Raw genomic sequence first — 144,179 nt, forward strand, 5'->3', positions numbered from 1 at the left:
GTTTTCTAAAACTTCTTGGTATACTATTCTAAGTATGATATTGTAAACATATTAACTTTTGAGAAAATTACCCTATTGACATGGTCAAATAGCTGTAATATCTTGAGTTATGGTGTAATATATGATCCCAAGGTTGACAGTCTTCCAAAGAGCTAACAATGTTCTCAGTGTTGAAGGGACTCTAGGTTGTACATTATTATTTTTACCCCTGACCTAATATAGAATGATCATCATCACTGTCCAAGAATAAACATTTATATTTGTATTATATCATATGTATATATGCCCTGAGATAACAAGCCCTAGTAGAAAGAGTGCTGGACTTGGAGTCAGGAAGATCTAGATTCATATCCTACCTCTAACACTAACTCTAAGACCAAGTGTAATACACTTAAACTTTCCATTGTTATCAGGAAACTCTCTAAAACTATTAAGTAGTAGACAGGTTGTTATTTGTGTTGGAAGAAGGAATTCCTAAAATATGTGTACAAAATCATTACAGTCTTTAATGTATTGTTACTGATGTCTCATATCTTTGGGTTGAAAAATAACAAGATCTTGTAGACAGGCAACGGGCTTGAAGTCAGGAAGATCTAGGCTTATATCTACTAGTTATGGGGATAAGTCACATAACCTGCAGGAAAGCAAGTGCCTCAGTTTCTTCAAGAACAAACTAGGGTGGAGGGGAGGAAGGGATTTAGATCCACTGATATCTAGTGTCCTTTCCAGCTGTAAATCATATGAGTTCTTGAAGACTAGGCAGGAAAAGCGTAAGCTAAGGAAAGTCTGTTCTTCCAATCTGGAAAAATATTAATCTCTGGCCTAGAAGAAATTTGTGTTAAATGCAGTGAGGTTCACAACCACAGGGTTGTCCACAAATTATATATATATTTCCAACCAAGTAATTCATGAAGATTATCTATTTAAGATGTGGAAAAGGGGCAGCTATATGGTGCAGTGGATAAAGCACCGACCCTGGATTCAGGAGTACCTGAGTTCAAATCTGGCCTCAGACACTTAACACTTACTATCTGTGTGACCCTGGGCAAGTCACTTAACCCCCAATTGCCTCACCAAAAAAAATTTAAAAAATAAAAATAAAAGATGTGGAAAAATCATAATATCTATGTTGGTGAAGGGGATACCCACCGTCAGTCAAATTATAGTCTCTTTAGCATGGAAATAACTCATTTGAAACATTAGGTTGATAAAGGCCTTCTGATTTCTCAGTCCTCATTATCCAGTATAGCACTCATATTCAATAATGCAAGCTGCCTAGCGCTATCTTCTCCCAGGCACTCATCCCAGGTTCCCTCTCGTACCCTAGATGCTGGAGAAGGGTCTCTTATATGGGTGACAGATTGGAAGATGACCAGTTCATTCCCCTCCAATTCTAGGATTCCAGGAGAGAAAAGGATCTTATTATAATTAGACCATGAAGATGACAACTACAACAACAACAACAACAACAACAACAACAACAACTCAAAACTTTCATGGGATATAAGGTCACAGAATTTTAGGATTTAGCACAAGAATAAATCTTTGAGATCACTTGATCTATTCTGGTCATTTTACAAGTCAAGAGAGATTAAGTGATACCTATGAGGTCACACAGGCAGAAACTACCAGAGCCTTTTATTTAAATCTAGGCAGTCTGATTTCAAATCAATGATAAGGGAAGATAGGCAAGAAAATTAATACAAGGGACCCTGTTTGGGTACAGCTTTCATTATCATTTTGGGGGAAGATGATTCTATATTCAATTCACGGAACCATGGAGAATACTGTCCTAGAGTCATTACTTGTCCTTCCCTCACATTATAGAGAATTTTGCATGGACCATTATCTCCTTTTTTCATAGTAGGTGTATTGACTAATTGATTTATGGAAATGAGGCTCCAAATAGCATTTGACTTTCATATTAGTAGTTGTCAAGAACATTCAAAAGGTGAGTTGGGAAAGGCCATGGAAACTGGGGCTCAAATTTAGCAGGTAAAGAGCTATCCCTGTTCAGTTGTGAGTCAATGACATTTGAAAGACTAGCTTTAGGGTGGTATAGTGGAAAGCGTGTTGCACTTCAACTTAGGATGCAGCTATTTGAATCCTTCCTCTGACATTGACTGGGTAACATTGGCCAAGTAACATAAACTATCTGAACTCTGGTTTTCTCTTCTGTAAAAAAAAAGCAGATTTAATCAGGTGACTTTTTTCTTCTAACAAAACTTTTCCTTTTTATTATTACAAACAACAAAAATCAACAAACATTTATCTACACAAAGAGTAACAACCATGAATTTCTATTATGTATAGCTTGTTTTTTTTAAAATATATTTTAAATTAGTGGGTTCTTTTCAAAGCTGTCCTGTTTGTTTCTTTCATGTACCATCATTTGCTCAGATATTTCCCAACTAATGAATCCCCTCTTTGTTTCTAATTACTTGCTATAAAAAGCAGTTATATATATATATATATACATATATATATATATATAATAGATATGGTTACTTTTATTCTTTTTGGGGGGTGTATTTGGACTATTTGCCTAGTAGTGGTATTGATAGTTTAAAGTGTGAGCACAGTTTAGTGACATTTTGGGAATAGCATCAAATTGCTTTCCAGAGTGGTTTTACCAGGACAAGATGACATTTTTCTTTTCTTTTTTTTTCTTTTTTCCTTCCTTCCTTTCTTTTTTTTCCTTTTTTTTGTGGGGCAATGAGGGTTAAGTGACTTGGCCAGGGTCACACAGTTAGTAACTGTCAAGTGTCTGAGGCCAGACTTAAACTCAGATCCTCCTGAATCCAGTGCCAGTGCTTTATCCACTGAGCCACCTAGCTGCCCCCACAAGATGACTTTTAAAGTCTCTTCTAATTTCAAATTTAAGAACTATGAATGGTTTTGGCATGTTCATTACCAACTATGACATAGGATGAAATCTAATTCTTTCCCTTAGGAAGTTGTAGTTTTCTGCATAAAAAAGGCTAGAAAACAATTTGTTGAATCCAAATATATAAAATTTTGTCTCACTTTTTTGATTCTCTATTTTTTTTATATATTTTGATTTTTCAAAAAGTTTCTTTTGTTAGGGGCATCAAAATATAGTAACTGGGGGGAGGGGCAGCTATGTGGTACAGTGGATAAAGCATCAGCCCTGGATTCAGGAGGACCTGAGTTCAAACTCAGCCTCAGACACTTGACATTTACTAGCTGTGTGACCCTGAGCAAGTCACTTAACCCTCATTGTCCTGCAAAAAAAAAATTAGATAGATAGATAGAAAGAAAGATATAAATATATTAACAGTATGAACAGTTTTCTGGAAACTCTCGACAACAGTGTGCCAAACAAGAAATATTGATTCAAAATGCTTAGCAAAGAAGATAATTATATGAAGTGAAAATAAACATAATCTTCACTTCTAATAGGAAAACATCATTTGTACACTGATATATGTAATGGGGGTCAGGCATAGGCAGATACCATCAGTATGTTAAGATGGCATCATCTACATGGAGGATGCTAGGGATCAGATTACATGAGCCTGGAACATGTGTGAATATTGCTTTGGTTTATCACATGTTTGTGACCTTTTCCATTGGGTGTGTACCCAGAACTCTTGGTATCCTAAAAATGTCAAACAGGTCTAGGTCTTTTGATTTTTCATCCCTTCTCTTTCATCTCTTCTATTCTACATGCAGAGAGTAAAGCCTGTGAGCTGGCTCAGCATCATGAACTGTGGTAATCAAGGCTCCTAGAGATCCAGACTGGATGTTGCAGCCAGACAAGCAGGAGTACCAGTCCTAGATGCTAGCCCAGCAGAAGCCAGACTCCAGGCTGTGGATTTGAATATGGTGTACTAATGTTATGTAGGAACTGAACTAAGCTGTAAGTCTAATCCTCTCACCTCTATTTTCCAGAGACCCAAGCGGCATAGTGGGGATTATGCTCCCCCCAGGTATTGGGGGTAATATTTGCTCTTGATATATCTTTGACATAATTATCCCTTTGAAAACAGCTAATCAGATGATAAGTGCTTGAGTTGAAGTGGGTTTCTAGTTACTAGGACCCTAAAGAAAAGAGGGAACAAAACTGGAAAGCAGTTTGGCAGAAACTAGGTATAGACCAATACTTAATACTATATACCAAGATAAGAGCAAAATGGATACATGATTTAGACATGAAGTATGATACCATAAACAAGTTAGGGGAACATGGAATGTTTACCTGTCAGAGCTAAGGATAAGGGAAGAATTTGTCCAAACAAGAGATAGAGGATATTACAAAATGTAAAATGGATAATTTTGAGAACATTATGTTAAAAACGTTTTGCACAAATAAAACCAATAAAGCCAAGATTAGAAGGAAAGCAGAAGACTGGGAGAAAAATTATAGCAAGTTTCTCTGATAAAGGTCTTATCTTTCAAATATATAGAGAACTGAGTCAAATGTATATGAATATGAGTCATTCCCCAATTGATAAATAGCCAAAGCATATGAACAAGCAATTTTCAGATGAAGAAATCAAAACTATGTAGAATTATATGTTCTATGAAAAAATGCTCTAAATCACTACTGATTAGAGAAATGCATATTAAACTCTGAGGTACCATCTCACAACTATCATATTGACTAATAAGACAGAAAAGGAAAATGACATGTTGGAAGGGATGTGAGAAAATAGGGACAATAAGGCACTGTTGGTGGAATTGTGAATTGATCCAACTATCCTTGAGAGCAATTTGTAACTATGCCCAAAGCTCTATAAAATTCTGCATACCCTATGATCTAGCCATACGACTCCTAGGTGTGTACCAGAAAAGGGCAAAGAAAAAGGAAAAGGATCTCTGTGCATAAAAATATTTATGGCAGCTCTTTTTTGGCAGCAAAGAATTGGAAATTGAGGGAATGCCCATCAAGTAGGGAACAGCTGAACAGGTTGTGGTAGATGATTGTGATGAAATATTTTTGTCCTATAAGAAATTGTGAGCTTTCAGAAAAACATGGAAAGACTTACATGAACAGAAGCAAAATGAAATGAGCAGAACCATGAGAACATTGTACAGAGTAACAGCAATATTGTACTATGATCAATTGTGAATGATTTAGCTATTCTCATCATTATAAAGACCCAAGACAATTATGAAGGACCTATGATGAAAAATGCTATCCACCCCTAGAGAGAACTGATGAAAACAATGCAGATTTCTAAAACTTTATTTTTCTTTTTTTTTGTCTGTTTTCTTTCACAACATGACAAATATGAAAATGGGCTTTTTGTGACTATACAAGTTTAACATTTATCAAATTGTTAGCCTTCTCAAGGAAAAAGGAGGGGAAAGAGGGTGAGAGAGAATTTGAAACTCAAAATTGTAAAATAGTTAAAAATTTTTTTACATGAAATTGGAAAAGAATTAAAAAAAATAAAAAAATAAAAGAGGTAACACAGTTGGTGGGGGCTTGAGCTGATGATAGAGAAAAAAGACATCTCTAGATCCTTTTAGGATGTTGGAGGACCTTGAGGTAATCATAAAACAGTCCTGGCCCTGAGAGAGTAAGACCAGAGCAACCACATTATACATAAATGTCTTATTTTACAAAGGATAGATGCAAATAATAATATAATTTCAAGATCTATATTCAGAAATAAAATGAAAACCATCAGTCTTTTTATATAAAACCAATCGAAAGAATGTTTTCACTTAATAACCTTCAAAATGTTTCTATTGGCAAATGTTTTCTCTTAGTCTAATGTCAATACCAAATTCCTCTCTAGGTCAATGAAAATAAAATCAATCTATAATATTTCTTCTGTTTCAACCTCCTCCATGTAAATGAATGATTACATTTAAATTGAACATTTGTTGAGATTAAAAAATATATTCAAGCCTGAAGAAGGCTGAAATGGAATCAGTAACTACTGTATTGATGGCCAAGATCTTGCTTTTTGCTCGGCTATTTTTTTGCATGTGTGAGGCAATTGGGGTTAAGTGACTTGCCCAGGGTCACACAGCTAATAAGTGTCAAGTGTCTGAGGCTGAATTTGAACTCAGGTTCTCCTGAGTCCAGGGCCGGTGCTCTATCCTGGGCTATTTTTTTTAACCGAAGGAAGGAAACATTATTTTGTGACAATGTTTCAGTCTGTGGCCCTGATCTAATAATTAAATGTGAAATATTCCTATTAAATTAAATGCTTACTTCTGTACAGACTACCCAAAGACTGCCAACCTACTTACAAATGATAAATCCCTTGGTAGATATCTGAAGTCTTCTGGATTTTTCTCAGTACACAGAAATAGTGTTGGATTGTTCTCACAGGAGACAGCTTAGGTTAAAGAAAAAAGATTGACTGCTAAGAGTTTTACTCAGTTCTTTTTTAGATATTGAAATGGAGAATATTTTTATATAGAAATCTATTTTATACAGAAAGAAATGGAAGAAATTACTTTAAGAACATGTATTTCCTGGAGTGTCTGTAAAGTTGTGTAAGAACTTTCTACTGTCTCTATCAATCCAAAACTGATATCACCATTTACTAGATTAAGGCAATTTTCAATGATGTGATGAAAATGCTATAATTTTCAAATGAAACTGTTTGAACTATAACTCAAAGGTCCAACAACTACAAAACTAATTCTAATTAGAATGAGCTTCTCTCCTCCCACAAGGCAACAAATAATAGCATTGGCGGGGGGGACAATGGGGGTTAACTGACTTGCCCAGGGTCACACAGCTAGTAAGTGTCAAGTGTCTGAGGCCACATTTGAACTCAGGTACTCCTGAATCCAGGGCCAGTGCTTTATCCACTGCACTACCTAGCCATTGAATAATAGCATTTAAACACAGGCAACTTTATACCTTAAGCCAAGAAATCACCAGAAAGTAGAGGTGTCAATAGACAAGCAATTCACTTATTTATTAAATGTCAGTAAGCCCACTCTCTCACTTTCTCCCAGAAAAGGGATTTAGAAACAACAACACATAATAGTAGCAGTAACTTCTCAGTACTTTGTTTCTTCAATTCTAAAAAGAAGGTGTCAATTTGCAAAAGCCAATGAAGTCGCCATATTGGGAGCTGGAGAAAGAATACAATAACCTTGAATTTGTCATGTAATTTATAGGTATTTGTTACAAAGTCCTCTTAGAATCTTCCAGGGTTTGTATCCTTCCCCTGGAAAAAAAGTCCAGTTTTTAAACTTGGGGATCTTTTAATATTGGGTATCTGCTATGCTTTGTTAGATTGCTTCTCATTTACACAGATATTTTTCTTGAATACAAGAGTATATACTTGTTGAACACAAAGGATGTAAATTCATATTGATTATCTTAAGAAAAATTTAGCTTAAAGAATAGACATAACATTCAATTAATGAAAATATATGTTTTATATAAATGTGTTTGTATGTGTATGTGTATGTATATACACATACCAACACACACATAGGAACACTATTAGCTAGCATTTAGATAACACTTTATTGTTTACAAAGTGCTTTACAAATATAATCTTATTTGATCTTCAAAACAATCCTACAAGGTAGGTACTATTATTCCCATTCTAGAGATAAAGAAATAGAAGCAGACAGAGGTCAAGTGACTTGCCCAAGGTCATTTAGCTAGTACCTATCTGAGGCAAAATTTGAACTCAGGTCCTCTTGACTCCTGGTCCCTCACTCTATGTCTCAGTATATGCTCTGAACCCATCACCCCTCTATCAGAAAGTGAATGGAATGTTTCATCATGAGTTTTCTGGCCTCATGGTTGGCCGCTGAGCTGATCAGTTCCAAACACTTTCAAAGAGCTATTACTAGTTCCCCTTGTAGCACAGACAGAAAGAAACCTTTGTGAAAGTAAAGGACATGTGTGTGGATACAGCTGAAGACCATCATTAGATGTGATGTCCTCAAGACTAAATAATTCTGGCAGGTCCACCTGGCAGGCTCACTGTTCCTTGCCTTGTTGAAACATTCTCTGTGTGCTAGATTTTTTTTTTTGTTTTGGTTTTTTAGTGAGGCAATTGGGGTTAAGTGACTTGCCCAGGGTCACACAGCTAGTAAAGGTCAAGTGTCTGAGCCGGATTTGAACTCAGGTCCTCTTGAATCCAGGACTGGTGCTTTATCCACTGCACCACCTAGCTGCCCCTGTGTGCTAGATTTTGAAGTCATTTTTTGAGATATTTATCTTTTTTTTTTTTTTTTTTTGGTGAGGCAATTGGGGTTAAGCAACTTCCCCAGGGTCACACAGCTAGTAAGTGTTAAGTGTTTGAGGCTGGATTTGAATTCAGGTCCTCCTGACTCCAGGGCTGGTACTCTATCCACTGCACCACCTAGCTACCTATTTTTAACATACTTTAAAGTTTCTTATGAATAGCTCATTTTGGTCTGGGTTTTGGTTTTGGCAATTCCCTTTAGTCATTTACATATTCTGTCTTATTCTACTGGCATTTCTTTGTGCCTAGGATCCCTCTGAGGATGATTCCAGCTTAAACCCTGCAGTCTTCTTCAACTTTCCTGTGAATCATTGTGGGCTTTAGACACTGGACTCAGTGGTCCTAGAGGGCCCAAGAAATCAAGCCATATGTGATATTTAAGAGGTCCATGGTCACAGGATCAAAGATTTAGAGTTGGAAGTGACCTTATCAGGCATTGAGTCAAATGTCCTCATTTTATAGAACTGGAAACTCATGCATTGAAAGCCTTGTCCAGGGTTATACAGCTAGTATTTAAGGAAAACTCAAGTCTTCCCCAGGTTGAGCACTCTATCCAATACAACCAAAGTCTCATAAGTAGTAAATGACAGAAACCCAGATCCTTTGATTCCCAAACCTTTGCTGTTTTCACACTGGGGGAAAAAAGTAAGAAAAACTTTGAATCCTCAGCTTCCAAAAGTGCCACCCCCAGTAATAACAGGAAACCTTATTCTCAAAGATATAGAAGAGCCTCCCAGCCAAATCTATAGTTCACTATGAATCTATTTGTTATTATTGTTGAACCATTTCTATGCCAATCTCCAAATAAAGTTAAGAAATGAGTGTTTTCAAGGGAGCATCATCCATTATCTATGAAGACAGCTGCCAAACAGTGAGAGGACCACCTCCCATCTAGTACTTCAAGAGTGTGAGAAACAGGTGCAGAGCACCTTCTCAAAATAAATTCTTTCAGAGACAGCTTTGGTATGACAAAAGCTTTTTATGACATTCCCATGAGAATGGGCACTCACAATAAAAACAATCGGTGAGTGCTGAGAGTGTGCAATCCATATTTATCCTAAGCCCTGACTCAGAAAGTCCCTCCCCCTGAATCACTATAGGTTTCTAGGCTCAGGTTCACAATCTTCCTGGAAGAGTTCTAACTAAATTCTCCTTGATATGTTACCCCTCCCATCCACATACACCTTCATGAAACCCATGATCAAAAATGGGGTGGAGATTTTAGGCATGGGAGGAGAAGTTAACATTAATAAGTCTATTAATTAAGTGCAGCAGTGACTAGGGTTGAACTTTTACCGACTTTTACTAGAGCACTGGCGAGAGTCAGCTCAAGCTGGTTTTTTTGTTTTGTTTTGTTTTGTTTTTACCAGTTTTCCCTCTAACCCTGAAAAACTTACTTTTCTCATATTCTTGAGTTGGGGTAGTTCACTAGATAAAGTATTATCAAGACAGTAGTCTTGCTGTTCCTTATATGGGCATGCTTTTCTCTAACTGAGAAGAGTCCACTACTTTAACAGGTTGTTACTATATCTCACAAAAGCTATCATTTAGAAGGAAGATTAGTTCTGTTTTATTTTGTTCTAGAGGGCAGGACCAAGAGCAAAAGGTATGGATTTAAGTGTGGAAAATGGAGGCTTAACAGCAAAATCCCCAAACAATTAGTGTTGTTTAAAACTGGAATGAGCTACCTTGGGTGGTACTGAACTTCCCATCATTGGATTTCTTTGGACAGAGACTACATGACCCCTTATTGGATATGTGGTAGAGGGGTTTCTTTTCCAGATATGAGGAATACTAGCCAGCTGCTAAAGACTCTTTTAACTTGTAAACTCTATAATTTTACAGTTTGAATTTTTCCATAAACTTTTGGTCTGGCAAACTCATATTCCTGCCTGCCAGATTATGGCCTAGTTTTTCTTCTTCCATCTTGCAGTGACACTACAGGTTTGTAGGAGCAGAAGGAGACATGGACAAAACATCTTTTAAAAAAATTTCCCCCACCATTATTTCATGTCCCCTCTCTACGGCTTACTGTTCTCAAGCTTTAACTTGAGAATGGGACATGGACTTGGAGTCTTTGTTCCTACTTCAGTGTTGCTCATTAGCTTCTGAGAATATACTGTACACCCTCATGGGGAAAAAAAAACCTTGATGAGATCAGAGAAAAGCTTCACCAATGCATTTTGTAGTTTCCTTCCCTAATTTAGTTTTTCCAATTAGGATTGGGGGTTGTGCTGTATTCTTTCATGGAAAAATCCCAGATGAGATTAGAGAAAAATCTCAATTTTTTCATATATAATAATTTATTTGACCCAAGCACACTTCCCGAGTTCCTCCATCTTGAAACTTTCATTTTAGATATGTTTGTCCCTATTGGCACCATGTTCAGCAGCTGGATGTAAATAAATATTGCCAAGTAGTTCATTCATGGCCACATCAGAGCCCTTTGAGGCATTTAACATGTATGCTCTGTGCAAAAACTCCTTTTGAGGTCCACAGGAACAATGTATTTGGAAGGGGAGATTTATGATGAATGTGGCTAAAAAGCAAGATCTTTCTCTGTTTCTATCATCTCTATTATTTAAGTCTATCTCTATCATCTCTATGTCTATTTCAGATCATAGTAGCAAAGGACTCCAGAACCTCAGTGATATGCTCCTCACATTTTTCTTTGCCTCAGGTCTTGCTTTTTTGCCCTACTCCTAAGTCTTAGATCTGGCTCCACTTATTACCTATCTCCCTTTCCACGTGTAGAGTTACTGTTGACCTCACAGGGAGACCAGGCATAGAGCATGCATGCTACATGCTGGGAGGACAGAACGCACTGTAATTATCTCTATTTTATAACGGATGAAACTGAGATGCAGAAAGGTTAAGCCATTTGTGCAAAACCACATATAAGTAAGCATTCTTTGAGATAGAGATAGAAACCTTTAATCAAGAAGAGGTTAAAATGTCATGATTCCAAATCAGAAATAGACGGTCTGAAATGGCAGATTCTTAAGAGAGAATAATTAAAGGAGTTGATGCCTCATTGTCTTTAACGATATTCCTTGCTGTTCCATCAAACCATTGAATAGATAAGAGGTGAGCAATAAGTTTCAAGCTGATCTTTTGTGTAGCCAGACAATTTAGACAAAAGCTCATAGGGATTTGGTGAAAAGTGAATTCACCCACCTGCCTTCCAAACCCCATAACCCTGAGCAGCAGATGACTGAGTGACAAGAAGTTATGTGGAGCAGAACAAAATGACTCAATGGCTTTCAGGGAATATTTTTGAATTTGAGGTATCTGAGTGCTGCCTATGCCAGCTATAATAAGAGTAGTAGTTGGGAGCTTGGAAAAGGAGACTGTTCAGACAAGGTTGGGCCAATGCATTCTATTCATTTCATGCTTTTATTCATCATAGAGTCTAAAGAATTTATAATTACACAGAGCAAGATTATTAATCACTACTCTTCAGTGCATTCATTATTATTTTCAGAGCTTAAATGCTCCACAAAAATGTCACCTCCCAGACAGTCAAAGGAAAATTTTCTACCACATGCTCCCTCTGCCCACCTAAAGAAAAAAAAAACCCTACCAGATTTTAAATCCTATGAGACACCCTCTCCACCCTCAATTTATACCATGATTAGTCTCCTGGGGAAAGGAAATAGTCCTTTCCTAAATTTAAAATCTTTACAACCAGGTGGAAACAGTGACAGAATCTATCACATCTTCTCTAAGGATTCTAATTCCATGATATCTGTTTTCAATGTATCATTTATTTCACATCTTCATAGATGCTTACATAGAGCTAGTCTTTAAAAATGATTTTATAGTCATCTAGGCATTCTTGAATTTCCAATTCAAACAGTTGTAGCCACATACTATAACTTTTTATTAAGATGATTATTGTTATTTTTGGTGGAGGGGAGGTATCTAAACAGTAAATTATAAGTCATGTCATGACACTTAGGCAAGCAGTATGGCAAGGATATTCATAAACTATGGCCCCTTCTACAATTCTCTGATTATAGGTCAGTACATGGTGACTGGTTGACTCAACAAAAATGAATAACTCTTACTACTGCTGAGTCCCCAGTACAACCTGGGGCTGCAGTGGTGGGAGTTGCTCATTCATGGCAATGAATTGTGCTCTCTTGTCATTGAAGGAGTGATAGGAGTGTCTTGTCACCTGTGGAGCCAGTTTCACATTCTTTATCAACATTGGTTCATCCTGTGTTTTCATAGGTAAAGAAGACTGGTATCTTTTCCCTTCTACTATGCTTGTTCTAAAAGTCTGACTTTTCACTTGTTCTAAAAGTCTGACTTTTCACTTGTTCTAAAAGTCTGACTCTGTGATTTGGGAGATATGGGGAATTAGGATCACAGATCTAGCTCTGGAAGGAGACTCAGAGGCTACTGAAGTAAAATTCACTCACCTGTATCTTTTATATATACTTTCTGGTGCCAATGGAACCACTTATTAACAACCTTTCAATAATTAATAATAATAGCTAGCATTTTAGAGTGCTTTAAGGGTTGTAAAGTGCTTCATTTATCTTATATGATTAATTAACTCATTAATTAGTTAATTGACTAATTATTCCTTTGACAAATATTTATTTTATGTCAGCTACATACAAGGGATTGTTGGTTCCTTGAAAGGGATAAAGAGATGGATAAGGGAGTTCTTGGATGTCAATGGTGATTACAATCCATATCGTTACTCATTTCGTCACAAATGAGAGAGAGAGAGAGAGAGAGAGAGAGAGAGAGAGAGAGAGAGAGAGAGAGAGAGAGAGAGACACTCCAAATTTTTTGCTGTAGGACTATATGCCAGAGCACTATAATTCTGAGTATTTTTTCTTTTTTTCCTGAGTAATGTTGATTCATTCTTGTCCCTTGTAATTTATTCACAAGAAAGACTAAAAGGCTTCATTGCATTTTAGTTTTGCATATCATGTAGTCTAGCAAAATGAATGTGAAGATGATATTTTAGTATACTACCCTTTAGCTATGATGACTTAGAATGGCCAACTTCATTAAAAGAGTGAAATGGTTAGAAAACAGTAGCATACAGAAAGTTATAAACCATAGACAAAACAAAATCCACTGGAAGCAAGTAATTCCTACTTCTCCAAGTCGGGCACAAATAATCCATATGAACATTTGGATGTAGATGTCTCTAAATTTACACATCTCACATTTCTTTTGAGCTACTGCAATTATGCTTTACTCAAAGAGCACAGTTCCTTCCTGGATGTGGGCATGCCATGCTGGGCAATCTTGTGCCAGTGTTTCTCATGTCTCATAATCAATTCCAAAGTTCCTCAAAGACCTTTAGTGTGTACTTGTATTGCTTCTTCTGACCTCCACGTGAGCACTTGCCTTGTGTGAGTTCTTTGTAAAACAGTCTTTTAGGAAAATGTACTTTTGGTATTTGAACACTTTCCTTGGAACCTCAAACACTGAGCTAGTAGTAGTAGTAGTAGTAGTAGTAGTAGTAGTGGTGGTGGTGGTGGTGGTGGTAGTAGTAGTAGTAGTAGTAGTAGTAGTATGCACTTAATAAAAACTTCCTGATTGATTAACTGTCTTGTTAATTATCTATTATTTCTCTAGAATGTTTATCTATTTATTTCCATTACCCCCTCCTTTCCACTACAAACAAGATTTTCTCTAAACTTACCTCCTCTTTTCTTACCTTAGAGCTCCTCCCTTCCAACCTGTTACTTTCTGACCCCAAAAGTCAAAGTGTATGCCTTATAATGGTGAGTATACTTTAAATAAATAGCTAATAATAGCTGTTGGTATGTGAGACAATAAAGTTATCTGTTGTAACATATGTATATATATATATATATATATACACACACACACACACACATACACACACACACATACACACACACACACACACACACACACACACACACACACACACACACATATATATATACATATATACCTAATAAGAACAGTAAGGCACTTACTAGATATATGACCCTGCACAAGCAAACTTTTGGGGTTCTGGTTTTCTCATGTCTAAAATGAAACTATTGTCCTCTATGGTCCCTTTCAGACTAAACAAAGCACCTAGTGTTTAAAAATAACAATTCTAATTGGTTTGAAGCTAAACAATATAATTTAGGGACACTGAAGGAAATTTTAACCTATAAATCCTCTTCCAACTCCAAGATTTTATGATTCTATGATTAAGGACAAAAAAAGAAAAGACTTCTTTCCTAGATGATAAATTCAATCCTACCCAGGGCTTCAATTGGTACATACCCAACTGATTTCAGTTCTTATAATTAAAAAAAAATGGTGAGCCTGTGAAATGAAGGGGCTAGATAATAGAAATTCAGCTGGTATTTACAAGTAAGTATTTGTAGACATAGATATGTAGGTAATATATACTTGTACATTCATGTGAGCATACATTTTATATTTAATTATTAACTCTTTTGGTCTCATATATTCATTTATACGAACCCCTAGGGGCCTCTGAACATTCCAAACAATTAAAAAAACCCAAATAGAATAAAACAAGGCAAGATTTAATCTCATAAAGTGGCTAATAATATAATGCAATATGTTAGTTAAAAAGGAGAAACCTAGGAAAGAATCACATTTGGTTTTGTTTTTAAAGCAGAGGTGATAGTAGATATGAAAAAAAATTAGAAGTTAGTCTCTTCTCTGTTACTGAAAAGAAACAAGACAATGTGAATTTGGATGGCACACAGAAAACACCATGTCATGAGGCTGCGGGTTGATCGTGCTTCTCTCTACAACCCCAGAGAGACTTGCTCTATAATATTGCATTCATCTGCAGGTACCTCATTAACAGAAAAAAATATAGGCAAACTGGAAGGAGTTCAGAGAGGAGTAACAAAATGATAAAAAGCACTGGAGGGATTGACATGTGAGAAAAGATTTAAAAAGATGAAATCTCTACGCTTTTGCTAAGTGGTGACTAAGGAAGAACATGACAACTGTCTACAATTAAGTGAAGGTTATAAACTCCAAAGAGAGACAGTGATTATCATGAATCAAAGGAGTACTACTTTGTAAAGAGATAAAATTAAGAAAAGAAAGTTTAAGGCAAATAGCAGGGGCATTTTGGAATGTTGAGAGGTATTATGTTCTTTGGAGGTTAGTGGCAGCACCTATATCCTTTGAAATGTTTAAAATGGAGCCAATTGGAAGTGCTTATAAAGTACTGAGGCATGCCCTCAACAGTATAGCTCACGGTGGACCCAATGACCTTAGTAGATAGATTTCTCCACCAGTCCTCATTATTTTATAATGTATAAGCCATGAGAGTTGTAATCAATTGCTTATGGTCATTCTTTTCTAATTCCTTTGCTTTCCTTCTATCATTATACACTTCAGATGCCTTGGATGAAAGCTAGTCAGAGGAACTAAGGTTGCAGGAGAATGTCTCTTTATGGTGAACTATGTTATGTGTATGAGGCGGGGAAGGAATAAGCATTTGTATGGCCCTGCAGCAACCTCTCTTTCAGTATTTTATTGGGTCACACAGAGTAATATCCCTAGTCTTGTTGTGTGTGGGTTACATGAAAGACAAGCATTTACTTAACAAGTACTATGTACAAAGTGCTAGGAATATAGAAGAGACAATGCCTAAATTGGCTTTACATTCTACTGGTAGATATAAAATTTGCACAAACACATAAGATAATATAAAGAAGTGATCAGAAAAGACTTCCTGTAGGAGGTGGCAACAAGACTGAATCTTAAAAAAAATGATTAAATATCTTAGGAGGCAGGTGTAAGGAGGTAGAGCAATCTAGGCATAGAGATGGTAAGTTGCATGCTGAGTTCAGGGAATAACAATTAGATTGGTTTGACTAAAATGTAGAATAGTATGAGGGGAGTATATAGAGGAAGCAATGTTAAAGAAATCCAGAAAGGCTGAAACTGGATTGCAAAGGGCTTTAAATGGCAAACTGAAGAGTCTGTATTTCTTCCATAGGCAGTTGGGAGACATTGAGCAATTATTTTATTAAAGTATGGTGTGAAAGGAAGAACTAATACAGATGAAGCAGGTGGGAGTGGAGGGCTGGTAATGTTGGAACCTTAGTCATGTGGGTTGGAGAGGAAATAATGTTCATCTGAAAGGGTATAGAAGTCCTTTGAACACGTAGAAACTGGAGGTCAAAGTCGGGGAGGGACCTTTAGATGGATGTGTAGATTGGATTGGAAGGGTGGGAGCGATGGGGAGTGAGAGGGTGGGGGAAGGGAGAAGATAAGGTAATAAGGATAGGGTAAAAAGTGAGGATGAGGGGCAGCTAGGTGGTGCAGTGGATAAAGCACCAGCCCTGGATTCAGGAGGACCTGAATTCAAATCCGACCTCAGACACTTGACACTAGCTGTGTGACCCTGGGCAAGTCACTTAACCCTCATTGCCCCACAAAAAAAAGTGAGGATGAGAAAGAAAAATAGTAAGTAAAAATAAGATGGAGGGAAATTCACCAATAATAATTATAAGTTTGAATGTGAATGGAATGTTTGTAGCGGTTCTCTTTGTTCTGACAAAGAACTGGAAATTGAAGGGATCTTTTTGTTTGGTTGGGTTTTTTGAGGGGGGGCAGCAGAGTAATGAGGGTTAAGTGTTAAGTTAAGCCCAGGGTCACACAGCTAGTAAGTGTCAAGTGTCTGAGGTCATATTTGAACTCAGGTCCTCCTGAATCCAGGGCCTGTGCTTTATCCACTGCACCACTTAGCTGCCCCCTAATTGTAGGGATCTTTATCAATTAGGGAATGTCTAAACAAGTTGTGGTGTATGGTTGTAATGGAATACTACTGTGCTATAAGAAATGATGAGCTCAATGATCTTAGAAAGGTGTGGAAAGACTTGCATGCAATGGTGAAGAGCAAAGTGAATAGAACCAAGAGAACATTGTCTATAGAAACTGAAATATTGTTGTAAGAATAATTTTGAGCAACTAAGTCATTTTGACTATTATATATACACAAAATGAACATATGAAGAAAAATGGTATCTACATCCAGAGAAAGAATTGATAAATAGAAGCATGTATAGAATACTTTTTTTTTAATGGGTCAATGAGGATTAAGTGATTTCCCCAAGGTCACACAGCTAGTAAGTGTCAAGTGTCTGAGGTCATATTTGAACTCAGGTCCTCCTGAATACAGGGCCTGTGCTTTATCCACTGCACCACTTAGCTGCCCCCTAATTGTAGGGATCTTTATCAATTAGGGAATGTCTAAACAAGTTGTGGTGTATGGTTGTAATGGAATACTACTGTGCTATAAGAAATGATGAGCTCAATGATCTTAGAAAGGTGTGGAAAGACTTGCATGCAATGGTGAAGAGCAAAGTGAATAGAACCAAGAGAACATTGTCTATAGAAACTGAAATATTGTTGTAAGAATAATTTTGAGCAACTAAGTCATTTTGACTATTATATATACACAAAATGAACATATGAAGAAAAATGGTATCTACATCCAGAGAAAGAATTGATAAATAGAAGCATGTATAGAATACTTTTTTTTTAATGGGTCAATGAGGATTAAGTGATTTCCCCAAGGTCACACAGCTAGTAAGTGTCAAGTGTCTGAGGCCAGATTTGAACTCAGGTACTCCTGAATCTAGGGCTGGTGCTCCATCCACTGTGCCACCTAGCTGCCCCCTAGAATACTTTTACATATATAAAATTGTTTGTGTCTAATGGTAGCCATGTCTAGAGTAGGGTGGGGGGAGGAAGAAAAAAAAGGAAAAAAATGAAATGTACATGATAACTTTATTATATATTTAAAAGGACTAGCAAATTGTACACAATAGATTTGCAGTTTCATGTGCAATTCTATTTTTTATTATATTATGTTATGGAAATGCTTGTTTTATTCCATAAATTAAAAAATGAAAGTAGAGTCTTGGTACAGTGGAAAGAGCACAGGCACTTGGGATTCAAATATCACCTCTGATGCTTACAACTTGTGTGACCTTGGGAAAGTCTCTTTAATTTATAGGACCTCAGTTTGCATATCTATAAAATAACCAATTTGGAGTTTCATTCAGCTCTAGATGGATGATCCTATGACTTTAAAAAAAATTGTATCTGTAGCCCCAGTGCCTTGCACTTAGAAATTTAATAAAGCCTTATTGGATAGGTTTAGATTGGTGCCTAACTTACAGCAGGGTGTAGCAGAGGTACAAAGATCATCTGACCCAAAGGTGCACTGATGGTCCAAGACATGAATGAGTATAAGAAACAAAACTAAACATCAACAAACAAGAAAATTTTCATCTCAAATGGTAATTGGTTTAAGTGATACACTTTCAAATTTCTGACAAGACAGATTCAGATTTCAAAATGCCACTTTGTAGTTTTGTCCATGGATGAACGCATAATTTTTTTTTTTTAAAGTGAGGATTAAATGTGAAACTTACTCGGGCAGAGTAACATTGCTGTGATCAAATTAAAGGCCTTTGGAAAGCCAGCCAGCATAGTTTACACGCCAGTGCTTCTATATTTAGGTCTGACTCCCTTTTGCAATGTCAACTGTAACGTTATCTTTGTTTTAAATCTCAGTATCTCAAATATCAGTTGCTACTAGTTGTCCAGTTCTCTCTCTCGGTTTATATCAGAGAGCCCAATGGAGCCTTCTGAAGAAACTGGACAGATTAACAAGGATAACTTTTTAGGAGTTCCCAGTTTATCTGATTCCCTTTCGGAAGATGAAGAATTTAGAGAAAGTTTCAAGCCCCGCTTCTCCCCTCAGCCAAGGCGAAGAGGCTCTGATTCTTCTGAATCAGATTATCCATACCTGGATACTCCTGCTTCAGGTTCACGAAGAGTTTCATTTGCTGATGCCTTTGGATTCAATCTTGTGTCTGTTAAAGAATTTGACAGTTGGGAGTTACCAGGAGCATCTTCATATTTTGACTTTAGGGATGATGTTTTCCACACAGATGAATATATTTTATCTCCTCTGTTTGATCTGCCTTCCTCAAAAGAAGTGCTGATGAAGGAGCTACAGGTTCAGAAGGCAATCCTGGAGTCAGTGGAGTTCCTCAGTGGGGTTACAACTATGAAGGGCACTATCCGAGTTTTGAATGTTTCTTTTGAGAAGTTAGTATATGTTAGAATGTCCTTAGATAACTGGCAGACACATTATGACATTTTAGCTGAGTATATCCCTAATTCTTGTGATGGTGAAACTGATCAATTCGCCTTTAAGATTTCCTTGGTTCCTCCTTATCAAAAAGATGGCGCTAGGATTGAATTTTGTATACGCTATGAAACTTCTATTGGCACATTTTGGTCAAACAATAATGGCGGAAACTACACATTGGTCTGTCAAAAGAAGGAAAGGGAGCAAGAGCCTGAGAAATCACGGGAAGCAATAACTAACAGACAGCTAAGAGGCTGCTTAAAGGTAAAATCAAGGTGAGGTTATATATTATAGTTTTTAGTCTTGAGAAGCTTGAATATTTCATGTCATACATATTTTACTTGTTAAAAGAAATAGTCACTGTACTTTAGGTTATACTGTACGATATGTATTTAAAACCGTTTTTGGCATTAACAAGGTTCATTTTATTCAAACACTCATTACTTAATAGTGGATACCTCTTCTAAATCATAATGGAAGTATATAGATTTATGATAAAGGATGGGCAGGAAGTTGAATGTGTGCACTGTCTATTAATTGATACACCTTTTTGAAGATGTCTAAAACAAGAGAAAGCACCAAATATTTTCAATCTCTTAACATCTCACAGTACCACCAATAACTAATTCAATGTAGACTGGGAAATCTGTAGATACTCCCCCCTTCTCCCTAATATAAAGCTTAACTCCCTTCACTTGTAAAAATGATATATAATTTCCATTGATTTCCAGTCAATGTACCTAAAAGTCTACTCTGAAACTTAAATAAATTTGAAAAAAGAATGCTTCAAAAAGTGAATACTATTGGACTTTTCTGACTGAAAAAACAATTCTATTATTACCTCCTGTGATCTAATAATATAGCTTAATACTTGAAATAGATAAATTTTCTGACTTTTTTGTTCATTTATAAAGAACATTAGAGTGATGTTTCTGATTAATCATATTGTGAGAGCTATGATTACAATAATTAAATGATAAAGACACAATGCAGGGATGAGTAGAAGTATTTAAGAATTTTGACTATGATAAAGCAGGTTGTTATAGTACTTACGTACTAAAATGTAATAGGTTATCATGGTAATTACATTCTTAAAGAAATTATAAACAAAAAGCTAAGCATGGTTTAAAAAACCAACAACCCAACAACAACAATGAACAGAAACCAAGAAATTCAAATATACTGCTCTATGTTTGGGAGCTGTTAACATCTTTTTGGTAGACTTGAAAACCCACATACAATTATAATTAAAAATGTCTGGTTTTTATTACCTCTGTGCCATAGGTTGATTAAATTCTCCTGGTATCAGGTCACCAAACCATCTTTTAAAAGGAAAGATGAATCCATTGTTACCCCTCAGCTGCTGCTAGAAAAGCCCCCAAATTAAAAACAACAACAACAACAACAACAACAACAACAAAACTATTGTTCTATGCAGCACGGCTCTGATTATTTTCTGGAGTTGTCCATTCTGCCAGTTCCTGATGGGGGGACAGGCAGAGGGAAGAAGAGTTTGCCTTTAAACTATGCTGAAAACTTTGCTCTGGAAAAAGCCTTGTACTTAGTGCTAAAAGATACAGGTTCTAGTTTCAGCTCTGTTACTGACATTTGAACAGCGAAGAATCATTTAACCTCTCTGTCATCTAGTTTTCCAGTTTGGGAAGATCCATTCAGATAATGTAAGTGACACTAAAAAGCATAAAGTGCTACATACATACAAGACATTGCTATTAATTAAAAAGAAAAAAAAACACACTAATGGTCTATGATTTTAAGGTAGTTGCAGCAGTGAAATGTTTTCTCCCTTAGGTTTGTTAGGACTTATGCTTTGTATTCAGCTGTTAAGTATGAATGAAGTTCCCTCAAATTTGCATTGTGAAGTTATCTGTAAATATAAAAGTAGAGTTATAACATCTATGTATGCTAAGATGATTACTTGTCTGTTTGCCATAAGATTTGATTATCCACCCACTTAAGAAATTGTTTATGTAATTCTGAAAGCATAGATAATATCATTATTAAAATTTTAATACATATCTTCCACATTATAAATGTGCATATATTTGAGACACTTAGTGAGATCCTTATTAATTGATATTTATTTGGCATCTCACAACTTGCTACTTTTCAGAAGAGTAGGACTTTGGAGACAGTTCTGAGGGCTGAAAACAAAGTGCTATTTTACCAAATGGATTATTATGTAGGATTAAAATGTGACTTTGAAAGTGTATGTATTGTAGGCTGTAATCTGGTAGAGATAGGAAGTTCCCTATGCTTACCAAACTTGATTTAATGCCAAGAACAAAGAAAAGGCATGTATCAGGCTTGATCTATTTCTGTTTTTTTTAATGAAGAAAACTTTATAGTTATACTAATTGAAGTTTTGTATGAACATGCCTAGGATAAAAATACATGCATACAAACACACAAATATATACCTACACATAACACATATGAATATATACATATCCATGTGCTTATATATACATATATTCAGACATATGTACATACATACACATGCACATATACACATTCTGAGAGAGAGGGAGAGAGAAAATTTTCAGAAGAGCTATCATTGAATTATAGCAGACACCATTCAAGTTCTAATATCACTTTAGGGAAAAACCTGAGTCTTAAACCACAAAATGGTCTAAAGGCCTGTAAAGTTTCCTAATGAGTTATAAAAATGGGGAAAAAAAGCCCTCCCCCTCAAACCCACAAATACATTTTCTGGAGTTCTATAACTTAAAAATGACCAATATAATTCAAACCACATTTTGAAAAAGGCACTTTCCTCTGGAGGAGGCTTTCTGTGCCGAGTTTCAGTCCAACATGAATTTTTACATCTGATTTATATACCACTCAAAATGGAGTGTATAAAGGAAATCCTGACAGATCCTTAGAACAGCATGTGCCATAATAGAATATTTATACAGCTTTTCCATAATATAATTTATATGCAATGGGTTTCAAATATTCCTAAAACTCACACAAGAGAGTACTATCAAATTTCAAAATGAATATTACAGTTGCTTTCCATTGCAAGGGGTTTTGTCAGGAAAAAAAAATTCCTTTACCTTATTAGTGTGATATCATAAAACATAAGATTATATTTTCCTAAAATAAGGATGAGCTTAGACTCCTTTGCTTAAATGAATTATTGTCTTTGACACATGGTTGTTGTTGCATTAGTGAATGTGAATTTATAGTTGTTACTATAAAAGGTGGTCTGGCATTGTAGATGAGGAACTGTCTAGAGTCAGGAAGATCTGAGTTCAAGTTTTCCCTCCATTATATACTTTTCTTTTTGAGGTAATCTGGCATTAAATGACTTACCCAGAGTCACACAGTAAGTAAATGTCTGTGGCTAGATTTGAATTCAGGTCCTTCTGACTCTAGGGCCAGTGCTCTATCCACTGTGCCACCTAGTTTCCCCTCATATACATTCTATGTCACTTAAATTCTTAATGTTCAAGGCAATTCTGTACAATTATATGTTACAGACGAATTACTGATTTGTATCAGTGGAGGCAATTTTCACACTGGGAATTCTCCACACTTATGAAATTATGGATACAGACCAAAACAAATAAGTGATACATTTACATAACACCTAAAGAGATCAATTTATTTGTCCCTTCCTTCTGGGGAAGAAAAAAGCATATGAGATTTGCCTCATGCATACATATATGCATGGAGGCAAATAATTGATACTCTATAAATATCATTTAAAATCAAAATGGGGGGACTGCTACAGGCAGCAACATCTGTCTGGATTCTAAAAGGAATATTAATTATTTTTAAACTGAAGTTATTTGGGGGGGGGGTGTCTCAGATTTCATCTCATGAAAGTGCCTGTAATCTCCACTTGCAAGTATATAGTGAACTGGGGCAACACATTCAGAAGAACATAGTCTCTGTCATTGCAGTCACTCCCTTATGCACTATTTTTCCTTTTAAAATATTTTTATTTTTAATTTATTAAATTAAACAAGCATTTACATATTTGAAAACAAAAGATGATTGCACAGGAAACTGAAAATCTATTAGGTACAAATGCAGATTTTCTCAGGCTAAAATTTGCAAATCTCCACATTGGCATGGATAGTCTTTTTTTTTTTAAGCTTATTTTATTTCTGAAGGTCTGTCCACTTTGGATTGACTAAAAAATGCAGAAGAACAGGAAAATACAGTTATTAAATGCTGGGCATGTGACTGAGATATTTAATCAAAGATATTTAATTGCATTGAAGTTAAATTGAATGGTCCTGGATTTTTTTTTTATTTTTTGGCATTTGGATCTTCAGAACTCAAATGAAATCCTGACACATTAGTAGGTGCTTAATAAATGCTAATTAATAACTGACATATATGCTATGAAACAATTGAGTACCTTCATAGACATGGCTGTGCTATACAAACAAGTCAAACGGACTTAAATGATACTTTGGGGAAGTAAATACAATAATATGTTTTAAATTCAGATGTAAATAAAATTTATATAAACTCATATGATAATCTTGAGGAGGCAGTATTGTATAGTGTAAAGAGAATTAGCTTTGGTGTCAGAGGACCTGGGTTCAAGTCCTATCTCTGATACTAATTTATCTGAGTGAAAGTGACTCAAACTTCCTTTGCCTCAGTTTCAGTCTATAAAATCAGCAGATTGTATTAGATTATTACTAAAGTTACTTCCAGCTTTAGATTTCTGATCCTATGATCTTTAAAAGCAGGATGAGTGGGGGCAGCTAGGTGGCGCAGTGGATGGAGCACCAGCCCTGGAGTCAGGAGTACCTGAGTTCAAATCCGGCCTCAGACACTTAACACTTACTAGCTGTGTGACCCTGGGCAAGTCACTTAACCCCAATTGCCTCACTAAAAAAAAAAAAAAAAAAAAGCAAGATGAGTGTCTTATTACCTACCCGATGCAATTTAAACACTCCACAAGACTCTACTCAGCCTCAAATACATCTCCTGCTGCTTTCCACAATGCCTATAGTGTCCCTAATTAAAGCTTCATTCTTTTTGGGCCTTGAAGAACTTTTCTTTCTTTGTTTTTTTTTTTTTTTTTTTACGGGGCAATGAGATTAATTAAGTGACTTGCCCAGGGTGACACAGCTAGTAAGTGTCAAGTGTCTGAGGCTGGATTTGAACCCAGGTCCTCCCGAATCCAGGGTGGTGCTTTATCCACTGCACCACCTAGCTGCCCCCTAAGAACTTTTCATTCTTTAGGAGCCCTCTATTAAAATGCAAATATCCTGAGAAGCATAATACCTGAAGCAAATATGGCTAAAGACATACTAAAAAATTTAATTCATAAAAGAATTTGCAAATATGGTAGATAGTTGAGACCAAAGGCTATTGGAAATGAAACATGGCTTAGTTATCTTGGGGAAAATTGGAACCACAAAAAGGAATGGCGGGAAAGAGAAAATGCCAAAGCAAGCTTCACCTATTTCAAGACTGACCTTGCCGTTTTATAGTGGAAATGAAGCAATCTATCAGATTTAAAATAAATAATTTTAGAAGAAATATGTACATTACACTTTCTCTTAGTCAAGGTAGTTGTCATGGAATGTGTGGAATGCATTGTTATCAGCAGACTCTGTACTTGGAGGGTGGTCTATGAGAGGAGATCACTTCTGCTAGGTGCCCAAAACACACTCTGATCTGTTCAGGTTCAGCTACGATATGTTTTTTTTCCCCCAAACAAACCAAATCTAGACATTTTCAAAGTAGAGAAATAATGTAGTATGGTTACTTGGTAGAGTGTGATAGCATGGACAGAGAGAAGAAAAGAGATGCCTGAAAGATACAGATGTCAAAGATAATGTTAAGCATAAGCCTGCAAAGCAATAGATAGAAACAAGCAAAGCCAGCAATAAAAAAGGGGGAAATAAGATCAAACATTTTAATTTCATTTTAAAACTACAGTTTTCCTAAATGGAGTTGTAAAATCACAAGAAATTGGAGACAAAAAGCACATGATTATGCAGCATGTTCTAATTATTGTACTGAATTTTAGTGATTCTGGGTTTCTAAATACTCTGAGATTCCTATCCATGAGTGTCCAAGGTGCTGTAGATAGATTCAAGGTGGAGGCAAGGATTTATTCATTTTGCAATCAGACTAGTCCTAGTAGGAGCGTCTATTTAAAGGGAAATCTTAGACAATAATAATAACTGTGTCAGTCTGTCAGCAAGCATTTATCAAGCTTTTTGCTGGGTTCCATGCATTGTGCTATATTCTGTGCATACAGGAAGCGGGGGGAGAGAAAACAATTCTTAATGAGAATGTTCTCAATGAGATTAAATTCTAATGGGAGACAATAAGTGAAGATCTAGGTATATATAAAAAATGTCCTAAGTATGTAAAAGTAATCCTAGATGGGGAGACCCTAGTATCTGGGTGGGGAAAAGGTGACCTGCAGAGGGGTGGGATTTGATCTGAGTTTTTGCAGAAGCCAGGGAAACTATGAAGCAGAGAAAAGAGGCAAGTATTCCATAAAAATTTAAGAATGTCTTTGGTAGATATTCCCATTCCCAAAACTCAGAATCTCCAAAATACATGCAACAAAATGTTTTTGAAATATAGACACCTAGAAGAGGAGATCAGAAGGACTTGGAAAGAGGATGAAATATGTCTAACCCTAATTGTCCTTTCTGCTACTGAGGTGGCACTCAAGATGCTTTTAGGGAGTCTTCAAAGGATGTACTTACATCTTGATACGTTCTCAACTACAAAAACCAATTATTTTCCCCACCTGTGCAGTAGTCTATGGGACATTAAATATAAAAGTATAACATCAGAATTTTCCTTGGTTTATCAAGGTGGGTCCTTGCCCCAGAGCTGTTTTTGACAGAATACCATTGAAAAAAAATATGAGAACCAGATGATGATGGTGGTGGTGCTGCTGGTGGTAATGATGATGAGAGCTGATATTTATATAGCACTAAAAGGTTTGCAAAGTTTTACATACATTTTTCTCATTTGATTCCTAGAGTCCTGTGATTAAGTGCTTTAGGTATTATTATTCCCACTTTATAGGTGCAGAAACTGAGATGGATAGTGTTTAAATGACTAGCCCATGTCCAACAGTTATTAAGTATCAGATACAGGCTAAAGTAAGTAAACCAGATTTCTCCTGACTGCAGGTTCACTCCTCTTACCATTACACCTGACCACAGTAAAGCAGCAGTGCAGAAAATGAGGTTGCAGAGAACTTGCCAATGGCAGGTGCCTTACTTGGGATCTTTCAGCTGGCAGGCAGGGAATGGCCCCACCTGTGGCACTGAGTAGGCTGCCCACCAGTTTCTATTTTCCTAGGAACCCACGAGTACTCTAATACATTTCTGCTCACAGCAGGTCCATTCCAGATCTATAAACATTGGTAGTCTCTCTTTTTTTTTTTTTTGCAAGGCAGTGGGGGTTAAGTGACTTGCCCAGGGTCACACAGCTAGTAAGTGTCAAGTGTCTGAGGCTGGATTTGAACTCAGGTACTCCTGAATCCAGGGCCAGTGCTTTATCCACTGTGCCACCTAGCTTCCCTAACATTGGTATTCTCTTAAAGTTGATTAGAAACCCTAGAGTGAGAGGAGAGCCAAGAACACCCCCCTCCACTCTCCACCCTACTTCCCTAGTTTCTCTCAACCATTAACTAAACTCACCATTTTTTTAGGGCAATGAGGGTTAAGTGACTTGCCCAGGGTCACACAGCTAGTAAGTGTCAAGTGTCTTGGGCTGGATTTGGACTCAAGTCCTCCTGAATCCAGGGCCGGTGCCAACTAGTTGCACTCAGCTCATCATTCTTTTGGCTAAAAACTAAAGTCATTTTTGGGATCACAGACCCTAGAACTTATGAAACTGACTTAGGACCTTGAGTCAGGAGCATTTCAAGCAGAGATGCCAGCAAATTAAATGAAGAAGTATGTTTTTGGCATTTTTCTATCTCCTGTTGAATATTAAAATATAGTTTTTGTATCTGCCTGTATCCTACAAACAGATCAGAGAAATAATGTTTAATCTCTCCTACAAAATTAATAATAATCAGAGAAATTATAATATCTTATATCTCCTACTAATTAGATCAGAGAACATGATATCCATACCTGTCCTGCTATGAAACAGATGAGAGACAGACAGAGAAAACATAATATCAATTTAATATCTTGTCCCAAGAAGAAAGACATAATACATAACATGTGAAGACTTCCCTCCTAAGAGTGAAGCTCAAAGTTCCCCTTCTTTCTAAGGGTTTTTAAGGTTTCTTGCTCACTGGTTACAGGGTGATATCAGTTTTACATGGTACAAATGAACCTAAAGCAAATACTATAACAGGTAGCTTAAAGACACAGGAAGGGTTTACCAAGGACAAGGATGTCTAGATATTTGCTCTATTTACTCTTTGGGGGAAAGATGATAGTGAATGGGGACTCATTAGTTGAAGTTTAATCAAAAGGGGCATTTTGATTTGTTTACTTTTTGGCGGGGAGAGAAGTTAGTAAATAAGGACTTAAATGCTATCTATCTGGGTTCAGCCTGAAGTTTTAGCTAAAGGGTATTTTCCAGAGTCTCATAAAATCCATTTGGATAATAAGGTAACTCCATCAAATCCAGGTGATCCATATATTCACATTAACACTCCATTCTTTGCCTTCTTCCCCCTTCCTGCCCCCATCTCCAGGAACCTATTGTCTTCATGCTCTCTGCTTTGGAATCCCACTGGAGACTGTCCTTCCCCATAACTCACCCTGCCTCCCCCCACTGCTCTATCAAACCTGTTTTCAGCTATTTGCCATGCAGCAGATGCTAATAATATGTATTAAGGAGTTGATGACTAACAAAGTATAAAAGCTAATAGTGGACAATGCTTTAACCTAAAGGAGTGAGACTCGAATGGTAGAATATCAGAGTCAACTAGTGGTCCATATACACATACAAATCCATACACTTACACACATATATGTGTACTCGTACACATTCATATGTAAACACATGCTTATATACACTTACAAGAACATATTTATACACACACATATATATGAAAACAGGAGAGCCATCTCAGATCATCACAAATTATCTAGACTAATCCTTACCCTAAGTATGATTCCCATCTACATCAATACCTGCCTCTGTTTGTATCCAACTATGGGGAATTCACTATCCTCCAAAGCACTCTGTCCCATTTGGGGATAGCTCTAATTGTGGGGTTTTTTTGGGGGGGGCATTTAGGGTTAAGTGATTTGCCCAGGGAAACACAGCTAGTAAGAGTCAAGTGTCTGAGGTCAGATTTGAACTCAGGTCCTCCTGAATCCAGGGTGGTGCTTTATCTACTGTACTACTTAGCTGCCCCCCACCCCAGCTCTAATTGTTAAAGATATTTTCCTTACATTGAGTTCAAATGTTTCTTCATATAATTCCCATTCAATGATCCCAATACTGACCTTTGGGGTGAAAGAGAACAAATCTCTTCTATTTGACAATCTTTTAACTATAGGAATAGAGCTATTACGTTCTACCTAAGTCTCAGGCTAAATGATATTAGAGATTATTTATTTATTTATTTTTTGGTCGGCCAATGAGGGTTAAGTGACTTGCCCAAGGTAACACAGCTAGTAAGTGTAAAATGTCTGTGGCTGGATTTGAACTCCAGTCCTCCTGAATCCAGGGTGGGTATTTTATCCGCTGTGCCACCAGAGACTGCCTCCTAGAGATTCTTATAACAATGTTTTGAGTCACTTTACCATCCTACATGCTATGCTCTGGAGACTTAGTGGATTATCAACATTTTTAACAGCTCTCTGAGAATGTGGCGTGCAAAATTAGACAAAATTTTTTGAAGTTGGTCTGTCTTGGAAAAAGTAAAGTAGAACCCCTCATTCTAGAGGAGAGGTTCTTAACTTGAGGCTTATGAACTTGTTTTTTAAGAAAATATTTTTATAATTAGTTTTAAAAGAATCAGTTTCCTTTGTAATCCTATGTATTTTTTGCTATTTCATTTTCTACATTTGAAAACATTATTCTACAAAGGTATAGTTCCAAATTGCTCTCCATAATAACTGGGTCAGTTCACAACTCCACCAACAGTACATTTTTCCACATTCTCTACAACATTTGTCATTTCCCTTTTCTGTCATATTAGCCAATCTGATAGGTGTGAGGTGGTACCTCATAGTTGTTTTAATTTGCATTTCTCTAACCAATAGTAATTTAGAGCATTTTTTCCATATGTCTCTAGATAGCTTTAATTTCTTCTTCTGAAAACTGCCTGTTCATAACCTAAGACCATTTATCAAATGGGGAATGACTTGTATTTTTATAAATTTGGCTCAGTTGACTATATATGTGAGAAATGAGGCTTTTATCAGGGAAATGCTATAAATCCTGCCCTCTCCCCCTTCCCCCAGTTTCTTGCTTCCTTTTTAATTTTGGCTGCATTGGTTTTGTTTGTACAAAACTTTTTAAATTTGATGCAATCAACTTTATCTATTTTACATCCTGGAACGCTCTCTATCTCTTATCAGAATATTTATGTATATATAGAAACTTTCTTTTTGTTAATGACTTCCCTGGGTATATGTCTAGCAGTGTGATCCCTGAGTCAAAGGGATTACTAATTCCAAACAACTCTCCAGAATGGTAGTATCAGTTGACAACTCTATCAACAATACATTAATATCCTTTTATATCTACAACACTCCAACATTGACTAGTCCCATCTTTTGTCACAAGTGAGACTTTTCTGGTTGTGAGGTGAAATCTTATGGTGGTGATGATTTGCATTTCTCTTATTATTAAGGATTTTGAACATTCTTTTGTATGGTTGTTAATAGTGTGCATTGTTCTTTTGAGGACTTTTTGCTCATATCCTTTGACTATATATGGATTGGGAAATACATATATATCTTATATCTTTGTTAGTTGCATAAATGTCTTGGATATCCCAATTACTTTTTAAAAGATCTGTTGTTCTGTGTTCAGCAATCATATTCATTAGCTGTGGGATACAGTTTGAGTTGGGGTCTTTAAATTCATTTCAGGCAGCTAAGTGATCTTGTACCATCTCACTTTGCGGGGGACCACAATTCATGGAAGAATAGGTTCATAGAAATTAGAGCTAGAAGAAAACTTAAAGAATATGTTGTCTCCCATGAAACATTTTTGTTTTTATCATCCTCAGTTTAGAGATTATTCTCCTTGGATAGGGAAAAAATAGACATAAAGTAGAAATTATGGAATTCTGTTTTTTCTCAGTAATCATTTATTTCCTCTCCATTCATACCAAGCAGGAAGTCTTATCCATTGCAATCCTCCTCTTATTCCTAACAGTGTTAACAGAATAAACAACAAAAGACCTTTTTGCTTTCTTTAGTATTTATGAATTGCAAATGTAAATTCATACTGGACTTTAGCCTTCCTTCAGGGATTTACAAGACCTCAAATTCTTTCAATTCATCTTGAGTTTACCTGCCCTCTTCCACATATCACTTTAAAAATCTGAGTTCATTAATGAACTCCCTAAGCATCTATATTGTTCTCTTTAGGTATCATTTCCTTTTCTTTCTCATTGGAATTATTTGCTTCGGTTTTGCCAGAATTTTATTCTTGAACCCATCTCATCCCTCTTGGTCTAATTTCCCTTTAAGAATGTCAGGCTGTTGGATATGATTTTATCTGTCTTTTGAATTCTTTTGACTACAATCTTTTAAAGTTTTAGATGGAGGTGAGATTATGCCTAATGTGAGGCCACCAAGAATGATGGGAGTTAAGAGGAAGGAAGATTGCAAGCTAGATTGCAAACTTCAGGAAGGTGGGATGGTGACTTTGAAGTCAGTAAATATCAAGGATTAAGGCTGGGGACAGGATGAAGCAATGACTTTATCTCAACAATTTACTGTCACTGTGTAGGAATTTATTTTTAGAGGTCTCTGATTGTTTACTTTGTAGTTTATTTAGGATTCTAGATTTCCTACTTTGTGCCTTTTATTCTTCCCCGCCCCCCCCCCCCCTTTTAGGCCCTCATTTGGAGGAGAGGTAAAATTAGAAAGAAAATATAGAGATTAGGGTAGGGATTGGACCTGTGATTTCAATGGTGTACAGAGCTCCCAATGAAGAATTTCCTTTATCAGAGCATGTTGGCACCTTCTCTGCAGCTGTTTGGCTCCTTATTAATGAACAATGTTGGTAAAATAAAAATGGAAAAGTAAAGAAGTCCCAAGTTGAGGTTTCTAGATTTCTTGTGAATTTCAATCGATCATATTCAATTTCATTTTAGATGGATACTCAAGATGTGGCTATATATATAATTTGATTATAGATATGCTTTTACTGGACTGAATTTTTACTTGAATATGTAAAGGAGTTGTGATTTCAGCAGTGTAGGGGGTGTCCACTATGAGAATTCACTCCACTAACATATTTCACAATTTGTTTTTGACTTAGAAACTGGGTCCTAGGGGGAGTTGCCAGACTAGTCAGTATCAATAATGGGATCTTGGGGCAGCTAGGTGGTGCAGTAGATAAAGCACTGGCCCTGGATTCAGGAGGACCTGAGTTCAAATCTGACCTCAGACACTTACTATGTGTGTGACCCTGGGCAAGTCACTTAACCCTCATTGCCACCCCCCTCCCCAAATAGTTAGATCTGAACCCAGGAAGTTCTGACTCCAGGTCTAGTATTCTATCCACTGTGTAACCCTGCTTCTCATTGACTTTAGATACAGAAAACAAACTGATTTTTTTAAACCCTAGATTGTTTTAAGTACTCTCATATTTTGCTAATTTGTTTAGTCTGTTTAATGACTATAAGAAGAAAAAAATCCTCAGGACAGAGCTCTCTAAGCCCCACCATTTTTGATTTCTTTGCTGCCACTCTAAAAGAATCACCCTGTTTAACAGACATGGTGGTGTTATTATCTATTATATAAATAATAACTAGTTTTGAAACCTTAATCATGCCATCTTGCTGCTTAAAGAATTTATGACAAATAGAAATAAATTGCTAAATTGGACTTTTATACCCTAATTGTTTAGTGACAGAGACCAATTGTACATTAAACAAACCTGTCATAGAGATTTTAACATCCTCCTTTCCCCATCTCCCCCCCGCCGCCCCCAGGTGATTCTGAAAATGGTCGGTCTGTGTGGCACATCAGGGCTATTCAAATCACAATAAATAGAAATAGAATTCTAACAATAAAAGAGCTGTAACTGGCATATGTGCAGCTGTGGCTGTGATATTTTGATCCTTTTTCGGATTTTCACTAATACTAATGAAGTAAAGGTCCTCCTTCACTCTACCCCCAATGATCTACAGGGCATGCATCCATAATAATGAAACACCATGCCTTAGAGTTATGTGGGACTCACTTCATGAGTAGATTTTATTCCAATAACATCCTGGGTGATTTTTTTTCTCATGATAAATTAGGCTATGATTCAAAAAGAACCTTTTGACCCTGAAGTTCAAAAGAAAAAAAAAAGCATACTTGCATTGCTACAAAATTTTTTGTTGGTGTCCTGGACCAGTAGAACCCTCATAGAGCATTGCTTATCTATATTTCAGCATCATAAAGTTATCAGAATAGAAAATAGGTAAAATGCCCATGTTTCACTCATTTCATTGTGTTGTAATATGAAAAGCACTATATTTGAAGCCAGTATTAGGTTCAGATCCCAATTCAGTGGCTTACTATGTGACCTTGGACAAATCATTTAACACTTTAGTTTTCTGATTTATAAGTTGAGCAGATTGTAGGTAAATCTTTAAAGACCCTTACTAATATGTTATTCAGTGATCTTCTGAAGACTAAGTCTAATGGTAAGGACTGTATTTGTGATTTTATTGGGACAGTAATCTCTGGGTAAGGAATTCCCTTTAATAATGTAGGTTGGCACTTTCTCTGAAATTTATTGCCTGGACCACTGAGATGTTAAGTGACTTATGAAGGACCACACAGCCAGTACTTGTCAGAGTTAGGCTTTAAAACCCTCATCCTGGCCTCAAGACCACCTGCTATATTACCTTCCAAAAACTAATATCCACAAATAAATTGCTACAAATATTAGTGGCTCTAATTTTGTTAATTTAATTGACTAATTTAATTAATTCTGCTTCAAGGGACTTGAAATTGAATATACAGATTTTTTTTCATGGTTTGGCAAAGGGAAAAGAATCATGCTTTTGATTTAGTGTCCATAGCAATTCCCTAAGATTATGTTTTCCAGTTTAAAGAAAGCTATTTTTTTTGTTATTGATGTCAATAGAATACTTCGTAATTTCTTTACTTTCTTTCTTTCTTTTTTTGGTGGGGCAATGAGAGTTAAGTGACTTGCCCAGGGTCACACAGCTAGTAAGTGTCAGGTGTCTGAGGCCGGATTTGAAGTCAGGTCCTCCTGAATCCAGGGCCAGTGCTTCATCCACTGTGCCACCTAGCTGCCCCAAGTACTTCATAATTTCTAAGAAATTTTTAATAGATCATATTGATGGCTTTTAAGGGGCCATTTGGACTCAAGTAGAATTATTACTGAAATTATCCCAAAAGATTTTTTAAATGTCCTTTTCAAGTCCTTGGGAAGACTGAAATCCTTCAGAATTTGTTCTGGATCCTGACAATAGCTTCTATGAAGACACATCTTCTTGACTTGAATATCTAACTCCTCTTGTAACTTCAATCTTTTTACTCTTTGGATGTCAGTGGAGATGGAGAATTCAGGATCATCATCTTTATACTTGGATGCTTGCTGATAATAATGCTGTCTTCCTGGAGGATACCTCTGTTCAAGAATCCCCCATGCCCCCAACCACATGACTTCCATGCCAAACATGTAGATAAAATGCTGTGTCTGAGTCATCTTTGACATCCAATTTGCTAAACACTGAGATACCTTTACAAGTTTCCTTTTGAAGCTTGCCATATTGTTCTTTCCAGTCCTAAAAGGTGGAATCTCACATGGAAGGTAAGAGTACTAGGCTGGAAGCAAATATTTTTGTTGTGATCTTATCATTTCCAGTCATGTCTGACTTGAGGTGTGGCTACATATAATTGGATTGCACCTATACTGTCCTATACTTTGTTATGCCTTTTGGGGTTTTCTTGGCAGAGATACAGGAGTGGTTTGCCATTTCCTTCTCCAGTTCATTTTACAGATGAGGAAACTGAGGTTAATGGTATTAAGTATTAAGATCACTCTCATCTGTGGTGCAATGGGACAAGTGGTGAATTTGGAGTCAGGAGACTTAGGTTCAAATTCTGGCTCTGACATTTATTAATTGTGTGAACTTAGTCAAGTTACTTCACTCTTCTGAGGTGCAACTTTCTCATTTTAAAATGTTTTATTTTAGAATATTTTCATGCAATAATATTATATATATAAATTTATAAAAATTTTATATATAATTTTTATTTATAATTTTATTTAACCATGTTTGTTAAGTGACTACTATGTGGATCTAATAGGCAACTGGAAAGGATTAAAAAATGATGCACTTTATGCTTTATGTCCTTGAGGAGTTTATATTTGATCACTCTAACAAAAACCCAGATAGTAGTCATATAGTTAAGAATGGGATGAGTTAAAGAAGAGATCTACATAAAGTAGGTATACTGAGTACTATTAACCTCATTTCACAGATGAGGTGACTGAAGCTTAAATAAGTCAAGCAATTTGCTCATAGTCACACAGCTAGGAATGCTGGAAGCAGGAGTGGAGGCCGAGTCTTTCTGAATCCAAGTCCAGCCTTCTATCCACCAAATTAATGGGTAATGTGAAATCTGTGTAATTCTCCTTTCTCCTTTGAATACAATCATTCATAGAATCTCCTCATGATGCCCTTTTTTGAAGCAAGATATCATGCCTGGCCTGAATATCCCTTTACTCAAGGGGTAAATGAGTCAGGATTAGTCACCTCTTTGGATAGAACAATGAATTAAAACAAAAAGACAAGAACTCCTCCCTCCTAACCCCACCAACATCCCCACTCTTACTGCACAAGTCAAAGAAGTGAAAGAGAATAGAATGATCAGACAAAATGGATCTCAAGAGGTCATTTAGCTTATTCTCCCTTAAGCCATAGACCAGTAGTCAAAACATCCTGGAAAGATAGCATGTTAATACAAATTTATTAAATTTATTTTAATTAATAAATGAGATTTAATTAATCAAATAAAAATTTAGAAATTTTCTCTTAGATGTCTAGATCCAATAGTGTAATTAATACATTAAATTATCATGATCTTTGTTAGCTTTATATTTGTGAAGTTTGACCAAAGAACTTAAGTATTCTAGACACTTAAGTGGAAATTAAAGTAATTTTACTCCCCTTCTTCCATTTGAACACATGGTAGGCATAATCATGCTACAATATTTTACAAAAAATGGCTTTAATGTTTGACAAATGAAATAAAAGATCTTAAAGACATACAGAGCAGAAAAGGATTAGCCCAGTTATGTAGTAAAAATGAAAACTTGAGTGGGACATCTGTAGCTCATTGACAGAAAAAGAACAAGATGGAGGTCCACATTACCATAGGTTGAGTCTTTAATTGAAGATTTATGAGAAAACATAGACAAAACTTTCAGAGGATAAGGCATAAAGAAATAAAAATCTGCTTTGGTGGAAGGAGTAAACAGAGAGATGGAATTACCAATTGAATAAATATTGTATGTACCAATATTCCTATCACATTTTTAATGTTGTTGCTATGGCTAGATTACACAATTACATGACTTTTCTCAGAGAAGAGGGTGTGATTTTCCATGCCTAGTTTAGTGCCATTACTTCATAAGGAAAGGTATAGACTATTATCAAAGGAATTTCTCTTCTCCAGACCAATTTTGGTCTGGAGAAGGGAGAGAAAAGTTACTCTATTTTATTTTCCTGTGGTATAGATTCTCACTGCTAATGAGACACTATGTCTAATAAGAATTCATAATATAACTTCATAGCCTTCCCAAGCCCCATCGAGGGACTATTTTCCCAGAACTATACTCTTTTTAATTAAACTTTGGGAATCATTATATTTTAATGGTTTGTTTTTATTCCTTTGTGAAAACTGTAATAAGAAAGAATTTATTGCGAGATACTTTTGGCTTACACCTCCCCACTGCAATTTTGGCTCTTTTCAGAGTAGGTCTGCTAGTTGGTTGCCGAAGTATTTTTTTAATAGGCATGAAAATATATTTTAATGACCACAACCAAACTGTTACATAGATGAAACCTCTATCATTAATTCGAGTGATGATTAATATTTTTCCAATCACTGGCATCTTTACATAGGATTATAGATTGAGTGCTGGAAGCCATCTAGTCATAACCCATCATTTTACAAATGAGAAAAAAATGAGGCTGTGAGAGGTTAAGTGATTAGTCCTGGGTCTTAGGGCCAGTGTTCTGTCTCCTATACCATCCGGTTCCCTCTAAGAAGCTTGGGACCTAGAAAGAAGGTGAAGCAATTTGCCCCAGATCTTACAGATAGTGTCAGAGGTGGAATGTCAACTCATGGTTTCTGACTTTTCTCTATACCATGACCCCTCTCTTTCCTCCTAACATATTTGCATTTTTTTCTCTTGTAATTTTAAATGAAATGCATTGGATCTGTGGGTGGGGGGTGGATATTGATGCTTAGATTCTTGAACATTATGTTTTATCCTGGACATAAAAAATATTTGAAGCACTTGAAGTGTGAAGTCAGCATCGTTCTGGATTTGAATTCAAGCTCTAATGCTTATTATTTGTGTGCCACCAACAAGAGCCGTTTAACCTCTCCCAGCCTCAATTTCTTCTTCAATTCTTGAATACAAAGGGATCATATTGGAATCTTGGTGTGAAAATATGTTGTGGCAACATTGATCAAATAGACAAGTTCTAGGTACTTTAATTTCTTGAGGCAAAGGAAAGTTAATGGTATTTGTCTTTCTACTTCCTCTTCATTCTTTTCCTGACCTCTTAATATGTTGCTGTTGAGTCATTTTCAGTTGTGTGTGACTCTTTGTGATCCCATTTGGAGTTTCCTTGGCAAAGATACTGAAGTGCTTTGCCATTTCTTCTCCAGCTCATTTTACAGATAAGGAAACTAAGGCAAACAGGGTTGAGTGACTTGTCCAAGGTCACGCAGCTAGTAAGTGTCTGAGGCTGCATTTGAATTTATGAAGGTAAGTCTTCCTGACTCCAGGCCCATCTCTCTATACTTTGAGCCATCTAGCTGCCCAAACTCTTAACATGAGTATTCTCCAAAGTGAAAATTCTTTCCCCTAACTCATTCATTCCCAAACCTTCAGCAACTACCTCTATGCTTATGATTACAAAATCTGTTTGGCTCTATGGCTGAGCTCTTTTCTGGTGACTCTAGACCTTCATTTCCAATTAAGCAGAAGCCATATCTATCTGAATATTCCCTTAGCAACCTCAAACTCACTATGTCCTAAACCAAGCATATTAACTTTCCCCCAGATAGCTGCTCTGTCTCTTGTTTCCTATGTTTGCAACTTTGATGTTATCTTTGACTATTTCCTCCCTATGACCTTTCATAGCCAATCAGCTATTGAGTGGAACCTTATTATTACATCTCTGTGACATCTCATATCCTTTTTTTCTCTCTATTCTCTAGGAAAGTTCCTCATTATCACTTAACTATATAAGTGTTCCTGCCTCCAGTGTCTCTAATACATCCTTCACACCAGTGTCAAAAATAGCATTTCTTAGATACATAACTTTCTCTCTCTGTTTCTCTCTGTTTATATATATATATATACATACATACATACATACATACATATACATACACACATACATACTCTGAAATTTTTTAGTAGCTACCATGCCTACTTAATAGATTAAACTCACTTCTTTGGCATTCAAGGTCCTCTATAATGTTTTATAACCTTTCCCTCTCAAACTTATCTCATGTTGCTCTTCTTCATGTACTCTTTGTTCCAGCAAAACTGGAATTCTCTCTGTTCTCTGAGCATACCCTATACTGTCTTAGTTCTATCACTTTGCTTATGTTGTATCTTAGGCCTGAAATTTTCTCCCTCTCTTCCTTTGGCTGTTTCATTCCTACATATGCTTATAAAACCTAACTCAGATGATATTTCCTCCTTGATGTCTCCTGTTAGTGGTGGTCTTTGCTCTTGAACTTCTCATGCACTGTCTTGCAAATCTCTAATGCATTTATCCCATAATGTGTAATATGTGTCTTATCCGTATTCTGGAATACCAGTACTGTGAAGCCTCTGACTTATCTAAACTGTGAACTTTTTTCAAGTAGCTAGAATTATAGTATCCCAAATTTAAGCTAGAAGAGATCTTAGAGGCCATCTAGTGTATCTGCTTCACACCACCCTGTTCTACATGTAACTCCATTGCTTGCCCCCTCAAGCCCATGACAGTTTCTCCAGAGACAACTCTGTGGTGTTGTGTGCTGCATATTTAGAGGTGGCAGGCCGATGTGACTGACTTCCTGTTAGCTGAGAGTTAGACTGAGCCTACAACACTGCATTCCTGCATAAGTGGAAAAGGGGCTTCTTTAAATTCAGAGCAACAGTTGAGAAAAGTAGAGTTTAAGAAAGAATAAAGAGAGCGAGAAGATGAACTTTTGAATGTCAGATGAGAGATCTCTTTGGGGCTGAAGACACAAAGCAAAGCTGGCCCTCGATATGTCCTGTGACTTCTAGCGCTTATCATATAGAGACTACTAAGAACAGGCTCACCCTAGCAAGATTGGTTTTGTTCCCTGGTTGACCTGAGATATTCTATCGCTCTCAAAGAGCTCATTTACTCTTTGTTTGTTTGTTTTGTGGGGCAATGGGGGTTAAGTGACTTGCCCAGGGTCATACAGCTAGTAAGTGTCAAGTGTCTGAGGCTGGATTTGAACTCAGGTACTCCTGAATCCAGGGCTGGTGCTTTATCCACTGGGCCACCTAGCCTGCCCAAGTTCATTTACTCTTGTGAACCCATTTATTTAAGTTACTCTATATAACTTCTTTGATTTTTGTTTACTATTTATTTTGACAGAAGTTTACTAGTGGAGTTGTGAGTGGCAAATGATGAGTGTATCCTTCCCTTTGTAGTGACCAGGAAAAGTGATTCTAAAAAAAATTTAGCCCTAAAAGAGAAAGTATTATGCCCTTAGACAATATGGTAGATGGTGGTGTGGTAGATGGGGATAATTCTAGCTTAATAACCCTTTTGGAGTCAGGAGAAGGAAGGAGTGATTGCTCAGTCATAGGTGGTCCAGATTCTCTCTGCCCCTACAGCCCTAGTCTACAGGTGCTATAGCCATGGCCCTCCCCCTACTTTTCTCAGAGGTAGAAATCTCTATCTCCCTTTGTAGAGATGAGATAGGGTTCCCCAGATCCCCAGAATGGATTTCTAGCCATATCACACTCTGACCAGGTGTCTTATGTTAGATGTATCCAAATCTAGATTACATGTTCATTGGGAGAATAAGCCCAGACAAATTACATACAGATAAAGAAACTGAGGCCCAGAGAGGGTAAATAACTTGTTCACAGTCATTGAGGTAGTAACAGAGTTAGGATTTTAACCCAGGTCATTCAAATCCAATTCTAATATCCTTTCCTCTTCACTATTTCCTCTTCAGCACAGAACTCTATATAGTAGCCACTTAACAAACATGTGCTAAATAAAATGAACTCATTGTTTGACGTATGGAGTGTATTATTATCCCCTATTTTTCAGTGAAGAAACTGTGGTTCAGAGAGTTCAAATGTGCAAGAGCTAGGTTTTAAAACCAAGGCTTTTGATTCCAAGCCAGTGCTCTTTCCCTTACTACATGATACCCTTCTCTCACTACTTTAAAGATTCACGTAATTAAGATAAATTAAAAGTCTAAAAGTCTGAGGCTTTATATATAAAATAACAAAACAACAAAGTTGAGAGGGGGAAATTATAAATTGAGTGGCTCTATTAATGCAAAACCCACAAATCTGCTTAATGACATTTAAAAAATAGAATTAGTCAAATGGATTGGCTGCTTTGGCATCACAAAGACACATCCTAAATTTAGATCACTGGCATCAATTCCCAAGATAGAAGGACAAAGGTCAGCTTGAGAAAGAAACTGACAGTTGGTAAAATATATTATACACCCTTTAAACTACCAAACATATTTTAATACCATTCTTGTTACCTCTACTAAACTGACCTCTTGCCCCACTAAGATTTTTGTTTTGTACAGACCTGTGATTTCAATGATATGGAGAAAATCATAGTGAAGAAACTTCCTTGACAAATGAAGACCAGCAATTATTCTGCAACTTATAGTCCCAGAGAACTCCTGGATTACTGAGATGTTAACTGACTTGTCCAGGGTCAGAGAGGGAAGATGTGTCAGAGGATGTGCTGACTAGAACCTAGGTCTACTTGCAGCCAAGGTCAGCTCTCTGTCCATCAGACGATGCTGCCTCTTAAGAATATTTTTGTGAATTAGGAGTTAATCATCATTTCCTTGAAATGGTCAGAAACATGATTCATTTGCAGGGCTCTAACTTCTTTGCTATGCTCAGTCTCTGGAAGTTGATGGAAGTACATCTTGAATAAACAACATAAAAAAGACAGAGGGTATGACTTCTGTCCTTAGATCTGAGTGTGTAAATCCTGCTGGCTTGTGCCGTTTTTGTTGTCTAGACACCTAGTCTTCACCTAGTACTGGGGTACTATTTTGATATACTCTGCTTTATTTAATTACCCTGAATTTTGTCTCCTTTTGTTCTGTAAGTTAGACTTCAACAGTTTTTCTGGGTACTTGTTAATAGTTTCTCCTTAACTATCTCTATTCCATTGCTAGGTGCTATAGTGGATAGAGCACTGGGTCTAGAATCAGGAAGATCTGAGTTCAAATTTGGCCTCAGACACTTACGAGTGGTGTGATCCTAGGCAAGTCACTTAAGCCCATTTGCCTCAGTTTTCTCATCTTCAAAATGAGCTGAGAAGAAAATGGCAAGCCACTCCAGTACCTTTGCCAAAAACAAACAAACCAACCCCAAAGGGTCTTGAAGAGTCAGATACGACTGAAAATGACTAAACAAACAATTCTGCTGCCTCCATTTCTTTTCGTGGAGATTAGTCTAGTCTATGTGAAAGCAATGTAACCCACTGAAATGTGAAAAAAATCAGTAGATGAACTAATTTACTTGTCTTTCATGAAACTGCTTACTTCTGGGTCTTCTGTTTAACCACTGCTCATTCTCTTTTGTTGTTTTATGCTAACTCACCATGATGACCTTATCACCTCCCTGAGTGTCAATTATTTACAGCTATATAAATCCAGGTCTAGTCTCTCCTGAAACCCAGTCTCACATCATGAACTGCCTAGTAGACTTTTGGTACTGAATGACCTGTAAGCTTATATATGTATGTTTTAATTCCCCAATTTGAATACAAGCTCCTTGAGGGTAGGGACCATTTCAAATTTGTTTTTGTAACCACAGACCTTAGCTTAGTGAGTAGCACATAATAAATGCTTGTTGATTGACCAACACTTCCCTAAACTGATCCCTCATCAAAATTTCCCCATTTACTCTGAGGTGAGCACCTTTCCCCTTACTACTGAGATTCAAAATCTCAGTCATCCTTGATTCTTCTCTTCTCTGGTATCCTGAGTCCCAAAGCCCATTGATACTAGTCTCTCTTCTCATTGGTGGAGAGATTAATGCTCCACACCTGCCTAAGAGGCAGGGTGGAGTTGGTGAGAGCAGCTCCAATCTCTTCAGTTTTCTTTGAACACTTTGGGTTTTGCACTCACTTTGGGCTCTTTTACTTTCCAGTTTTGTTTTGGTTTTTTTTGGTGGAGCAATGAGGGTTAAGTGACTTGCCCAGGGTCACATAGCTAGTGTCAAGTGTTTGAGGCAATATTTGAACTCAGGTCCTCCTGAATCCAGGGCTGGTGCTTTATCCACTGCACCACCTAGCTGCCCCCTACTTTCCAGCTTTGAGGGAGAAGATGGACAGTGCCAATCCCACTTCAGGTTGCTGAAGGGAGAATATGACAGGAGAAGCTGACATGCTCTATCATTTTCCTATCCCCAGCTTAGGGAATTTCACCTTGGGACAACCCTGTATGTAAAGCTATCACAGTGAAAAACTGTTCTAAGACTTTAGGGCTCGTCCTGTAGATACATGGTTTTCCCTTGATAGAACTATGTTTCCTGAGAGAAGGGACTTTTCATTTTTGTCTTTGTATCCTGAGTACCCAGCAGAGACTGGCACGTAACAAGTACTTAATAAATGTTTACTGATTGATTCACTGCTTTCATAACTTTTGAGAATCCATGGTCTCATACACATGATAATAAGGCATTATAGTAAGATTTCATTGTAGGACTTCATGTGTTTCCATACTTTGATGGATTTGCTATCTCATGCATACAGTTATTCCCTTCAATATTTCTGATCTTAGACCATTACACTTTCTCATTTGATGAGACTCTTATCTATGTTGTCTCAAAAACTTATGCAGGGCGATCACCCAAGTTACTGGGAACTTACTCTTGACACACCAATGGCACACAAACTCTGTCCATAAGTTATTACTAATTTTCTGAATATGACAGGTAACCTCCCTCCTGCTATTCCTGTGAACCATTGTTCCATTACACCTCTTTGTTGGTCCTGTGTTCTAACCTACTTACACCTATCACACCCCACCCCCTTGAAATATCTTGAGGATGAATTCCTCAATGCCCTTAAAATTATGTTCTTTCCAGCATGGGCTTCCTCTGTGTATCCTTGGTATAATACAGCTTTTCCTTCCATCTTTGTTTTCTTTGGTACCAGTTCTTCTTCCTCTTGCAGAGCATCAGAGATCATAAGTTAAAGTCTAATTATGGTAGCTCCACATTCATGTAGAAAAAAAAATTGTTATAAATATCTTACAGTTATTTTCCATCTTTTAATTATCCTCCTTCAAGTTTCATTTTTAGATGCTCTCAGGTACTCTTATTTAATGTGACTTTTCACCAAGATTTCTGTAAACTTGTTTTTCCTCCATTTTTCTCTCATTATGAGATGATAGGGCCCATTGCATTCTAAACCTGCATAGGACCTAGCAGCTATATCCCCGTCATTTTTCAAGAAGATCAAGTTGTTGTTGTTGTTGTTTTTCTGACTGAGATGGTTTCCAGAATCTTTTTTTTTTTTTTGGTCTTGTTGTGGTGATTGATTTATAAATGTAAAGATCCTTTGGAAATGGCGAGCAATTGTGTTTATTTGTGGGGTTTTTTTGGTATCATATGCTTGTTTTAGTTGATTATGGAAAATATAGGAATTATTCACCATATCTTCTGCTCATTTCTCTTCTTTCTTCTAATTTTCTATTGATCATAATCTTTGTTTTCACAAATCAGTGAACTAACAGTATATGAACTACTGATTAGGAAATGACATCCCACATAAGTAATCCCACAGTCTTTTCATGTGTTGCTAAATATCATCAATTTTATTTGTAATGTTCTTCATCTCTCAACATGTATAGCACTTCCTGAATCTCCTCTTGAAGTAACTATTTGATATATATGTAGATGGAAGGTTTATATATGATCTACACCCCTCTCTCATTTATTACTTTGAAACCATGTTATACAACATATATTTTTGTCATTCTTCCCTATGCTCACCTTTGCATGGAAGTCATGTGGAACTGAAGTATACATATTACTGAATACAAGGGATTTTATCGACTTTATAGAATTTCTTAGCCTTCTCATCCTTTGCAACAAATTCTGGCATATAAAATGTAATTATTTTCAGTGTTTTTTTTTTTAATGCTTAACATGAGCATTGTAATATGAAACGATCAAGTCAGTTAACAAGATTTTATGAAGTGCTTACTCTGTGCCAGGTACAGTCCTAAGCAAGTGTCCCATGAAAAGAAGCTTCTTGCTTTTTGGGCACATTTGATAAAATTAGCTTTCCAAGGATAATCTGGAAGCCACCCTTTCATATAGCCACAACTTCCTTTTTCCCTCTGGTTTCATTTATAGCTAGAATATTTAGTGTATCAAGATCTAACTTTAAGTTCATAGGGATAGGAACTAGGCCTATGTTTTCATTGGTATAAGGAATTCCCAGCTGCCCAAAGTCCTCCACATCTGTATCTTCTCTGTACTTTTCAGTCTTAGAGAGTTGCCTAGATTATGAGAGCACTTAAATGACTTGTCCAGGGTCACACAGTCGATATGTAACAGTTACGATTTGGACCCAGATCTTTCTTTCTCTGAGGCCACCCTTCTAACCACCTTTTTCCTATTGCTTCTCATCAAGTTTACAGATGATAGAAAATTGGGCAACAGTTTATTGTGCCCTCTCTTCTACCCCTCTGCCATCATCACTGCAGAAGTAGAGAAATGGCCTTGAGAGGACTGAAAGATATTTTGTATTTTTCTTTGTTTCATGGATTGCCATGGTCAAAGAATCCATCTCTAAGTTTCCATACTACTAATGAGCCACCTCTCATTGTTTAAGTATTGCCAGCATCATGGATGCCTTTGTAGCATATTAGAAACTGTCACCATGTGCTTTACAGCCATAGCCTTCAAGAAGCTAGTCACTTCCAATGGGACACTGAATAAATGAATGAATGAAACAGTTATTAAGCACTTACCATATGTAAAACACTGCTAAGTAATGGAAAGTCCTTGCTCTCAGGAAACTCATATTCAAATAAGGGGAGACAACACATATACAAGGTGTCAGCTGCAAATCAAATAGGGGAAAGTCTCATGATCCTTAGGGTGTCATGGCAAAACAGATGTAATTTCTTCTTCTTTAATGTCATTTCCACTGATAAAATCTCTCATCAAGGACTTTGTAGAGGGTGAGGACATATGTCTCAACTGGAAGAGAGACTCTCATTGGTTTGCAGACTTTACAGAAACTTCATGTCGATATATCATGAGCACTTTTTACAAGAAAAGAGTTGGGAGGTGATGTATATGGTGTTCACCAAGCAATATCACACAGAAAAAAGAAACTGATTATATTTTAATGGATAGGAAATGACTGGTTAATGATTGTGGTATTTATTTTTTAATTAGCTGTCTGTGCATATAGTCAGACACACAAATTTCTTAGAAAAAAGAATAAAATCAATCTCAAATTAGAAGATACCTGGGACCTAGGCTACCCGGTTAGCTATAACCCTACTTTCAGGAGGACAAAGAAATAGGTTCTGTCCCATGTTAGGACTGAGAAGGAGCAAAGTGGTTTTGTGCTACTGTTAAGAGAGCGCTGTATAAGTCACCATGTAGGGGACCAAGGATATAAATAAAAAGTAAAAAACAATCCTGGCCCCCAATCAGCTTGCATTCCATTACGCAGAGGAGAAGACAGTATGCAACATGAAAACAGGTAAGAATGTAGATAATCATTTGAGGAGGAAGAGAACATTAAGAACTAATGAAATGAGGAGGGAACAGAGAACATGTTTACATTTACTAGCTGTGTAACCGTGAGCAAGTCACTTAACCCTGTTTTCCTCAGTTAAAAAAAAATAGAAAAAGAGCCAATCTCAGGGAATTACTCACCTCATTATGCTAGCCTGGAAAGCTTCTGAAGGCATGGCAAAAAGAAAAGGACACTGTGGTTGCTATCTTATTCTATAGACACAGGAAAGAGATCCACAGAGATCTTTCTCTTCTGAATGTTCAAAGCTTTCTAACTCTTGAGCGCTGTATCAAATAAAGGATTGTACTATTTATTATTTTTTCATGCATCGATGTCTATATCCCTATATATAATTTCTTATCTCTTCTCCAGGCCTAATTTGAGGAAGGTCCTGTGCCTTTGCTTTTTTGAGTTTTAGGTCATGGTGACCCATTCCTCAGTTATCTTTTTTTCTAGGACATAGCCCTGCAAAGTCATCACTAGCCAAATGACCCCATCTGAAGGAGTCACTTGGGTCTCGCCTTTAAACTATTAAACTATTACCCAGACTTGGTGTGTTATCTCTAGAGTTTGTTGTTCAAATAATGTGATTTTCTGCTTATGAACTGTGATCAACAGTTTAATCACAGATTCTTATATAAGCCTCTTTTTTTTTTTTTTTTTTAGTGAGGCAATTGGGGTTAAGTGACTTGCCCAGGGTCACAGAGCTAGTAAGTGTTAAGTGTCTGAGGCCAGATTTGAACTCGGGTACTCCTGACTCCAGGGCCAGTGCTCTATTCACTGTGCCACCTAGCTGCCCCATAAGCCTCTTTTTGTTATTCTTTCTGTATTAAACAGATTTATTAATGATTGCCAAGTTAACAGTGAAAAAGAAAATTAAAATAATTTGCAAGAACATTGATCATAACTAAGAAATAGCCCAGAGGATTATCCTAATTTACTGTGTATCTAAGATCAGTCAACAAAAGATGTGTCTTTATAATGACATCTATCATTCTGATTTAGAGGGTTTTTTTTTCCCTTCTGTCATCAGCCACATGGTACCAGCAGGGAATGTTTCAAGGCCAAGAAAATATGTTTTCTAAAAAAAAAAAGTTGTTGGTTGTTTTTGGACAAACCCCATCTATATACTGAAAATGTCTAACCACTGTCATTGACTCCCTGCACATTGATAGTGTTGAACATTATCCAAAAAACTCATATTTAAAAAATAATATTAGTATTAGGACCTTAAGTTTAGGAAAGGCCATAAATCATGATAGGGGAAGATAGTGCAGTGGATAGAGTGCTGGGTCTGGAGTCAGGAAATCTCATCTTCTGAGTTCTAATCTAGCCTCAGACACTTACAAGCTATGTGACCCTGGAAAAGTCACTTCACTCTGTCTCTGTTTCGTCATGTGTAAAATGAGCTGGAGAAGGAAATGGCGAAACATTTCAGGATCTTTGCCAAGAAAACTTCAAAGTAGGTCATGAAGAGTCAAACATGACTGGAAAATGATTGAACAACAAAAATGATAGGTCATCAAATCCAACTCTAGGCCAGGTACATCAATCCTCTTTAAAACAGGCCTGACAAGTAGTGAAATGAATCTCTTTGAAAGGGGTGCTCTAAACTGCTTTTGGAGAGATGATCCTGAGGCTCCACTTGGGGTAAACCACATGTCACACAGACATTGCCAAGTCCATCTGAAGTTTGGGTACTCAGAGTTTGGCTATCTGGATTTGGAACCTCCGAGTTGATGAGATAAGATCCTCATTTATCAATGAACCTCTGGTGAGACATTCGGGATATACTCAAAGGAGTTAAGTCTAAACTCCGACATGACTAGCTGTTTTTGCAATCAATGCCATTTTCAGTGAATAGATAGAAATAATCAAATGTAAAACTTAAGTTGGGTATCTTAAGTATTTAATCATTTTATATACTATTATTTACAGTAACAAAATATATTAAGGCTATTGTATAGACAGAGTTTAAGACTATAATTTTAGATACACATTTAATAATATATTTGAAAGTACTTGTATTGATGTTCCTTATTAAGCACCATTTTCCTCAGTATGTTATTTATCTCATGGGAATATAGTTCTTTGAGGGCAGTGATTGTCTTCCCTTTGTTTATTATCTCCAGCACTTGGAAAAGTTCTTGGTCCATTGTAAGTGCTTAATAACTTTTTATTGATTCATTTATATTCATATAAGAAGAAAATATTTTATTAAATAAACATCAATTATATTAGTCTACATATGTGTGTGTTTATGTTTATATATATATGTACATTTATATTTACACAATTCATGTGAACTAGGATATATGATAATGTATATATATGTATATAGTTGTGGAAGAGAAAAGAGTACTAGATGTAGAGTGAAAAAGCCTAGGTTATGCTACTTACTACTTGTGTGACTGCTTAAATCATTTAATTTTGGAGTAGTCTCAGTTTCCTCATCTGTAAAGTTAGGGTGTTGGGATAGAGGGAGTTTTTTGACTGGGATCTCACTATGTCAGGGACACTATAAATCCAGTCTCTATTTCCTATCTCTATATTTAATCACATTAGTGGTTCAAAAAAGAATTATGCAAAGCACTGTCTATCTTGAATGTATTTTGGTAAGTCCCTTCCGTTATTCACCAAATTTCAGGGAAAGAGAAAAGAAAACATAACAGTAGTATTTTATATTAAACATATTCTCACACGTGATAAACTCTAAACACATTAAACTATCAGCATTATCCACAAATCTGCATTTAAAGCATTAAATTGCACATTCTGCCTCTCAATAACTGTCACCTCATCTCTATTATTTTCACCTCAAGACTCTAATTGTTTCTTTTATGGGAGCTAACCTACTAGTGTCCTTGGCAGTACACTTTATGGCTCATGCATTTGCTGTAATTGTTTGGGCAATTTGCCATAGAATATAACAACTGGAAAACATTTTGCCAGCACAGGTCCAAATCTTCACAAACACCATCAGTTTGTATAATAAGCTGTATCACTGTGAAACATAAAAATGATGTATGTTACCTATGAGGAGCAAAGGGCACATTGGATTTCCTTTGCTAAAAAGAAAACAAATGTAAAGCCCTCCAAAGTATGGAAAAATAATCCCTATGTCAACTGAGAATTAATTCATTTAGAGGGATAACAAGGACAGCAGTGCACTAGATAGAAAATATGCCTACATATATTAATGCCAGGTAACTACTAATGTTTCTACTACTGCATATATAAAGGCCAGATTAAAGCTAAACGAAACCTTGAATGAAATGAGTTCTTGAAAAGAGTTCATTGTCATATTAACTCTAAAGCCACATAATGAAGGACAACATAGTTTACTGGCATAAATTAAAAAATCATGAACTCAAGCTCTTTGAATTCTCATTTTAGGAAGAACGCAAATTCATCTTAAGAAATCATTTAATCTGCTTCAATACCCATGAAAAGGCCATTTGTCACCTCTATGCCTCATGAGATTTTGAGTGATGAGTCAATCAATACAAGTGTAATAAAAGTACACAAATAGTCTAAGGGAGGCAGCTAGGTGACACAGTGGATAGAACACTGGGCCCAGAGTCAGGAAGACCCAAGTTCAAAATTGACTTGAGACACTTAACTAGTTGTGTGGCTCTGGTCAAATTACTTAACCTCTGTCTGCTTCAGTTTCCTCATCTTTAAAGTGGAAATAATAATTGCACCTATCTCCCTGGGGTTATTATAAGGATCAAATGAGATAATATTTATAAAGTACTTAGCACAATGTCTACACATAGTAGGTGTTTAATCAATGCTTATCTCCTTCTGAGTAAGGGTACTGAAAGTCTGGTAGATATGATTATTGAGCTACCAATTAGTGATATTTGAAAGATAATGGGGGCAGCTAGGTAGCACAGTGGATAGAGCACTGGCCCTGGAGTCAGGAGTACCTGAATTCAAATCCGGCCTTTGATGCTTGACACTTACTAGCTGTGTGACCCTAGACAGGTCACTTAACCCCAATTGCCTCACGCACAAAAAAAACAAAAACAAGAAAGATAATGGAGAATGGGAGAAAGGGTGAATATTTTTTCAGTTTTCAAAAAAAGGATAGAGCAAAGAGGCTCCAAACCATAAGTCAATGAGTGTGACTTCAATTCTGGGGGAAATACTAGAACAGATTAATAAAGACATGGTCATCATTAACCAACTGAAAAAGAAAGCCATTATCACAGAATGCCATATTAACCTTATTTCTTTTCTTAACTGGTGTTAAAACTGGTAGACTTGGGAGACACCACAGGTATAGTTTACCTAGATTTTAGCAAAGTGTAGGCGATTCACGTAGAGAGGATCAGCAAATGTGGGCTGTAGTCACAAGTGTGCTGGTAAATGTTTAGCAGCTGGAACACCCCTTCCCTACACATGTCCATGCAACCACTTTTAGGTTTAATTTGCATTAACGTTTTATCCATCACTTTCTGTTTATACAATCAACAAAGCAATAAACCAAGCCATGATTCATGGTTTTTGTCCATTTCTGAGCTGTACATGCTCACAGTGAACATTTAACAGTTGGCTTTCTCATGAGCTGGTACAAACTCGTTCCTAAACACCCCTGGTATAACTACAGTTAGATGGATTCAGCACTACTTGAATGGATAGATACAAAGTATATTCATTAATAATTTATTATTAGCTTGGAAAGAAGTATTCATTGGAGTGCCTCAAAGATTTCAGCATAGACCCATTCCATTTAATAGCTTGGATAAAGACATTTATTGGGGCAGCTAGGTGGTGCAGTAGATAAAGCACTGGCCCTGGATTCAGGAGGACCTGAGTTCAAATCGTGCCTCAGACACTTAACACTTACTAGCTGTGTGACCTTTGGCAAGTCACTTAACCCCAATTGCCTTACCAAAAACCCCCCCCAAAACAAACAAAAGACATATTTATTAAATTTGTAGATGACAAGAACACTGAGCAAAGTTTGTTATGAAGAAATGGATTTAAAAAGTCACCCTCATGAGTATAGGTTGGGAGGAATGGTAGGCAGGGCTGCCATATGCTTAGACATTCTACAAAAGATTTAGAGGTTTTAGAGAGCTCGACTTGAGTTAACTGTGTACTGTTGTAGTCCAAAGAAAGCTTTCTTTTTAATTTTTTTTTAAATTTTGTGGGGCAATGGGGGTTAAGTGACTTGCCCAAGGTCACACAGCTAGTAAGTGTCAAGTGTCTGAGGCCGGATTTGAACTCAGGTACTCCTGAATCCAGGGCCGGTGCTTTATCCATTGCGCCATCTAGCTGCCCCCAGAGAAAGCTTTCTTAATCAATAAATAAACATTTATTAAGCACCTATTATGCAGCATGTTAAGAAGTAGGGATGCAAAAAAGGTAAAAGGCAGTCCCTTCCCTCAAGAAGTGTACAGTCTAATAGGGAAGACAACATGCAAACAAACACACACACACACACACACATCAATCAATCGAGCTATCTATACATAAGATAAATAGGAAATAATTAACAGAGGGAGAGCACTAGAATCAAAGAGGGATTGGGAAAGGCTTCCTGTAAAAGAAGGGATTTTAGTTAGGACTTGAAGGAAGCCAGGTAGGTTAGTAGGTGGAGCTGAGGAGAGATAGCATTGCAGTCTTGGGGGATAGTCAGTGCAAATGTCTAGAGTTGGGATGGAGTGTCTTGTTCATGGAATGGCCAGAAGACCAGTTTCACTGGATTGCAGAGTACAAGTTGGGGAATAAGGTATAAGAAAACTAGAAAGGTAGGAGGGTGATTGACAGGGCTTTAAATACCAGAGGATTTTGTATTTGATCCTGGAGGCTTTAGGGAAGAACTGGAGTTTACTGAGTAGGAGGGTGACATTGTTAGACCTATGCTTTAAGACAATCACTTTGCTGGCTGAATGGAGGATTGATTGGAGTAGGGAGAGACTTGAGGCAAGAAGACCCACCAGCAGGCCATTGCTGTAATCAAGGCATGAGATGATGAGGGCACTAGCATGATGACAATGTTAGAGGAGAGAAGGGAGTGTATTTTGGAGATGTTACAAAGGTGAAATCAACAGGCCTTACCAACAACTTGGATAGAGGAGGTAAGAGGTAGTAAGACATAAATAAGAGAGAGTTGCTAGGAATGAGTTGATATGGTACTCTGCCCTGGCCTGGGTACCGCAGTTTATGGAGGACATTAAAAAACTAGAGTATCTAAAGTATCAATCAATCAATCAGAATGGCCAGAGGGCTCGAGTTTATACCATATTAGGATTAATTGAAGGAACTGAGGGTTTTTAGCTTGGAGAAGAGATGATTTGATAGTGGTCTTGGGGAGGGGAAGACATGAGAGTTTCCAGCACATGGAAGGCTGTGGCAATGAAAAGTAATTAGACTTATTCTCTATGGCTCCAGAAGGGTTGACCAAAAGCAATAGGTAGAAGTTGGAAAGAGTTTATCAACTCCATGCTTTGTGCACAGCAAGTATTTAATAATTTTTTAAAATTCATAAATACTTTTTCATCTATCCATCAAGGGTCACAAAAGGAAGGCTATTTGCTTTCCAATATGAACAGTTTAATTTTTCATTGAACAAAGATTTGACCACAAAACTGAAAATATATTCTTGTCTCTATATATTGTCTGAATACGTAGCCAGTATGTAAGGCTAACATTAAACAAAAACCACTTTTGAATATCGATAATAACTACATAGACTGAAAAATATTACTATCACAGCTTTATTTCAAATACTTTTTAATGAAAAAGTATTCCAAAGATCTTTAAGTATCCTGATAAGCATAACACTGATATTTCTAACAAGCAAAGTTGAGAAATCATGATAGTTTTTAGAGAAATAATATTCTATGGATTCATGTTTCCTACTCCAACAAGTAAATGAAGGTCAACAGTTGTAAGCAGCTTTATGTGTCTATCCTTGACATCCTATACAGAGTAATTTAGAGTTCTTAAGTAAGGAATCAGAATGATTCTTCAGTGTTAGCAAGTGTTCTGATATATATGTGTTAGCTTCCCCATTAGAATATAAACTTTTTGAAGGCAGGGAATTTTTTGCTTTTTCTTTGTATCTCCAAGGCTTCAAATGTTATAAGTTCATAATAAATGTTTGTTGATAGTTTGATTGGTAGTGAATACTCATTATGTTATAGATATTCTAGAATAATAAAGTAATATGAATAGGAATAATTAAAGCAGTTAATAGATGGCAAGCTACCTTTAACATCATAGATACACCAGTCAGTGAATAAGCATTGAAATACCTATTATGTACCAGGTGCTGGGCTAAGCACTGGGCATACAAAGAAAGGCAAAAGACAGTGCCTACTTTTATGGGAACTCACAGTCCAATAAGGGAGACAATGTGCAAACAACTAGCTGCAAACAAACAAACAAACAACATATGCATACACTTGTACAATATGTACATTTACATATATGTATAGACATATACACATAAATACATGTACATATTTCATATAAAAGCAATATATCCACATATATCTATATATGTATGTATCACTTTTTTATACCTAGTTGTTTTGTGGGTTTGTGTGTTTTAGAAATAATAAACAGACAAAAGGGCCCTAGTGTTAAGGGGGCATTAGGTGAGGTTTCCTGTAGAAGGTGATATTTTAGCTGGGTCTTGTAAGAAACCAAGAAATTCAGGAGTCCAATATGAAGAAGAAGCACATTCCAGGTAAGTTTTTCACAGACACACTTCACGATATTTCCCCCTTCCTCATGGCAGCCTCCTCAACAATTGGCTTAAGTTATCTTTGAGTCACTGTCTCCTTACAGGGTGGTACCCCACTCCTCCCTCAAATGAATTGCCCTGGGCTCCATAATTGCTAGTTATGGTTCTGAATATGGGTTTAATAATGGACTATGAGTAAAAGGAACAGTTTATAAGTTTGGAAAGAATCATCATCATCATTTGGTGGATTTTTGTGTGTGTGTGTGTGGAGTGGGTGGGGAGGAAGATAGAACACAGCAACTCATGAAGATTTTCCACAAGGTGGAGAAAGGGAGTGATTGGTGTAAATGGAGACAGTTTTCACATTGACAAAGTCATGGATCTTTAGAAATATTTAAGTACAATTCCACTGCAGGAAACAAACAAAAAAGGGATCTTCATCTCTGTCCCTATTATGGAAACTCAAAGTGTGAGTGTCATTTGATCACTCTTATGTGAAACTAGTTTCTTCAAATGCCAAACCTCTTGCTGATTCTATGGGGGATCAATCATTACCTGAATCCTATGCCAGGCACAAAACATGAATCTCGCCATTATCTTTTTTCTAAACTTTCCTCTACTCTATTTGTTCAATTATATCCTTTTTTTTTTTAAAGCTTCTCTCTAAAGTGCCTTTCTGTATTTTTTTTAATCTATAATAGTTAGCATTTATGTAACATTTTCAGATTTAGGAAGTGCTTTACAAACATTATCTCATTTTATCCTTACAACAACCCTGAGAGGTAGGTGCTATTATTATCTCCATTTTACAGAACAGGAAACTGACACAAATAGAGATTAAATGACTTGCAGTTAATATGTGTTTAAGGCTCGATCTGAACTCAGTTCTTCCTGACTCTAGACCCAGGACTCTTTTAGCCAAACCACTTAGCTTCCTGTCTCAATCAATCAGTCGACACTTAATTAAATGCCTACTCTATGCTAAGTGATAGTGATACAAAGAGGCAAAAGACAGTCCCTGACTTCAAGGAGCTTACAATCTAATGGAGGAGACAAGATGCAAAAAAATCTATACAAAGCAAGTTATATGTAGGATAAATAGAAAGCAATTAACACAAGGAAGGTAGTAGAATTAAGAGGGAATGGGGAGGGGTAGCTAGGTGGTGCAGTGGATAGAGCACCAGACCTGGAGTCAGGAGGACCTGAGTTCAAATCCGGCATCAGACATTTGACACTTACTAGCTGTGTGACCCTGGGCAAGTCACTTAACCCCAATTGCCTCACACACAAAAAAGAGGGAATGGGGAAGGCTTTGGATAAAAGAAGGGATTTTAGATAGGCTTAAAAGAAGCTAGGAAGGTCAGTAGGTGAAATTGAGGAGGGAGGGTCTTCCAGGCACTGGGGAGAGCCAGAGAGAAGGCACAGAGTTGAGAGATGGAGTGTCTTGTTCATTAAACACCCAGGAGGCCAGTGTCATTGGATCAAAGGGTACATGTCAGAGAGTAAGGTGTAAAAAGGCTGGAAAGGTAGGTGGGAGCTGGGTTATGAAGGGCTTTGAATGCCAGAGCATTTTGTATTTGATCCTATGGGCAACAGTGAGCTACTGGAATTTATTGAATGGGGGATGACATGGTCAGACCTATGGTTTAGGAAAATTGCTTTTGTAGTTGGATGGAGGAGGGACTGGAGTGGAGAGAGATGTGAGGCAGACAGACCCACCAGATGGTTATTACAATAATCAAGACATGAGGTGATGAGGTCCTGCTTCAGAGTAGTGCTTCCTCAAGGGGCTTATATTTTACTAGAGGACACAACATTCATAGGAAACGGTGGCCAAGGAAGGAAGTTTAGGTCTGGAGAGTTATGGGAATGGTGAGTGAAGTCACTGGACAGCCTATTGTTATACCCTTTCCTGAAGCAATGGTTATATTGATTTAGTTATGATTCCCAGGCTAAGAGTCAAACCATTTGGGAAGGAGGCAGAGCAGGTGGTAAAATATCTTGGATGAATGGGTAGAAAGCTGGAGGGAATATGAAGTACCTATCTATACTGTCAGATTAGTTAAAAAAAAAAAAAGACCAAGTGACTCATGTGTGTAGAAAGAACTTAAGCCTACCTGGCTGACTTGGAGGAAAAGATTTTATGTGAATTCTGTAGCAGCCCAGAACTCATTTTATGGTCTTTGGTGACAGCAGAGAGGGGAAAAGGAATATTTCAGAGATGTGGGTGAGGGGGCGGATGAGAGAATGTTCAGTAAAATGTGGACAATTTGAGAGCTATGCTTTAGTCTGTTGTGTTAATAATGTGCATATTAAAAAGTCACGAATCTACACATTAATGAATTCTTAACTAGTCTCTGACACAATAGACTGATATGTCCCTGGAGGAGTCATTATGGCCTATCATGTCAATGATCTGCATATTAATGAATCTCTTACATACTCATCAACAGGTAGTCACATAGACTTCCATTGAGTTCTTTTTCATTTGATTTTTAAATGTGTTTTCTCCCTATCCCCCTTTCTCTTTTGTAATACTATTGTGAAGAAAAGACAAAAAGGTGCATTAAGATAATTTTAATATGTGACGTAAGTTCACAAAAGCATTCAAATTTAGAGATAATGCTTTAAGATTTACTGGAGCTATTGCCTGGAAAACTTTGCAGCAGATTTTCTACAGAGCCAAGCTTAGACTTACTGGGATTTAGTACAAGGCCATCCATCCCCCCTCCCCCCCCCTCCCCCCCCATCCCCCCCCCCCCCCGCCCCACCAAAATAACATCTTTTATTTTTCCAGATACACATATCTAGGACTTGATTGCAAGCAACTAGAAGAACTGCTTTTGAAATTTGCTTATGAAACCTTATTGTTTCAAAATGAAAATTCCTCCCTGTAACTCTCAAAAATCATGTTTTAGCTAAAACATTTATTTAAAAAATAACTTTGAAAAAAGAGTAATTGCTAGTAAAAAAAAAAAACTTTGAAAGTATAAAAGATACACCAGCCATGTCTTTGATTGCATAGTGAATGGAAAAATGCACCATACCTCTTCAAAATGACTTTCTCACATATACTCCTTTTTACTTAGACACAGCCCCAGGAGGACTTTTAGCACCTTAACATTTCCACCTTCACTCCACATGCTTTGACTTTTGTTGGATCCAATTAGGACATGTAAGAAACTCAATGCACTTTGAAACGTAGTTCTTTGGTCAGGAATACAAGCAGTGTCTTCTTTGTGTGAGGATGCAGAAGATTACACTTCCTGCATTTTTCTTGAATTACTCTTCAAAGATGAGAGGCACCTTTTCCCTGAATTGTTCTCTAGATTCTGGAAGGACTATTGATCAAGGATCTCAATCTAGCAGATGACCAGAATGCAAAGTTCCTTCCCAACAGAGATGCTCTTGCTCCTGCTGGCACCCCTCAAAGGATGTTAAACTAGCATCATTCTGCCTGAGAGATTATAAGTGATATTGACGAAGTGCCTTCATGCTCATTGTGCTGCATTATAAAGCACAAGGGTTCTGATAAATAGTTACTTTCTGGGAGGCAGAAGGACCAAAGGAGGGTCATCACTGCAATCAATATAAAGGGCAATGAGTATACATTAATTAATAGGAGCATGGTGTAGTGAAAAGAACAGTGGACAAGAAATCAAAAGATTTGGGTTCTAATGCCAGTTCTACCACTTATTTTCTGTGTGACCATGAGCAAATTAGCCTTTCTGAGCTTCTGATTCTTACTCTGTTAAATGGGAATGATAATATTTGCTTTGCTAGCCTTGATAGGGTTGTTATGAGAATAAAACAAGAGGAAGATCATACGGTCCCAGAATTTAGACCTGGAAGGAACCTTAGAAATCCTTAAGTTATATCCCATTTTTTGCAAATGAGGCCATCAATGATATATTTATGCTATGTGAAAGGGACAATTTGGTGCAGTGAAAGAATAGGGAAACATGATTTCATTGATACAGGGGACACCTTGGTGAGGAAAGTCACTTTATAAAAGAAGGTTAGCACCTTCTCTAATACTTTAAGGGAAGTACCTAGAACACTGACACATCATGAGACTTGCCCTGGGTCCCATAGTATCTATCCGTCAGAGATAGGGCTTTAATCCGGGTCTTTCTGTTTCTGGGGCCAGTTCTCTAGGGTGCGCTGCCTTTCCGGGTGGGGAAAAGAGTACAGAATTTGGAGCTGGAGTTCTTTGGTTTGAATCCCAGACCTGTTAGTTGTTATCTTTATAATCCTAACAAGTTATTAATCTCTCTATTCCCTCGGTTTCCTTGGTATAATGAATGAAGAGGAGCTAGTCTCTAGTCTTAAAGCTACAATCAAATCAAGTCAACAAGCATTTCTTTAGTACTTACTCTGTGTCAGGCAGTGTGCTAAGGGCTGGAGGATAGAAAGGCAAAAATAGTTGCTGTCTTCAAGAAGCACACAATTTAATGGAGGAGACAAGATGTAAACAACTATGTATGGGCAAGATATAGATAGGATAAATTGGAGATAATCATAGAGAGAAGGCACTAGCATTAGATAGGACTGAAGAAGGTGGAATTTAGTTAATACTTAAAGGAATGTGGGGAAGCTAGGAGATGGAGATAAGGGAGAACATTTCAGACATGGGAACAACCAGTGAAAATGTATGCAAATGAGTGATGGAGTGTTTTATCCAAGGAAAAACAAGGAGGAAAGTGCTATGGGATCAGAGTGTATGGAGGGGAATAAGTCATAAGAAGATCATTTGAATGAAACATTTATTAAGCAACTTTTATATTCAGATCATTGGGCCTAGAGCTACAAAGATAAAGTATCTGCCTTCAAAGAAACTACAATCTAATAAAGGAATAATGCACCAGCAAAGATAGGTATAACCTACAAAATTACATAAATGTATTAGAGAGTTACAAAGTAGTATTTATTATCTGAAAGAGGTTATTACCAAAATTCCTTAAGCAAGTGGTATTAGAGCTTTGGTTTTAAGGTATGGATAGGAATTCGATAGGCAAAGATGAGGAATGAGGACATTTAAACTACAGAGGACAGCCTGATAAGATACAACTGGAAAGCATGTGCATCTGTGGAAAAATATGGGAAGAGAATAATTCATTCTGGCCAGTATGTAAACTATATGGAGAATAACCTAGAATAACATATGGGGGGTATCTCCATTGTGGAGGATCATGAAACTGCCATACAGAGAAGTTTAAAATTTACTTGATAGCCTGTAATAAAGATTTTTGAGCAAGAAAGTGATATGATCAGATCTCTTTGTAAAGAAGATTACTCTAAAGTGGTATGAAAGATGGATTGATTAGGGAGAGAATGGAAGCAATTGAGCCCAGTATTTAACACAATGTCTGGCATATGGTAGGCATTTAATAAATGTTTATTGACTGACTGATTGATACAAGGAAGCTATTTTGGTAGTATATAGTCCTTAGGTGTTGATATATGGGACTTTTCTAAGGTGATAATTGAAAAATAAAAAGGGGATGAATTCAATGGATATATTGGGAGTTGGAATAGATAGGACCCGTGGACTGACTGAATATAAAAGCAGGGTATAAGAAAGAATCAAAGTTGAGCCTAAATCATGACAATTTGAAACTGAATGATATTACAGATAAAATAGTGAAGTAAAGAAGTATAAGTAGAAAGATAATGTGCTATATTTGTGATACATTGAGTTTGAAGTGCCAGAGGAATAGTTAGTAGCAGATTTTCTAGAGTCAACTGGAAATTCAGTTGAGTTCTGAAAATATCAGGGCTCTGGAGATATTAATTTGGGAGTCATTTGCATAGAGGCAATAGTTGAAACTGCTGAAATGGGTTCAAATCTTGACTTTGAAACTTACTGGTTATGTTACTCTGGGCAAGCCACAAAGTTTCTGAGCATCTCAGGCAACTCCCTTGACCTTGAAACCTAAGTCAAATATGGGTTTTGATCAGCACTAGTAAAGGGAATTCTCACACCAAGAGTTCCCCATGCTAATGAAAAAGAATACTTTTGTGGAAAGTATTACTGTTTTGTGACTTTATAAACAAAGAAGCTTTACTCAGGTACACCATCAGTAAATCTGTAATGTTTGGTCAGTCATAAGTGATTGGCATAGAACAGAGAATGTAGAGATTAATTCTGTAGAGTTTAGGGTTTTTTTGGTTCTATAAAAGTACTTTCTTTTAGGAACTTAGATAACAAAATAGTCTCACCCAAGTTATACCTTCTCAGTTATTAAGCCAGTATCTCAGTGAATTCCTATTGTTTCACAGTTCCAATATCCTACCTTCATAGCCATCATTTGGGGAAGCAGGTCTGGTGGAGAGGAGCTGGTCATCCCCAGCAACTGTCACCCAACAACTCACACCCACTGGACAATCAATACAGCCTATTTGAATTTGCAAGACACCCTGAGGGAGAGACAGGAAGCACTGAGTACTAGGCAAGTCATATAAAATCAACTCCACCACCTTGATTACCATCTCCTCTCAGATGCAAATGCAGATAGACTAGGACCCCAAACAGAAGAGCCTTGGGATTATAACAATGCTTCCAGACCAATACCCTCAGCCATCATCCTCAGAAATAAACTGTGGACCTACTTCTGCTGGTGCTACAGCCACAGATACTTAACACTTAGAAAGGAAAGTTCTTATCACCAAAGTCTTTGGCACTGTCAGATACTTCATCAGGGTTAGAATTCAGTCCTGTTTGTTGAGTGCAAATGACCTAAAGAAGAAGTATTAATATCGACTTTGCAGCTGCACCGTAAGGACAACGAATGACCTTTTTCCCTCTGACTTGCTGCTGAAGCCTTCCATATGTGTCTTCCCATTATCATATGAGCTTCTTGAGACCACTAACCATATTACCTGTCTATTTGTATCCCTGACATTTAAAAAAATATTTATTTTATTCTGAACTTAAGAAATAAAACAAGAATTTCCATAACAGTAGAATAGAAAAAAAAGATGACTATATGAAACTGGAAATCTGTTATGTACAACTTGCTATTTCTTTTAAATATATAATGAAATTATCATGTAACTTTCTTCCCCCACCTTTTCTTCCCTCTGTCCCACCCTAGAGTTGGCTACCACTAGACAAAAATGTATGTGTGTTTGTGTGTGTCTGTGTGTATGTATGTGTAAAATCATTCACATAGATTATTTGTGCCTTACCCATGGTGTAGCCTTCCAAGCGCATATTGCTCTGATCAGCCACAGTCGGAAACACTGTAACTTGACTCTTAATATAGTGACGTCCTCTTGGTCCCCTTCAAGAACAAAGGACAACAACTACGATGTAAAATTATTCTATACATACTTTTATTTATCAGTTCTTTCTCTGGATACAGATAGCATCTTCCTTCATAGTTAATTTGGGTATTAATAATAGTCAAAAAATAGTTACTTGAAGTTGTTCTCAAAACATTATTTCTGTTAAAGTATACAACTTTCTCTTGGCTCTGCTTATTTTGCTCTTCATTATTTTGTGCAAGTTTGTCCAGGTTTTTCATTGAGCTCATCATTTCTTATAGCATCATGATCATATACCACAACTTGTTCAGCTATTCCCCAATTGATGGGTATCCCCACAATTTCCAGTTCTTTGCCACCATGGAGGGAACTGCTATAAATATTTTAGACCATCTAGGTTCTTTTCCTTTTTCCTTAATCATCTTGGGAAACAGAACTAACACAGGGCTTTGTTACATAGTTAATAAATGCTTTGTTCATTCATTAATTTATACTCAAACTGCCCTTAGTTAATAAAGGTATGACTATCTTCTTAAGTTTCATTTCTGAACTATGTATTATGATGGGGCATTTGTGGCAAAGGCTATCACTTCCTATTTCTTAAGCAACTAATCCAACATTCAAGTATATCACTGCTGATAATACTTATTGGGTCTTGTCCCCTCTTTCCTTATTAAAAGAAAAATCTTGATTAATAAAAGATTACGTAGGGCAGCTGCAATCAGATTGGAGGGATAAAGTTAACATGTAGGATCATAGATATGCATCAGGAAAGGACTTAAGCATTTTGCAGGTGAGGAAACTGAGAAGCAAACCAGTTAGGGGACTTTCTCAAGAATGCATAGGAAGAGAGATTCGGTTTGAACTCTTGTCCTGTGACTGAGTTATAGTAACAATAATAATAGCCAGAATATACACATTTTATGGTTTGCAAAGTTCTTCACAAATATTATTTCATTTTATCTGATAACAACTTTGGGAGGTAGGGCTTCCTGACTCCATGTCCAACTCTTTCCACTGCAATGTGCTGCCTGACCCCTTTCTCTTGCTTTAATAAAACAAACTTAATTTAGTTGCTATACACTGACTGTATAGTACAGATTTATTTATCCATGATGATTTTTAAAAAGGGTCATTTTTTTGACAATAGAGTCTCCCTATTTCATCTAAGATGGAAATGCAGTGGCCACTTATGGATAACCTGACCCCACTGAAGCACTGAAAAGTTCAGTTTCCAACATAGGATGGTTTAGCTCCCCCCCCACCACCCTTTGATAGCCTGGGGCCACCCCTTTACCCAGACAGATTTTTACTACATTGGTTCTAGACTTTATACTGGATTGGTTTTAGACCTATTGCAGCTCAAAACTCCCAAACTCAAGAGGTCTATCAGCCTCAGTGTCTGCAGTAGCAAGGACTGTAAGCATGTTCCTGGCTTTCCATGATGTTTTTAGCTTCAATCAACTGACTCAGTAATGATGATATTGTACTGTTGAGTTATGAAAAATAGCCCACAAATAAACCCCATTTGTGAATCAGTGGTGGAGGAAATCTAGAATCTTCAAGTCAAAAATGGACTCATCAACCTCAATTAATGGGAAAATAACCATGCAAGGAGAAGAGTACACAATTTTTCAATAGCATATTGTGAAGAGAAGCATTTATAGTTTAATTCTGTTATATGTTTTTGAGGTAGAATGATTCTCAGCTAAATGTTTAATGAGCTGGACACTGAATAGTTGTATTAATTTGTTTACTCTAGTAGGGAAAGCTGACCCCTTTAGGAGAACATGTGAGTAGATAACTTTAGAAACTGTGGCCTCAGACCAGTAGCTTCTAATATTCTGTTGATGTACTTGGTTCTTCAACATCCCCAATAACTCAATGAAGAAAAAAATAAATTGTCAGGTAAAAACCTTTATAGTTACTTAAAAACTTTGTGTTTTTTAAAAAAAACTTAATATTCATGGGGTTCACTTGCAAATTCTTCTAATTCAGAACGCAAAATAATTGAGAGAAGTAACCAACTTTAAGAGACTTTGTACCCTTTGCATCTCCAAGTGACCAAAGATTTTGTTAAATCTTAACAATTTTGTGCCTCTCTTGGAAAGTATACCTTGGGCTGCTCCTGAGGGAAGGTGAATCTCCATCGTCTGTTCACTCTAGGTTTCCTCCAGGTAAGCAGCAAAGTACATTTGCTGCTTTGGCAGATAAGAAGCGATTGGTTTGTCTTGCTATTGATTTAATTCTAAGAGGTACCACCCCTTAGTTAATGGGGTTAGTAAATCCCATAGTTAATGATGATGTCAAAGAATTCTTTAACACAATTGAGTTTAGGTTTCATCATTGTTTCTTACTCTGGAAGATTCTGACTAGCTATGGAATTTCACTGTTTGGAAAATGAAAAGGAGCATCAGTTTCAGAACTTTTTCAATATCAAGCGCCATAGCAGTGTACTCATTTGGAAAAAGAAATAAGGTGAATTCTTAGCAATATAGTAGTACAGCTTTATACAAAACAGGAAAATGAATCAATAAAACTATCTTGCCACTAATGTAATGGTGTTTTTGTTGGCTACTTGACTACATGAATAGCTAGGGCTTTACAGTTTGCCAGAGTTAATGTATATTTTAAAATGTAATAAATCAAAATCTTGATAATAGTCCTTATCAAGTATTTTCTTATCATAATGCTCATGGCTAGATTTTATATTCAAATTCACTTTTAAAAATGTTTCTATCAATGGTATTTTATTAATTTAATAAAAACATAAATTACACATATACCACTAAAGAAGACATGGATGAGTTGAGATCTTCATGCCTAATAAGATGACACACAAGGGAAATTATGAATTCACCAAAGTATGAGTAGAATTGTAAAATAGGATGATGTCATAGAGCAATCATTTCTTCCAAAATACATATGTGGAGCTAACAGAATTAATGTTAACAAGATACCAAATTGGAAAGGTCAACAATGGTTTCTCTATAGATGCTACTTTCAGACTTTGAAAGATCTGTGATCTCTTTTATGTGTTTATTACTGCTAATGACAGCACATGACCCACTCCTGCAGGCTAAGATCTGCACCATTCTTGTTTGTATCTTCTATAAGTCTTCCACAAGGGTAGATCCAGTCTGGTGGAGGCTTTCCTCCAGACTTCTTGAGATTACTTGGATATCAAAGGAGCATGTGATATAGGCTATATATTAGTTATTCTCTACTCTTGCTCCATGATAGACCCATCTTTTTTATGCTAGCTTTTCTTCTACTTCTTCCATGTAATTCTTGATTGGTAATACATTGTAGCCACAATATACCTCTCCATTTACGATTGAGTGATCTATAACTTCCATTCATCAGAGACTATGATACTTTATCACTTACACATATATGGCATCACTGGAAGCACACTTAAGTAAAAAGACAGGTCTTTATTTTATGGAAAAATGTGGGGTCATTAAGAGCATTGCACAGTTTTCTAAGGGTAAATCAATCTGCTCTTTTCCATATATTTGATTCTGGCACTAGTTCATTATGCATCCACAGGGTCTATTCAAAAGCTATGGACAGACACAACTTGGTGGCAAAGTGGATAGAGTGCTGGGCCTGGAGTCAGGGAGACTTAAATTCAAATATTGCCTCAAACACTTATCAGCTATATGAACCTGGGGCTCCATGGGGATTACAATATTCCCAAGTGTGGCCCCAAACAGACTAAAATGGAATTGTAAAATATTCAAGAAAATAGATAAAAACAAAATAAAACACAAATAATACTACATTTAAAGACTAACCAATATGTAACCCACATATGTGTGGATTATTGGTGCCTATTTCTATTTGAGTTTGACACTACTGCTCTACAAAATAAACATATTTCATCCTATTGTTTTTTTTCCAGGGTGGGTAGTTAAGTTGAACTTTTTGGAATTCTAAATAAATAATAATCAATTATGGTGACAATCAAAAAAGATTTTAATGGGGAAATAATTCATTCTTTGGAGAATTACAACAACTATTTTCCCTCTGTTGACATTACTTAACAGTAGGCTTTGAAGGATTTCCTTCCTAAGGCTTTCATTTGGCCATTGCTAAAGGATGTCATCAAAGAAAGGTATGATTGAAAAAGAAGATGAGCTGGGTAAAGGAGAGGGCAGGGGATAACAAGTAGACACCTAAAGTATTTCTACTACTATCCTTGCAACATCAGGATAAAGCAAGGAAGACTGCCAGAATATTAGGCAGACACTCTATAGGGAATTTTTAGGGAAAACATATATAGGAATCATGAATTATGGGCAGTCATGAATGGATTGTGATCTGTATTGGAGAAAAAAAATGAGTATTGATATTTATTTCTATCTCTACTTAATAATGCAAAATGCCCTGCAAATTTCTCTCCCTTCATGGCTTCTCCATTACAAGTCTAGACATCTTTACATCCCATATCCCAGCAAAACTTCTAGATTTTAGTGGGGTTTTAAAAAGTCTACCATAGTTGTCTTTAAAGAAGATTTCACTGTTGCTGTTGGCTGTTATAAGAGGAGCTACAAGCATTTATTCACTGGCATTGACAGGTCACTTGATGTATGGATATAGTTATGGTCTTGGTATCAGAGAAACCTGGGTTTGAATTACACCTTTCTTACTAGATGACCTTGAACAAATTACTTATCTGCTCTGAATCTGTTTCTTCATCTGCAAAATAGGTATGATAATATTAGTATCCACCTTACAGGATTATGGAAGAGATTAAATGAGACAACACATTAAAGTAATAAATGTATATAAGCATATACATATATACTTAAAATTTAAAGTTATATTTGTATATGACTGAAAATTATTGATGTGTTTTGTTTTTATATTATAAGCAAAATGCCCTTTGTGACTTTGTGAGAAGTCTCTTGTAACAAAGTAAAACAATTAAGTAAAAATTAATCATAGTGACCTCATTTGAAAGTACCTATAGCATTTTACATCTGTAGCACTCCCATCTCTTTATAAATCAATCAATCAATCAATGACACACACCCAAAATTTGTTTTTCCTCCCTCCTAATTCCCACCCACTAAAAAAAAGAAAAATAAGTTTAATGTAATAAATATGTGTAGTCAAGTAAAACAAATACACTCCCTCAATGGCTGTATACAAATGTGTGTGGATGATGCATTATATTACTGTATAAGATGTATATATATATATATATATATGTGTGTGTGTGTGTGTGTGTGTGTGTGTGTGTATACATATATATTTCTGCAGAAAGTCAGCCCTGAGTGGTAGATAAAATGCTAGATCTAGAATCAAGAGAGCACTGGGTTCAAATGCACTTTTGACACAATAGCTGTATAACTATTAGCAAGTCACTTAATCTTCTAAACCTTAGTCTTACAATCTTACCTTCAAAGGACATAATTATACCTGTCTTACTTGCCTAATAAGGTTGTTGTGAAGATTAAATAACATTATATGAATTATATGTAACAAATGTACGATGAGCTATATATGTTTATTATATGTCCTATAGCATACTATACTGTTATATTATAGCAAAAGCTGTATAAAACTTTAAGAGCTATGTAAATGTTAATGATCTACCATTAATAAAATTTCATTTTATGAATAGAAAAGATTAATGTAATTGTATTCTAAAGAAAAGTCTTTTCAACATAACTTTAAATAGCCTTTTAAAACATATAGTCTTACAACCAAGTTAAATGATGTGTTCTTAAGTTTTGTTCTTATCTAAAATGACCTTCCTTTTATTTTGAACTTTAGTGGGGAAAATTAAATGAGATCACAAGGCTTGGGTAGAATTGATTGGTCTCAACTTCTTGAGATGTTTAACATTTACTTATTCACTGTTTTCATGGAATATGAGTGGTTTTTGCCAAAGAACTCCAAGTTTTGTTCTGTTCAGACACAGCTAAGTGCTCTCAAGATTAGTTTTAAAGAAACATAAATACAACATTCATGAATCACTTTGGAAATCATCATTTTTATGCCAGATTCCTTATTCTGCTTGGAACAGAGTTGTGCTTTTGCTGCCTAAAATCTAAGCCTGTCATTTACCCTGACTGAAACAGCTTTAGGTAATTCCATCACATCAAATCTTGAAGCTTTTAGTACATGTATCTGTAGAGTAAGCTCATGTTTATCTTGAGGGAGAAGAGAACTAGGGAGGTCTCAGTATAACACAAGACAGTATAAGAGCCATATGAAAGAAATCTATCATGTTACTTACTAGGCTGTTTGTTTTCCATTCAATAAGTATTGACTGATAGCACTGTGGATCTATTCTAACAGTAAAAATTAGTTTTGATTGGAATTGAAACAGACTATATAATCACTGGTAGAAATGTTATATTATTGAAATTGCAGTAGAATGTGTGTAAGTTACCTAAATATAGAGATGTGGTTTGTAGATGGCATGGATAAATATGATTTGAAGTCTGGCTCATCTTTATGAAAAAATAGGAAAAGGACTCTGCCTGCACTGTATGTAGCCTAGCTGGAGGAAGGGATAGGTAAGATCCAATACCACAAAGACTAGGTGATTTCTCCTTTAGTCTTCAATAGGGGTGATTGGGTAGAATTCTATTGACACTTCTCAAATATCTCTACTTATGGATCTAGGTTCAGAAGGAAATCAACTTCTCTCATCACTCTTTTTTTTTTTTTAAGGGCAATGGGGTTAAGTGACTTGCCCGGGGTCACACAGCTAGTGTCAAGTGTCTGACATCAGATTTGAACTCGGGTACTCCTGAATCCAGGGCCAGTGCTTTATCCACTGCGCCATCTAGCCGCCCCTGCTCTCATCACTCTTAAGAGAGAAGATAGCCCTTAGCTTATACTTACCAACTTATACTTGCCCTCTTCAACAAACATTGGTTACACAAAAGACAGAAAAATAGGAAATATCAAGTAAGCACACTTATCCAAACAGCAATTGGAGTTCTATTGCTTAAAATATACCGACTAATATACAATAATAACTGAGCCCTTAGCTTGAGCAATATAAGAGCTCAGACAGAATCAGTGCACAGTGAATGATGTCACCTGGGGGAAGTTCCTTCTCAACAGTCTCTAAAATTGTGAGCCTTAGACATCAAGAAACATGATATGTATGGTTCTCAAACACGCTGTGGCTCCTAAGGGCTCTAATCCACTATTTAAAAGTCCATCTCTTTTAGAGACGGCTAGGTGGCGCAGTGGATAAAGCACCGGCCCTGGATTCAGGAGTTCCTGAGTTCAAATCGAGCCTCAGACACTTGACACTTACTAGCTGTGTGACCCTGGGGAAGTCACTTAACCCAATTGCCCCGTAAAAAAAAAAAAAAAAAGTCTATCTCTTTTGACTCTTGGAGTTCTTCTCCCCATAGATCAGTCAGTTAGTAAACATTTATTAAGTATCTACTATGTGCCAAGCATGATTTCTCTGCTGTACACTTAAACTAAGCCCCTTAATCATTTATTCAGTGTCTCATTCAGCATCCTCTCGGGTAAAAGAGAAGTCACATCTTCCTCTACAGTGAAGCACAAAATACAGGGCTATCACACCACAAAAACAACCCAGGTTTGGAGGAAAGCAGAATTATATAGTCACATTTTCATAGATAACCATCACCATCACATCAGTCAGTAGGCATTTATTAAGCACTAACTCTGTCAGGTACTGTGATTGAGGTTGGAAGTAAGGTAGAGTGATTGGACCTGTGTTTTTATTGGTATAGGGAAGTCCCAATTATGGATATTCCTTTTATCAATGCTGGTCAGTGCCTCTTCTGAAATTTATACGTGCAGGGAGTTGCCCAGAGCACTGGAAGATTAAATGACTCATCCAGTGACAAATAGCCAATATATTTCAAAAATGGGACTTGAACTCAGGTTTTCTTAGTTTCAAGTTTAGTTCTCTATTCACTATATAGTATTGCCTTTCAAATAGCAATACAATTTACCAAATGCCACCTGTTTTTCTGATTGATTCATGTAGTACAGGTCTATGAACAGATCAGAGTTCAATAACTACTTGTCAATAGATTACAAGGGAACTTTTCCAAATACCTCAGTTGTTAGGGATCTCTCCCTCCTGAAATTACTTTTTATATAGTTGCATTTACTTACTAATGTTTGTGCTGGATTCCCTCCAGTTCAAGGTAAACTCCTTGAGGGCAGGGACTCTTTTCTTTGTGTTTTTGTGTTTTCAGAACCTGGAACTGTACCTGACTGTGCAGATAATTAGTGCTTAATGGATATTTGTTATTGAAGTTAATTCAGCAATTCACTGCTGAATAGCTGTATGGTATCTGGATACATCATTCAGGAAACAGTGTATAAACTGGAGCCTTATTGTTGATGATTTAGTTTTCACAATAATTGTTCAATATTCATCATAGCTGTGATCAAGGAACCTTTAGGAAGCAAGTTGTGACATTCATGATAGGACCAAGTCTTATGTCACAAAGGAAGACAGGACACAATAATTGTCTGATAGCTCTTTAGTTTGGTGTGAAGTCTAATACCATGTTGCAGCCATGTTCTATCAGCAAGCTTCCTAAAAGATATACTGGCCTTTAGGGTTCCATTTTCTATTTCTTTTTCTATTACTGTATCATTGTTTAAAAGTATATCTTTGTCAGGCACATGCCTTGCACAAAGTAGGTGCTTAATAAATGCTTATTTTTTTATTATCAGGGTGTAGACCCTATGGCATTTGAATTCACCAAAAACAATTACAAAAGGAAGTCTGAGATGCTAAATTTTAATTTTTTTATGTTTTCTCTCCCAAGGAGAAGGATGTTTGGATTCCAAAGGACAGAACAAAAATGACTAGGGAATTGATAGCAAAGGCAAATGGGAAGACACATAGAAACAATCTGTCTTTGATGAGTTCAAGATCCTAGGCCAAGCAGAACTACATTCCTAAGGTACTGAAAGAAGTGGTAGATGTGTTTTTGGAAGCACTTTCAGTAACCTTTGAAAGATCTTGGAGAACTTAAGAGATACCATAGTATTGAAGAAGTAAAATCAAATGTTGTCTAATTTAAAAAAAAAAGAAAGAAAAAGAAAGAAAGAAAGAGAAAAGATTGTGTAGACTATAAGTTAATGAATTAGACTTTGATTCCTAAAAAAAATCTAGATGACTTTATTAAAGGGATGAGAGGCAATGTGACATAGTAGAAAAAAATGCTGGTTCTGAAGTCAGAGATTCTGGATTTGAATTCTAAATTCTGCCACTTAAGTGTATAATTTATGGGGAAGTCACTTAATATTTCTGGACTCTAATTACCTCATCTATGAAATGAAAATATTGGAATAGATGCCTTCTAAAGTCTTTTTTAACTTTAAGCACATATTCTATGGTTTCTTTGTTCAATCGTTTATGAAGCATTAGAGAAGGAAGCATTGGTCAACAGAAAAACAACATAGCTTTATAAAAATCAGGTCATGCTAGACATTTCCTTTTTTAACAAGATAAGAGTTAAATAACAGAATGTTACAGATATAATTTATATAGATTTTAGCAAAATGTTTCAAAAATTATCTCATAAAAAAGAGAGATGTGAATTTGACAAGAATATAGTCATATGTATCTGGAACTAGCTAAATGGAATGAACCAAAGAGGAGTCATTAATGACTTTATATCAGTTTGAAAGGAGGAGTTCCTCAATGATCTGTGAGCTACTTAACATTTTTATCAATGGATTAGAGAAGGGCATAGATGTATGCTTATTACAGTTGTAGGTGACATAAAACTGGGAGTCAGGATGTAAACAGATCTTGTCAGGTTTGAACATGGCCTGATCTAAGAAGATGTAATATATTAAGGAAAACAAAAAGATTTGTATTTGGGGAAACCAAATTCACTTTATAAGTACAAATAAAGGGAGCATGTCTGGATGTGAGTTTTCCTGAAAAAAAAACAAAACAAAACCCAACACTGAGGTTTTTAGTGGATTGTGAGCTCAATGTGCCAATTGTGCATTATATCACCAAAAACTCTAATGCAATCTTGGGTTACTTTGAGATGGACAAAGATAGCACACAGGACTATTAACTGTTGTACTCTAACCTAGTTGGCTGTATTTAAATCTAGGTTTCATTTTTAGGAGGGATATTGATAAACTGAAGAGAATCACAGGAGGGCTATTAGAATGGTGAAGAACTTCAAAAGCAAACCATATGAAATTTGAAAGAAATTGAGGGGGGGCAGCTATGTGGTGAAGTGGATAAAGCACTGGCCCTGGATTCAGGAGGACCTGAGTTCAGTTCAATTCTGGCCTCAGACACTCACTGTGTGACCCTGGGCAAGTCACTTTGCCCTGTTTGCCTTATTTTCCTCATTTGTAAAATGAGATGGAGAAAGAAATGGCACACTGCTCCAAGTTCTTTTCCAAGAAAACCTCAAATGAGGTCATGAAGAGTCAAATGTAACTGAACAACAAAAATTTTTTGATGTATTTTAATTTATTTTGTTAAATATTTCCCCATTTGCATTTTAATCTGGTTCAGGCTTCACTTGGGAGTGTTATGGACTACATGAGGGCCATATGCCTTGTGTTCAACACCTCTGGTCTATACCAAGCCTCACACTTTATAGATGAAAAAACTAAAACCCAGGGACATTAAATAACTTACTTTTGGCCACAGAGCTAGCAAATATCAAAGGAGAGGTTTGAACTTAAGTCCTCTGACTCTGGAACCAATGCTTTTTTCCACTGTACCAAGCTGCTTTCCAATGGAAGACATACATTAGTCAGGAAACAAAATTGGGTCTCCTTCGAAGGAAGTGAGAATTCTACTACTAAAGCACCAATGCCAAGGAAAATGAAGAAAATGAGATGTAGAAAGGGTAGGTAACTTGCTCAAGGTCAAATATCTACTAAATATCTGAGATAGGTTTTGAACCCAGGTCTCCATGACTCTTGAATGGGCATTTTGTCTACTATATTACACTGCTACTCAGTAAAAAAGACTGTCTTGCCCAGGATAGAGTATTGTAGCTGTTCACAGGACCACTCCCACTACTGAACAGCAGGGGAAATTTTGAGTTCTCTTTCACTAGAGGTCTTTAAGAATTTATTGAATAACTATTAATTTGGAGTAGGGAGGGGGTTATTTTTCATTTATTAGACTGGAGGATGAGCAAAATCCTTCCAACTCTGAGATTCTGTAATTTTGAGATTATGTAAAAAGATTTTATTTCTAAATTGCTAAAGAATATATTTTATGATGGGGAGTCTGGTGTTTTCAGATTTCTTTAGGCTTATTGTTGCTTCATAATCAGAAAAGGAACTATGACAGTGAAAAGAATACTAGATTAAGATTACAATCTTAGATTGTTGATTTATTACTGATGTGACCTTGTTGTTCTTATTCAGTTGTTTCAGTTGTGTCTGACTCTTCATGACCCCATTAGGGGTTTTCTTGGCAAAGATACTGGAGTGGTTTGCCATTTTCATTTCCAGATCATTTTAGAGATGAGGAAACTGAGGCAAACAGTGTTAAATCACTTGCCCAAGGTTACAAAGCCAGATTTGAACTCATGAAAAGGAGTCTGACTCCATACCTGTCACTCTGTGCACTGTGCCACCTTACCTTGGGCAAAGCCTGAATTGTAACTAGCAATTTTGGCATTCAGGGAAATTCAATGGAGAAAAGGGGAAACCTCAGGGCATTGTAAGAATACTGGAAGAACTCATCTAGGGTGTAACTGAAAGGGAAGAATAAGCATGACATCTGGTAGCTTCCTATTTTTACTGAACATTTCTACCCAATTGGTGTTAAGTTCAGATGTTTCTAGCTGCAGGGCTATAAATGCTGTTTGTTTCTAAATTCTACTCCCCAGAGCAAAGCTTTAGCTATACCTATCTTCTCCAGCTACATTTTGGCAACGAAACATCAAAATTTACAGTTAGGAATAAAATCACTATTATGGGAAAAAAAAAACCTGTATTTTTCTTCTTGTTAGGTGTATCTGGACATATCATTTAATTTTGTTTTCTAATGTGCCTTTAGAAAGCCCTATACCTATTTAAGTCTTTCAACTTTTCTCATAGTTTCTATTTCTAATCTTTAATTCTATTCAATGCATTTATATATTGGTGTAATTTCTTTGATTTCCTAAGACATTCTAGTCATGGAAATGTAACTTACCCCAAGGAAGGACAAGAATCCAAGATGTTGTTGAGCAAATCTACTCTTTTTACCAGGATCTGTTCACTTGCCATGTATAAAAGTAAGTTAGCATACCTTATGTTATATTTACAGATAGACTGGTAGTTTGTGTAGACTCCAGCCTGACAGACATGTTGGAAAGATTCCAAAATAAAGTTACAAAATTGTAGATTACATTAAAGAACTGTAATTTACATATTTCAATTAGTGTTTGATCTATATATTCAATATATAGATATATGCATATATTACCTATGTGTATTTCTTGTAAGTAAATAACTCTTCTTTATTGCTTTGGAGAAATTGTTCCTAAAAAGTTGGAGGTTTTAATTGTCCATAAAAATCCCCACCCATGGACCAACCTTCAGGTGATGAGATTTTCTTCACTTGTCACAGTTGCTCCTTTTTCAACAAACATCATTAGTTTAGTAGGACCTTCAGTAGCTTATGCTCTTCCGTTAAAAGACAGGTGATCTTTGAGAAGTGACATCACAATGAAACATCAAATTAAAAATTATAATGGCTAGTATTTGTATAGTGCTTTAAAGTTTACAAAGTGCTATATATATATATATATGTGTGTGTGTATACATGTAGAAAATTCTATGATTGCATAAGATATAAATGTATATGTGTGTATATCTATATCTATTAACCATCCATCCATCTAGCTAGCTAGCTAGCTAGCCATCATTTGATTTTCACAACAACCCTGGGAAGTAGGTGCTATTATTATCACCATTTTAAAGAAGAGGAAATGGAGACTTAAAGAAATTAAGCAGTAACCAAATTTATACAGCTCCTAAGAATTTGAGGCGGAATTAAAATTCAGGTCTTCCTGTCTCCAATCTAGCACTTTATCTAGTATGCCACCTGGTGGCCAAGGTTTTATTGTTGGCCCCCTTCCATGGAAAAGCACAGAACAGATCTTAACTTTTGGAATATCAGGAGCTGGTGCAATGTCTATGTAAGCATCATTCTTCACCTATAGTTCATGACTAGAAGATATGCTTCATTCTTAGTCCTGCAAAGTAGTGATCAGATACTATACTGATGAGAATTCAGCAGTCTTTGAAGGTTATTTTCCTTTCTATAACTGTAGTCATTGTATAACTTGTATTTCTGGTTCTACTCACTTTTCTCTGTATCATCAGTATATAAATTCTTCCAAACTTTCTCTGAATTATTCATATTTGTCATTTTTACCATACAATAAATTCATTCATATACCACAATCTGTTTAACCATTCTCCATTCAACAGGCAGTCAATAACACTTGGTCAAAGGGGTATTTACAGTCTGGTTACTTTTTTCCAGTATAATTCTAAATTGTTTTCCAGAATGGTTAGATAATTTATAGCTCCATCAACAATGCATTAGTATGCCCTTCTTTCTACAACTCTTCTAAAATTTGTCATTTTGTTCTTTGGTTACATTTGGCAACTTTATACTTGTGAGATAGAACCTCATAGTTATTTTAATCCCAATGCATTAAGGTAGGAATAAGATAGATATACAAAGATGAAATAAGAAGGCATGCTACCTGCACTTTGGGGTCTGTAAAATGAGGGGGTGGTAGATTGCTTGATGTTTGATGGTGTCCTGGTAGAAGATTCTATGATTGCATAAGTAAAATAGCGTGAGATGTTTGCAAAGTGCTTTGTATATTACTTTGTATTATTATTTTATTAATATTATTATTATTATTGCTGTTATATTATTGAGAGAAAGTATCAGGGGTGTGCTGGAGTGGGAGTTGCCTGTCAAATTTCCAGTATGAGCATTTCCAGCTTGGAAATCAGCAAACATTAAAAACCAGGGATTGATTTATTGTTTTGTTTATTGTCTAGACTTAAAGTGATGGAGAAAATGTTAATAATGCAAGTTAAACTTAGGAAGTATGAACTGTGTACTTCCCCCCCCCCACAGTTGTTATATAAATAAGTTGTTATATACTTACCAGGACACTCTGTGGTATGGTATGGTGGGCAAACAGCTGACTTTAGATTTAGGAAAACCTGGATTCAAGTCCTATCTTTGACATTGGCTGACTCTGGAGATAATTAACCTCTCATTTCCTTAGGATGATTTTCATTACTAAGGGGAATCTTTTTTTTTTTAACCATCAGACATTCCCTACAGCAATGAAATCACAAGTCCACTCCAAAAATTGTATCATTATTACTTTAGAATTCAAGTGTAGATTTGAAATATGGGTCCACATAATGCTCTTAACTTTAGCACAATGATCAATCAACCCTTTCTAAGATAACTTTTTCAGTTTATTGATTTTTTTTCATTCTAGCATGTACATTTATAATTTCTCTTAAATCAACCTGCTTTCTCTATGATGTTTCTTATACCCAGGCCCTGGCCATATATAGTTTTGATTATCATCAGCCTTGTGAATAGGGGTACCTACTGTGGTGTTATTCAAGAGACATCATGAAGGCGTCCCTTTAATATCATCACTGCTGACTCATTTATTCCTGAAATTCCACTACTTTGTTTCTTTTACTTAAGATTTTACCCCTTCATAAAATACATCCATGGAAAGAGTAGCCCTTAAATTTTCATTAGTCATTTAAGCCTTGATGTGAATACAATGATCACGTCCTTTCATACAGTCATATAGATGATCAGACATCACTCAATTCAACTATTTTCCAGATGAGAAAAATGGGGCTCAGAGAGGTAGAAGGATTAATCTGATGTGACATAGACCCAGTAAATGGTAAAGCTGGAATTCAGATCAAGGTCTTCTACCTTCAAATTCAATAGTAGTTGACCTCGCTGAGCAGGTGGTTTTAATATGACATAGGGAGATAACACTGTGTTTCTGAGAGGAATTGAAGCAAAAAGGGGTGCTAATAAGGGGAGAAAAAGATGAGAGTATTAGAGACAAATATTGCCTACTTTATTTTGTTCAGGACTGTCTCTGCCTTTAGCTACCTTTTTGTTGTTTCACCATTTTCAGTCATGTCCAACTCTCTGTGGCCCTGTTTGGGGTTTTCTTGGCCAAGATACTGGAATGGCTTGCCATTTCTTTCTCCAGCCCATTTAACAGATGGCGGAGACTGAGGCAAAGAGTATTTAGTGATTTACCCAGGGTCACATAAGTGTCTGAGGCTGGATTTGAACTTACAAGGTTGAGTTTTCCTGACTCCAGGCCTAATACTCTACACTGTACCACTTAACTGCCCCTTTAGCTACCTCTTATTGCCAAACAATAAGCTTTTTTCCCCTAGACTTTTCTAAAGTCATGTCAACTGTTTAGATTTAATTGAGCAAATAATTCAATCAAAAACACCAATGGAACTTGGGCTTTACATTCCCAAATGAACAAATGTATTGTATAAGCAGGTAGACATCTTCTAACCCTAAAATGGATTAGAAAGTGCTTTTGTTGTCTTTCCTCTCCATGAGTAGAGTTCCTTCGCCTGCTTTCCAATGTATGCTGTATGTATTTTATTTAATTTCTGGTATTTCTGTGTATATTTGTTGTTATGTCTTCAAGTTTTTTCACACTGTATGTATGTAAACATCAACATTGCCTGTTTTAAATTGTAAGCTTTTATGGAGCAGAAGCATTGTGTCTACTTAAAGTTCTTAGTATCATAACCAGTAGAGAACAATGCACAGGTGGGTACCTAATGATTGTTTTCCAAAAAAATGAACTAAAAGGAAACTCTATTCCATTTGATTTGAGTGCTTTTCAAAAGCAGAAGCATTTTAGAGACCTGAGAAAAATGATTGATAACATTTTGGTTTTAGAAACAGTGAAAGGAATCTTTGAAATGCTATTGTTTTTCTACTACAAATGGAATTGTGAGTTTTGTTAAGGGAATGAAGAGGAAGCTAGAGATATTAAAAGATGCTTAATAGTTCACATTTTGAAAAGGGTAGAACTCATGTATGTGAATGAGTTTGGAGTTACATTTGCACAACAGACTTTTTACCTAGCTACTGTCTTTAGTTTTTAAAAAATTAAGCAGATTTAATGCTCCAATAGTGCAACCATTATTTTTCCTTGTCAAAATGCTAATAAAGCATTTCCATTTTCCTTTCTGTGACCATTAGATGTATTCAATTCTTTAGCTAAAAGCTAAACACCACATAGCTATCTGAGTACTATAAAGGGTAGTCTAGTGTAAGCAAAAGGGAAAGTTGAACAGTTCTCTTATAATTTGAGGCACTAGAAGTGACCCACATGATTCTAGGGCCAAAAATTTGACACTGAAGATAAAGCTATCCAACTTGTTTGTCTACACTGGACAAATCAATCAGCCAACTCTCCCGTCTCTTTGCTTTGCTTTGATTGGCAGATGTGGTCTTGTATGAATGTAGAATTTTTCAGTGGGAAAAAAAAACCCCACCAAAATTGGAATTCAGCTATAACTATACAAGAAAATACAGCTGCAACTATACAAAGAAAATTCTTTATGCAATCCTATATTCCTTATGGATTTACTAAAGATACTGCTACATATAAACCCATGAGACTTAATTTACTAGATTCACAAAAATTTTCTGACTGGGGGTAATTTTGAGACTTAAAAAAAAAATCACCCTGCAAATATACCGAGGGAAGGTTAAGTTTAAACCAAAAAGGAGATGTGTGTATTTTAAGTCCAGATCTTGAATGGGAAAGGGAAGGAAGTATATCTAGAATTATCCTTTACATAAGAAAATGTAAACTTGCATATGAGAGGTCTGAAGTCTCAGTTATAAAATTAGCCTATGGCAATACATATATAAATTTTTTCAACTGACTATATATTTGGCTGCCTCCTTCAGTTTTTAGTTAGCTTGTGTTTTTTTTTCCCTAAAGGGAGTTAACATAACTGAGTCAAATGAGAAAGAAAAAAAATTAACAATTGAAATGTTAGAAACCAATTTCTACTATCACAAATGGACTGGCAGTTCATAAACCTTTATCATTAAAACCTAGAGAAAAATGTTCTCACTCGTGAAGATTAAATCTATGAAGGATAAGATGATTTACCTGCTTTTTATTATGATTGTGTGAGTTTTAAAATAAAGTATCCTCATTTATAAATATTGTATTGTGTTATCTTTCATTGCTTTTGTATCTGTATTTATTACTATATAATTTTAAAAGATTAATCTGATTTTAAAAAAATGTTTGAGTCCAGTGAAACTTGTAAGATTACACAGTATTTACATAGTTTTTGTGAACCATAACTTTCACATGGTAAAATATGTTTCTTAGAAGACTGAATCTCAGCATAATACTAACGGGTTTTTTTTTTTTTTAATTTAACAGCAAAGAGGAATCAGAAACATCAGAGGAGAATAGCTGTAATAATTCAAGGACTACAGGTAACACTTCTCTTTAATTTCTAACAATGTATTTCTTTTAGTTATAACCTATTGCAGGGGGGAAAATGTCTTACATGGGTATTATTATACTCAATTTTCAGATACCTGTATCCCAACAATCATCTGTTCTCATGAGGATAAGGAAGACACGGAAGCCAGTAGCCAAAATGTAAAAGATGTAAACAGTGAAAAAGAATTAGAACTGATGGTAAGTATTCTGGTTGCCACAGTGTTGGAGGATATGAAAACTTTTATCTTTCAAAGACGGCAAAATCTTTCCTTTTCATTAGCATTGACTAATGTAATTTAGAAATGTGAAAACATGGGCTGTGCTGTCATTGCATCTCTATCTTGATCAAAAAGACCCTTTGATTTCAGTAGGTTGCAGTTAGTCTTTAGAGCCTTAAATTAATGACTTTTATTTCTTATCTCTTTACCAGTGGCTCTAAATAATAGTTTTCAGGAATTATAGGAGAGGTAACCCAATATTGATGCCTATTCCTAATTTTCCTGACAAGTATAAACTCTTCCCTTGTAAAAATGAAGAGGATGAATGAGATTGTCCCTAGGGTCCCTTGCAGCTCTAACAATCTAGAATTCTTTTAGTTTCATGGTATTCCTTTATTTACTTCTTTCCTCATGAGAATGCCAATGGTTTACATTGCAGTAAAGTATTGAATTGTCCAGCAGGAACAAGAGAGCCTTTTGCTATAATTTTTAAATAAGAAAAAAATTCTATAGCATCCAATTTAGTATTAAATTTGTTATCATAAATTTCACACCCGATGAACATTTAATCCATTTAGATCTTTTTTTGATGGTTTAACTTGCATTTTTCATCACAAAGGGAGAAATAGCAGTAAATGAGTCACATAATGCAATTTATCCTTACCACTGTCTAGTTTGAGCTTAGAGCATTGGAATACATGGATTCATAATAATCTAAGATTAAAATGACTTTTGCCTCTTCAAGTGTCAGTGCTGAAGCAGGAAAGAAATAGAGCTCATCTCTTCCCCCTTCCCCCCCAAAGAACCACCTTTTCTAGAGTGATATGGGGGATGCATCACAAAAGTATGCAATTTACTTTGCTCCAACTTTAAGTAACTACAAAGTTGTCACCCATTGTGAGAATTCTCACCAGCTGAAAGTTAACATTGCCATTTTTTTCAAACCACAGAATATAATGAAAGGACCCTGAAAAATCACATACTCCACCAATACACCTCATTACAATGAGCAGGCTCAAATATAAAAGTTTGTTTAGAAGTCACTGAGATTGTACGTCCAATAAATGAACAGGGAACGGTAATTTAGATGCTAATTTGCACCATGCCGATGTTAATGCATAAAACAATGAAGCTCTATAATAGATGGAAATACAACCAAATCTGTGAAACCCACAGGCATTGGCTTGCAAGACAGCTGTGCAGTTGACAAGTAACATGAGCCTTATGTGAGAAGAAGGGGAAATCGTAAGATTTGCATATAATTATTGAGATCATGCAAATGTCAGTTATGAGGAGAAAAAAAAAAACACAGGCATCTCACTGTTAAATCCTGACAGTTGGCATCACTGAAGAGCTCAAATACATTTGAGTACCAGTTGGCAGAGGGTCATTAAAACAGAATTTGCAGAGACATTAACTCCCTCACTTTTCTTTGAGTGACGTTTTGCTATTAATAGTTTGCAGAGGCTTTGCAGAAAACATATTAATAAGAGAAACTGTAATGGGGGCACCTACAGCAAGTGTAAATGTAGCAAGGGGCACCCAGGAAGCTACTCTCTAATTGATTAGCATGGAGCTATCAATGTGTATATCCTAAGTGAGGAGAGAGAGCAATGACAAGCAAGAACAGTTGAATAATATAATGTGATATTTGGAGGCTGGGAAGGAGAGTGATTAGTTTTTGGCCTTTTCCTTAGTAATCTCATTCCCAAATCATACTTTAGCAGGATTCCCAAAAAAACATTCTGCTTCGAAGCCTATAAGAAACCCACAAATGAAATGAGGTAATGGGACCATGCCTAGGACTTATTAGCTAGGCAAATGAAACCTACTTAATTCATTTTCCATATTTAAAAAAGCTCTTTTGGTCATTCTTTTCTTTTTTTTCTTTCCCAAAGCTAAATCAGCACTCAGTAAGAACTCGAAGTCCTCCTACTAAAGATGAAAGTTCATTTGCAACAGAACCAGCTAATTTTCCAAATACAGCTGAAGAATTTGGGAATCAGCAAACCCAAACCCTTGGTGAGATAAGTGGAGACTTACTCAGAAGGCCTTTGTCTCCCAGTTCATCAGCAGAAAATCCCTTGAGGGGAGAATTATACAGCAACCCAAAGTATTCCTTGAGAGATGAAGTTAGTCACCAATTGGAAGAAGAACTTACTTCAGGTCTAGCAAAAAGCAGCCAGTCATCATTGAGATACACTGACAGTGGTGAGACCTCTCCATTACTTGGAAGTCTCCTTGTAAAGCAACATGATGTATGTTCTCATTTTCTGGATGAATCAGAAAGCCAAGGAATAAAATGGGTGGATATTTCAAAGAGTAAAACAGAGGAGGGTACAATGGGAAGTGAAATGGTGGGTAGATCATTTATCATCCAGGGGGATCCTCATAGCTACAAAAAGGCCCATGAAATGACACTGGAAACAGTTTCTTCGGATGATGACAAATTTGTGCCATTACAAACCAGTGGCATGGAAATACTAGATGATAATGCCAATCCAGCAGGAGAGGGTCACAAACTGCAAACATCTTGTCCAACTGCATATCTGCCCTTGGCAGATAATGCTGATCAAGGCAAAGAAGGAGAAAGAACCAAGAAAATTGACATAAAAGACTGGGAATGTCCAACAACAGAGTCTCTTGCCTATATACCTGCCCATATGAATGCTTCCAAAGAGTGCCCAGTTACAGAAAAGAGAACTTCTAGAAAAGGGTGTGGGAATGGTAAAGAAAAGGAGGAACAAAGAATCAAGTTCAGCATTAGTGAAAGGCAAAATGAAAATGTGCTATCAATCTCAACTGACCATCAAGGGAGAAGAGGGCATCCTGAAATAGGTGTTAACATGAGTCAAGCTAGTAATAGATCCCTACATGACCCTCAGAGCAAAGTAAGTGAAATCTCTCCTAGCTCCTGTGACTTGGCACCTAGAGTTGATAGATCACATTCTCTCAGAACTGATTTAGCTAACCCCAGAGATGGGTTTACAACACAAAGGAGTGGTCTAGTGAATTCAGAAGGCATCACTCCAGAAAGAATGCATGGCCAAGTTTGCTCACCAGAAAATGGAAATGCCTTGCAAACTGATCAAAGAGAGAAATCATATAGGAATATTCCTGATGATCAGAATAAGATTGCACGTGGAAATCAAAGCTGGAATGTTCTGGAAAGTCAGGTAGTTTTAAGAGAGAGTATGACAAATAGAATAGAACAGATCAAGGAGCAAGCAGATGGTGAAGGCATGTGGGAAATAAGAGATAATACAAGGAACCTGAATGTTACTCCTACAGAAGAATTGTTTACCTGCCAAGAAACAGTGAGATGTGAACTGTCTTCTGTAGCTGATCATGGTATTACTGAGAAAGCAGAAGCAGGTACAGCTTATATAATTAAGACAACATCAGAAAGTACTCTAGAAAGCATGTCTGCTAGAGAAAAAGCAATAATTGCTAAGCTACCTCAAGAGACTTCTCTAAGTGACAGGCCCACTGAGGAAAAGGAAACAGCGTTTGATCCACATGAAGGGAGAAATGATGATTCACATTATACCCTTTGTCATCGGGATTCAGTGGATGTAATCTATGACATTGACTTTGAAAAGAAATCACATTTAGGTATTTATAATATACACATAGATGAAACACAAATGGAAGAAACTATGTCTCAGTGCCATCCTGGGGAAATGCTTGACAGGGCAGAGCATGGCATTAGAAAGATTGCAACTGGAGGAGAATCTCTACAGGTCACTCCCGAGGATGGAAAAGCAAGCTCAGAACAGGATTTCTACCTAGCACAGTTACCCACTGTTTCAAAAACGTTGAAGAAAAATATATGCCATGCAGAAGCCCAAGGGCTCCCTCAGAAGAATGCTGATTTGCTTGCTCTTGTTCATCAAAGTTTCAATTCTGAAAGAAGCCTATGTCCTCAAAATGGCACTCCTGTTTCTATTTGTCCTAATAAAACTCAATTCGATGAAGAAGCACTCACTACAGAGTATCCAATGGCTGCCTTGTCATTCACGTCCATTTCTACTATATCAGCTTGCAAATGTGATCCCCACAGTGAAGCCCAGTGTACTGAGAAAAACCAACATCCTGGGTCTGTACCCCAAGAATGTAACAGGAGTTCAGTCATACTGACTTCCAGTGATGGGAAAGAAAGGTTCATAGCTGAAAGTTACCAACAAGCAGAAAATAACACGGAGAAGTCTTTAGGGCCAATGATTTTAATCAGTGAACCTACTGAGGAGATAGAAGAGACAAGTTGTGAAACTTCTGAGTTAATAAGCTGTGGACAAGAATCAGCCTCCCCAGGTTTCAAGTCATGTAACCCATCTGACTCTTCCAGTCTCCCTGCCCAGCACAACCAAACTCTGGCCAGTGAGTCTCTGCTTTCAAAACACATCAAGTCCAAAATACCCTATTTCCTTTTGTTCATTCTATTTCTCCTAACAACCTACTATTATGACTTAATGATTGGCTTGGCATTCTACCTTTTTTCATTGTACTGGCTATCTTGGGAAGGAGGGCGACCCCAAGAACCTGTCAAAAAGAAGTAGTCTCACAGGTTTTATTATTCACTTAAAATTTAAGATACTATGCCCCAAACATTTTGATTGTTAAAAGGGAATATTCATTGTTCAAAGAACCAATGCAGTTTTTCTCTTGAAGGATCATTTAAAAAGGAATGCGTATGAAGTTCACTCCTTCATATAAGTAATTATTCTATATAGGACCATTATGTTTGGATCATTAAATACCTATATGAATATGAGATCTGAAGCACGTCAAGTTAAAATTAGGTACAGCTGTTGCTCCTTAGCAGGCTATGAAGATGCAATGCTTCATGTCTCTTCACTACTTAAAGTGCCATTTTCTTGCATTCATTTCTTTTACAATAAAGCTTCAAACCTTTCCCCCCCTCTAAAGGTTTTGCAAAATAGTTTTAGAAATATTTAAAACAAAGCCAATGGCATAAGGACTTTTAAAGTCCCCGAGTACTGGCCATACGATTTTTGTATTTCCCATTTGTGTTGGGATTATTTCCTAGAACAGCCTGGGAGAGCAAATAGTTCTTTTCATTTCAATTTCATTGTTTAAGGACATTATCTGCAAATTGGGAAACAGAAGTCATGCACCATAAATACAAAAAGTTTGTACATGTCAGATTTTAACAAGATAAAAGTAGGTGCTTCCATACCACAAAGCTAATAAAGTTTGGACAACTGGTAGCATATCACCCAATAGCACAAAACTATTTGGGGTGTTTTTTATATATTTCTTTCATATTGTAAAGTAGACTGTGTAGCCCAACTGAACAATTTCATTGACAAGTATCATTTGAAATAGAAAATTTGAATTCATTTTTTTCACAAGCATTGCTTTGGAAAGCATTTGTGCCTATGAAGCATAAAGCATTAAATAACAATAATAAAAAAGAATGGATGGTACTTGGTACATATAGAAGTGATTTCTTTTTTCTTAAACATAAAAAGACTAAGATTTTAATTATTTTTATTTTTAAAACATTAAAAGTCTTCAAAAGGAAACAGACATATTTCTATACACAAAAGCACAAGTAAGGCACTAGTCACAATCATAACTTCCAATTTATTAGTTTATTAAAGGGATAAAACTGATTTTAAAGTTGATAATAAAGAGTTGTGAGAATGTTCAGTAGAAAATAAACTTTTGGTATGGAGGTAACTCTGACAGTATCTATTATTACATATGGTTAATTTTATGGACTAGTGGAATTGATCACTTTATCAAATTTTTATGGCATTATTTTACCTTGGACACCCTTTGGAACCCCTTCCAAGTGGTGAACTTAGGTATCTTTGAGTCTGTTGACTGTTGAGTGACTAAACAGTCACTTCTAGAGACCATAAGACTCCCTACAAGTTTCTCTGTAGGACTTTTTTCATCTCTTTATCTCAGAGGAGGAGATAGAGAACCTAATTCATCTTCAGATATAACAGCAACATACCTCATCTTCTGAAAATGATAAATCGAAAGATCACAAGTTATACATAAAGTCACATGCATTTAAGAAATAGTTCTTTAACTTCATTTTCTATATCTTAATGAAAACTCTGGATGCATTGTATAAAGAAAAAATGACAATAAATTGTGTTTTTAGCTATTGCATGCAATAGGAGAATGTATCTTTCTCTCCATATTATATAATTTCAGATACCTTACTTTTTCCAGATCATGTGATTCCACCCATCCCTTAAATGCCATTCAGACTAAATGACTGACATTACTTTTTTAGACTAACATATATAAACATCCTGAGGTAGAACTTGGGGCAAATATTTGATTTTTTGAGCTAGCATATTTTCATTTAAATACAAGTAGAATACTGTAGGCAATATCTAGAATATTATCTCTAAAACTGCTAGGTTGATAATTTTGTTGACAGGTCTATACAAAGTTTGGAGAAACAGTGTAGTTAATGTTAGCATTTCTTCAGGTCTTAATGGTATGATTTTTGCATTCTACCTTTAAGGGTTTTAGTCAATATGTCATATCTTATTGTCGCAAAACAAAACACTATATTGCTTTATTGAACATAGGTGCCTGGACTACAATTATACATTTAAAAGAACAAAGTGACACATTTTACTACCTGTATTTGATTTTTGATAACATTTGCTTTCAAAATTATCTAAATACTAATGTGTAGTATGATATCAGTAACCTCCCTAGGATGGAAAAAATATTTAGTTGTATATTTACCTGAGTGCAGTGAAAAAATGGTCCCTGGTTTAGGCACTGACTTTTCCAATACTACTTATGGAGCAATTTTCACATAGAAAAAAATGAAATAAAGTGATAAGCACTTGGGGAAATCTTGATAGGTAGGTAGAAAGATAGATTTAGGCAAGTCTGTTTTGGCTGCATCACTATACTGAATAAGAAAAATGGCAGGCAGTGAATACTAGCAGATCTCCACTTATCCAAGATCTATCCCTGAATTAATATGGCAGGTGTAATCTTTACAAGTATCATTGCCATCAACATCCATCCCTAAGCATTTGTTGAGTGCTCAAAGAGTGTGTGGCACTGTAGTAAGCAAAGTGAGGTGAATCACATGTCTACTGCCTGAATTGTATAAGAAATGTGAATTGTTAAACCTTCATATTTCATCTTGCCCAGTCTGCTGGCTATACGTCAGAAAGAAAATTCTAAAAATTAACTAACAGCATGAGCTATGCCACTAGTAAAAATAATTGGTTTAGAAATTCAAATTTGTATAAGCCATCCCAAACCTTTTCAACAGGCTCCTTATTGTAAAAGAAAGCAAGTCCACTAGGATTGTTCCCATCTATCAGAATTTCAATAGCACAGAGAAAGGACAACCTCATCTCCTCCTTGTTTAGAAGCACTTTTAAGAAATCTCAAGAAAGCATAAAAAGGCATACCTCTTTTCTGAGAGAGTACCATGACCTCAACTGTGCAATTTCTTTTCTCTCAAGGAGACAGATAGATTGCTCTACAAATTCTTTTTTAAAAAAGAAATCAAGATCCAATGTTGGCAAATCCATCATTGTAATCATGTTGAATATTTTTACCTCCTTCCCAGTTATCATACTGGCTGATTGTTTCATAGTTCTCACTCTTAACGAAATAAAAAATGACTGGAACCAAGAATCAACTATAGCCTTAAGGACCAACCTACTCAAGTGTTTCACACAATGCTTTACTACTTCACTAAATGCTTTACTACAGATCAACATGGTCAATTAAATCTAATGCAACATGGGTTTTCCTGACTATAGGAGTCTGTCTCATAAAATTATTTGTGAAATCATCCATTCTCAACACTGATTTGGTGCATCAAAGGATTTTTGTCTCTTAGACAGTTTAAAGACTGGGCATAAGACCTTGGTGCTTGTTTTTAACATGGTTCTTACAGGACATAAGCGGATGTAATTAGTATATTCCACCTTCAAGGGATGGGCATCTGCTAAATGCTAACATGAATGTATTTACAGAAAGAGTGTTGTTATTGTTGTTATTATTTTTTAATGTCATCCTGTTCTGTTACTATGAGACCATATTATAGTTTTCCCCTATGATTCTAAAGGAAGGAGATACTGACCTACTATTACTATAACGTCTCCAGCCTAAGAAGAGCAAAAGTAAAGAGTCAATATGGGTGGAGTAGTAGAGTGGATAGAGGGCCAAATTTGGAATCAGGGAGACTGGATTCAAGTCATGCTTCTGAAACATACTAGCTGTGTAACTGTTGGACAAGGAACTTAATGTTTCGGGTCTCCAGGAAGCTATCTCAGACTAAAAGTTACTGAGAAGGTTACAGATATCCAGTATTGACATAATGAATATCCACACCAGGAGATCCCTAACTGAAGAAATCACAGGCCATTTTCCTAATGAATTATTAATATATGCCAGGGAGACAGTTTTCCCTCATCTATTTAATATTGGTTTGATTGAGTGTTCACCATTTCCCCATGACTATCCTGAAATTCCTTTCTATTAGTTTATGGTTTTATTTTGGGGGAGATAAATGCTTTTAAGTGTCACAAGATAGGCAATTATTGAAACTGTTAAAAATCTTAAAAGGCCCATCATCCTAAGTCCAACATTTTGCTTGAATGCTTCATTTCATTTTTCAAAGTAGAAAAAAAAAATATGACATTTCAACAATGAAAAATTCCCAACCTCCTTTCAATATATCCAATTCATGATAGCCATACTAATAGAAGGAATCAGTGGCATGGATAATCCAAAAGAGTAGACAATTTAAAAATATTTATATTTGATTTTGTTATCCATGACCCAATTGGTTTTGGCAGAAGATTTAGATTTCTAATGGTTTTTAATTAGTCTGATGTTTAAATGAATTTGCCCTTTACAGTCTTGGAGCCACATTTCTCCAACCTACTCTCCCCTTACTCCCTAATTCATACTCTCTAGCAAAAATAGTCTGAAAGATCTCCTTGTTCCTAGAACAACCCATGTTTAGTTCTTCCTTAGTTCTCTTTTTCATACTGTCCCCTTTATCTGAAATCTTCTTATCTATTTTCTATCTAAATTTGTCATTTTTCAACGTCAATGCCACTTACCCCTCTGTCACAAAACTTTCTCCAAGACTACTTTAATCCACCTTGATTTTCCCCTTCCATGAAATCTTATAGTGGTTGTTGTTTGAAACACTTATTTAGAAACAATCATATGCTTCTTTGTATGGTTATTGTTTGTGTATCTTATTTTCCACACTAAACTGGAAATTCCTAAAGAGCTTCTAAAGGAGGCAAAGTATTGGGTATATATGTAGCAGGTACTCAATAAAATATATGTTAAAACTAATTAGTAGGTGTATTATTGGTTTTGTGGATAATAGTATAAGAATCACAATCAAAAAGTTAGACAATCCTTGACAGCCAATGACCATAGGACACTTCTCCAAGAAAAGAAATCTTGTTTATATGAGGGGAGAATGCTTCAGGAAGTTGAATTTTATTAAAAAGTCATTGTATAAAATTGACCCCAAATCACTGTTATTTGAGGAAAATATTGTTTAGAAGGTAGGAAGGGGGTTAGCTAGGTGGCGCAGTGGATAGAGCACTGGCCCTGGAGTCAGGAGGACCTGAGTTCAAATCTGGCCTCAGAACATTGACACTAGCTGTGTGACCCTGGGCAAGTCACTTAACCCCAATTGCCTCACCAAAAAAAAAAAAAAAAAAAAAGAAGGTAGGAAGAGAGAGTTATAGGAACTAGACCTATAATTTAATTTGAAAAGGAACTCCCAAGGTAAAGAAACATCTTCTACCAATATAGATCCATTTCTTTACTACAATTTATGATCTTAGTTTGCTTCCTGGAGCCCTGAGAAGGTAACTGACTTGTCGAGGGTCACATAGCCAGTGTGTGTCAGTGGCAGGAGTTAAACAATGTTTTCATGGTTTCCAGGATATCTCTCTATGCACTATCTCTTTCCCCTTTTCTCCCCAGTCATTTTCAGAAGAAAGGTGACCAAAGTAAAAGTGAAAAGATAATTGGGGTATATGAATAAAAGTGCTATGGGCTACTGGATATAGGGAAAAGGGAAATGTTTTGTTCCTTCTGTTCCTTTTAAATATTAAGCAGCTTTTCTTTCTCTTCTACATTCCCAAAGCTGCCACATCCCCTCCATACGCTACAACACAGATTGCAAATTAGAAGAACAATTTCTTAATTTAGTAGTTAATGTGGAAGTTGATGGTATAAGGAAATGTTTTTTAGGCGAAGTAGCTCATTAGCTTTAAAAGCATCAACCATCACAAGGTTTAAAGTGCAAGAAACTCAATCCCAGCAACTGCTGTTATGACCTTTGAGACTGGCTGATCTGGTCAATTTTACACCTGTTCTGTATGTCAACTTTTAAGGCAAGCAAATAGAGCCGCAAACAAGGGAAGTGAACTGGATTTCTTTTGCATTGATTATCAAGCTATATGCTGTAACTGCTCATCATCTATTTTGGCCAGAAGTCATTAAACGAACACCCTAAATGATAAAATTAATGCCAATTAAGTAATTAAAAAAGTAGCTGATTCATATTAGTATGAAATGCATCCAATGCTGTGTATAATACGTAAAAGGCATTTTTGTTTTAACAGTCTTACTCTAACGGGTTTTGAATTTTATCTTCTCTATAACTATTTGATCTGTGATGTTTCAAAAGTATTAAATATCCATCTACTAATAAAATTAGTCTTTATTCCCACCTGATTCCATAAAACTGGAATGATTTCATTTTAAACTATCTTTGATACAACTTTCAAGGAGAAATGGTTCAACAAGAAATTCAATGTGCTTTAGAAAATGTCAAGGGTATCTAATACTGGTCTCTCTTATGGTTGTAATATGTTTCTTCTTCACCATGGTATTCATTAATATGGCATATTGGTTAACTTGGTTCTGGGTGGAAGTAAATTTAAAATTTCCTCAACACACTTTATAAAGTGGATCATTGAGCAAGAGAAAGAGGTGGGTGCTGAGTGAAAGGAGGGAGATGGGTTTGTTTCTTTATGATGCTATACAACGCCTTCCCTTTTTCAATCAGTTAACCAATCAACAAATACTTATTAAGTACTTACCACATGCCAGTCACTCTACTGAAGATACAAAGAAAGGTCAAAATATTGTCCCTTCTCCTAAGAAGCTCACATTCTAATGAGGGAGACAACATGTAAATAATTGTGTACATGCAAGAGATATATAAAATAGATGGAAAGCAATCTCTAAGTAAAGCCACTTTTTCTTCACTGCAATTCATATCCCTGGGATGCTTCCCCTGTTTTATTTTTCCACAGGTCATGATATTATTTAGGGATTAATGTTCCATGCTCAAAAACCTGGTGATTCCTACTGTGTTTCCTGATTGCTCCTACCATTAGTCTCCTTTGTTCTCCTGCATGCCCTTCACTGCCAGACATGGAAAACAAGGGTATTGGTTTTCCTTTAATTTTTTTTTTTTTTAGTGAGGCAATTGGGGTTAAGTGACTTGCCCAGGGTCACACAGCTAGTAAGTATTAAGTGTCTGAGGCCAGATTTGAACTCAGGTCCTCCTGACTCCAGGGCTGGTGCTCTATCCACTGCGCCACCTAGCTGCCCTCCTTTAATCTTGAAAACCAACAAACACCATCAGGCTAGGGGTCGGGAGAGCTGGGTTCTATATGGGGCTTAGTGACTCCTTCATTGGCTTTATTGGATGAATCACTTCACCTAAAGTCATCAGTTCTACCATCTGGTAAAATTAGTGCTAAACAAGACAGATGACGGTTTTGATGTCTCCTTCAATGAGCTGGCTAGCTTCGTGAGGAATAGAAGTTGCTTTTCATGACCCTTCTTGGGGTGGGGGTGGGTGGGAAGAGTTGGACTACGATAATTTCTAAAGCCCAAATATTGTGGTGGAAAAAGCCCTAGATTTCCAATTAGAGGACCTGGGTCTGAGACTTGGCTCTGCTATTTAATATTTTGACAATTCTGGGAAAGGCATTTAATTTCTCTTGGTCTCAGTTTCTTCATCTTTAAAATAAGGGGAGTGGACTAGATGTCCCTTTCTGTCCTAAACTCTATAAGGAAGCACTTGATATTCATTGTAATAGATTGAAAATCCCACCTCTTAAGCACTTAAATCACCCAGGATCTGCTTTTAGCAATTTTACATATGATGATTTCATAAAACTGTTTGTAAAAATATTTTTTTTTGTGCACCAAAGAACATTTGTGAAAATATCACAAAGAAAAGTCCTATTTTGTAACTATCTAATAAAATTGAATTGCTGCTGCATGATTTAGTATGGCTTCTACATAGTAAACATCTCTTCTCATATAAGCAATAAACTACTTTTGTGAATATAATCCAAGAAGTGCCTTTTCCTTTTATCATTCATTCATTCATTCATTCATTCATTCATTTATTTATTTATTTATTTATTTGTTTATTTATTTATTTATTTTTGCGGGGCAATGGGGGTTAAGTGACTTGCCCAGGGTCACACAGCTAGTAAATGTCAAGTGTCTGAGGCCGGATTTGAACTCAGGTCCTCTTGAATCCAGGGCTGGTGCTTTATCCACTGCGCCACCTAGCTGCCCCTCCTTTTATCATTTATGTGAAACTTTGGTTTCATAAAGTGAAACTAGTTTCTACTTGCTAACTTAAAAAAAAAATGTTAAGGAGATGATGTTCACAAGAATATCAGGTTTTCTGAGTTCATACTCAGAGCTGGAAATATTTGAAACAATTCCTTCCAAGTTGGAAAGGATCTAAGGGAATGAAAACCACCTTCACATTCCAAGGTAATTTTCACAAAGTAGTTCACTGAAAGTCCTTTGAAAGTATCCTAATCAAAGGGTAGGTAGCTTGAAGAGCACTTACACTAGATAGCTCTAGATAGGACCTAGCCCTGGGCCTTACGTTTCACTTATCCAACTCCAATTCGTATGTCACACCAAAGTTCACACCCCATAAACTCTGTTTCTACAGGCTCCTCTCCTGTCAGTTCCTTGACCCTTCTACCCTTCTACCTCCTTTTCAGATTATCATTCAATTCTAGTTCACTGCTCCACCTGTCACACTGGATGAAATAAGACTGACAGTCTGACCTTTCAAAAGCAAGGCATCTAGTTTCAGCCCAAGTCTTTGGGAATTAGGCAGAATTAGCCACAACTACTTGTGATGTTATGTATGTGTTTGTGGGAAGGGGTGGAGAATGAGGAAGGAGGCAGAAGGAAAGAAGGCAAGCTGGATGGGTAAAATAAATACAGTTCAATCCTTAATTTTAAAACATGAGTGTGTGTGTGTGTGTTTTCTTGGTACATATTAGGCACCTGAGATTTGTGCTTGTTACATGGTAGTATATTTTATATTAATATGCTGGTATAGAATATACTATGTAATAAGAACTCACATTTCACAGAGAATCACAAATTTAGAGCCAGAAGGGATCTTACAGGTCACCTAGTTCTACCCCTTTATTTATTATTCAAATGAAGAAACTGAGGGCTAACGAGGTGACTCTACTTGCAGGTGGTCACACATAGGTAGCAAATGGCAAATGGATTTGAACCTAGATTTCAACTTCAGATCCAGCATTTTTCTCACTGTGCCATATTTTAAAGTGCTTTTCATTTTTCCTGATTTGGGGAGTCATTATTTGAACTAAGGTTATCTAACTGAAGATCCAGTGCTCACTTCAACCACATCTACTATTGCTTCAAGGAAAAGTTATTTCTTGGACATGGGCATATATCACATTGGCACCAGTCATGACCTCTCTGTCCCTTCTTAGTTGACATCCTTATGTTTGATATTTTTCAACTGTGGCTGAAAAAATAAAAAAAGATGTTACCTGGTAGCCACACTTTTAGTGATGGCACTTCTGAAATTAGGTAGTGGATGTCTGCAGAGCACACTGTCAGAGTTATCCTCAAACTCTTTCTGGCTTTATAAAAACATGTTTCCTTTGAAAAAAAATTGTTGCCAATGTATGATAACCTGCTTATGCCCTACCATGGACTCCTCCATTTACCTTTTAATGGCTCTCAATTCTATTTTTACGGACGCGCTAATAGTCCATAGTGTTCCATGACTCACAAACATACAGAAGAATATACTCAGAGAAAAGTGCCTGAGTGGGGAACAACAGCTTTTAGATGAATAGTCTCACTTAGAAGGATTATCATTTACCAGCATAAGACCCTGGCCTCTATGTATCTTTCTACAGCAAAACAGAAGCTACATTTCTACAAAACACAAAATCACATTTGTACAAATTTGTACAGAAATTATGTTTTTCTTAAAATGCAGAAGGTAGACTATGGCCAGGACATTATAGGATGTAAAATAGTCATATGCCTGTAGAATTTATGTCCATTCTCTCTCTCTCTCTCTCTCTCTCTCTCTCTCTCTTTCATTCTTTCTTACTCTCAGTAAGTCATAGTAGGAATAGATTTTAAACTTAAGGGAACCTCAGTGATATTAACAAATGGTCTTAGTTGACAATTACAAGTTAATTCATTTTCTAATCCTCTGTTTATTGGCATTAGTCCAACCTCCTCTGTGAGGATAGTGCCCTTCATTTTCCTTTTAGAAACTTCAGACAACATAGAGTTTGATTCTATCAATAAAAATCAAATAAATGAATTGGTTTTTTTTCCCCAAGGTTGCTGGAACAATGCTTTTAATTTTTTCTTTTTTGGTATGATGATTCTACAGTGGCCTGAAAAGGCAACTGTACCACTTAATGACAGGGTCAAAGCCTAGGATGCTGTTATTGTTTAGAATGGTTGGTTTTATTTTCCTGATGTTAATATAAGAGAAAAAGGATGTTAATAGTAAGGGAAAATTGGTAATAAAACAAAACTGGGGGAAACCAAAAAGAGAATCTAGGCCTTCCAAATCTGGTATAAATACTTTCCCCCTGAACCATGCTTCCTTCTCATAGTCTTTACCACTTTCTTTTGGAGATATCCTCTGGGTTTCTGAAATTGAAAACTAAAATCAAATACCTCATAATATTATAAGACTAGGTCAAAATAGAATTTAGATCCTCCAGAAGATGTGAGTTACTTATAACAGAATAGAAGGGGTTTAAATTACTTCTAATATGATGGGGTTTATAAAATTGTTTTGACTCCTATTCTAAAACATAGAGCAAAAGTCTTATTCCAATACCTCATCACAAGGTGGATGTAACCCCAGGCTCTCAAAAGCTATGCCAGTGGAGCACAGATTCTGACAAGTCCTAGCAAGTTGGAAAGGTTATGAGTATGAGACCAATGATGGAATAAATGTCTGTTATCTAAGGACCAGTCTAGCTTAGGTCTGAGGAATTTCATCTCTAGGTTTACAGTAGGGTAATACTTGTTTTTGGACCCAGTAGCTCTCCAAATTGACACACCAGTGAAATCACAGAACCTTAAAATATTGAAACATAGTTATACATAAGATAATATATGTATATATGTGTGTGTATGTGTGAGTATATATGTGTATATACATACATATAAAGCTGAGATGCTATATATATATATATGTATGTATGTATGTATATACACATATACATAGGGGCCAATGACAAAAAAAGATTAAGAATCTCTGGGTTCTCTCTTTCTTTGTGTATATATATACACACACACCACATGCACACACACACACATATATATATATATATATATATATTCATAATAAGGTAGAATAATAAGTAACAAAACAAAGCTAGGAGAAACATAAAAGAGAATCGATCCACCCATCCCTCCCTCCCTCTGTATGTTTGTGTGTTACTCTCTTTTTGGTTTATATATATATATATATATATATATATATACCAAAAGATATATATATATATAAACTCTGTGTGGGGGTGGGGGTGGGGGAGAGAGAGAGGGAGAGAGAGGAAGAGAGGGGGAGAGAGAGAGAGAGAGAGAGAGAGAGAGAGAGAGAGAGAGAGAGAGAGAGAGAATATGAATGAGAGAAAACTAAGGGATTCTTAATCTTTTTTGTGTCATTGGCCCCTATGCAGTCTGGGTGAAGCTCTTGAACTCTTGGAGAATAATTGAAGGAAATACTTAATTTTGACTTGTAATGAAAAATAAATAAGTATTTTTCCCCTTTCAAATTCATGTACCCTCTGGGATCTAGCCACAAACTCTTTGGGCATTCTTGGATCCCAGGCAAAGATCCCCTAATCATTACATACCTATTTAAAAATATGTAGATGACCTTCCTCTTCCCCTAAAGTCTTATTCCAATGTTTTAACATGGCATGGAAGTAACCTTATTTTTTTTTTAAAGACCTTGTAGTAGAATTCAAACTTGGGCTAATCTAAGCAAGCTGGAAAAGTTCTGACTACAGACTGAATTAGTCCATCCAAGGATGTCTTTTTTTTTTTTTTTTTTTTTTGGTGAGGCAGTTGTGGTTAAGTGACTTGCCCAGGGTCACACAGCTAGTAAGTGTTAAGTGTCTGAGGCCAGATTTGAACTTGGGTCCTCCTGACTCCAGGGCCAGTGCCCTATGCACTGTGCCACCTAGCTACATGGAAATAACCTTTTTTTTTTTAAGACCTTGTAGTAGAATGCAAACTTGGGCTAATCTCAGTAAGCTGGAAAAGCTCTGACTACAGACTGAATTAGTGCATCCAAGGATAAGTCTTGATAAGTTCAGAGAATCTTCACATCAGAGAGTTAATATCCAGGTGAGTTCTTTGGAAGGGGGAGGGAAGGAGATGAGAAAGAAAGGCACAAGAAGTCATTAAATTATTTACTATGGCATTGAGGCATATGATCAAGGTTGCAGGGAGTTAGGCTGCCATGGGAGGTTTAGGTCCCCCCTCCTTGGAGGTCTTTAAGTAGAAACTAAATGATCATTTCTCTGGGATGTTATAATAAGTATTCTTTGTGTAAAGGATCAATTAGATAGCCACTGAAATCCCTTCCAATTCTATAGTACTGTGATTCTGTGAGTACATACAAAGAAAAAATCACAGGCACTTGAACAAGCACTGAAATATATATATATATATATATATATATATATATATATATATATATATATATATATATATATATATATACATATACACACATTTATTCATTTATCTATTCACTTATTTATTAATTAATTTATTCTTTCCTTCATTCACTTATAAGTCCAACTATCTATCTATCATCCATTATCTTAGTTGGCACTTCTAGGTAACTGCAGGTAAGGAAACTCCCTCCAACAATGCTATTTTGCCACTTGCAGTCTTAGAAAGTTGCCAGTATGTGTAAAGGCAGACCTTGAATTTAGGTCATTCTGACTCCAGGTCTAGCTCTCTATCCACTACATGATGTTCTATCTCCTTTATCCATATATACATACAAATAAGTATCCTGCTTAGGGTATGACAAGGAGAAGTATATATATATATATATATATATACACATACATACACACACATGTGTGCGTATGTGTATACACACACATATATACATATACATGTGTGTGATATAAAAGCTACTGATATAAAACTACAAATATATTTAAATACAATATTTGTCTATGATATATGTGTATAAATATGTGTATATGTTTGTGTGTAGCTGTTGAGAAGCTTCACGGTGAAGTGGACAGAAAAGCAATCTTGGAATCAAAAAGATCTGATTTCAACCTCTGCCTCTGAGGTATATGTGTGAGTAAATACATACATACATGCATGCATGCATATACACACATATATAGATACATATATGTATAGTCCAAAAGAAATATGTAATTCATATATGCATGTCTACACACATTTTTTTTTGTCTAGGATCTAATACAATGTCACACAGGAATCAGTTTTGAGACATGTTCTAGATTTTTCTTTTCAAAAGTACTGATTTCTGTGTGACATTGTACAAAATCCTATATAAAGGGAAATTTTGAAAAAAACAAAAAATCTTCCTTTTAGAGCTTTACAGACTGAAGTTAGCTGAGATAAATAAGTGAATAAAAATAAAGAAGATGTCTTTCTAAAGAAAGAATAAAAGAAGTTACTTTAGACAATAACAGCAGTTATCATTGAGTCTTTGGCTGATCTACATTACAATTTAGATTCTTCAAAAGCATAATTAGTATATTGGAAAGTTGAGGTATCTTACAACAATCTATCTATCTTAGAGTTACTTGTCTTACACCTCTGAGTCACACCTTGTAGCATGACTAACCTAACAAGCAACCCGATTTTGACAGGTATAGGAAAATCCTTTTGATCCATGCCTAGGGAAAATACTTAGGATATATTTACTTTTAATTATAGGAAAAGTCATCTTTATGGATTGCCTCATCAAAACATGCTTGAAAAATATATCCCAGGAAATTGACTATGATTCCTCAGCTACCAAAACAATTCCTATATGGGAATGGGTTGAGTTAAATTGAGATTTCTTTAGCATACTGAGTAAACATTGCATAGAACCATAGATTTAGAGCTAGAAGGGATCATCTAGCTCTAAAGGTCATCTAGCTCAACCCCCCTATTTTTCAGATCTAGATCTGAAGCCTAGAGGGGTAAAATAATTTACCCAATTTTTAAGATGTTAACTTTTTGATTGCAAATTTGGATTCTACTGTAGGTGTGACAGATGACAGGTAGATGGTTAGGCACTAGTTACAAGCAATAGCTTTTGGAGCAAAACAGAGTATTTCACCTCCATCTTTTTTTTAACTGACTTTCAGACAAATAATATTTCAATTAATGAAGATGGGAATCCAGGGAGATTTCACTTTAGAGATTTTAATTCAACAAACATTTATTAATTGTTTACTATGTGCCAAGTGCTGTGCTAGGCTCAGGAAATACAAAGTTAAAAATGAAAACAGTTCTTGCCCTCATGGAGCTTATAGTCTACTAAGGTGGGGAGGAGATTAAAAGATAACACAAAGAATTAAACAGAGAATAATTATAGGGAGGGAGAGAACACTTAACAATCCAAAGAATCAGGGAAGACTTCATATAAGAGCTTACACATGAAATGAGTTTAGGAGAAAGAAAAAGTGCTTGGGATCAGCCCTGACTCAGTCAAGAACAATAGATACTTTACAAGGATTTATGAAGGTAAAGATGAGGAAGAGGCTTTTTTTTTTTTTACCAGGTAAGAGGGATGGCTAAAATGAATGTATGAAAGTGGGAGATATTCTAGTACAATGTGAATTAGCTTGATATAGTGGATAGAGTGTTAGACTCAGAATCAAGAAGACACAGATTTAAATCCTGCTTCAGCTATTTATTAGCTGTGTGGGCCTGGATCATAGAGTATACAAAAGAGAAATACAACTAGAAAAGTAGAATAAGTACATTGTGGTGGACATCTAGGTCTACCTCTAGGTAGTTAAGTATGTAGGCAGATGACTTCTAGGTAGTTAATTCTCTACACACACACACACACACACACACACACACACACACACACACACACACACACAGAGTTCATGTCTATATATATGGAAACAAAAAACTATCACACACGTGTGTGTATAAATATATATATATATATATATTTACATAATCCATCCATCCATCTATATCCATCCATCCAACCAACCATCCACCTAGACACATATACACACTGGAAACTGATGAATTCCCATGGCAACCATCCTTATTCAGGCCCCCCATAAGAAAATCTTCAAGCTAAAGGTGAGTGATCTCTTATTGAACATGTAAACTTATCCAGGAATAAGTTGGACTAAATGGTTTCAAAAGGCTTTTCCAACTCTGAAATTGTATAATCCTGTCAGGTCATTTAGGGAAGAAATTAGAGAGGAGGGGAGAGAAGGGGAGAGCAGGGGAGGGAAGGGGAGAGGAGGGGAGAAAAAGGAAAGGAAGGGAAAGGGAATGGAAGAGAGGTCAGGAGAAAAGTTAGGGCTAGAAATAAGAAAACTGTTGGTAAACTTTGAAAGAGAAGTTTCAGAAGTGACAGGGTAAGAAGTTAGAAAACAAGGGGTTGAAAAGTGCTTAGGCAATAAGTTTAGGCAGTAAGTGCAGTTAGCTCATACTAGGAGTTCATTAATGAAAGCTGGAGACATAGCAGACAATAGCTTAAGGTTGATGATAGAGTAAAATATTTTTTAAATTAAAAATTAATTTTTTTCAAATGAATATCCACCTTCTCTCCGTACCACCTACCTCAAACACTCTCTACCCACTTTTCTCCCACTTTGAGAAAGCAAGAAAAACAAAACTCCCTGTAAGAAACATGTATCAAGTAAATAATGTTTCCAGATTGGCCATGTCCCCCCTAAAATATGTCTCAATCTGGACTCTGAGTCCATAACTTCTATCAGGAGGCAGGTGGTTTATTTCATCATGACTCCAGAGTTGCTAAGACTTAAAAATTGATTGTCTTTATAATATTGTTAATGCATAAATTGTTCTCTTGGTTCTGCTCACTTCACTCTGCATTAGATTATACAAGTCTTCTTATGCTTTTCTGAAACAATTCTTTTCATCATTTTTATAACACTTTTATAACTCATTCAGTCATTCCCAACTTATAAAAACTCCCCCCACCCCAATTTCTTTTTTTTGCCACAAGAGTTGTCATAAATATTTTTGTACTTAGTTGTCCTTTTCCTCTTCTATTTTTTTGGTTTTTGTTTGTTTGTTTTTGTGGGGCAGTGGGGGTTAAGTGACTTTCCCAGGATCACACAGCTAGTAAGTGTCAAGTGTCTGGGGCCAGATTTGAACTCAGATACTCCTGAATCTAGGGCCAGTGCTTCATCCACTGCACCACCTAGCTGCCCCCTCCTCTTCTATTTTCAAAAAAATCTTTTTGGGGTATAGCACTGGTAGGGGTATTTCTATCATAGAATATATACAATTTAATAGGTTTGGGCTCCTTTTTGTAAACTTTACCAGGGTTAGGTGGAATCTCAGAGTTATTTTAATTTGCATTTCTCTAATGAGTAATTTAGAGCATTTCTTTTCAAATGGCTATTGTTATCTTGGATTTCTTCCTCCAAGAACTATGTTCATATCCTTTGACCATGTATCAATTGGGTAGTGGCTGTTATTCTTAAAGCTTTGAATCAATCATTCAATTAATAAACATTTATTAAGGGACTACTGTGTTCCAGGTACCTTGCTAACTGCTGAATGAGGTCCCTATGTGTCTTAGAAATGATACCTCTATCAAAGAAACTTGCTGAACTAGTTTCCCCCTTCACCTTTTTCTCTTTTGCTTTTAGCTGCATTGGTTTTGTTTATGGGAAATCTTTTTAATTTTATGTAACCCACATTGCCTGATTTCCTTTATGTCATTCTCTGTAGTTCCTGTTTAGTCATGACCTCTTTCGTTATCCATAGATCTGTCAGGTGATTTTTCCCTTGCTCCTCTAATTGATTTATGATGTTGCCTTTTATGTCTAAGTCTAGTATTGTTTTGAAGCTTATTTTGATATACAGTGTGTGATACTTTTTTGTTTTGTTTTTATTTTGTTTTTTACTGAGTTTCTTCTACCAGGGTGCTTTGTATTTTTTCCCCATTTTCTGTCAAATAGTAAATTATTATCTTTAGATTTATCAAACACTAGGGCACTATGCTCATTTGTTTCTGCATACTTGGCACCTAATCTGTTCCACTGATCAACCCCTCTATTTCTTATCCAATAACAAATTGTTTTTGGTGTTAACTACTTTGTAGTATAGTTTGAAATCTGATATTCTGGGCCCCTTTCTTTCCCTTTTTTTTTTCATGAATTTCCTTGAGATTCTTGACTTTTTGTTCTTCTGGATGAAATTAGGATGTTTTAAAAGAATGGAGAAGATTTGGCTGTGGTTGCATGATGATAGGAAAGGAGAAGCCAAGCACTGAAGAAGACAGCCAGGAAAAATTAAATCAATCAAATAAACATTTATTAAGCACCTGAATTCAAATCTGGTCTCAGATACCCATTAGCTTTGTGACCCTGAGCAAGTCACTTAATCCGTTTGCCTTAATTCACTGGAGAAGGAAATAACAAACCACTCCAATATCTTCGCCAGAAGATCCCACATTGAGTCATGAAGAGTTGGGCATAATAAACAACAACAACAACAATGTGGCAGGCATTGTGCTAAGAGCTATGAATATAATTAATAAAAAGTTCCTGTTCTCAAGGAACTGACAATCTTATGGGGAGAGACAGAATATAAAAGGAAGCTGGAAGGAGGGGGAGAAAAGGGACACAACAGGGGGTAGCTGGCACAGGAATGTCTTGTTCTGTGGGGTTGGAATCAGGCAGAGCAGCAGATGCAAAGTAGAGAAAACCAGGTTTTGGTGAGCACAAAAAAGATGGAAATATAACTATAACAACAGCAACAACAATAAATAAAAACAACAACAACCATTTATATGATGCTTTCAGGTTTGCAAAGTACTTTACAAATATTTTTCCATTTGATCCTCCCCCAAATCCTGGAAATTAGGTATCATTATTATGCCCATTTTACAGATGAAGAAACTGAGTCATACAATGACTAAGTGACTTATCTAGGGTCACACGGCTAGGATCTGAGGATATATATGAGCTGAGGTCTTTCAGAAAGCAGGCTCAGCACTCTATCTACTGTACTGCATAAGCTTCCTAGTGTGGAAGGAAGAAATGGGAAATTAGTGATTTACGAGTGGTAGGACTGAGAGGGATGAGAAGAAAGTTGAAGAAAAGGGAGCAGTAGCAGGAGAAAGGGGTTTCCATCTTTGTGAATGATGACACAATCATAGGGATTAAAGGGAGCAGGAGATGGGATTTTATTATACTTACATTTAAGCCTCTTACGGGGGCAGCTAAGTGGCTCAGTGGATAAAGCACCAGCCCTGGATTCAGGAGGCCCTGAGTTCAAATTCAGCCTCAGACACTTGATACTAGCTGTGTGACTCTGGGCAAGTCACTTATCCCTCATTGCCCTGCAAAAAATAAACAAACAAAAAGAAACATTTAAGCCTCATACTAATGGCACATAAAGAAGAGAAGCTGAGATGGACAGAAATAAATGAAGCCAGGAAGTCAGAGGGGAGAGGAAGTGGGGTGGTTTTACTAGACAAGAGCTTGGACATCTATCTCTGGTGCCTGGACCTACCTTCTTCCAGGTCTAGTATTCTTAAAACACACACACACACACACACACACACCGATGTTAAATATAATTCAATTTCTTGTTGCATAAATGAAAAGTTAATTCAATATAATTAATTGAAAATAACAATTTATTGATTTATTGTTTGGTAATAGCCATATTAGCATGAATGAATGAATGAATGGGCATTAAGTACTTACTATGTGCCAGGTACTAGCTAAGTACAGGGGATACGAATACAAAGCAAAAATAGTCTACTCTCAAGGAGCTTACATTCTAATGAGAGAAACAACACCCATGGAAGGAGTGCAATTGCCAGGACATGAAACTATACACTCATCATTCTTCTTGGAAAGAAGAATGGATTATCAAAGGAAAAGAGGAAGGGTAGGAAAGATTCTGGTGGGACAGAGATGGCTCAAATGTGGTTTGGGGTCATTCTCTAGAGATATGCCCTCCTTGTAGGATCAGAAGCCTATGGCTAATATGCTGACCCTTAAGGAGGACATTGGGGAGAGTGAATGGTCTTTGTGTTGTCCCTATGAATCTCTCCTTGCCCAGACTGGTCCACTCCAAGAGGTGTTTCTGATGAGCTTATAATTGAATTCAAGTTCAGTAGACACACCGGACCTGTTAAGCTTTGTCAGAAAGAACCCTCATTGTGAGGGTGTGGATAGAAGAGGCTAAAAGCCTCAGGTAGAAGCTAACATAAACTCTGCTATATGACATTCTTTTAACCAGAATTGGCATTTCTGCATATCTACTGTATAATGATAACTGATATTTTTAATAATGACCCCGAGGCACTGCAAGATCCTGAAGGGTCTTCTGAATCATCAAAATAAAGCAAATTATATTCACTATAGTTTTATTAAGGGTATTTTACTGTAGCCTGTCTTGTTGAAAATTAGTAATCCACATATGTACATATGGTAATTCTCTAATTAACTGGAACACTGCATTCCAATGATACCATTTGATAACTGGGCGGTTATTATACTTGACAAAAGATCAAGACTTGTAATGTAATACAGATAGAGCTCAGGCCATCTTTTCTATAAAATCACTGGAAAAAGAATGCAAAGCCAGGTTTTGTTGCCTATCATTATTCTGTCAACTGTGCGGTCCTTAGCACTACCTTAGCACCAATTTAAGCTATATGGCTTGAATTTGAAGGGATCTCAAAGTTCATCAAGTCCAATTTGTACCTAAAAGCCTGAATCATCCCTATAACATTCCTGACAACTGACCACTAAGCCTCTGCTTACAATCCTCTATTGGTGAAAAACTTCCTGTCTCTTGGAGAAGCCCATTCCATTTTTTTTTTTTGAATGGTTGTAATGTTTAGGAAGTGTTTCCATTATAGTAAGCTAAAATCTGCCTACCTATCATTTCCACCCATTTTTTTCTACTTCTGCCCTCTGGGGCCAAGCAGAATAAGTGTAATTCCTCTTCTACATGACAATTTTTCAAATCAGATTTGAAGACAGTGATCTTGTTGCCTGAAAGTCTCTCGAGGCTATACATATCATATGCCTTTTAAGGAACCCTCCCCATGGCATGGTTTGGAGTTCCCTTATCCTCCTGGTCACCACCCTCCTCTGACCACACTCTGGCTCATCTTTCCTGAGATGGGCTACCTTTGTTGTTTTTTAGCCATTTTTAGTCATATCTGACTCTTCACAAGCCCATTTCGGGGTTTTCTGGGCAAAGATACTGGAGTGGTTTGCCATTTCCTTCTTTAGCTTATTTTATAGATGAGGGAACTGAGGCAAACAGGGTTAAGGGACTTGCCCAGGGTCACACAGCAAGTATGTAAGGCCATATTTGAACTCAGGTCTTCCTGACTCTATGTCTGGTGCTCTATATACTATGCCACCTAGCAGCCCCTGAGATACCTATAATGAAATACAATACTCTATGGGGCAGCTAGGTGGCACAGTGGATGAAGCACCAGCCCTATATTCAACCCTAGATTTGTTTTAGGGCAATGGGGGTTAAGTGACTTGCCCACAGTCACCCAGCTAGTAAGTGTCAAGTGTCTGAAGCTGGATTTGAACTCATGTCCTCCTGAGTCCAGGGCTGGTGCTCTATCCACTGCGCTACCTAGCTTCGCCCCCTGAGTTCAAATCTGACCTCAGACACTTAACACTTAGTAGCTGTGCGACCCTGGGCGAGTCACTTAATTCCCATTGTCCCACAAAAAAAAAAAAAAAGAAAAAAGGAAAAAAAATACAATACTCTAGAGGGCCAGGGCTGGTTATGTTCTCTTCATTTTGGATAACATTCTGTTAGGAATGTTGTGAGTTAGCTTTCCTGCAGCTTCATAATGGTAACTCATGCTGACAAAGAACCTGCTTTCTAGTCAAATCTTCACCACCTTATACTTTACATATTTGATTTTAAAATTCAAGTGTAGGACCTAACACTAGAGACTATGGAAAAGTGTCATTCTAATTCTACTTCACAAATATAAAACCTAAGTCCATGGTACTATACTCTTTTTTTTTAATTAATAAAGTATTTTATTTTTTTTCCTGTGGTACTATACTCTTTATACAAAGTCCAGAAAAATAATCATGCTTGGATTTTTGAGTAAACTTTCATATAAAAAAAGTTGACAAGTCATTGAACTTTATAAAGAGTTAATAAAATGTGATATTTCTTAAATGTTTGCAAAAAGTGGTAAAGGAGGCTCATGTTTCATTAAAGACATGATTAATTATTTCTACAAATCAGATATACTATCCCTCACAAGTGGGATAGGATTCAAAGAGTTACTTAAAAGTCTTAAATATTCATTTCCATAAGAGTCAAGAAGATAATTGTTCAAAGATCACTTAAAAATCTTACCAAAAGGTGGGGGCAGCTAGGTGGCACAGTGGACAAAGCACCAGCCGTGGATTCGGGAAGACCCAAGTTCAAATATGACCTCAGACACTTGACACTTACTAGCTGTGTGACCCTGGGCAAGTCACTTAACCCTCATTGCCCTGCAAAAAAAAAAATCTTACCAAAAGGCAAAAGACAGATAGACAGGATAGATGATTAGAGAGATAAATAGATAGATGATAGACAAATAGCTATATTTGTATATAGATAGATATGCATACAAATAAATGTCTGCCTATCATCCATCCATCCATCTCTATCTATCTATCTATCTATCTATCTATCTATCTATCTATCTATCTATCTATCTATCTATCTATCTATCTATCTATCTATCATCTATCATACCTCTTCCAAATAATGTGGTCTTCTTTATAGTTTAATGTTTATTATTTGGAGATCTTTTGCTATGACTTTCATATCATATTTTCACAATGCTATCAGAATTAAGGGGAGAATAAATCAATTGATGTTTTGAGTTTGAATGTCCCCTAGACACAAAAAGATATTACCTTATATCAAACAAGTATTGTAGATCTGAGTAACCATTAAGAGTAAATCTCAAAACTAATTATGGTTCTTCAAGTTAAGAGTTTTTTCAAGAGCCACTTTCCCATTTCTGTCAAACATTTGCAGTTCTAGTACAAATACATTTATTTTTTTTCAGAATTAATTCACTTGTATTTAAACTTCAAAGCAGTGTTTGCTTTTCATTGTGAAATAAAGAAAGGTTATGAAGAAATTTCCAAGGCATTTTAGAAAATTTAACTCTTTGGATCCCTGCTTTGTTCTGCTAAAATACAATCAGATCGGTCACAACAAACAAAGAGCAACAAGACTGTCCAATGGATTTAGGAAAGGTTAAGTCAGGCTAAGCAAAGATTTCGAGGTTTTAGATGAAAGCAGTTTTTAAAATGAACTCTTCAAATTAATTAGGTGACATGACAAATGAAATGGGCAGGTATTATAGTGAAAAAGGAAGAGCATTGGATTTGGAGTCATAGGACGTGGGTTCAAATTCTAACTTTGTCACTTTCTACTTGTGAAACCTTGGGTAAGTCACATAACCTCCTTGGAACTCAGTTTTCCCCTCTACAAAATGAGTTTAGACTAGATAATGTTTAAGGTTCCTTCTATACCCATTATTGCCGTGCTTCTATATAATTCTATGAACTAAAAAAAATCTCCCTTCTTTGGTAATGCTGTCTCCCTTCCCCTCTCATCACCTATCCAACAAATAATTAGCAGTGCTGACTTTTCTACAATGTCCAGTGGCCAAAGTATGCACATACAGTGGTCTCCCACACCTTCTCCCCTTAAGTCATAAATTTTGCAAGTCAAATTCCAATTAGATATAAGCAACCCCCCCCCCCACACACACACATACACACATATAAAAGGGAGTGGGATGAGGAGGGAAGGAGAAAGGGGGCCTTATGATTTCATTGGCTTGGTGAAGAATTGACACCTGCTCTGTGACAAAGTGATTTGGAGAACCACTTCAGTCCCTATAAGTTTAAATGACAACACAGTCAGGTTAACACAGAGACATGACTTGAACCCAGATCTTATTACTTACTAATTTTTGTATAATATTATTAGGCATAGCAGTTCTGAGGGCATTCTGCAGTCACCTTTTGTTGTCCTTCCCAAAGGATTGGGGTGAAAGATTTATGTAATTTATGTCCTTCCTAACTTTGGCTCTAGGCTACAGGAAAGAATAAAGCTCAACTTTTCTTCATTTTCTAAATAAGTGTAATCTCATTTTACTTCTCACATTCATCAACAGCTAATAGCCAAGAAGTGAACACATAAACATTGTTTCTATGCACACACATATATGCATATACATGCATATATACACACACATACTGGATTTATACTTGTAGACTGCTACAGAAATTTTGTTTATTGGCACCATATAACTAAAGTAATTCCCCAGAAGGATCACTTATAGTCTTTGTTTATATTCATCTTCTACATGAAAATGTAGGATATTATTTAGAATTTTCTTGCAAATCCAGTAAAATGTATAAAGTGAGTGGTGCTAACGGAGTTTATATAACACATTCCTCTTACGACACTCAAGAGTATATCAGTTTAATAAAGTTAAAATGAGTGATTTATTCCCTTTCTGGTTTCTTGTTATTTGACTACACCCAATAACTCAGTCAAGAGAATGAGTGGGAAAAAAGTTTCTGCAAACTATTATCTACTAGCAAACACAGTGAATCAACTTCTACACAAAAAGATCAACATTAAACTTTCCCAAAGGCATACACTAGGTTCAAATCATTATATTAGACAATATGTTAATGGATTCCTTGACGAATAGTAAATCTTAAGAGTATATTGCATTATTCTTATGACATACTACCTGTCAACAGGTAAATTATCCTTCAAAATCTAAATAGAGAAAAGGAATGCACTGTGATACCAGTGACCCCTACTGGTATATAGATGAAGAATAAAATGAATTGGGGACAATTCTGAATTTGCAATTGGTTTTGTGCCCTGATATTCCATAATGCTTCTTAGCACTTAATACCATCATAGCATTTTATATTTATCAGTTAGCCCATTAAGATCAGTCACTATATTTCTATTTGACACCTGAGAATGCTGTAACTCAGTTTTCTTAGTCAGGACATCATATGAATTCATAGCATAAAATAGGAATGAATTGTCTGTGTATGTTGGGTTATTAAGCTTTTGCAAAGCATATTTACCTTGTGCATATAAACTACAGGTGTCAGAGAACACTAACCATGAATGAGGATGTATTTTTTTTAGTTTATTTGGTGGCATTAGATCATGAATCTCCAAAAAAGTAATCTTTTCAGCAGTCTTCTTTAAATTCTAGAGCCTAGACCATAACTAAACTAACTCCAAATTAATAAGTAACTATATCTATCAATTAAGTTATATATGTATATATATATATATATATCCTCAAAAGGTCAGTAAATTAATATTTTATGTTTATGCTCATATTTCATTTCCTAACCCTTATAATCTTTTTTATGTAATGGTCCTTCTGGTAATCTCTTTGGGTAGCATGTTATAGTAGGGAGCATGCTGGGCTTAGAGTCAGGAAGACCTGGGTTCAAATTATGCCTCTGACATTTACTGGCTATGTGATCTCCTTGGGTCTAGGTAACTCCCTAGGGCTTACCTACTAAATCAGAAATGGGTGGTATTTCTGCAGGAAGTTCCCACATGGGGAGTTTCCCAGATATTAAGAAATCATAGAACATGAGAATGGTGCTTAAGTCTGCTCATAAATACCCTGGGACTTGCCATTACCAGGAGCTTTCCATATTAACACTGAAGTGTAAACACCAAATCAACTTAGCCCATTGCATCTCAGGATGCCCAGTATTTGTTTTCTTAAATATTTCCCAATTGCACTTTGATCTGGTACTGGCCACCACTTGGGAGTGTTTTCTCAGTTGTATCTGCATGTTTGACAGCATCCCTTTGGCTAAACCAAATCCCACTCACTGGCCAGATGAATCCCCAAAATTTGGCTCCTGACCCCTTGGGGATCTAGGAATAGCTCTGAGTGGTTGTGGGGTATGTTTCAAATGCTATAGCTCATGAGTGCTCACCAGTCTGGCTTCCTTCAATAATCAGTTTATAACAATTAGTTAGCCAGACTTAATTAGCTTTTAGAAAGTAATATTTAACAAGATGATAGAGTAAGAACAGTTGATATAAAGAAATGCCCTCAAAAAGTCTGTAATAAACTCTGCAAATATATTGATTTCAGGGGGGGAAAAGTGGCTTTAATCTTAGAGAACACATGTAGCAAAAACATCATTCACAACTCCTGGAAAGTTCTTTGAAAGGTGGATATTCCCCTTAGGTATAGTGAGTTTTCCTTCTGGGCCCCTTTTCCATTGTGTCCAGTCTATACTTGTCTTTTCATGCAGATATCATTAGATGAAACTGTCTTGGGAATACTGGTTAGATGTTGATGAAAAGCCCAAATTCTGTTCTTCCACAGTTTATAAGGTTTACTTCCAAGGAGGGGTGGAGTTGAGAGTGGAGACGAAGTCCAAAGCCAATGTTGGGAGTCTTCTTCCCCGCAAGGAATTCCTTCTTAGTAGCTTGTCTGGAAGACTTCCATTCTATACCAGGGAACTCAAATTCCTGGCTTCCAAAATGGCTTACTATTTTATAGATGACCTATGCGGCATGTCAAAATTTTGTCAATAAATCCAAATAGATTTCTTGTGCAATATCATGCCATTTTATCCAAGAGCTTTCAAGGACGTCTAAATTGATTAGGAATTTTTTTTTACTTAGTCTAATGCCTATTCAAATGAGAAATGTTCTTACCTGGTTAAATTAATAGGGTATAGTATTTTGTCACCTACTTAAATGGAATGGAGTAATTGATTTAGTTGACCCCCCCCCTTACACTGGTATAAGTTTCTTCTCTTCTTCTTCTTAATGAGCAAAAGAAGGATATTTTTCTCATTTGGAAATAGTATATTCTTTCTTTTTGATAACTAGAAATATAATGGGACCCAGAATTTAACCATGTGTCTACATGACCCTATATTCTTCAAACAAAATTTGCTTACTTACCAAACTTAAGGAAAGAAAAAAAAAACTATGAGAAATAGGAAGAGAACACACTACCATTTTATCTTTAACCTTGAATGACTAAAATGTGGGTTTGGTCAGTGGCATGACAGTCAAAAATAAGTCAATAAATGAACATAGTATTTGTTGCTAAAACTATCTTTTCTCTGTCTCCTCTTCCTCTGACTCATACATACCTAATTTAGTGACACAAACAAATTTTTATTACTGTCAGCTTTACAACTCCAATATAGCTGTAGACAAGCAAGCTATATCCCATCTCCCTCATGCATCTTTAACAACAGTGCCAACTGTGGATGAATGCCAAAAATCTTCCTTATTGGTGATGACGTACAAGACTGATAGAACACAACCTGATTTTTCTCCCAGAGATACATGAAGTCAAGCTTACAGTATTCCAAGTTAGAAAAAAATCTTGTTTTTAAGAATTGTAAACTGAATATAACTTTGTGAATGTATTTATATGCACAGTAATAAAGTAACTTGTACGTGCCTGAAATTCTAGATAGCAAAAATAGTCCACGGGTGGGTGGGAGCTGGATGTCTATGACCTTTGCCATCTGTTTCTGTGGCCAGTAGAAGTTTTCTCAATTATGCCTTTCTTGTATCTTCTCATTTACTATCCATTTTAACCAACAAACTAAAGCAGAGAGCCAGATGAGATATGCAACTATACTCTATCATTCACTTTTCTATGTCACTGTCAAAATCAATAAATACTCATTCAAAGAGGCTGGGGTTAAGCTACTCATTAATCTGCCTGTTCACTGCTTCCAAAATAGGGGTGGCTTGTTATATGCTTTCTAAAAATCCACAATGCAAAGCAAGCTTCATGAACATTGTCAAAGGAGCTAGCAGTAGATAGAGTTGCTACTTGAATAGGGTGAGGAAAATAACAGTGATATTTAAACTGGTTCTATGTGTGTTCTAGGGTTTGACCACTTCTGTTATTTCCCCAGTAACATCTCTTTTCTTTATTCAGGAACAGTGTTACCTTTGTCTTTAGAATATCATGTAAGCCTGGTATAACCTCATTGTGAAAATTTGTCCTTGAAAATAAATAACACTCTGGAAACTTCAATAAAAAAAACACCACACCACATACACACAACACTTTTCAAAAGCACAAAGGGAAAGAAAGAGTAAGTTCTTCAATAATCAAAGGAATGAAAAGTGACTTGTTGGAATGAATGCTGAAGGAAAAGCTGAATAGTCTATACCAGAAATTCATCTGAAGAATGTGGAAATCAACACTATATAAATTCATTTATAATATTAGAGGTTAATAGAAAGTCACACAATTGTACACTCTGAAAGAATCTATGTGCTTGGGTCTCTCTTATTCCTCGACCTCAAAATTAAATCTGCTATAACATGGCTTACTCATCCTAGCCCTTTGTTGCTTCAAGTTTGGGAGTTTTTATTGTTATTCCTGATGGATTTTCTAACTCTAAGAACAGCAATGTGAAAAACAACATCAGGCTGATCTCAGTAACCTCATTTTTTTTAGTTTGACTTGGCTAAAAGCCATTAGATCTGCTGTTTATTATTTCAAAACACCATTAATACTTACTATGTGATTCATTTCCATGTAAATTCTCCTTCTAGAGAGCTTTGATTTAGGGCAATATATGCATTAGGATGAAAACATCATATAATTATTTACTCAAAAAACAAGAGAGGAGGAGGGTTGTAAAAGAGCATATCCCATGAGATTTAAGACTGACAGATTAGTAGCAGAAAACCTTTTGTCTGGAAAGTAAGAAAATGATCCTAGAACTAAGCACAATATACCTCTCAACTTGTCAAAGCCACAGAAGGTGCTTTATGTCTGTGAATAGCCCATCCCTGAGTCTCACATACAGATATCTGGGTTGGGAATCTTGCCCTTTATTTTCATTTGGAAAAGTGGGAAACAAAATCTATAGTAAGGAATTCGAAGTTTAAGAAGAAAAATATGAAATAAGCTTGAACTTTTAAAAGCCCCACCCTGCTTTTACAATTCCAAACGCATGTGCGCGCACGCATGCACACACACACACACACACACACACACAATATCTAATTGATAGAATGTAGATGAAAATACAATAGCTATAAATTGTGATTTAAACTAAAGCACAGCATACAATACTCCAGTGACAGTTGAATATCACATAATGTTTATCTAAATAGAGAAATGCTGTGGAGGGCATTCTTGGCACGAAGAATGAGTTGAGCACAGTGGAGAGAACACAGTTATTGAACAAAGGACACAAATTATAGCAGGGATCAGAAGATGATATGTGGACACACTGGGCTCAATCTGCAAATCACCTTGAAAGCTAAGGAGCAGGGTTTAGGTTTGATCTGATGGGAACTGGACAGACTTGCAAGGGTTCAACAGGAGAGGGTAAGAGGAAATTAGTGTTTTAGGAGAATTAATCTGGAACACTTAGCTAACTGTGACTCTTCCAAGGGCAGGGACCACACCTTAGGAGCAAAATGAATAGGCTGTCTTATAAAATAGAAAATTCTGTACCACTGAATGTGTTTAATCAGAAGCACATTAAAGATACTATAAGATATTTGCATTAGTAGAACATTGAACAACTAGATAGGTTGTAATATTTATCATACTGCTTCACAGAATTACTATGAGAATCATTTGAGATAATGTATGGAAAGTATTTTTACAGATCTTAAAATGCTACATAAATGTGGAATGTTATTAATTCTAAGATTCTACAATTATAAGTCCTACTTGCTCAATGAAGCCTTCCTATGAATTGAGACACATTTTGTTTAGCATTTATTCTTGTATTATTTATGTTACTTACTAATTGTCCTGAATAATTATTTATGTCTGTAAATCATGTCTCCCCACCAAATATTAGCTCTTCTGAGGGTGGAAACAATGCCATCCTTTTTTGTAGCCCTGTAGAAGCTGATAAGATCAAATTCTTGTTGAATGATAGCCCAACTCTACAGGGGATATGCAATCTCACTGATGTAGGTCTATAGATAATAATAATAATAATAGTCTATCCATGTCTCCTCCACCATCTTTTCAACAATATGCTCTAGGTTTTCCTTGAGTTCATTGTCATTCTCTCTCTCTCTCTCTCTCTCTCTCTCTCTCTCTCTCTCTCTCTCTCTCTCTCCAGGGGTAAGTGACTTGCTACTAAAGGTCTGAGACTAGATTTGAATTCTTGTCCTCCTGACTCCAGGGCCAGTGCTCTCTATCTACTGTGCCACCTAGCTGCCCATGAGTTAGTTCTATTGATAGTGCATGGATATCAATGGAACACACAAGCTATCTGTCCATCAGTACTCCCTTGCTTTATGATCAGGCCATCCTTTTTTTCCCCTGGTCATATATGTCTTTGATAACATTATTTATACCTCTTCTCCTGTAAAATTCCTTGTTTGGAATGTAAGCAGCCTGCATAGGGTAGTTGGTATGGTGGATAGAGTGGTGGGCCAGGGGTTAAGAATATTTGAATTCAAGTTCAAAACACTCACTGGCTTTGTGGCCCTGGGCAAGTCACCTTTATGTGCTTCAGTTTTCTCAACTGGAAAATGAATATGATAATGGCATCTACTTCCATGGGTTGTTGTGAGGACCAAATGAGATAATATTTGTAAAAGTGCCTAACACAATGTCTGGCACATAGATGGTACTTAACAAATGTTTGTTACCTTCCTTTCCTTTCTTCATGCACGTGAAGGTCCTTTTCATCTCCCTTTGGGGTAACTGTTTGTTCCATGATTCATAGTTATACAGCACCTCTGGTAGAATATTTGTGTTAAAAAGATTGGTCTTTGGGGTTTTTTTTGGGGGGGGGCAATGAGGGTTAAGCGACTTTCCCAGGGTCACACAGCTAGTAAGTGTCAAGTGTCTGAGGCCAGATTTGAACTCAGGTCCTCCTGAATCCAGGGCCAGTGCTTTATCCACTGCACCACCTAGCTGCCCCCCCCCTCCGCCCAAGATAGAGGGAAAATCACCTCTCAATATCCCAGAAGACTCTCTCTAATACCATAAATTGCAAAGCAGTTGCTGCATTCAGATAGCTCTCCTCTTCCTGCTTAATTCTGGGTCCAGCTTATTTTCCACTTTTAGAATCTGTTCCAAATGGTCTGATGGATGAGCTCTGGGTTACTTATCCAAGTGCAATAAGTATACTTCATCCACTTGATTTTTCCTATATGGATAGTAAATCTACTTGATGAACTGAGCTTATTAAGTTATTCAGGGTCCAATCATTCACTTGACAAGTATTAAGTGAGTGCCTATAGTGAGCAAGGCACATAAGCACTCCTACGGACACAAATATAAAACAATAAGGCCTTATAGGAATTCATTGTCTTCAGGGAAATAGCATCCTGCCACAATAATCATATTTATTCCTTTCTCACTTCAATTTCACTGAATTTTTGCTAATCCTATTACTAATTTTAGAAATTTAATAACTATAGAGCAGGGAATCTTAACCTGTGGTCCATGAATTTTGTTTAAGAAAAAATCTGGATATGTGTTTTTCATGATGACACATATATAATTTATATCAAATTGTTTGCCTTTTCAATGGGGGGGAGGAGAGGGAGATAATTTGCAACTCAAAATTTGAAAAAATGTTAAAATTGTTTATGAATGTAATTGGGAAAAATAAAATATTAAATTAAAAAAAAGAAAAAATTCTGATGACTGTATTTCAATATAATTGGTTTCCTTTGTAATATATTTTATGCATTTTAACAGTAAATCTCTTGCCCTCATGGATCCTGAATGTGGCTGAGGAGAGATTGTGTTAAAATCAGGTAGAATTAAAGATATAAGCAGTTTTAGCAGCCAATGTAAAGAGGCTTCTACCAGCCAAGTGGCAGGCCAAGGAAGTCTGTCTTTTCCTAGAAGTAGGTCCATGGCATCTCTCACATGGGTGCCTTTATCTTAGGTGATCTGGCATATGCTAAACCTCATTAGCAATTGAAAAAAACATTATTTTGAAAAAGGCTTCTGCAGACTGCTAAAGGAAGACTAAACACATACATAAACATGGACACACACACACACACACAATGAGAATCCTTGCTGTGGAAGTTATTTCTTCCCACAAGAGATCTGAATGTTTCATCTTTAGGTTCAATGTAACCCTACGAAAAAATGCCAATGGAAGATCTAAAGACTTTCATTTAGCGGAAAAACAATTACTACATGCAATTTAATTTTCTATCATAGGAATTCTTTTGCTCTCTCTCTCTCCATACATATACACATATATGTATATGTAATACAGGTGTTGCATATATCCACATACAAAGAGTAAGCAGTCCTCTACTGCAAAATGACTGGTAAGTGCAGAGAGATGCTGTTGAAAAAATATGGACCTTATGCTCTAAACAAACTTATGGAAATATATACATTTTATTTTCCATAAAAGTATTTTATTATTTTCCAGTTACATATAAAGATGGTTTTCAACATTTATTTTCATAAGATTTTTAGCTTCAAATTTTTCTCCCTCCCTCCCTTCCCTCTTCCCTCCCCAAGACAGAAAGCAATTTGATATAGGTTATATATGTCTCTACAAACTTATATAAGTATATGTTGATTCACTCATTAGAATGTAAGTTCTTTGAAGGAAGAAGGTGTTTCACTTTTAATTTTTTTCTTTATTTCATTTGTTTGTTTTATTGTGATTTCACTTTAATCTTCCTATCTCCAGCACTTAGCATAGCTAAGAGTAGAGTAGAGTAGAGTAGAGTAGAGTAGAGTAGAGTAGAGTAGGCACTTAACTACTTGTTGCTTTCTTACTTAGTTGACTGTGGGTTCAAAAATGAAGGTAGGGAAGAAATTGTGAACAATCATAATTTAGAGTAGCTTATCCTGAGAACTGACTTATTAGAGGAATTGGAAATATATTGTGTAACATTTCCAGGGATCCTGAAAATAGGGAATGGTTTGTCTAACAAAATATCTCTTTTTAAAATGAGATAACCATAGTAAGGTTAAAGGGCTGTGGTTTTCACTTTACAGGGAATTAGTTGAATCATATTCCTAAGACCTGAGACCATCTACATTGAGGTAATAGATTTTTGACTGTCAGGAAAGAGAGGTGGGGGATTTTGGAACTTGAAATATTTGGGCAGTGGGGGTAGATATGGTATATCTGAGTAGGCTGCTATAGTGGAGAAATTTAAGTCATAATGAGAGAATTGGGTTCTTAGGGAAAGTGGCCTATGCAGAGGGCGGTAAAGAGTATTCAGTATAAACTAGGCCTATTTCAAGACATTCCTTAAGAGTAGCCCTGTGCCCAGGAATAGGGAAGGAAATTATCTTCTTTCTCATGTACCAAATAGCTTCCTATTCCCAGGATCTGGAACTCAAACTTGTACTATTAATATTGTAGCTCAGCTACATTATGGATTAAATAGGCTTTTGTGGTCTGTCATGGAGGCCTAATCACTATTTATAACATTGTTTTATGGGAAAATGTATTGCAGGTTCCAAGCAACTGACTTAGAAAGGGGCTTTTGGAACACAATCCATTCAATGCTTGGGGACTACTTACAACCTTATTAACACCCCCCCCAAAAAAAAGACAATTAACCTTGAATTAAAGATAAAACTAAAAATGGTTACACAGAAAAATTAATGAACCTAATGATGTAAACTTTTCACTTATGAATTACCTGAAGCTACATTATTTTGCTAATGCTTTATTACTATTGTCCTTCAGTTTTTATACCCATATCTCTTCATCATTTCTAGCACCATCACTTTCTTCTCTATCCTTAAATTCTTCACTGTTCTCAGTTTCTTTGAGCTTAAAGAAATTATCTTCAACTCCATTTATAGAATTTAGAACAGAGCATTAAGATCACTTAAATAACAATTTCTGGATTTATTTTAATGTATACTGTCTTATCCAATGACCCCCCAAAAAGTGATATTATGGGTTTCATGGTTTTCCATAAAGGGGGCTGAGAAGTTTTATCTATGAGCAGTACTACTAGAAGTTTAAAATTTTACTGTGCAAAATTCAGAGAAATATGGTATTGAGGATGGGTAAATCATGGACACCCTGTTAGGTTAGGTTTAATGTTGGGCTAAAATGAGACACATGTAGGTCACTGAACAGTTAACAAAGAGAATTTACTTAATTATAGCTCAGAAAATATATTAGCAAGGATATACTCGTCCTTAGTGTCAACTTTGGAGGACATGATTTCCCTTATTTCTTTATGGAAAAGTATTTGGAAAGCAGGGAGATAGTGAGTATGTTGATGCAAGTGGTCTTCAAGGTAGCCAGGGTCATTCAGGTCCCTGGGAGAGCTCTGTCACCTTTTAGGGAGGTATGGATTAAATCCATGTTTTTTGGTAACCCTGGTAGATATTAGCCCTATCACATTTGGGAAGACTTGTAAGTAATGATGCAGAGAAAAGTAAATAGAACCAGAACAATATACCCAACTGCTAAAATCATGTAAACAATGAGATGAAAAGGCAGCAAAACTCAGATTAATTGCAATGTGCAATCTTGATCTCTAAAACAGATGATAAAACATCCTCTTTTTCTCTCATTAGAGCTTAGTTTGCCCCTCATTGTTGGCCTCCCCAGAAATGGCCCTAGGGATGTTCTCCCTCAGTCAACAGAATTGAGGGTACAGTTTTAGTTAGCTTTTTAAAAAATTGCTTGGTATGGCCCTATAGGCCAGTGGGCTTGATTTTGATTCCTGGAAAAATTCTAGTTCAAATTAATAGTATTACATATTGCTAACTGTAGCAAGGGAAGCAACTATTATCCAGCATGGATTTTAACAAGATAAGGTCACTCTAGGATAATCTTATTTCCTTTTATTGACAGGGTCATTTGATCTGGGGATTGCTGCAGGCACAGTTGACCTAGAGTTCAGCAAAGCATTTAATTAAGTTTCTTATGCTATCATTGTGGTTGAGGTGCAGAGATATGGGCTAGCTCCATGACTCTATAATTATGTGGATTCAGATCCTGTTAAATGACTGGGCCTAAAGAGTAGTTATTAATGGGCTAATATCAACTTGGAAGATGCCAACTTGGAGAAGAGTTTTCCTCTGCCCTGTTCTATTCAACATTTTTATCCACAGTTTGAATTAGGGTAAAGATGGAATAGTTATTAAAAATGTAGTTAACACAAAGCTGAGAGGTATAGCTAATGCTGGACAACAGGGGCAAAATTAAAAAAAGATCTTGGAACACTAGGACCAAATATAATAAGATGGGATCTAATAGAAATAAATGTAAAGTCCAGCAGTCAGGCCAAAAAAATCAATACCTCAAATATATAATGAGAAAGGCAGAGCTACATAATAATTCCTGTGAAAAGAATCTGGGAGTTTAAGTGGTATATTGCAAGCTTAAACTTAATATCAGTAGCTGCCAATGGCCTCTTTAATAAAGATTCCTCATCCCGTCCTCTAAGGCTTTCTGCAGTCTGGCTCCCACCGACATGTACCTTTTCACAAAGTCTAGCAAAAACAAACCACTTTTTGTCCCAAATGCTTGTCCAGCCTTGTTTCTGCTGTTCCATGGCTAGAATAGGTTCTAGCCCTACACCCTCATTGTCACAGTCCCCTTACTCCAATCAACTCTGTGAATATCTCCCCTTGCTTCAGGGCACAATCCAACTTTCTCTGATATTCCTACATGGCCCCCAGTTTAACTGATCAACATTTCTATATTAAGTGCTATTTCAGGAATTGAGCTCAACACTTCCTCCTCAGATTTCTCATAACATTTTGCCTGGGCCTCTCCTTTGTATTTTATTTTTGTGATTGTTCTTCTCCCCAGTAGATTACAGGCTCATAAAGAACAGGGCCAATGTTGTATCTAAATATTTTCAGTGCCTAGCACAATGCCTTGTAGATAGATAGATAGAAAGATAGATTGATGATAGATAGGTAGATAGTAGGTGCTTAATAATTGTTTTGAATGAATTTTGAATCATTGAATCAAACAAATGTGGTAGGAAATGGCAATAATCGCTGATCAAAACTTCTACCCTCCTTTTTTTGATTTGGTTAGAAAGTTTTATTACCCTCTAACTTTTCTTTACCAAAGAGATGCTGATCATTTGGGATTTAAGGTATCTCCTGATTTTTCCATAAAACACCTATACCTGGGGAAAATGCTCTCTTTTGCAGGGTTTAGATAGTAGATAGATAGATAGATAGATAGATAGATAGATAGATAGATAGATAGATAGATAGATAGATAGATAGATAGATAGATAGATAGATAGATAGATAGATAGATGGGAATAATTTAATCGAAGGGTAGCTAGGTGGCACAGTGAAGAGCAAGAGGACTGGAGTTAGGAAGACTCATTCCTATGTTCAAATAAGCTTCAGACACTTATTAGGTATGTGACTGTGTGCAAGTCACTTAACTTTGTTTGCCTCAGTTTCCTCATATGTAAAATGAACTGGAGATGGAAATGACAAACCACTTTAGTATCTTTTCTGAAGAGTTGGACATGAGTGAAAATGACCAAATAACAACAACAACATATACATAAGTAATATAAATGTCAGATATTGGTTTTATATTATGTTACTTATGTATATGTGATAGGACAGGTCATATCTTTCTTGTTTATAAAAAAATATTATCCTCTATTTCAAATGTCTAAAATATTCAAAAGATTACAGTTTTCTAAACACTTCTTTTAAACAAGTCCTTTTAATTTAAAATCATAAAATTTTCCAACTACAAGGGCTCTTAGAAATAATCTAGCTTCATTTTTATGTATAAAGAAACTAAGATATAGAAAGATTAAGTGATTTGCACATGGTTACCCAGTTAGTAAAACCCAACACTACTTACTACCACATTCCTCCTGTATTCTGCTAGATACATACACAACTTGGGCTAAAATGAACTGTCTTGATGAGAAGCCTTCTGTGAGTATCTTCTCACCTCAGTGTCATGAGAAACATCAAAATTTGGACTCAAGCCAAAGGCTATGTGTGGGGGAGCGGGGGAAACCATTTTCCTTTCTCATAAATTTCATTCAATCAAAATCCTTTGGAGTTGGGATTAGAGTTAGTTCACTGAAGAATTTTTAAAGTGATTATGTGACATGGGTGGCACTGGCAAAGGACCACCCAGCATGGCATACCTGCATCAAAGAAAGTGCTGTGTTCTATGAGCAAAGTAGAATTTCAGTAGCTTGAAAGAAACATGAGATGTGCAGATTTAGAGAATTCAACCCAAATGTTCATATGGACTATTTATGCCCAACCTGTGGTAGAGCATTCCAAACTTGTATTAGTTTGATCAACTATTGTTGGACATACCGTAACTTCACTCCAACATAGTGATGTCATTTTGGTCCTATTTGAGAATGAAGGACAACAACCAACCAAGAGCTAGTAATATGGGTTGCCTCATAATCAGTTCAGGATTTGTCACCCCACTTCTCTCTCTTCCTTTCCCCCCTCCTCCTTTTTCCCCTCTCCTCCTTTTTTCTCTGTCTCCCTTATTCCTTTTTTCTTCCTCCTTTCTTCCCTTTCCTTTTTCCTTCTTCCTTTCTCTTTCTCCTTTTCCTCCTTCCTCTTCTTCTGTTATCTCCTCTCATTTTCTTCTGTTCTCCCCTCTCCTCTCCACCATACCTCATGATCTCAAATTATCTAAAGGAAGCTTACTCCACACAAAGAAGGAAGTTCATTGCTATTTTTTTTTCTCGGGGCAATGAGGGTTAAGGGACTTGCCCAGGGTCACACAGCTAGTAAGTGTCAAGTGACTGATGCTGGATTTGAACTCAGGTCTTCCTGAATCCAGGGCCACTGCTTTATGCACTGTACCACCTAGCTGCCCCCGCAATGTACTTTCTAAACATTACCTCATTTGATGCTTGAAATAACCCTGGGAGGTAGATGCTATCATTATACCCATTTTACAGATGAGGAAACTGAGTCAGACAGCATTTAAGTGACCTGTCAAGGGTCACATAGCTCATGTCTAAAGTCACATTTGAACCCAGATCTTCCTAACTCCATGTTCAGCAGTGTACTGTCTCAACTAGCTGCCCATTGTTTCCATATTCAGAATGGAAAAGGTTATTTAGGACTGCTCTATTCTGTTTTAACTACTTACAAGGTATTCTCTTTTATCATGTTTTATTATGTTTATAAAGGTAACAGAAACCCTAATACATTTTCTGTATCAAATGTTGAAACAAAAATATCCCTATAGATTTGGGTCTCAAATGTAGTCAAATTATAAACTGGACCATAAAGTATAAATACAGTATGTACAGATGAAATAGTAATATACATGAATAAAGGAGGTATAATGGGTGGTCATAAAATATGATTAGTGTAGTTGAAAGGAAAGGCCTTCAGAACTCGCAAGTGGTGAACTCATTAGTGGGTTATAGGGGTTTCCACATGAGTGAAGAAACCATGTATAATGGGTGCTCATTACATACCCTATTTATTCCTAGGGTGTCTTTGGAGAAGCTTGTTTTTTTCCATTAAGTTTAGGCATGTAGAAGGAAAGGCATGAGAAAGAGAAAACCAAATATGGACTTTGCTTAAATACTATATTTTCATAGGTACTTGGTCTCTATTCACTCTATTTCATAAGAGTGAAAAAAAATTTCAGAGGAGGATCCATTAATATGCATGCCATTGGTATAAGAAGACTAATACTATCTTTTTAACAAAGAAAAGCAAAGATCTTTGGGAAGCAGATTTCATGTTTTGTTGTTGTTGTTGTTTTAAAATTCAAAACCAAGGCTCCCTTCCCTCCCCACTTTCTTTTATTGACTATAGTAATAGTACAAATCCATGGAATGTTCTCCTGATTCATGGGGCTAGGGACGGGTGTGACAGATATTTTAGCATTTTTAAATGTCAGCTTGGGGAGACTGGGGCCACCCCTAGATAGCAAATGAGTTCTGACAGTCTGGCTATCTCAGAGACTTAGTGGTGGTGTTCCCAAATTACACATATGCTCAGCTTGTATTTTCATTTTCCCATCATTTTTGTGGTAAATTATTTTGGAGGTTGAAACCGTGTTGGCTTTTTTCTAATTCTAAAGACTGTGTACATGTTAACACCACATTGTCTTTCTTTCAGAACAGTCTGTACCCTGAAACCTAGCCAGTCTGCTGAGACAGACTGTGGTGAAGTAGAAAAAACACTATCTTTTGAGTTAGAGGACATGAATTCAGATCCCAATTCTGTCACTTACTATCTAGCTGACCGTGCTGTTGGAGGGGCAACTCTTAATGCCAGCATCTTCTTGGTTCAGGTTCAATATTGGGACAAAAGGAGGTTCTCATAAGTCATTGGCCATCAAACAAAGCAGGTTTCCTTTGCCCTAACAAAGCAAGAATATGCAACAAAGATATAGTGGAATTTTGGATCCCCGGACCCGGCTTACTTATCTCTATTTGGAAACACTTCTGGTTGATTGTTATCAGGGCATTCAGACTCGTGTGGTTTGGGGCACCCAGCACAGCTGAGAGACCTGGGCTCTGGGAGCTGGGACTTTTTATGCCCCTAGATGACCAGGAAGCTGAATCAAGGAAGGTGAGGCCATCAGACCCTGAGGCAGCTTTATGTTCTTTCTGGAAAAGGCTTCCCATATTGTGGGTGGGAAGAAGAAAGCTGCAACAGGGAAGAGCTGGTCCTATCACACATGGGCAAGTCAAAATTCTTCAGGCCTCAATTTCATTCTCTGAAAAATAAAATGTGTAAGGGGCTAACATTCTAGCTAGTCTGTCTAAAATATCTAATGAGTGGTATGCCCATAAATTATAAGCTTTAGCAAAAGTTAGACTTTTAAGCATTTATTAAGGAGAATAAGAATTTGGTGGAGAGAGAAAGGCCTAGATTCATCTATCTATCAAAAGGAGAGCGCATTTTAGCTCCACTCTCCATAAGAGTCCTTATGAAAGACCCCTGAGCCACACCTCATTCATCACACAAGCCTCGTGTGAAACTCGCCATATCCCATCCACATGCACACACATCTCCAAGCTAATTGGCTGGTAACCTTGATTGACAGTACCCATAAGCAAATGTCACTTCCTGACACCAAGGACCTGACCACATGGCTTGCCTTCAGATGCCTTCTCATGGCAGAGCTTTCCTACAGTAACTGCCGAGCAGGTAGTGTCATTCCAATTGTTACAGAGGATTGGACCAAATAATCTGCAAGGCATTTCTAGCTTTAAATTTGTGATTCTGTAGAAGAGTCACTGTCTAATTATGAAAAATAGAATACATTTAAGTAATTACAGTTTAAATGAGCAGCCAGGTGACACAGTGAAAGGAGTGTTGAGCCTGGAGTCAAATCTGAGTTCAAATTTGCCTCAGACACTTAACTAGCGGTGTGACCCTGGGCAAGTCACTTAACTGCTCTTTGCCTCAGTTTTTTCAACTGTAAATAATGTTAATAATAACACCTATTTCCTAGGGTTGTTGTGAGGATCAAATGAGATAATATTTGTAAAGCTCTTAGCAGTGTCGGGCACACAGTAGGGATTAAAGAAGCACTTGGTTCCTTCTTTCATGTATATAAATGTCTCTCTGTGTGTATACATATAAATATACCATGCTGATTGGAAGTTTATATAGTACCATTTTGACTACAATGCTAGATTAAAGGGTTGTTTGGTTTTTTTTTTTTTTCCAAATTTGGCTATTATATGTAGTATTCAGAACTATCATAGTATTGCAAGTGTTAGTTTTCTAATTTAATTTTGTGCTAGTTAAAAGAATGATATGAATGCTCTCTAGTGGTATATAACTCAGGAGTACAGAACTATTGAGCTGAGAGAATTCAAAGTGAAGTGCTAAGTTGTAACAAAATTTAGTAAATCACATTAGCAGAGATTAGAGGTATCAGATATAGACTTGCAGGCCACATGCAGCCTACAATACTCCTAAATGTGGCCCAAACCATGTTAAAATGTAACTGAAAAATATTTAATAAAATCAATAAAAAATACTATAAAATATAGATAATGTTACATTTAAAAACCAACTCAATATGTGAGCTACAATAATCTTTATATGTGGGTTAGAGGTCCCTGTTTCTATTTGAGTTTGATACTCTAGTGTGGACTGTCGATCTAAACAATACAGACCAAAAATACCTGGATATTTCTCCAGAATAGTTTTTCCTCCTAAATCATCCAATTTGAATAACATTCCTAACACTTTGCCTAGCTAACGAAATGCAAAGTGGATATTTGTCTATTAAATTTTAATATCAAAATATTGTCTTTGGGACCCAAGTTACCAATTTCATTGACTATTAATTAAATTAGCAAGCTGACTAAAAACAAGTCTCTTATATCATAATCAATTCAACAAATATTTATTAAGTGACTGATAATTACAAGACTCTAGAAATGCAAAGTCCAAATAAGGTACAGGTCTTGTCCAAAAGGCATTTATAGGGCAGCTAGGTGGCTTCAGTGGATAAAGCACCAGCCCTGGATTCAGGAGGACCTGAGTTCAAATTTGGCCTCAGACACTTGACGCTTACTAGCTGTGGGACCTTGGGCAAGTCACTTAACCCTCATTGCCCCCCCCCGCAAATTAAATTAAATTTAAAAAAAAAGACATTTACAGACTTCTGGGGTTGGAGCCAAGATGATGGAGGAAAGACATTAAATGCACAGAACTCCAGACACAATTACTTCAAAAACAACAATAAAACAACCCCTGGAGCAGTAAAACCCACAAAAAGACAGGCGGAGATTATTTTTTCCAGCCAAAGACAGATTAAAGGGGGCCGTGCTGGGTTGTGAGTAGAGTCCAACCCCGCAATCGCACCAATATAGTCCCCAGACAGGTACCACCAGAGAAACTCACCCCTGAGCCTCCAAATCAGCTACAGCTTGAGGGCTGAGCGGCTGACCAGGGGAGAAAGTGCAGGGGTTTCTGTGGTACCTAAGGAGGAATTTGGCTATCCCATCCCAGGAGAGAACTAGGAAGAAATCATGAGTGGCGGGAGGACCAGGTGGGGGAGGGGTGCAGGCTCATTGGAGCTAAGAACCACCACAGCACATGAAGTTCTGCTGACTAGTTAATTAACAAGTTGGCTTGAGGTTATCTTCTGACCAAAGAACAGGTCAGGAGAGAGAAAAACCTGCCCTCCCTCAAACTAAAACACCTGGGACCCTCTGAAGCTTGGGACAATGTAGCTTGGAAGTAGGGCCCCACTGTAAGAGGGAGTTAAAAATCAGATAAAAGATGGCAATATGAGAAAGCAAAGAAAGTTAAAAACAATTGAAAGTTTCTTTAGCAACAAGGAAGATTGAGGTGTACCCTCAGAAGAGGATAACAACCTCAGAGCCCCTACATTCAAAGCTTCCAAGAAAAATATGAATTGGTCTTAGGCCATGGAAGTGCTCAAAAGGGACTTTGAAGAGAAAGTAGGAGAGATGGATGGAAGATTTAGAGAGGTGGAGGAAAGAATGGAAAGAGAAAAGAGAGCAATGCAGGAGAGTCATGAGAAAAAAGTCAACTGCTTGAAAAGTCAAATGGAAAAGGTGATTAAAAAACTCTCTGAAGAAAATAATTGCCTAAGAATTAGGATTGGACAAATGGAAGCTAGTGATTTTATGAGAAACCAAGACACAGTAAAGCAAATCCAAATGAATAAAAAAATAGAAGGCAATATGAAATATCTCCTTGGAAAAACTGCTGATCTAGAAAATAGATCCAGGAGAGATAATTTGAAAATAATTGGACTGCCTGAAAACCATGACCAAATAAGAATTTAGACAGCATCTTCCAAGAGATTGTCAGGGAAAATTGTCCTGATATTCCAGAAGCAGAAGGTAAAATAGAAATTGAAAGAATCCACCCATTACCTCCTGAAAGAGATCCCAAAAGGAAAACCTCCAGGAATATTATAGCCAAATTCCAGAACTCCCAGGTCAAGGAGGAAATATTGCAAGCAGCTAGAAAAAAGGAATTCAAATATTGTGGAGCTACAATAAGGCTAAAACAAGATCTAGCAGCATCTACATGAAAGGATTGCAGGACATGGAAAATGATATTCCAGAGGGCAAAGGAACTGGGACTACAGCCAAGAATTACCTACCTAGCAAAACTGATTATAACCTTTCAGAGGAAAAAATACTACTTCAATGAAAAAGAGGACTTTCAGGCATTTGTGATGAAAAGACCTGAACTGAATGGAAAATTTGACTTTCATATACAACACCCTAGAGAAGCATAAAAAGATAAACAGGAAAAAGAAATCATGATGGATATTAAAAGATTAAACTGTTTACATTTCTACATGGAAAAATAATACCACTAACTCATAAGGACTTTCTCAATATTAGGGAAACTGAAAGGAATACACTTAGAGGACACAAGTCTGAACTGAATATGAAGGGATGATATCTGTTAAGCATTTATTTTTTGTTTATCCTTGTTTTTTGTGGGGCAGGCAGGGTGGAGTGGCTTATGTCTGGGGCCAGATTTGGGCTCAGGGCCTCCTATGTCCACAGCTGGTGCTTTGTCTACTGTGCCACCTAGCTAACCCATGATGACATCTTTAAAATAGGGTTGAAGGGGGCAGCTAGATGGTGCAGTGGTTAAAGCGCTGGCCCTGGATTCAGGAGTACCTGAATTCAAATCTGGCCTCAGACACTTGACACTTACTAGCTGTGTGACCCTGGGCAAGTCACTTAACCTCCATTGCCCTGCCAAAAAAAACCCAAAAAACAAAACAAAATAAAATAGGGTTGAGGGGTAGGAGGAATACACTGGGAAAGGGGAAAGGGGAGAGGCAGACTGGGGAGAGGTAGCTCACATGAAGGAAACATGAAAAAGCTTATGGAGGGGAGGGGAAGAGGGGAAGGAGTGGGGGAGTGAGTGAACCTTACTATTATCAGAATTGGCTCAAAGAGGGAATAAGATACATACTCAAGTGGATATAGTAATATATTTTTCCCTGAGGGAAAGTGAGAGGGGATGGAGATAAGGGTGTGGGGGAGAGGAGGGGAAGGAAGGAAAGGCAGACTGGGGAAGGGAGCAGTAAAAAGCAAAATACTTTTTTTTTTTTAAGTGAGGTTAAGTAACTTGCCCAGGGTCACATAGCTAGTAAGTGTTAAGTGTCTGAGGCCTGATTTGAATTCAGGTACTCCTGACTCCAGGGCTGGTGCTCTATCTAATGCACCAACTAGCTGCCCCAAGCAAAATACTTTCAAGAAAGGTGAAGATGTTCTGCATAACTGCACATGTATGACATATTGAATTGCTTGATTTCATAGGGAGGGTTGGGAAGGGAGGAAGAAAATTTAGAACACAGAATTAGTTCAAAGACCTTAATCTCATCAGAGTGGGCTCAAGGAAGGAATAACATACACACCCAATTGGGAGGAGTAATTTATCTAACCCTACAGGAAAGTAGGAGGGGAAAAAATAAGGAGGGAAGGATGAAAGAAGGGAGGGCAGAGCAGGGGAGGGGGCAGTCAGAAGCAAAACACTTTTGAGGAGGAATAGGGTAAAAGAAGATAGAAAATAGAGTAAATATCACGGGAAGGGAATAGGATGGAAGGAAACAGTTATGATGATTGGTTATAATGGCAAAACGTATGGTACCTACTTTGCTGGGCTATTGTGAAGAAAATTCTTTTTCAGGTTTAAGGGACTATATAAAAGTTATGATGAACAGGATGCTATCAGAAAAACATGGAAAGACCTACATGAACTGAAGGAGAGTGAAATGCACTGTATACAAAATAACAGCAATAGTGTAAGATCATCTGCTGGGAAGCAAGTGGTCATTTTCAGCAATGCAAAGATCCAATACAACTCTGAAGGACTTATGAAAAATGCAATCATCTACAGAGAAAGAACTGATAGTATCTGAAAACAGATCGAAGCACAATTTTTTTTTGACAGTTCCTTAATCTGAAGTTTTGTTTTTATCTTTTTTCTCTCACAACCTAGCTAATGTGGAGATGTTTTCCATGACTACTCATGTATAACATATCAAATTGCTTGAGTTCTTGGGGGTGGAGGGGGGAAAAAGGGAGGGAGAAAGAGAAGTTGGAACACAAAGTTTTAAAAAACTGATGTCAAAATTTGTTTTTTACATGTAATTTGGAAAATGAAATTCTAAAAATTAAAAATTAAAATTAAAAACCCCAAAACAAACAAAAAATAAAAGGCATTTATAACCTAGTAGAATAAGGCATATATGTGTAAGACCCTCCTGGTTTTTGGACTTACTTGTCCAACTCACACCACTACTGGCTGGTTGAGTCCCCATAAGGGTTACTGTTATTACTCCTGGGTCCTAGTGACCCTATGGGTGGCAATCCTCCTAAACAACTGTTCATAAGTCCCACCTATGTCCTTTATCTATTAAATCAGCTAGTAGATTCAGTTGTTTAGAAAATGCATTTACTCAAAAGGCATAACAAGAAAGTACTTATAAAGTATTTCTCTCACCACCACGGGCCCTCTCTCCCACCAATATACTCAGAGACCAGAAGAGGCAGAAGAGTGGGCACAAACTAAAGTAGGTAGTAAGACGCATGTATTCAAGGCAATTTACAATTCTGAAACTAAGGTAACTCATAACTTTAGAATCAATCAATAAACATTTATCAGTACCTACATATCAAATGCCAGGTACTATGTTAAGTGCTAGAGATAAAAAATGAAGCAAAAGACAGTTCCTGACCTCAAGGAGCTTACAATCTATAAGAAAACCGCAGGACCTCAAGGCAACTCAGTTCTAGAACTGGTGCCTCAGCTAGATGGGTCAACATGCTGCTGCTCTGGATTGAAAGGTCACATGACAATTGTGGTATTTCATCACCAGGATATTCTGTTGCTGAACTGAGCTGGGAAGGTCATTCAATGACTATGCTGGCTACTCACTAGGATCTACTCTGCTCAGATGTGCTGGGGAGCCACTAGCCAGTGGCTGCCAGATGAGACTGGGTAGTCAACTTGTCACCGGACAGCTGCTGCAGGCTAAGCCAGGTGAGTTGATTGGCCTCTGGGCTAGTTTTGTGGTGCAGAAATTTTGCTGAATCCTCTGTTCTCCTGGGCTTACTTTTCCACAGGCAGGTGCAGTCATTTTCCACCTTCAGTCACTGGCATGGTGGTACCATACTCTCTTCTCCATGCTCTTTTTAGTTGAAGTGCTACAAAGAGCTTTCATTTAGGGTAATAACTCTCTGTTGGATGGCCAAATCTTCTTCATTTCATCTCCCCCACTTTGAGGTTGTTTATTAACTTGAGAGTAGGAAATGGGAGAAGGCTTACCTATCTTATTACCTCGAAAGTCCCCTTCCTCATTAAACCTCTCCATGTTACCTTTGATTTGACTCACATCAGTTTTTTTCATCTCCCATACTCCTTTGGGAATCTTATGTGGATTAGAACAATGGTATAAATGCAGTCTATACTCTAGAGGCACTTTCATTTACATGTTGGCCTCTTCAGAAGCCATGAAGATTTTAATTCACTCCACCTTTTCTAGGGTATTTAACATCTGATAGCTTCATCTTTTTATCTTTCAATGTATCTCATGTTTATCCCCCAAAGACCTTCAGCTTTTGCTCAAGTCTCCCCCAGAATACCCCTCTTAATTATATAAATAGTTACAAATTTTAACAAAATACAAATTAAAACAGCAGCATGGTATGGAATGCTATGTTTAAAGTCCAGGAAGATCTGGGTCAAATCTTGCTTCTGACACTTTCTAACCAATTCACTTCACTTGTATGTGCTTCAAGACTTCTCCACCTAGTCACATAAGGGTTATGATCTCTCTTGGTGCTCTTTACTACAGATGAAATAACCAGTCCTACCAGTGCTTTTGAACAGGCTTAATTATGATTAAGGGCACAGAAAAGGTAGAACAGACTTGTATGAGAGATTTAGGGAACAAAAGTTCACATCTAACTGAGAACCTGAAAGGAGGTTCATGATCCAGTCATGTCAATATTCTTAAAATGTTTATGAGAAAAGAGGTACCTCAGTTGGACCTTGATGAAGAATGCAGAAACTAGGAAAGGAAATAAATTCTAGGCCTAGGAGAGAGTGTGTGTAAGGGCTGGAGAGGACTGCACAATATCTGTTTAAAATGAGTTAACCAGGGGCAGCTAAGTGGTGCAGTGGATAAAGTACCAGCCCTGGATTCAGGAGGACCTGAGTTCAAATCTGACCTCAGACACTTGACACTTATTAGCTATGTGACCCTGGTCAAGTCAGTTAACCCTCATTGCCCCACAAAAAAAAAGCAAAAGAGAAAGAGAAAAAAAAATGAGTTGACCAACTTAGAAACATAGATTTAGAGATGGAAGGAACCTTAAAAAATATCTAATTCAACTCTCTATTGTTACATATGAAGAAACTGAGGTCAGCAAAGGTTAAATGTCTTGCCCAAGACTGGAGTATACAGTGCATGAAAGAAGTACTGTAAAATAAGATAATAAAGGAAGGAGGAGCATAATTGAATTTGGGGCTACTGAAGGTCCTTGAGCAGAGGAATGACTGCATTGTAGACATAAGGAATTGAGAAACAGGATGATATTGTATAATAAAGCTTTGGATCAGAAGTCTGAAAACCTGGGTTCAAGTCCTGAGCTCTGCTCTTACTATATGCACAACCTTGCAGAAATTGCTTAGAATTATGGGATCATAGATTTAAAATGGGAAGAGTCCTTTGGGATCATTGAGATAATTTTACAAATGGTGATACTGAGGGCTAGAGAGATTGAGTGACCTCACCAAGGTCACACAGGATGTAATGTCATCTAGCTTCAGTTTCCTCATCTGCAAAATAGTGATACAATTATACTTGCATTTTCCTCATGGGATCTTGGTGAGGATCACATGACTTGTGTGCAAAACCCTTTGTAACTATGTCAAGTGCTAGATAAATGTAAGTTCTGCATATAATCAAGTGTAAAGTGACAATAGAATAAAATAAACTGAGAGACCCATGAATCCCAGATAATTTCATGGGGACTCTGTCTAGTAAACAAGAAATATTGCTATTAGTCCTGAGACTAAAGCTTCAAAAACCATGCACTGCTCTCCCTGACATTCCAAAAGTTAAATGATATATACTTTTAAAAAACTGAACATGATTATCTTCATCATTCAATAAAGCATTAATGCTAGTAAAAGCATCATAAGGTCAGTGAATGGACAATGATTTTGTTCCAGTGATGTAATGAACCCAGATTTAGTATACTGTACTGTCACTTAATATCTTACTGTCTAAAATGGAAATCATGATCTGCCCCACCTAAACTTGTCTCCCTCCCAACTTTCCCTTTTCTGCTTGCTCATGGCATCACCATTAAGTTATCTTGGCTCAGAAACTTCAGTATAATAGTTGACTCTTCCCTTTTCCTTAACCCCTTCAATCCAGTATGTCTCTTAATTTTATTTCCATACTATCACTCCATCTGTACCCCTTCTCTCCATTCACACGCTGCCACCCTAATTTAGATACTCATCAACTCCTGCTTGAACTGTTGCAATAGTTCTCCTAAATGGTCTGTTTCCCTGTCTCTGCTCTCTCCAATCCATCTTTCCCACACCTGTCAAAATAATATTGTTCAGGTACAGATCCAATCATGTCATCAATCTTTTCAAAAAAACATCAGTGGCTCCCTATTGTTTGTAAGGGAAAATGCAAATTCCTTGGTCTGGCATTGGAGGTCCTCTGCAATATGGATCCAAAACACCTTTTCAGCATCATTTCAGATTATTCCCCTTTCCAAACTCTGCACTGCACCAAAATTGCAATCTTCTTCCCACTTCTCTAAATCTTTTCTATTTAAAACAGATGCTGTTGATATCGTTTACTCTTACATCACCAAAATTTCCCCTGTATCTACCCCTCCTCCTCCCAGAGGACTGTCTCATACAACAAAGATTTTTTTAAGAGGAAAAAAAAAGTCAGCAGCACTGATGATTACATGAAAAAAAAAAAAAAACCCGGACAGTTCTTGCAATGTCCTATATCTGTGGGGAACCCCTCCTCTCCTTCTGCAAAGGATTTGGGGAAAGTATCTTCTTATATTTCATCTTTAGGGCTAACTTTGTTCTTTGTAATTTTGCTACCTTCATTTTTGATTGTTTTGTGGTTGTCTTTTTATTTATTTATTGTTATCATCGTGTAGTGTATATTATTTTTGACTGCTTATTTACTCTGAATCAGTTCATATAAATCTTTCCATGCTTCTCTGAATTCATCATATGTGTTTTTCCATATAGTACAGTAATATCTCATTCTATTCATGTACCACAATTTGCTTAACCCTTCCCTAAGTGATGGACATCTACTTCTAGTTCTTTACTACCACAAAAAGTGCTGCTATAAATATTCTGTTGTAAATGGAACCTTTCTTCCTGTCATTGACCTTCTTGGGATACATGCCAGCAGTGGAATCTCTGGGTCAAAGGGTATGAATATTTTAGCCATTTGATTTGCATAATTCCAAATGGCTTTTCAAAATGGTTGAACTAATTGACAGCTCCATTAACAATGCATTAGTGTGCCTGTCTTTCTACATCTGCTCCAAAATTAGTTCTTCCTCTCTTTTGTCATCTTTGCCAATTTGCTGGGTATGAAGTGAAACCTCAGGGTTGTTTTGATTTGCATTTTTCTTATTATTAGTGATCTGGAGCATTCTTTCATATAGATGTTAATAGTTTTCAATCCTTTTTTTCCTCTCACCTTCTTCTAAACTCTATGTAATCTAGCTTCTGACCCCATTATTCGGATGACACTGATTTCCAAAAGTTATCAGTGAACTCCTAATTGACAAATTCATTGGCCTTTTTTTCAATCCTCATCCTTCATGACCTCTGCAGAATTGGACACTGTTGATCACTTTTCCCTCCCAGATATTCTCCGCTCTATGGGTTCTCATTACTCTTTTCTCTCTTGGTTCTCCAACCTTCCTTTTCCTTCTCAATCCTTTTTTCTGCCTCTTCATCCATCCATGTCATAACCATTAATGGTGGGTGTCCCACAAGGCTCCATAGTGGGACCTCTTTTACTTTTGTTCTCTACTATTTCACTTGATGATCTCATCAGATACCATGGGTTCAATTTTCATCTTAATGCAAATGATTCCCATATATATATATATATATCCCTGACCTCTCTCCTGAGCTCCACTTAACACACATCGCTAAGTGCCATTTTGAACATCTCAAACTGGATATTCCATAGGCACCTAAAACTCAACATGTCTAAAGCAGAACTCATTTTCTTTACATCTCTTTCCCCCTGACCCCTATAACCCTTCCCTCTTCCCAACTTCCATATTACTGTCCATGGTAATACCATCTTCCCAGTCACCCAGGATGGAAACCTTAGTGTGCCATGCACTCCTTACTCTCATTCACCTTACATATTGAATCCATTACCAAATCTTGTCATTTCTACCTTCACAATGTTTGTTGTATATGTTACCTTCTCTCTCCACTCACATAGCTGCTACCCTAGTCTATGTCCTCATTACCTCTCTCCTAGATTACTTCAATAGCCTTCTGGTTTGTCTCCTTGCTTCAAATCTCTCTTTATTCTAATCCATCTTCCTTAGGACAGATTGCTACTCATCTACCCAAATGATTTTTCTAAAGCACTGGTCTCCCCATAATTTCAATCCACTCTTGTAGCTATCTTGTTATGCAGCTAAGTAGACATGTTGTCTCCCTAATTATAACATAAGGTCCTTGAGAACAGGGACTATTTTGTCTTTCTTTCAATCACTAGTGCTAAGTACAATACTTGGCACATTGTAATTGCTTAATAAATGCTTATGGACTGATACATTTATATATATATATATGTGTGTGTGTGTGTGTGTGTATGTGTATATATATATATATATATATATGTGTGTGTGTGTGTGTGTATATGTATATATATATATAGTTTGTTTGTTTTTGTTTTGTTTTTGTTTGGTTTTTGGTTTTTGGTTTTTTTGCGGGGCAATGGGGATTTAGTGACTTGCCCAGAGTCACACAGCTAGTAAGTGTCAAGTATCTGAGACCAGATTTAAACTCAGGTACTCCTGAATCCAGGGCTGGTGCTTTATCTACTGCACCACCTAGCTACCTCCCCCCCCCCAATACATAATATATTTTTAAGAAGGTTTACTAAGACAAATTGGATGACATAATAAATGAATATGTGATTTGAATGAACAGAAATGTGACATTTTGAATTATAGATCATTCTTAATACTTTTCCAAATAAGTAAAAGAAATATATTTTCATTAATCTAAAGGCTTTAGCTAATCAGGTAATATAAATTTAAATAATTGATTTATGATTTTAAAATGGGGCAGCTAGATAGAACAGTGGATATAGTGCTGGGCCTGGAATCAGAAAGACTCATCTTTCTGAGTTCAAATCTCACCTCAGACACTCACTAGCTTTGTGAACCTGGGCAAGTCACTTAACTCTATCTACCTCAGTTTCCTCATCTGTAAAATAAGCTGGAGAAGGAAATGGTAAACTACTCCAGTATCTTTTCCAAGAAAACCTCAAATGGGATCAAGAAGAGTTGGAAATAACTGAACAAAAACAATTATAAAATAAAGTTTAAACTTATAGCTATTTCTCAATCCTAGACGTGAACAAAAAGGACTTAAACAATTGGTGAGTCAGTGTCTAGATCTCATAGTAAGAGGGAGAAAAACACCAAAATAATTACAGAAAAAGCCAAAAACACATTAAAAAGATAAATTATTTCCCAGAACTTTAATGCCAAAGTAGAATCCTGCAAATGAGTAGCCTCAAAAGATGTGTTGAATCCACATTGCTGAAATAAAATCTGGGAATATTAATAGGGCAAATTGGAAGGATGGGAGAGGTTGTTTGTTTGTTTGTTTTTTCCTGAACTGTTTGCAAATGATTTCTCTGCTCACTATGGAATTCTCTATCCAGCCAGTGCTTAGTAACTGGTGGTTAACTTAAACACAGGCACTTTTCCTCCCAATTCACTTATTTTTTGTTCCTCCTAGAAACTGAAGGTAAAAAGTAGTGTCCTTCAAGGCAGCTGAGACTTTAATGAGGGTGACTCATAGCACTTAGGGAGGCAAACCTATTTATTTTTATTACACAACACTTTTAACTGGGCCCATTTAAAAAAGGCCAAATGACAGACAGGGCCAAGATTAGATGCCTCTTTGTTAGACCAAGTGAGCATGCTCCTGAAAGAGTAAAGATTTAGAAGAGTGTACAGTCATCTCTTATGGCTCACAATAGGCAATTGAGGGGGCAGGTGAAGGGTGGGCAGGGCTGGTGAGGGAAAACCAACAATAACCAAAATAATCTCTCTAAAAGAGTTTCTTAAAACATGCATACACACACACACACACAATCTAAAAAAAGGTCACTGTAACTTCTTTTTAGACTAAAATACATGACATGGGCTTTTGTACTGTTAAGCTTTTCAGTTAGCTGAAGTAGAAAAGAAAAAGAAGGAAGGGGGTTGGGAGGGAACAAACATTTGGGGATAATGCAGCTACTGTATTTGGTAGGGGTCATGTACTATGTTACTGTTCACCCTTTTCTAAACTGGCCAGTTAAATGGTGTGCTATTTCTCAATGACAACTTAAGTATGATAGGCTTAGAGGGAAAAAAGAATTATGCCTCTTTTCTCTAATTCAGTTTCTTTTACGGTGGCAAGTTTAATGACTATTAAACTAAACTGTATGCATTGGAGAGAAACCACCACTCCAAAAAACACAAAACAAAACAAAAAACTCCCAAAAAACAATCCCCAAAACCCATACTCCAACTCTCACAGTGAAACATCAAGTGACAGTGCCCTAAATTGGCTACATTACATCACTGGAACAATCACTGGTTCATTCCCTGAGGTTATGATACTGTTTCTAGCATCTTCTAAAAATGGCTGCCCTTTCTATACTTAACCCTTTCCAGAGTATGGCAGGTATGCTTTTAAACCAAGAAATAGTAGTATCCCAGAGGGTCCTGGCTTTCCTTTGATCAAGTATTTCTTGTCTGCAAAGCAGGTAGTTTGAGACCAAGATAAATGACTACCTTTATGGAGCAAATTAACTCTTTACAGAGCCAGGGATTACTTAGACATTCCAAGCACTTTTCTAGTACTTAATGAATGCTTGTTGATTGACTGATATTATGCAATTAAGCATGTGGGCAGGGGGATATTTTTGTTCACAAATTGGAGAACTGAATTTTCCAACTATCTTGTATAAAGGGAGGATTACATGATTTTTTTTTTTAAGGCAACATAGAAATCTATTATCATTGCACCTGAGTATATGCCTAGGTACAGAAGTTGAACATTACTGAAGCTAGCTATGAAATCAAAGAAACAGCTGTCCACTTTTCTCAATTTCACTTTCTTACCTCCCATTCATTCCTCAACCCTTTGCCATCTGGCTCCTGTCCAAGACCACTCCATTGAAGTTGCCCTCTCCAAGGGTGCCAATGATCTCTGTGTTGCTAAATCCAAATCTTTTCTCATGCTTCTTATTTCTGGCAGCCTTGATACCGTTAACCAATTCTCAGGTGTTCATTACATTATTGTATGCCGATTCTCCTTCTGCCCCCATTCTGTTCCTTCTATCTTGCAACTATTTCCTTTCATGGGAGTATCTCAGAGCTCTGTTCTGGTACTTCTCTAAATTCTCAGCTCCCATAGGTTTGATTATCAGCTCTATGCAGGTAAACACCCAAATCCACATATTTAACCCTTATCTCTCTGTGCTATCCTCAACTCTTTACTCTTATTTCCTTTGGTAATTCAATAAGTTGCCAAATTTTGTAGCTTTTACATTCATGTCATCATTCTCATTCACCCTTTTTACTCCACAACCCCCTGAAGTTAGACCTTGAGTAGTATAATGTTTCCTAATTGGCCTCCACATAGCTACGGATGTGTTATTCCTAAAGCATGAGATTCTGGCCATGTGACTCCCTGGGTCAAGAAACTTGAATGGCTCTCTCTGACTCAAGGATAAAATATGGACTCCTCTGCCTGCCGATTAAAGCCCTTTGCCATCTGGCTACAGCTTATGTGTTCCCAAGTATCTCTGTACTATGCAAAATAAAAATCACACAGTTGATGGGAAAAATTGGGTCAGGAGCACAATGCTAAAAACCTTAAGTGACACATTAAAAAAAAAAAAGAGGGCAGCTAGATGGCACAGTGGTTAAAGCACCGGCCCTGGATTCAGGAGGACCTGAGTTCAAATCCGGCCTCAGACACTTGACACTTACTAGCTGTGTGACCCTGGGCAAGTCACTTAACCCCCATTGCCTGAAAAAACAAAAAAACAAAAACAAAAACAAACAAAAAAAGAAAACTATTCAAAAAAGTAGCACAGTTTTATACATGTAAAATGGCTAAGAAATACATAAATATTAAAACAAATAGTAACAGAGTCCATGGCCTGGGGCTGCTGCTTATCTGTCCCCTATTCCCTACTTCTCATGATCCAGGTTAGCAAAATTTTGAGCAAGTTGGGCAGGCAGCAATTCAGGGTCTGAGCTACAGAAGGCCATGGAAGAAGACAGAGGACCAGAGGTGAGGACCAGCCTTCCTCCAACCACATCTCCTGCTGCACCAGAGGATATACAATAAATATGGCACTACACATTGAGGAAGAGCTGAAGTTTGCTTGTGGAAGTGTGTGTCAGAATGGTTGCAACTTGTGAGTTATTGTGATTTGTTGTAGTTTTCTGCTTTCTAGATATTTCTCAATGAAATCTCTAAGAAATAAACACATAATTCAAGTTAAATTGTTCCCTAATGTATCAATCCCATTGGAACAAATTCACATTAAAAAAAAAAAAGCATTAAGGCAGAGCTGACTGTTATATAATAAATAGCTGACTATTGAACTTTCACTCTATTTTCCAATCAAACCATTGTATTTGCTGTTCATAGTAAAAGGCATCCATCCCTTTGCACAGGTTGACCCCTTCTTCATAGACTGTTGCTCCCTCTCATTAGTTTGACCTCTTGGGACTCCCATTCCCATTAACTCTCATCAAGACTCAGATCAAGTGTAACTTCCTATAGTAGATCTTTTATGATCCACTCATTCTTAGGTTTTATTTTGTATATCTTGTATTTATGTATCTGTTTTTTATATTCATTCCTACCTCCATTTTCCCATTGGAATGGAAGCATCTTAAAGTCAGATATTTATCTCCTTTTTAGCTTTGCAACTCCAGAGCCCAGCAAAACACCTGGTACAGAGCAGACACTTTTTTTTTTTAGGGCAATGAGGGTTAAGTGACTTGCCCAGGGTCACACAGCAGACACTTATTAAATGCTTACTGAATTTAATTAAGTTGAAGCAAGAGTCTGACGGTGGACCTACACATATATGTCCATAGCACTGCAACATTTAAAAATGAGCTAATCTTTTTGTTTGTTTGTTTTTTCCTTTGGTGAGGCAATTGGGGTTAAGTGACCTGTTCAGGGTCACACAGCTAGTAAGTGTTATGTGTCTGAGGCTGGATTTGAACTCAGGTCCTTCTAAATCCAGGGCCGGTGCGCTATCCACTGCGCCACCTAGCTGCCCCTGAGCTAATCTTTTAAAAAAAGATTTTTCCCTGTGAAAATTTAGGCATTAATAGTATTTATTACTACTTTTCATTCTAGCATGGGAGCGAATCAAATTTACATCTCAGGGACACATTCAGGATAGTGTTAGTCTTCAAACTGTGGGAAAGCCATCATTCTGGAGCCACTCTCTAAAATCATGAGTTGATGGAGGGAATTCCGATATGAATGGAAATCACAGGTCCCAGGAGTCTTCGAAGTCCAGGCTCTGAATGGAAGAAGTCCTTGGGACATCAAGGCAGGTCAATTTAACCACTTAAGGTTTACTTTGACTTTATGCAATTGATCTCATCCCAGTTAGCCCCCTTTCCCTACACTACTATTTTCTCATTTAACTATGCAACAACTTGAGAGGGTTTTAAAATTTATTTGATTGAGCATCCCTTTATAGAAGTTACAGCCCAATAGTCTTCAGGTTCTCAGTCCTGCCCCACTTCAATCTTCTTTGTCATTTAATTAATGATTTGCAAATAAACTCCTATCACCTCCAGGATCAAATGTAAAATCCTCTGCCTGTTCAAAGCCTCCTCCTTTTTGTTAATCTTACACCTTCCCCACTCCCCCCCCCCCCAATACATATTCTCTTAAATTCCATGATGCTGGCCTCTGTTGTGCTAAGAGCAGACATTCCCTTTCTCAGCTCTGAGCATTTCACTTGGCTGTCTTCCATGCCCAGAAGACTCTGCCTCCTAGCTTCTTTGGTCTCCTTCAAGACTCAGTTAAAATTCCATCTCCAGGAAGAAGTTTCTTAATTATCCCTCTTAGCTCTTGTGCCTTCCTCTTTGGATTATTTTTTCCTGAATGTAGTTTGTCTGCACAGTTACTTACATGTCGTCTCCCCTGTTAAACTGGGAGCTTTCTGAGGGTTGGGGCTGTTTATTGCCTTTCTTTGTACAATGTAGTAGGCACTGAATAAGCCTTTTTGACTAGTATAGTGGAAACTCCTCCCTTAAGGGGAGAAAAATCTGTAAAGTGAAGAGCCCCTGAAGACTGAAGTAATGTGAGGTAGTGAATTGAGTGCTGGGCCTGGAGTTGAGACTTGGGATCAAATTCAGCCTCAGCAATTTATTAGTTGTGTGACCCTGGGCAAGCCATTTAACATCAAAATGCCTCAGGTACCTCTCTAGGGATTATTTATTAAAGTCTTAGACCAGCTGTGATCTGACTCGGAAGAGGGAATTCCCATAACCCCAGTTCCCATAGATAAAAAGAACATTTATTAAGAACCTACTAGGTGGGGCAGCTAGATGGCACAGTGGATAGAGCATTGGCCCTGGATTCGGGAGGACCTGAGTTCAAATCTGGCCTCAGACACTTAACACTTAGTAGCTGTGTGACCCTGGGCAAGTCACTTAACCCCAATTGCCTCACCAAAAAAAAAAAAAAAAAAAGAACCTACTAGGTACCAAGTACTACATTTAAAAATCACAGATCCTTCATGTATCCTAATGAAAGGATATTCTTATATCAGAATGAAGCAGGATATACCTTGACCTGCAGACTTTTTGTTGACTTTAACTTCTTCCCTTTCAAACTCATTGACGGAGGGGATTTATTGATTTGGATTGATTCATCCTGGGTGGCCAAGATGATTCATCAACAACATACAGTGCAGAAGACAAGAATGTTTTGAACTTTATCCCTGAACAGAGCAATACAACTTCATCCTCCCACAACTGCCCCACCCCACAACCAGGTCATACATAAATAATGATCAGGTATAAACATATGTTTATCCACATTAAGGTAAACTAATAATGCTGAGGGGAACAATAACAACAGCAAGCATTTGTATAGTACTTTACTTGTGTTATATCATTTGATCCTCACATTAACCATGTGAGGGAGGTGCTATTAAGGAGTCAGGGAACACAGTAGACAAAGTATTAGATCTAGAGTCAGAAAAACCTGAGTTCTAATACAGTCTCAGATACTAGCTATGTGATCCTGGACAAGTCACTTAACCTAAATTTGCCTCAGTTTCCTCCCCTCTAAAGTGAGGATAAGAATAGTATCTACCTGCCAAAGTTGTTATGAAATTCAAATGAGATATTTTTAAAGTGCTTTACAAACCTTAAACTACTATGTAAATGCTAGCTTTCATTATAGTGCCCATTTGACATATCAGAACACTGAGGCTGAAAGAGGTTAAATGAAATTAACCTCTTCAAAGTTAAATGTTGAAGGGGCAGCTAGGTGGCACAGTGGATAGAGAGAGCACCGGCCCTGGATTCAGGAGTACCTGAGTTCAAATCTGGCCTCAGACACTTAACACTTAGTAGCTGTGTGACCCTGGGCAAGTCACTTAACCCCAATTGCCTCACCAAAAAAAAAAAAAAAGAACCTACTAGGTACCAAGTACTACATTTAAAAATCACAGATCCTTCATGTATCCTAATGAAAGGATATTCTTATATCAGAATGAAGCAGGATATACCTTGACCTGCAGACTTTTTGTTGACTTTAACTTCTTCCCTTTCAAACTCATTGACGGAGGGGATTTATTGATTTGGATTGATTCATCCTGGGTGGCCAAGATGATTCATCAACAACATACAGTGCAGAAGACAAGAATGTTTTGAACTTTATCCCTGAATAGAGCAATACAACTTCATCCTCCCACAACTGCCCCACCCCACAACCAGGTCATACATAAATAATGATCAGGTATAAACATATGTTTATCCACATTAAGGTAAACTAATAATACTGAGGGGAACAATATAACAACAGCAAGCATTTGTATAGTACTTTACTTGTGTTGTATCATTTGATCCTCACATTAACCATGTGAGGGAGGTGCTATTAAGGAGTCAGGGAACACAGTAGACAAAGTATTAGATCTAGAGTCAGAAAAACCTGAGTTCTAATACAGTCTCAGATACTAGCTATGTGATCCTGGACAAGTCACTTAACCTAAATCTGCCTCAGTTTCCTCCCCTCTAAAGTGAGGATAAGAATAGTATCTACCTGCCAAAGTTGTTATGAAATTCAAATGAGATATTTTTAAAGTGCTTTACAAACTTTAAACTACTATGTAAATGCTAGCTTTCATTATAGTGCCCATTTGACATATCAGAACACTGAGGCTGAAAGAGGTTAAATGAAATTAACCTCTTCAAAGTTAAATGTTGAAGGGGCAGCTAGGTGGCACAGTGGATAGAGAGAGCACCGGCCCTGGATTCAGGAGTACCTGAGTTCAAATCCGGCCTCAGACACTTAACACTTACTAGCTGTGTGACCCTGAGCAAGTCACTTAACCCCAATTGCCGCACTAAAAAAAAAAAAAAGTTAAATGTTGAAAGCAAAAGATCATAAATAAAGGTTAAATATCCAAGGCCCACAACTAGTAAAGGTATGAGACAAAATTTGAACTAAGTTCTCACAGACTCCCAAGTCTTTTGTTTCATCCACTCACTATACCAGTTAGCTATTTCAAAATGGTCTTGAGTTTTAGTGCTTTTCATTTCTTTAAAAAAATCATTCTTGAGGGGCAGCTAGGTGGAACAGTGGATAAAGCATTGGCCCTGGATTCAGGAGTACCTGAGTTCAAAACTGGCCTCAGACACTTGACACTTACTAGCTGTGTGACCCTGGGCAAGTCACTTAACCCCCATTGCCCTGCCAAAAAAAAAAAATCATTCTTTTTTTTTGGGGGGGGGTGGTGAGACAATTGGGGTTAAGTGACTTGCCCAGGATCACACAGCTAGTAATTGTTAAGTGTCTGAGGCCGGATTTGAACTCAGGTCTTCCTGAATCCAGGGCCAGTGCTCTATTCACTGCACCACCTAGCTGCCCCCAAAATCATTCATTTTTGACTCATAAATATAACCATAAACCGTAGATACAGAGCTTAGTAGTTGTGCTCCTCCATCCTCCAAATAAATAGATAGGGAAAACCATCCAGTAAATGATGGCATGGTACAATGGATAGAGTGCTAGGCTGAAGTCAGGACAAACTGAGCTTAAATCCAGCCTCAGTTAAAAAGCTTCATTCCCTGCTGATCAATCTTTGGGTCAAAAAGCTCTATGAACTTAAATAAATTGATCCTCAGAAATTAGAGAAGGTCCATTCCTACCTAGGACCTACTAAGAATCTTTCCCTTGGGGCAGGACATGAAAGAACTTGCTATTCAATACCACAACCTTCTAAACTAGGGTCACCTCTGTACCACAAAGAAGTACCAGAGTTGGTCTTAATGGAGGCATATACAATGCCTGCCAACATTTTGGATGCAGTTTGTGCCTGAAAAGAGCTAAATCAGATAGGCTTTGAACTTACTTTGTCAGAAGTAAAAAGCACTTCCATGTGGGAAAGAATTCCACTTGGTAGATAGCTTATGTCTAGAACCCATGGCTCAGATTTCCAGAGAAATCTAAACGGCTTTAAAAAAAAAATAAACCTTTTTTTTAACTGACTCACACATTCTTGATCTGCCTTATTTGAGTATTTCCTAACTTAGGTGAATTATAATGTATCAGGTTAATTTGTTAAGAACTACAGTATTGCAGAATAGAGTCTTTACTTGGATTAGAAATATTCCACTTGAACTGTGAATTCTCTCATATTTGACTTTGATTTGTATAGATAATTTATTTTTTTATTATTATTATTATTTTTTTTTTTGGTGAGGCAATTAGGGTTAAGTGACTTGCCTAGGGTCACACAGCTAGTAATTGTTAAGTGTCTGAGGTTGGATTTGAACTCAGGTCCTCCTGAATCCAGGGCTGGTGTTTTATCCACTGCGCCACCTGGCTGCCCCTATGTTATAGATAATTTATAAAGACTTTAAAAAAAAAATCCAAAGTACTGTTCAAAGATTCAAAAATATCAAAAACAAATTTCATATTAAGACTTGGAAAAGGTTTCCTTTTGGTTCTAGTCCCTGAATATGGACATATCTGGTTCAGTGTTTGCCTTAAAGAGCTAAAGAGCAAACACCATTCTAAATATTCATTTTGACTTTGCCCATTTATAATTTATGAGGATCGGACCTGATCTTGGCTAAAGTGAACTGTGTTCCATCCACATCAAACAAATTAATAAACAAATTATGAAGTATATTTATTATTATTATTTTTGTGTGTGTGAAACATTTGGGGTTAAGTGACTCGCCCAGGGTCACACAGCTAGTAAGTGTCAAGTGTCTGAGGCCAGATTTGAACTCAGCTCCTCCTGAATCCAGGGCCAGTGCTTTATCCACTGCACCACCTAGCTGCCCCTATATTTATTATTCTTAAGAGAAAAAAAACCAACAACTATTTGTTAGGAGCTTAGTACAATACGCTTTATGCAGATAGGAAGAAATAATTACAAATGACCCCAACCTATTTATTAAAGAGGGTCCAGTAGAAAACTTTATCGAAAAACACTTTGCTAGCAGTAAGTTCAAGTGATGGTAGGTAACTGAAAATAATACAATTGTATTTCTCAAAAAAGAGTCTATGAAGAAAACATTTCATGGTTTACCATGGTGTAGGGTTTCCTTCTACTTGCCCCCTCCCTCCTTGCCCTGCTTCCTCTCCCTCTCATTCGTCCACGTCAGCGAAGACTGCTTATGTAGACTATGGAAGTTTGGTCTACAGACAAGAGGGACTTCATCCAAGAAGTCAGCACTTCAAAGCATTTTTACTTAGATGACCTCCATTTAAGGAAAGGTTAACTTTACAGTGAGGGATGCAGAACTAAATTAAATTCCTGTTAAATTCCAATATTTCCCCCCACATACTGAGTTGTCTGATTTGGGCCCTGCAGGGTGCAGTGTTACCTTGCTTGGTGAACTGAATAATTATTTATAGATTCCCTGAACATTAAGCTTACCCCTTATCTAACTTTACACAGGCTGTCTGGTTAGTGACTCTTAGAGAGACACCCTACTGGATAATGTGGTCCCACATGGTAGGTCAGGGCCCAGCTGCCCCCTTTTCCATTCTGCATTGATGGTTTGAAAATACCAGGACAATGGCTGCACGCCACATTGATTTTATAATCCCTAATCTAATGTCTCTACAGGGGGCTCTAATTCCATATAACATGCATAAAACAAAGAGATAAATGTTAGTTATTATTTAAAATGGAGGTTTCAAGGACCCATTGCAAAGCTTTGTACATACAGATGGAATTCTAAAACTAGGTTATAGGAGGAAAACAAGTAATTTCTTGATGAAGCATTAATGATAAATGATAAGCCTTCAAGAAGCTAAAATACACAGCACTTAGTGGCATTTCCATTCTGAGCATTTTATAAATATGAACTAATGGAATGCAAATTATATTTCTCATAAGGTACAATGTAGTCATCCTACGATGAAACTGATTCACTATCCATTAATTGAGTGAGATTTTGAAGTACTCAAAAGCAACAGGTTTTTGTTTTGTTTTTGTTTTTGTTTTGAGGTAGGTATTTCCTGGCTGGCATAGGTCATGAAGTTGACAGTGTGGTGTAGGGGAAAGCAC

General features: G+C 36.7%; 1 protein-coding gene across 1 annotated transcript; it reads left to right on the top strand.

Annotated features, from left to right (window-relative positions):
- The first annotated feature begins 18,835 nt into the window (after nt 1–18,835).
- On the top strand, nt 18,836–90,853 carry PPP1R3A (protein phosphatase 1 regulatory subunit 3A). The gene is made up of 4 exons (XM_043968639.1): nt 18,836–19,634; nt 78,212–78,267; nt 78,369–78,475; nt 80,394–90,853. Exons 1-4 carry the CDS (start codon nt 18,841–18,843, stop codon nt 83,052–83,054), a joined length of 3,618 nt encoding a protein of 1,205 aa, XP_043824574.1. The 5' UTR covers nt 18,836–18,840; the 3' UTR covers nt 83,055–90,853.
- Nucleotides 90,854–144,179: the final 53,326 nt, after the last annotated feature.

This window comes from Dromiciops gliroides, chromosome 5, assembly GCF_019393635.1.
Source record: "Dromiciops gliroides isolate mDroGli1 chromosome 5, mDroGli1.pri, whole genome shotgun sequence".
In the NCBI taxonomy this organism is placed as follows: Eukaryota; Metazoa; Chordata; class Mammalia; order Microbiotheria; family Microbiotheriidae; genus Dromiciops; species Dromiciops gliroides.

What these genes read in the sequence shown, in the direction of transcription:
- PPP1R3A (XM_043968639.1), top strand. Translation starts at nt 18,841, where the DNA reads ATGGAGCCTTCTGAAGAAACTGGACAGATTAACAAGGATAACTTTTTA. An exon ending in TGCTTAAAGGTAAAATCAAG is followed by an intron (nt 19,635 to 78,211) that starts GTGAGGTTATAT and finishes TTAATTTAACAG; the next exon opens with CAAAGAGGAATCAGAAACAT. An exon ending in TAATAATTCAAGGACTACAG is followed by an intron (nt 78,268 to 78,368) that starts GTAACACTTCTC and finishes CTCAATTTTCAG; the next exon opens with ATACCTGTATCCCAACAATC.